This window comes from Camelina sativa, chromosome 4 (genome assembly GCF_030686135.1).
Source record: "Camelina sativa cultivar CO46 ecotype springtype chromosome 4, ASM3068613v1".
Classification (NCBI taxonomy): Eukaryota; Viridiplantae; Streptophyta; class Magnoliopsida; order Brassicales; family Brassicaceae; genus Camelina; species Camelina sativa.
The window spans coordinates 9,505,964-9,650,142 of NC_141883.1; the positions used below are offsets into that span (position 1 = coordinate 9,505,964).

The 144,179-nt window shown below is 37.8% G+C and overlaps 1 long non-coding RNA gene across 1 annotated transcript; it reads right to left on the reverse strand.

Moving 5' to 3' along the window:
• Window positions 1–39,957: 39,957 nt before the first annotated feature.
• On the reverse strand, window positions 39,958–41,866 carry LOC147945655 (uncharacterized). Its single transcript, XR_015596681.1, has 2 exons — window positions 41,265–41,866; window positions 39,958–40,813 (listed from the first exon to the last, which is right to left on the reverse strand). It is a non-coding gene; the product is annotated as an uncharacterized LOC147945655 (long non-coding RNA).
• Window positions 41,867–144,179: the final 102,313 nt, after the last annotated feature.

A 144,179-nucleotide genomic window follows, 5' to 3' on the forward strand; every position in this document is an offset into this window, starting at 1 on the left:
ACGGGCCTGTACGGACGGGCCTTCTCTTCAATGTGTTCACGGCCTAACTGGCCGCTCACCGGACATGGGTCCGTTCACGGACACGGTACATGGTACCTCACGGACACGGACATGGTACCTCACGGACACGGACATGGCCGCACCGGCCTTTACATGGCCTTTCCGGCCTTTCTTCTCTTCTTCCAAGGCTCGGCCTTACCGGCCTCTCCTCTCTCCTCCTTGGTACATTCTAATAGTTTTAGCCTGTTTTGGGATAAAATGGATTTAAGTGTTGTCTAAACACTCCAAATTCATCCCGAACTCTAACAATTAGTCAAATGCATTGGATTGTCACAAATTCTGACCCTAGAAACAGTAACAAAGCTGTTTACTTCTTCGAATCAATGTTTTCTCGGTGTTAGCCTGTTTCGGGACAAATTGGGTAAAAGTGGTGTCTAAACACTCCAAATTCAACCCGAACTCTTATAATTAGTCAAATGCATTGGATTGTTACATATTTTGACCCTAGAAAGAGTAACATAGCTGTTTACAGCTTTGAATCAATGTTTTCTCTCGGTTTTAGCCTGTTTACTCGGTTTTAGCATGTTTTGGGATAAAACGGGTTTAATGGTTGTCTAAACACTCCAAATTCATCCCGAACTCTTAAAATTAGTAAAATGCATTGGATTGTCACACAATCTGACCCTAGAAACAGTAACAAAGCTGTTAACTTTTTCGAATCAATGTTTTCTCGGTGTTAGCCTGTTTCGGGACAAATTGGGTAAAAGTGGTGTCTAAACACTCCAAATTCAACCCGAACTCTTATAATTAGTCAAATGCATTGCATTGTTACATATTTTGACCTTAGAAAGAGTAACATAGCTATTTACTGCTTTGAATCAATGTTTTCTCTCGGTTTTACCCTGTTTACTCGGTTTTAACCTGTTTTGGGATAAAACGGGTTTAAGGGTTGTCTAAACACTCCAAATTCTTCCCGAACTCTAAAAATTAGTAAAATGCATTGGATTGTCACACAATCTGACCCTAGAAACAGTAACAAAGCTGTTAACTTCTTCGAATCAATGTTTTCTTGGTTTTAGCCTGTTTCGGGACAAAATGGGTAAAAGTGGTGTCTAAACACTCCAAATTCAACCCGAACTCTTATAATTAGTCAAATGCATTGGATTGTTTCATATTTTGACCCTAAAAATAGTAATATAGCTGTTTACTGCTTCGAATCAATGTTTTCTCTCGGTTTTATCCTGTTTACCCGGTTTTAGCCAGTTTTGGGATAAAACAGATTTAAGTGTTGTCTAAACACTCCAAATTCATCCTGAACTCTAACAATTAGTCAAATGCATTGGATTGTCACAAATTCTGACCCTAGAAACAGTAACAAAGCTGTTAACTTCTTCGAATCAATGTTTTCTAGGTGTTAGCCTGTTTCGAGACAAATTGGGTAAAAGTGGTGTCTGAACACTCCAAATTCAACCCGAACTCTTATAATTAGTCAAATGCATTGGATTGTTACATATTTTGACCCTAGAAAGAGTAACATAGCTGTTTACAGCTTTGAATCAATGTTTTCTCTCGGTTTTAGCCTGTTTACTCGGTTTTAGCATGTTTTGGGATAAAACGGGTTTAATGGTTGTCTAAACACTCCAAATTCATCCCGAACTCTTAAAATTAGTAAAATGCATTGGATTGTCACACAATCTGACCCTAGAAACAGTAACAAAGCTGTTAACTTCTTCGAATCAATGTTTTCTCGGTGTTAGCCTGTTTCGGGACAAATTGGGTAAAAGTGGTGTCTAAACACTCCAAATTCAACCCGAACTCTTATAATTAGTCAAATGCATTGGATTGTTACATATTTTGACCCTAGAAAGAGTAACATAGCTTTTTACTGCTTTGAATCAATGTTTTCTCTCGGTTTTACCCTGTTTACTCGGTTTTAACCTGTTTTGGGATAAAACGGGTTTAAGGGTTGTCTAAACACTCCAAATTCTTCCCGAACTCTAAAAATTAGTAAAATGTATTGGATTGTCACACAATCTGACCCTAGAAACAGTAACAAAGCTGTTAACTTCTTCGAATCAATGTTTTCTCGGTTTTAGCCTGTTTCGGGACAAAATGGGTAACAGTGGTGTCTAAACGTTCCAAATTCAACCCGAACTCTTATAATTAGTCAAATGCATTGGATTGTTTCATATTTTGACCCTAAAATAGTAATATAGCTGTTTACTGCTTCGAATCAATGTTTTCTCTCGGTTTTATCCTGTTTACCCGGTTTTAGCCTGTTTTGGGATAAAATGGATTTAAGTGTTGTCTAAATACTCCAAATTCATCCCGAACTCTAACAATTAGTCAAATGCATTGGATTGTCACAAATTCTGACCCTAGAAACAGTAACAAAGCTGTTTACTTCTTCGAATCAATGTTTTCTCGGTGTTAGCCTGTTTCGGGACAAATTGGGTAAAAGTGGTGTCTAAACACTCCAAATTCAACCCGAACTCTTATAATTAGTCAAATGCATTGGATTGTTACATATTTTGACCCTAGAAAGAGTAACATAGCTGTTTACAGCTTTGAATCAATGTTTTCTCTCGGTTTTAGCCTGTTTACTCGGTTTTAGCATGTTTTGGGATAAAACGGGTTTAAGGGTTGTCTAAACACTCCAAATTCTTCCCGAACTCTAAAAATTAGTAAAATGCATTGGATTGTCACACAATCTGACCCTAGAAACAGTAACAAAGCTGTTAACTTCTTCGAATCAATGTTTTCTCGGTTTTAGCCTGTTTCGGGACAAAATGGGTAAAAGTGGTGTCTAAACACTCCAAATTCAACCCGAACTCTTATAATTAGTCAAATGCATTGGATTGTTTCATATTTTGACCCTAGAAAGAGTAACATAGCTGTTTACAGCTTTGAATCAATGTTTTCTCTCGGTTTTAGCCTGTTTACTCGGTTTTAGCATGTTTTGGGATAAAACGGGTTTAATGGTTGTCTAAACACTCCAAATTCATCCCGAACTCTAAAAATTAGTAAAATGCATTGGATTGTCACACAATCTGACCCTAGAAACAGTAACAAAGCTGTTAACTTCTTCGAATCAATGTTTTCTTGGTTTTAGCCTGTTTCGGGACAAAATGGGTAAAAGTGGTGTCTAAACACTCCAAATTCAACCCGAACTCTTATAATTAGTCAAATGCATTGGATTGTTACATATTTTGACCCTAAAAAGAGTAACATAGCTGTTTACTGCTTCGAATCAATGTTTCCTCTCGGTTTTACCCTGTTTACCCGGTTTTAGCCTGTTTTGGGATAAAATGGGTTTAAGGGTTGTCTAAACACTCCAAATTCATCCCGAACTCTAACAATTAGTCAAATGCATTGGATTGTCACAAATTCTGACCCTAGAAACAGTAGCAAAGCTGTTAACTTCTTCGAATCTATGTTTTCTCGGTGTTAGCCTGTTTCGGGACAAATTGGGTAAAAGTGGTGTCTAAACACTCCAAATTCAACCCGAACTCTTATAATTAGTCAAATGCATTGGATTGTTTCATATTTTGACCCTAAAAATAGTAATATAGCTGTTTACTGCTTCGAATCAATGTTTTCTCTCGGTTTTATCCTGTTTACCCGGTTTTAGCCAGTTTTGGGATAAAACAGATTTAAGTGTTGTCTAAACACTCCAAATTCATCCTGAACTCTAACAATTAGTCAAATGCATTGGATTGTCACAAATTCTGACCCTAGAAACAGTAACAAAGCTGTTAACTTCTTCGAATCAATGTTTTCTAGGTGCTAGCCTGTTTCGAGACAAATTGGGTAAAAGTGGTGTCTGAACACTCCAAATTCAACCCGAACTCTTATAATTAGTCAAATGCATTGGATTGTTACATATTTTGACCCTAGAAAGAGTAACATAGCTTTTTACAGCTTTGAATCAATGTTTTCTCTCGGTTTTAGCCTGTTTACTCGGTTTTAGCATGTTTTGGGATGAAACGGGTTTAATGGTTGTCTAAACACTCCAAATTCATCCCGAACTCTTAAAATTAGTAAAATGCATTGGATTGTCACACAATCTGACCCTAGAAACAGTAACAAAGCTGTTAACTTCTTCGAATCAATGTTTTCTCGGTGTTAGCCTGTTTCGGGACAAATTGGGTAAAAGTGGTGTCTAAACACTCCAAATTCAACCCGAACTCTTATAATTAGTCAAATGCATTGGATTGTTACATATTTTGACCCTAGAAAGAGTAACATAGCTTTTTACTGCTTTGAATCAATGTTTTCTCTCGGTTTTACCCTGTTTACTCGGTTTTAACCTGTTTTGGGATAAAACGGGTTTAAGGGTTGTCTAAACACTCCAAATTCTTCCCGAACTCTAAAAATTAGTAAAATGTATTGGATTGTCACACAATCTGACCCTAGAAACAGTAACAAAGCTGTTAACTTCTTCGAATCAATGTTTTCTCGGTTTTAGCCTGTTTCGGGACAAAATGGGTAACAGTGGTGTCTAAACACTCCAAATTCAACCCGAACTCTTATAATTAGTCAAATGCATTGGATTGTTTCATATTTTGACCCTAAAATAGTAATATAGCTGTTTACTGCTTCGAATCAATGTTTTCTCTCGGTTTTATCCTGTTTACCCGGTTTTAGCCTGTTTTGGGATAAAATGGATTTAAGTGTTGTCTAAATACTCCAAATTCATCCCGAACTCTAACAATTAGTCAAATGCATTGGATTGTCACAAATTCTGACCCTAGAAACAGTAACAAAGCTGTTTACTTCTTCGAATCAATGTTTTCTCGGTGTTAGCCTGTTTCGGGACAAATTGGGTAAAAGTGGTGTCTAAACACTCCAAATTCAACCCGAACTCTTATAATTAGTCAAATGCATTGGATTGTTACATATTTTGACCCTAGAAAGAGTAACATAGCTGTTTACAGCTTTGAATCAATGTTTTCTCTCGGTTTTAGCCTGTTTACTCGGTTTTAGCATGTTTTGGGATAAAACGGGTTTAAGGGTTGTCTAAACACGCCAAATTCTTCCCGAACTCTAAAAATTAGTAAAATGCATTGGATTGTCACACAATCTGACCCTAGAAACAGTAACAAAGCTGTTAACTTCTTCGAATCAATGTTTTCTCGGTTTTAGCCTGTTTCGGGACAAAATGGGTAAAAGTGGTGTCTAAACACTCCAAATTCAACCCGAACTCTTATAATTAGTCAAATGCATTGGATTGTTTCATATTTTGACCCTAGAAAGAGTAACATAGCTGTTTACAGCTTTGAATCAATGTTTTCTCTCGGTTTTAGCCTGTTTACTCGGTTTTAGCATGTTTTGGGATAAAACGGGTTTAATGGTTGTCTAAACACTCCAAATTCATCCCGAACTCTAAAAATTAGTAAAATGCATTGGATTGTCACACAATCTGACCCTAGAAACAGTAACAAAGCTGTTAACTTCTTCGAATCAATGTTTTCTTGGTTTTAGCCTGTTTCGGGACAAAATGGGTAAAAGTGGTGTCTAAACACTCCAAATTCAACCCGAACTCTTATAATTAGTCAAATGCATTGGATTGTTACATATTTTGACCCTAAAAAGAGTAACATAGCTGTTTACTGCTTCGAATCAATGTTTCCTCTCGGTTTTACCCTGTTTACCCGGTTTTAGCCTGTTTTGGGATAAAATGGGTTTAAGGGTTGTCTAAACACTCCAAATTCATCCCGAACTCTAACAATTAGTCAAATGCATTGGATTGTCACAAATTCTGACCCTAGAAACAGTAGCAAAGCTGTTAACTTCTTCGAATCTATGTTTTCTCGGTGTTAGCCTGTTTCGGGACAAATTGGGTAAAAGTGGTGTCTAAACACTCCAAATTCAACCCGAACTCTTATAATTAGTCAAATGCATTGGATTGTTACATATTTTGACCCTAAAAGTAGTAATATAGCTGTTTACAGCTTTGAATCAATGTTTTATCTCGGTTTTAGCCTGTTTACCCGGTTTTAGCATGTTTTGGGATAAAACGGGTTTAATGGTTGTCTAAACACTCCAAATTCATCCCGAACTCTAACAATTAGTAAAATGCATTGGATTGTCACACAATCTGACCCTAGAAACAGTAACAAAGCTGTTAACTTCTTCGAATCAATGTTTTCTTGGTTTTAGCCTGTTTCGGGACAAAATGGGTAAAAGTGGTGTCTAAACACTCCAAATTCAACCCGAACTCTTATAATTAGTCAAATGCATTGGATTGTTTCATATTTTGACCCTAAAAATAGTAATATAGCTGTTTACAGCTTCGAATCAATGTTTTCTCTCGGTTTTATCCTGTTTACCCGGTTTTAGCATGTTTTGGGATAAAACGGGTTTAAGGGTTGTCTAAACACTCCAAATTCTTCCCGAACTCTAAAAATTAGTAAAATGCATTGGATTGTCACACAATCTGACCCTAGAAACAGTAACAAAGCTGTTAACTTCTTCGAATCAATGTTTTCTCGGTTTTAGCCTGTTTCGGGACAAAATGGGTAAAAGTGGTGTCTAAACACTCCAAATTCAACCCGAACTCTTATAATTAGTCAAATGCATTGGATTGTTTCATATTTTGACCCTAGAAAGAGTAACATAGCTGTTTACAGCTTTGAATCAATGTTTTCTCTCGGTTTTAGCCTGTTTACTCGGTTTTAGCATGTTTTGGGATAAAACGGGTTTAATGGTTGTCTAAACACTCCAAATTCATCCCGAACTCTTAAAATTAGTAAAATGCATTGGATTGTCACACAATCTGACCCTAGAAACAGTAACAAAGCTGTTAACTTCTTCGAATCAATGTTTTCTCGGTTTTAGCCTGTTTCGGGACAAAATGGGTAAAAGTGGTGTCTAAACACTCCAAATTCAACCCGAACTCTTATAATTAGTCAAATGCATTGGATTGTTTCATATTTTGACCCTAGAAAGAGTAACATAGCTGTTTACAGCTTTGAATCAATGTTTTCTCTCGGTTTTAGCCTGTTTACTCGGTTTTAGCATGTTTTGGGATAAAACGGGTTTAATGGTTGTCTAAACACTCCAAATTCATCCCGAACTCTTAAAATTAGTAAAATGCATTGGATTGTCACACAATCTGACCCTAGAAACAGTAACAAAGCTGTTAACTTCTTCGAATCAATGTTTTCTCGGTGTTAGCCTGTTTCGGGACAAATTGGGTAAAAGTGGTGTCTAAACACTCCAAATTCAACCCGAACTATTATAATTAGTCAAATGCATTGGATTGTTACATATTTTGACCCTAGAAAGAGTAACATAGCTGTTTACTGCTTTGAATCAATGTTTTCTCTCGGTTTTACCCTGTTTACTCGGTTTTAACCTGTTTTGGGATAAAACGGGTTTAAGGGCTGTCTAAACACTCCAAATTCTTCCCGAACTCTAAAAATTAGTAAAATGCATTGGATTGTCACACAATCTGACCCTAGAAACAGTAACAAAGCTGTTAACTCCTTCGAATCAATGTTTTCTTGGTTTTAGCCTGTTTCGGGACAAAATGGGTAAAAGTGGTGTCTAAACACTCCAAATTCAACCCGAACTCTTATAATTAGTCAAATGCATTGGATTGTTTCATATTTTGACCCTAAAAATAGTAATATAGCTGTTTACTGCTTCGAATCAATGTTTTCTCTCGGTTTTATCCTGTTTACCCGGTTTTAGCTAGTTTTGGGATAAAACAGATTTAAGTGTTGTCTAAACACTCCAAATTCATCCTGAACTCTAACAATTAGTCAAATGCATTGGATTGTCACAAATTCTGACCCTAGAAACAGTAACAAAGCTGTTTACTTCTTCGAATCTATGTTTTCTCGGTGTTAGCCTGTTTCGGGACTAATTGGGTAAAAGTGGTGTCTAAACACTCCAAATTCAACCCGAACTCTTATAATTAGTCAAATGCATTGGATTGTTACATATTTTGACCCTAGAAAGAGTAACATAGCTGTTTACTGCTTTGAATCAATGTTTTCTCTCGGTTTTACCCTGTTTACTCGGTTTTAACCTGTTTTGGGATAAAACGGGTTTAAGGGTTGTCTAAACACTCCAAATTCTTCCCGAACTCTAAAAATTAGTAAAATGCATTGGATTGTCACACAATCTGACCCTAGAAACAGTAACAAAGCTGTTAACTTCTTCGAATCAATGTTTTCTTGGTTTTAGCCTGTTACGGGAGAAAATGGGTAAAAGTGGTGTCTAAACACTCCAAATTCAACCCGAACTCTTATAATTAGTCAAATGCATTGGATTGTTTCATATTTTGACCCTAAAAATAGTAATATAGCTGTTTACTGCTTCGAATCAATGTTTTCTCTCGGTTTTATCCTGTTGACCCGGTTTTAGCCAGTTTTGGGATAAAACAGATTTAAGTGTTGTCTAAACACTCCAAATTCATCATGAACTCTAACAATTAGTCAAATGCATTGGATTGTCACAAATTCTGACCCTAGAAACAGTAACAAAGCTGTTAACTTCTTCGAATCAATGTTTTCTAGGTGTTAGCCTGTTTCGAGACAAATTGGGTAAAAGTGGTGTCTGAACACTCCAAATTCAACCCGAACTCTTATAATTAGTCAAATGCATTGGATTGTTACATATTTTGACCCTAGAAAGAGTAACATAGCTGTTTACAGCTTTGAATCAATGTTTTCTCTCGGTTTTAGCCTGTTTACTCGGTTTTAGCATGTTTTGGGATAAAACGGGTTTAATGGTTGTCTAAACACTCCAAATTCATCCTGAACTCTTAAAATTAGTAAAATGCATTGGATTGTCACACAATCTGACCCTAGAAACAGTAACAAAGCTGTTAACTTCTTCGAATCAATGTTTTCTCGGTGTTAGCCTGTTTCGGGACAAATTGGGTAAAAGTGGTGTCTAAACACTCCAAATTCAACCCGAACTCTTATAATTAGTCAAATGCATTGGATTGTTACATATTTTGACCCTAGAAAGAGTAACATAGCTTTTTACTGCTTTGAATCAATGTTTTCTCTCGGTTTTACCCTGTTTACTCGGTTTTAACCTGTTTTGGGATAAAACGGGTTTAAGGGTTGTCTAAACACTCCAAATTCTTCCCGAACTCTAAAAATTAGTAAAATGCATTGGATTGTCACACAATCTGACCCTAGAAACAGTAACAAAGCTGTTAACTTCTTCGAATCAATGTTTTCTCGGTTTTAGCCTGTTTCGGGACAAAATGGGTAACAGTGGTGTCTAAACACTCCAAATTCAACCCGAACTCTTATAATTAGTCTAATGCATTGGATTGTTACATATTTTGACCCTAGAAAGAGTAACATAGCTGTTTACTGCTTTGAATCAATGTTTTCTCTCGGTTTTATCCTGTTTACCCGGTTTTAGCCTGTTTTGGGATAAAATGGATTTAAGTGTTGTCTAAACACTCCAAATTCATCCCGAACTCTAACAATTAGTCAAATGCATTGGATTGTCACAAATTCTGACCCTAGAAACAGTAACAAAGCTGTTAACTTCTTCGAATCAATGTTTTCTAGGTGTTAGCCTGTTTCGAGACAAATTGGGTAAAAGTGGTGTCTGAACACTCCAAATTCAACCCGAACTCTTATAATTAGTCAAATGCATTGGATTGTTACATATTTTGACCCTAGAAAGAGTAACATAGCTGTTTACAGCTTTGAATCAATGTTTTCTCTCGGTTTTAGCCTGTTTACTCGGTTTTAGCATGTTTTGGGATAAAACGGGTTTAATGGTTGTCTAAACACTCCAAATTCATCCCGAACTCTTAAAATTAGTAAAATGCATTGGATTGTCACACAATCTGACCCTAGAAACAGTAACAAAGCTGTTAACTTCTTCGAATCAATGTTTTCTCGGTGTTAGCCTGTTTCGGGACAAATTGGGTAAAAGTGGTGTCTAAACACTCCAAATTCAACCCGAACTCTTATAATTAGTCAAATGCATTGGATTGTTACATATTTTGACCCTAGAAAGAGTAACATAGCTTTTTACTGCTTTGAATCAATGTTTTCTCTCGGTTTTACCCTGTTTACTCGGTTTTAACCTGTTTTGGGATAAAACGGGTTTAAGGGTTGTCTAAACACTCCAAATTCTTCCCGAACTCTAAAAATTAGTAAAATGTATTGGATTGTCACACAATCTGACCCTAGAAACAGTAACAAAGCTGTTAACTTCTTCGAATCAATGTTTTCTCGGTTTTAGCCTGTTTCGGGACAAAATGGGTAACAGTGGTGTCTAAACACTCCAAATTCAACCCGAACTCTTATAATTAGTCTAATGCATTGGATTGTTACATATTTTGACCCTAGAAAGAGTAACATAGCTGTTTACTGCTTTGAATCAATGTTTTCTCTCGGTTTTATCCTGTTTACCCGGTTTTAGCCTGTTTTGGGATAAAATGGATTTAAGTGTTGTCTAAACACTCCAAATTCATCCCGAACTCTAACAATTAGTCAAATGCATTGGATTGTCACAAATTCTGACCCTAGAAACAGTAACAAAGCTGTTAACTTCTTCGAATCAATGTTTTCTAGGTGTTAGCCTGTTTCGAGACAAATTGGGTAAAAGTGGTGTCTGAACACTCCAAATTCAACCCGAACTCTTATAATTAGTCAAATGCATTGGATTGTTACATATTTTGACCCTAGAAAGAGTAACATAGCTGTTTACAGCTTTGAATCAATGTTTTCTCTCGGTTTTAGCCTGTTTACTCGGTTTTAGCATGTTTTGGGATAAAACGGGTTTAATGGTTGTCTAAACACTCCAAATTCATCCCGAACTCTTAAAATTAGTAAAATGCATTGGATTGTCACACAATCTGACCCTAGAAACAGTAACAAAGCTGTTAACTTCTTCGAATCAATGTTTTCTCGGTGTTAGCCTGTTTCGGGACAAATTGGGTAAAAGTGGTGTCTAAACACTCCAAATTCAACCCGAACTCTTATAATTAGTCAAATGCATTGGATTGTTACATATTTTGACCCTAGAAAGAGTAACATAGCTTTTTACTGCTTTGAATCAATGTTTTCTCTCGGTTTTACCCTGTTTACTCGGTTTTAACCTGTTTTGGGATAAAACGGGTTTAAGGGTTGTCTAAACACTCCAAATTCTTCCCGAACTCTAAAAATTAGTAAAATGTATTGGATTGTCACACAATCTGACACTAGAAACAGTAACAAAGCTGTTAACTTCTTCGAATCAATGTTTTCTCGGTTTTAGCCTGTTTCGGGACAAAATGGGTAACAGTGGTGTCTAAACACTCCAAATTCAACCCGAACTCTTATAATTAGTCAAATGCATTGGATTGTTTCATATTTTGACCCTAAAATAGTAATATAGCTGTTTACTGCTTCGAATCAATGTTTTCTCTCGGTTTTATCCTGTTTACCCGATTTTAGCCTGTTTTGGGATAAAATGGATTTAAGTGTTGTCTAAATACTCCAAAATCATCCCGAACTCTAACAATTAGTCAAATGCATTGGATTGTCACAAATTCTGACCCTAGAAACAGTAACAAAGCTGTTTACTTCTTCGAATCAATGTTTTCTCGGTGTTAGCCTGTTTCGGGACAAATTGGGTAAAAGTGGTGTCTAAACACTCCAAATTCAACCCGAACTCTTATAATTAGTCAAATGCATTGGATTGTTACATATTTTGACCCTAGAAAGAGTAACATAGCTGTTTACAGCTTTGAATCAATGTTTTCTCTCGGTTTTAGCCTGTTTACTCGGTTTTAGCATGTTTTGGGATAAAACGGGTTTAAGGGTTGTCTAAACACTCCAAATTCTTCCCGAACTCTAAAAATTAGTAAAATGCATTGGATTGTCACACAATCTGACCCTAGAAACAGTAACAAAGCTGTTAACTTCTTCGAATCAATGTTTTCTCGGTTTTAGCCTGTTTCGGGACAAAATGGGTAAAAGTGGTGTCTAAACACTCCAAATTCAACCCGAACTCTTATAATTAGTCAAATGCATTGGATTGTTTCATATTTTGACCCTAGAAAGAGTAACATAGCTGTTTACAGCTTTGAATCAATGTTTTCTCTCGGTTTTAGCCTGTTTACTCGGTTTTAGCATGTTTTGGGATAAAACGGGTTTAAGGGTTGTCTAAACACTCCAAATTCTTCCCGAACTCTAAAAATTAGTAAAATGCATTGGATTGTCACACAATCTGACCCTAGAAACAGTAACAAAGCTGTTAACTTCTTCGAATCAATGTTTTCTCGGTTTTAGCCTGTTTCGGGACAAAATGGGTAAAAGTGGTGTCTAAACACTCCAAATTCAACCCGAACTCTTATAATTAGTCAAATGCATTGGATTGTTACATATTTTGACCCTAAAAAGAGTAACATAGCTGTTTACTGCTTCGAATCAATGTTTCCTCTCGGTTTTACCCTGTTTACCCGGTTTTAGCCTGTTTTGGGATAAAATGGGTTTAAGGGTTGTCTAAACACTCCAAATTCATCCCGAACTCTAACAATTAGTCAAATGCATTGGATTGTCACAAATTCTGACCCTAGAAACAGTAGCAAAGCTGTTAACTTCTTCGAATCTATGTTTTCTCGGTGTTAGCCTGTTTCGGGACAAATTGGGTAAAAGTGGTGTCTAAACACTCCAAATTCAACCCGAACTCTTATAATTAGTCAAATGCATTGGATTGTTACATATTTTGACCCTAAAAGTAGTAATATAGCTGTTTACAGCTTTGAATCAATGTTTTATCTCGGTTTTAGCCTGTTTACCCGGTTTTAGCATGTTTTGGGATAAAACGGGTTTAATGGTTGTCTAAACACTCCAAATTCATCCCGAACTCTAACAATTAGTAAAATGCATTGGATTGTCACACAATCTGACCCTAGAAACAGTAACAAAGCTGTTAACTTCTTCGAATCAATGTTTTCTCGGTGTTAGCCTGTTTCGGGACAAATTGGGTAAAAGTGGTGTCTAAACACTCCAAATTCAACCTGAACTCTTATAATTAGTCAAATGCATTGGATTGTTACATATTTTGACCCTATAAAGAGTAACATAGCTGTTTACTGCTTTGAATCAATGTTTTCTCTCGGTTTTACCCTGTTTACTCGGTTTTAACCTGTTTTGGGATAAAACGGGTTTAAGGGTTGTCTAAACACTCCAAATTCTTCCCGAACTCTAAAAATTAGTAAAATGCATTGGATTGTCACACAATCTGACCCTAGAAACAGTAACAAAGCTGTTAACTTCTTCGAATCAATGTTTTCTTGGTTTTAGCCTGTTTCGGGACAAAATGGGTAAAAGTGGTGTCTAAACACTCCAAATTCAACCCGAACTCTTATAATTAGTCAAATGCATTGGATTGTTTCATATTTTGACCCTAAAAATAGTAATATAGCTGTTTACAGCTTCGAATCAATGTTTTCTCTCGGTTTTATCCTGTTTACCCGGTTTTAGCATGTTTTGGGATAAAACGGGTTTAAGGGTTGTCTAAACACTCCAAATTCTTCCCGAACTCTAAAAATTAGTAAAATGCATTGGATTGTCACACAATCTGACCCTAGAAACAGTAACAAAGCTGTTAACTTCTTCGAATCAATGTTTTCTCGGTTTTAGCCTGTTTCGGGACAAAATGGGTAAAAGTGGTGTCTAAACACTCCAAATTCAACCCGAACTCTTATAATTAGTCAAATGCATTGGATTGTTTCATATTTTGACCCTAGAAAGAGTAACATAGCTGTTTACAGCTTTGAATCAATGTTTTCTCTCGGTTTTAGCCTGTTTACTCGGTTTTAGCATGTTTTGGGATAAAACGGGTTTAATGGTTGTCTAAACACTCCAAATTCATCCCGAACTCTTAAAATTAGTAAAATGCATTGGATTGTCACACAATCTGACCCTAGAAACAGTAACAAAGCTGTTAACTTCTTCGAATCAATGTTTTCTCGGTGTTAGCCTGTTTCGGGACAAATTGGGTAAAAGTGGTGTCTAAACACTCCAAATTCAACCCGAACTATTATAATTAGTCAAATGCATTGGATTGTTACATATTTTGACCCTAGAAAGAGTAACATAGCTGTTTACTGCTTTGAATCAATGTTTTCTCTCGGTTTTACCCTGTTTACTCGGTTTTAACCTGTTTTGGGATAAAACGGGTTTAAGGGCTGTCTAAACACTCCAAATTCTTCCCGAACTCTAAAAATTAGTAAAATGCATTGGATTGTCACACAATCTGACCCTAGAAACAGTAACAAAGCTGTTAACTCCTTCGAATCAATGTTTTCTTGGTTTTAGCCTGTTTCGGGACAAAATGGGTAAAAGTGGTGTCTAAACACTCCAAATTCAACCCGAACTCTTATAATTAGTCAAATGCATTGGATTGTTTCATATTTTGACCCTAAAAATAGTAATATAGCTGTTTACTGCTTCGAATCAATGTTTTCTCTCGGTTTTATCCTGTTTACCCGGTTTTAGCTAGTTTTGGGATAAAACAGATTTAAGTGTTGTCTAAACACTCCAAATTCATCCTGAACTCTAACAATTAGTCAAATGCATTGGATTGTCACAAATTCTGACCCTAGAAACAGTAACAAAGCTGTTTACCTCTTCGAATCTATGTTTTCTCGGTGTTAGCCTGTTTCGGGACGAATTGGGTAAAAGTGGTGTCTAAACACTCCAAATTCAACCCGAACTCTTATAATTAGTCAAATGCATTGGATTGTTACATATTTTGACCCTAGAAAGAGTAACATAGCTGTTTACAGCTTTGAATCAATGTTTTCTCTCGGTTTTAGCCTGTTTACTCGGTTTTAGCATGTTTTGGGATAAAACGGGTTTAATGGTTGTCTAAACACTCCAAATTCATCCCGAACTCTTAAAATTAGTAAAATGCATTGGATTGTCACACAATCTGACCCTAGAAACAGTAACAAAGCTGTTAACTTCTTCGAATCAATGTTTTCTCGGTGTTAGCCTGTTTCGGGACAAATTGGGTAAAAGTGGTGTCTAAACACTCCAAATTCAACCCGAAGTCTTATAATTAGTCAAATGCATTGGATTGTTACATATTTTGACCCTAGAAAGAGTAACATAGCTGTTTACTGCTTTGAATCAATGTTTTCTCTCGGTTTTACCCTGTTTACTCGGTTTTAACCTGTTTTGGGATAAAACGGGTTTAAGGGTTGTCTAAACACTCCAAATTCTTCCCGAACTCTAAAAATTAGTAAAATGCATTGGATTGTCACACAATCTGACCCTAGAAACAGTAACAAAGCTGTTAACTTCTTCGAATCAATGTTTTCTTGGTTTTAGCCTGTTACGGGAGAAAATGGGTAAAAGTGGTGTCTAAACACTCCAAATTCAACCCGAACTCTTATAATTAGTCAAATGCATTGGATTGTTTCATATTTTGACCCTAAAAATAGTAATATAGCTGTTTACTGCTTCGAATCAATGTTTTCTCTCGGTTTTATCCTGTTGACCCGGTTTTAGCCAGTTTTGGGATAAAACAGATTTAAGTGTTGTCTAAACACTCCAAATTCATCCTGAACTCTAACAATTAGTCAAATGCATTGGATTGTCACAAATTCTGACCCTAGAAACAGTAACAAAGCTGTTAACTTCTTCGAATCAATGTTTTCTAGGTGTTAGCCTGTTTCGAGACAAATTGGGTAAAAGTGGTGTCTGAACACTCCAAATTCAACCCGAACTCTTATAATTAGTCAAATGCATTGGATTGTTACATATTTTGACCCTAGAAAGAGTAACATAGCTGTTTACAGCTTTGAATCAATGTTTTCTCTCGGTTTTAGCCTGTTTACTCGGTTTTAGCATGTTTTGGGATAAAACGGGTTTAATGGTTGTCTAAACACTCCAAATTCATCCCGAACTCTTAAAATTAGTAAAATGCATTGGATTGTCACACAATCTGACCCTAGAAACAGTAACAAAGCTGTTAACTTCTTCGAATCAATGTTTTCTCGGTGTTAGCCTGTTTCGGGACAAATTAGGTAAAAGTGGTGTCTAAACACTCCAAATTCAACCCGAACTCTTATAATTAGTCAAATGCATTGGATTGTTACATATTTTGACCCTAGAAAGAGTAACATAGCTTTTTACTGCTTTGAATCAATGTTTTCTCTCGGTTTTACCCTGTTTACTCGGTTTTAACCTGTTTTGGGATAAAACGGGTTTAAGGGTTGTCTAAACACTCCAAATTCTTCCCGAACTCTAAAAATTAGTAAAATGCATTGGATTGTCACACAATCTGACCCTAGAAACAGTAACAAAGCTGTTAACTTCTTCGAATCAATGTTTTCTCGGTTTTAGCCTGTTTCGGGACAAAATGGGTAACAGTGGTGTCTAAACACTCCAAATTCAACCCGAACTCTTATAATTAGTCTAATGCATTGGATTGTTACATATTTTGACCCTAGAAAGAGTAACATAGCTGTTTACTGCTTTGAATCAATGTTTTCTCTCGGTTTTATCCTGTTTACCCGGTTTTAGCCTGTTTTGGGATAAAATGGATTTAAGTGTTGTCTAAACACTCCAAATTCATCCCGAACTCTAACAATTAGTCAAATGCATTGGATTGTCACAAATTCTGACCCTAGAAACAGTAACAAAGCTGTTTACTTCTTCGAATCAATGTTTTCTCGGTGTTAGCCTGTTTCGGGACAAATTGGGTAAAAGTGGTGTCTAAACACTCCAAATTCAACCCGAACTCTTATAATTAGTCAAATGCATTGGATTGTTACATATTTTGACCCTAGAAAGAGTAACATAGCTGTTTACAGCTTTGAATCAATGTTTTCTCTCGGTTTTAGCCTGTTTACTCGGTTTTAGCATGTTTTGGGATAAAACGGGTTTAAGGGTTGTCTAAACACTCCAAATTCTTCCCGAACTCTAAAAATTAGTAAAATGCATTGGATTGTCACACAATCTGACCCTAGAAACAGTAACAAAGCTGTTAACTTCTTCGAATCAATGTTTTCTCGGTTTTAGCCTGTTTCGGGACAAAATGGGTAAAAGTGGTGTCTAAACACTCCAAATTCAACCCGAACTCTTATAATTAGTCAAATGCATTGGATTGTTTCATATTTTGACCCTAAAAATAGTAATATAGCTGTTTACTGCTTCGAATCAATGTTTTCTCTCGGTTTTATCCTGTTTACCCGGTTTTAGCCTGTTTTGGGATAAAATGGATTTAAGTGTTGTCTAAACACTCCAAATTCATCCCGAACTCTAACAATTAGTCAAATGCATTGGATTGTCACAAATTCTGACCCTAGAAACAGTAACAAAGCTGTTTACTTCTTCGAATCTATGTTTTCTCGGTGTTAGCCTGTTTCGGGACAAATTGGGTAAAAGTGGTGTCTAAACACTCCAAATTCAACCCGAACTCTTATAATTAGTCAAATGCATTGGATTGTTACATATTTTGACCCTAGAAAGAGTAACATAGCTGTTTACTGCTTTGAATCAATGTTTTCTCTCGGTTTTACCCTGTTTACTCGGTTTTAATCTGTTTTGGGATAAAACGGGTTTAAGGGTTGTCTAAACACTCCAAATTCATCCCGAACTCTAAAAATTAGTAAAATGCATTGGATTGTCACACAATCTGACCCTAGAAACAGTAACAAAGCTGTTAACTTCTTCGAATCAATGTTTTCTCGGTGTTAGCCTGTTTCGGGACAAATTGGGTAAAAGTGGTGTCTAAACACTCCAAATTCAACCCGAACTCTTATAATTAGTCAAATGCATTGGATTGTTACATATTTTGACCCTAGAAAGAGTAACATAGCTGTTTACTGCTTTGAATCAATTTTTTCTCTCGGTTTACCCTGTTTACTCGGTTTTAACCTGTTTTGGGATAAAACGGGTTTAAGAGTTGTCTAAACACTCCAAATTCTTCCCGAACTCTAAAAATTAGTAAAATGCATTGGATTGTCACACAATCTGACCCTAGAAACAGTAACAAAGCTGTTAACTTCTTCGAATCAATGTTTTCTTGGTTTTAGCCTGTTTCGGGACAAAATGGGTAAAAGTGGTGTCTAAACACTCCAAATTCAACCCGAACTCTTATAATTAGTCAAATGCATTGGATTGTTTCATATTTTGACCCTAAAAATAGTAATATAGCTGTTTACTGCTTCGAATCAATGTTTTCTCTCGGTTTTATCCTGTTTACCCGGTTTTAGCCTGTTTTGGGATAAAATGGATTTAAGTGTTGTCTAAACACTCCAAATTCATCCTCAACTCTAACAATTAGTCAAATGCATTGGATTGTAACAAATTCTGACCCTAGAAACATTAACAATGCTGTTTACTTCTTCGAATCAATGTTTTCTAGGTGTTAGCCTGTTTCGGGACAAATTGGGTAAAAGTGGTGTCTAAACACTCCAAATTCAACCCGAACTCTTATTATTAGTCAAATGCATTGGATTATTACATATTTTGACCCTAGAAGGAGTAACATAGCTGTTTACTGCTTTGAATCAATGTTTTCTCTCGGTTTTACCCTGTTTACTCGGTTTTAATCTGTTTTGGGATAAAACAGGTTTAAGTGTTGTCTAAACACTCCAAATTCATCCCGAACTCTAAAAATTAGTAAAATGCATTGGATTGTCACACAATCTGACCCTAGAAACAGTAACAAAGCTGTTAACTTCTTCGAATCAATGTTTTCTCGGTTTTAGCCTGTTTCGGACAAAATGGGTAAAAGTGGTGTCTAAACACTCCAAATTCAACCCGAACTCTTATAATTAGTCAAATGCATTGGATTGTTTCATATTTTGACCCTAAATATAGTAATATAGCTGTTTACTGCTTCGAATCAATGTTTTCTCTCGGTTTTATCCTGTTTACCCGGTTTTAGCCTGTTTTGGGATAAAATGGATTTAAGTGTTGTCTAAACACTCCAAATTCATCCTCAACTCTAACAATTAGTCAAATGCATTGGATTGTAACAAATTCTGACCCTAGAAACATTAACAAAGCTGTTTACTTCTTCGAATCAATGTTTTCTAGGTGTTAGCCTGTTTCGGGACAAATTGGGTAAAAGTGGTGTCTAAACACTCCAAATTCAACCCGAACTCTTATAATTAGTCAAATGCATTGGATTATTACATATTTTGACCCTAGAAGGAGTAACATAGCTGTTTACTGCTTTGAATCAATGTTTTCTCTTGGTTTTACCCTGTTTACTCGGTTTTAATCTGTTTTGGGATAAAACAGGTTTAAGTGTTGTCTAAACACTCCAAATTCATCCCGAACTCTAAAAATTAGTAAAATGCATTGGATTGTCACACAATCTGACCCTAGAAACAGTAACAAAGCTGTTAACTTCTTCGAATCAATGTTTTCTCGGTTTTAGCCTGTTTCGGACAAAATGGGTAAAAGTGGTGTCTAAACACTCCAAATTCAACCCGAACTCTTATAATTAGTCAAATGCATTGGATTGTTTCATATTTTGACCCTAAATATAGTAATATAGCTGTTTACTGCTTCGAATCAATGTTTTCTCTCGGTTTTATCCTGTTTACCCGGTTTTAGCCTGTTTTGGGATAAAATGGATTTAAGTGTTGTCTAAACACTCCAAATTCATCCTCAACTCTAACAATTAGTCAAATGCATTGGATTGTAACAAATTCTGACCCTAGAAACATTAACAAAGCTGTTTACTTCTTCGAATCAATGTTTTCTAGGTGTTGCCTGTTTCGGGACAAATTGGGTAAAAGTGGTGTCTAAACACTCCAAATTCAACCCGAACTCTTATAATTAGTCAAATGCATTGGATTATTACATATTTTGACCCTAGAAGGAGTAACATAGCTGTTTACTGCTTTGAATCAATGTTTTCTCTTGGTTTTACCCTGTTTACTCGGTTTTAATCTGTTTTGGGATAAAACAGGTTTAAGTGTTGTCTAAACACTCCAAATTCATCCCGAACTCTAAAAATTAGTAAAATGCATTGGATTGTCACACAATCTGACCCTAGAAACAGTAACAAAGCTGTTAACTTCTTCGAATCAATGTTTTCTCGGTTTTAGCCTGTTTCGGACAAAATGGGTAAAAGTGGTGTCTAAACACTCCAAATTCAACCCGAACTCTTATAATTAGTCAAATGCATTGGATTGTCACAAATTCTGACCCTAGAAACAGTAACAAAGCTGTTTACTTCTTCGAATCTATGTTTTCTCGGTGTTAGCCTGTTTCGGGACAAATTGGGTAAAAGTGGTGTCTAAACACTCCAAATTCAACCCGAACTCTTATAATTAGTCAAATGCATTGGATTGTTACATATTTTGACCCTAGAAAGAGTAACATAGCTGTTTACTGCTTTGAATCAATGTTTTCTCTCGGTTTTACCCTGTTTACTCGGTTTTAATCTGTTTTGGGATAAAACGGGTTTAAGGGTTGTCTAAACACTCCAAATTCATCCCGAACTCTAAAAATTAGTAAAATGCATTGGATTGTCACACAATCTGACCCTAGAAACAGTAACAAAGCTGTTAACTTCTTCGAATCAATGTTTTCTCGGTGTTAGCCTGTTTCGGGACAAATTGGGTAAAAGTGGTGTCTAAACACTCCAAATTCAACCCGAACTCTTATAATTAGTCAAATGCATTGGATTGTTACATATTTTGACCCTAGAAAGAGTAACATAGCTGTTTACTGCTTTGAATCAATTTTTTCTCTCGGTTTACCCTGTTTACTCGGTTTTAACCTGTTTTGGGATAAAACGGGTTTAAGAGTTGTCTAAACACTCCAAATTCTTCCCGAACTCTAAAAATTAGTAAAATGCATTGGATTGTCACACAATCTGACCCTAGAAACAGTAACAAAGCTGTTAACTTCTTCGAATCAATGTTTTCTTGGTTTTAGCCTGTTTCGGGACAAAATGGGTAAAAGTGGTGTCTAAACACTCCAAATTCAACCCGAACTCTTATAATTAGTCAAATGCATTGGATTGTTTCATATTTTGACCCTAAAAATAGTAATATAGCTGTTTACTGCTTCGAATCAATGTTTTCTCTCGGTTTTATCCTGTTTACCCGGTTTTAGCCTGTTTTGGGATAAAATGGATTTAAGTGTTGTCTAAACACTCCAAATTCATCCTCAACTCTAACAATTAGTCAAATGCATTGGATTGTAACAGATTCTGACCCTAGAAACATTAACAATGCTGTTTACTTCTTCGAATCAATGTTTTCTAGGTGTTAGCCTGTTTCGGGACAAATTGGGTAAAAGTGGTGTCTAAACACTCCAAATTCAACCCGAACTCTTATAATTAGTCAAATGCATTGGATTATTACATATTTTGACCCTAGAAGGAGTAACATAGCTGTTTACTGCTTTGAATCAATGTTTTCTCTCGGTTTTACCCTGTTTACTCGGTTTTAATCTGTTTTGGGATAAAACAGGTTTAAGTGTTGTCTAAACACTCCAAATTCATCCCGAACTCTAAAAATTAGTAAAATGCATTGGATTGTCACACAATCTGACCCTAGAAACAGTAACAAAGCTGTTAACTTCTTCGAATCAATGTTTTCTCGGTTTTAGCCTGTTTCGGACAAAATGGGTAAAAGTGGTGTCTAAACACTCCAAATTCAACCCGAACTCTTATAATTAGTCAAATGCATTGGATTGTTTCATATTTTGACCCTAAATATAGTAATATAGCTGTTTACTGCTTCGAATCAATGTTTTCTCTCGGTTTTATCCTGTTTACCCGGTTTTAGCCTGTTTTGGGATAAAATGGATTTAAGTGTTGTCTAAACACTCCAAATTCATCCTCAACTCTAACAATTAGTCAAATGCATTGGATTGTAACAAATTCTGACCCTAGAAACATTAACAAAGCTGTTTACTTCTTCGAATCAATGTTTTCTAGGTGTTAGCCTGTTTCGGGACAAATTGGGTAAAAGTGGTGTCTAAACACTCCAAATTCAACCCGAACTCTTATAATTAGTCAAATGCATTGGATTATTACATATTTTGACCCTAGAAGGAGTAACATAGCTGTTTACTGCTTTGAATCAATGTTTTCTCTTGGTTTTACCCTGTTTACTCGGTTTTAATCTGTTTTGGGATAAAACAGGTTTAAGTGTTGTCTAAACACTCCAAATTCATCCCGAACTCTAAAAATTAGTAAAATGCATTGGATTGTCACACAATCTGACCCTAGAAACAGTAACAAAGCTGTTAACTTCTTCGAATCAATGTTTTCTCGGTTTTAGCCTGTTTCGGACAAAATGGGTAAAAGTGGTGTCTAAACACTCCAAATTCAACCCGAACTCTTATAATTAGTCAAATGCATTGGATTGTTTCATATTTTGACCCTAAATATAGTAATATAGCTGTTTACTGCTTCGAATCAATGTTTTCTCTCGGTTTTATCCTGTTTACCCGGTTTTAGCCTGTTTTGGGATAAAATGGATTTAAGTGTTGTCTAAACACTCCAAATTCATCCTCAACTCTAACAATTAGTCAAATGCATTGGATTGTAACAAATTCTGACCCTAGAAACATTAACAAAGCTGTTTACTTCTTCGAATCAATGTTTTCTAGGTGTTAGCCTGTTTCGGGACAAATTGGGTAAAAGTGGTGTCTAAACACTCCAAATTCAACCCGAACTCTTATAATTAGTCAAATACATTGGATTGTTACATATTTTGACCCTAGAAAGAGTAACATAGCTGTTTACTGCTTTGAATCAATGTTTTCTCTCGGTTTTACCCTGTTTACTCGGTTTTAACCTGTTTTGGGATAAAACGGGTTTAAGGGTTGTCTAAATACTCCAAATTCTTCCCGAACTCTAAAAATTAGTAAAATGCATTGGATTGTCACACAATCTGACCCTAGAAACAGTAACAAAGCTGTTAACTTCTTCGAATCAATGTTTTCTTGGTTTTAGCCTGTTTCGGACAAAATGGGTAAAAGTGGTGTCTAAACACTCCAAATTCAACCCGAACTCTTATAATTAGTCAAATGCATTGGATTGTTTCATATTTTGACCCTAAATATAGTAATATAGCTGTTTACTGCTTCGAATCAATGTTTTCTCTCGGTTTTATCCGGTTTACCCGGTTTTAGCCTGTTTTGGAATAAAATGGATTTAAGTGTTGTCTAAACACTCCAAATTCATCCCGAACTCTAACAATTAGTCAAATGCATTGGATTGTCACAAATTCTGACCCTAGAAACAGTAACAAAGCTGTTTACTTCTTCGAATCAATGTTTTCTCGGTGTTAGCCTGTTTCGGGACAAATTGGGTAAAAGTGGTGTCTAAACACTCCAAATTCAACCCGAACTCTTATAATTAGTCAAATGCATTGGATTGTTACATATTTTGACCCTAGAAAGAGTAACATAGCTGTTTACTGCTTTGAATCAATGTTTTCTCTCGGTTTTACCCTGTTTACTCGGTTTTAACCTGTTTTGGGATAAAACGGGTTTAAGGGTTGTCTAAATACTCCAAATTCTTCCCGAACTCTAAAAATTAGTAAAATGCATTGGATTGTCACACAATCTGACCCTAGAAACAGTAACAAAGCTGTTAACTTCTTCGAATCAATGTTTTCTTGGTTTTAGCCTGTTTCGGGACAAATTGGGTAAAAGTGGTGTCTAAACACTCCAAATTCAACCCGAACTCTTATAATTAGTCAAATGCATTGGATTGTTACATATTTTGACCCTAGAAAGAGTAACATAGCTGTTTACTGCTTTGAATCAATGTTTTCTCTCGGTTTTACCCTGTTTACTCGGTTTTAGCATGTTTTGGGATAAAACGGGTTTAATGGTTGTCTAAACACTCCAAATTCATCCCGAACTCTTAAAATTAGTAAAATGCATTGGATTGTCACACAATCTGACCCTAGAAACAGTAACAAAGCTGTTAACTTCTTCGAATCAATGTTTTCTCGGTGTTAGCCTGTTTCGGGACAAATTGGGTAAAAGTGGTGTCTAAACACTCCAAATTCAACCCGAACTCTTATAATTAGTCAAATGCATTGGATTGTTACATATTTTGACCCTAGAAAGACTATCATAGCTGTTTACTGCTTTGAATCAATGTTTTCTCTCGGTTTTACCCTGTTTACTCGGTTTTAACCTGTTTTGGGATAAAACGGGTTTAAGGGTTGTCTAAACACTCCAAATTCTTCCCGAACTCTAAAAATTAGTAAAATGCATTGGATTGTCACACAATCTGAACCTAGAAACAGTAACAAAGCTGTTAACTTCTTCGAATCAATGTTTTCTTGGTTTTAGCCTGTTACGGGAGAAAATGGGTAAAAGTGGTGTCTAAACACTCCAAATTCAACCCGAACTCTTATAATTAGTCAAATGCATTGGATTGTTTCATATTTTGACCCTAAAAATAGTAATATAGCTGTTTACTGCTTCGAATCAATGTTTTCTCTCGGTTTTATCCTGTTTACCCGGTTTTACCTGTTTTGGGATAAAACGGATTTAAGTGTTGTCTAAACACTCCAAATTCATCCTGAACTCTAACAATTAGTCAAATGCATTGGATTGTCACAAATTCTGACCCTAGAAACAGTAACAAAGCTGTTTACTTCTTCGAATCAATGTTTTCTAGGTGTTAGCCTGTTTCGAGACAAATTGGGTAAAAGTGGTGTCTGAACACTCCAAATTCAACCCGAACTCTTATAATTAGTCAAATGCATTGGATTGTTACATATTTTGACCCTAGAAAGAGTAACATAGCTGTTTACTGCTTTGAATCAATGTTTTCTCTCGGTTTTACCCTGTTTACTCGGTTTTAACCTGTTTTGGGATAAAACGGGTTTAAGGGTTGTCTAAACACTCCAAATTCATCCCGAACTCTAAAAATTAGTAAAATGCATTGGATTGTCACACAATCTGACCCTAGAAACAGTAACAAAACTGTTAACTTCTTGGAATCAATGTTTTCTCGGTTTTAGCCTGTTTCGGGACAAAATGGGTAAAAGTGGTGTCTAAACACTCCAAATTCAACCCAAACTCTTATAATTAGTCAAATGCATTGGATTGTTACATATTTTGACCCGAGAAAGAGTAACATAGCTGTTTACTGCTTTGAATCAATGTTTTCTCTCGGTTTTACCCTGTTTACTCGGTTTTAACCTGTTTTGGGATAAAACGGGTTTAAGGGTTGTCTAAACACTCCAAATTCTTCCCGAACTCTAAAAATTAGTAAAATGCATTGGATTGTCACACAATCTGACCCTAGAAACAGTAACAAAGCTGTTAACTTCTTCGAATCAATGTTTTCTTGGTTTTAGCCTGTTTCGGGACAAAATGGGTAAAAGTGGTGTCTAAACACTCCAAATTCAACCCGAACTCTTATAATTAGTCAAATGCATTGGATTGTTTCATATTTTGACCCTTAAAATAGTAATATAGGTGTTTACTGCTTCGAATCAATGTTTTCTCTCGGTTTTATCCTGTTTACCCGGTTTTAGCCAGTCTTGGGATAAAACGGATTTAAGTGTTGTCTAAACACTCCAAATTCATCCTGAACTCTAACAATTAGTCAAATGCATTGGATTGTCACAAATTATGACCCTAGAAACAGTAACAAAGCTGTTTACTTCTTCGAATCAATGTTTTCTAGGTGTTAGCCTGTTTCGGGACAAATTGGGTAAAAGTGGTGTCTAAACACTCCAAATTCAACCCGAACTCTTATAGTTAGTCTAATGCATTGGATTGTTACATATTTTGACCCTAGAAAGAGTAACATAGCTGTTTACTGCTTTGAATCAATGTTTTCTCTCGGTTTTACCCTGTTTACTCGGTTTTAACCTGTTTTGGGATAAAACGGGTTTAAGGGTTGTCTAAACACTCCAAGTTCATCCCGAACTCTAACAATTAGTAAAATGCATTGGATTGTCACACAATCTGACCCTAGAAACAGTAACAAAGCTGTTAACTTCTTCGAATCAATGTTTTCTCGGTGTTAGCCTGTTTCGGGACAAATTGGGTAAAAGTGGTGTCTAAACACTCCAAATTCAACCCGAACTCTTATAATTAGTCAAATGCATTGGATTGTTACATATTTTGACCCTAGAAAGAGTAACATAGCTGTTTACTGCTTTGAATCAATGTTTTCTCTCGATTTTACCCTGTTTACTCGGTTTTAACCTGTTTGGGGATAAAACGGGTTTAAGGGTTGTCTAAACACTCCAAATTCTTCCCGAACTCTAAAAATTAGTAAAATGCATTGGATTGTCACACAATCTGACCCTAGAAACAGTAACAAAGCTGTTAACTTCTTCGAATCAATGTTTTCTTGGTTTTAGCCTGTTTCGGGACAAAATGGGTAAAAGTGGTGTCTAAACACTCCAAATTCAACCCGAACTCTTATAATTAGTCAAATGCATTGGATTGTTTCATATTTTGACCCTAAAAATAGTAATATAACTGTTTACTGCTTCGAATCAATGTTTTCTCTCGGTTTTATCCTGTTTACCCGGTTTTAGCCTGTTTTGGGATAAAATGGATTTAAGTGTTGTCTAAACACTCCAAATTCATCCTGAACTCTAACAATTAGTCAAATGCATTGGATTGTAACAAATTCTGACCCTAGAAACATTAACAAAGCTGTTTACTTCTTCGAATCAATGTTTTCTAGGTGTTAGCCTGTTTCGGGACAAGATGGGTAAAAGTGGTGTCTAAACACTCCAAATTCAACCCGAACTATTATAATTAGTCAAATGCATTGGATTGTTTCATATTTTGACCCTAAAAATAGTAATATAGCTGTTTACTGCTTCGAATCAATGTTTTCTCTCGGTTTTATCCTGTTTACCCGGTTTTAGCCTGTTTTGGGATAAAATGGATTTAAGTGTTGTCTAAACACTCCAAATTCATCCCGAACTCTAACAATTAGTCAAATGCATTGGATTGTCACAAATTCTGACCCTAGAAACAGTAACAAAGCTGTTTACTTCTTCGAATCAATGTTTTCTCGGTGTTAGCCTGTTTCGGGACAAATTGGGTAAAAGTGGTGTCTAAACACTCCAAATTCAACCCGAACTCTTATAATTAGTCAAATGCATTGGATTGTTACATATTTTGACCCTAGAAAGAGTAACATAGCTGTTTACAGCTTTGAATCAATGTTTTCTCTCGGTTTTAGCCTGTTTACTCGGTTTTAGCATGTTTTGAGATAAAACGGGTTTAATGGTTGTCTAAGCACTCCAAATTCATCCCGAACTCTTAAAATTAGTAAAATGCATTGGATTGTCAGACAATCTGACCCTAGAAACAGTAACAAAGCTGTTAACTTCTTCGAATCAATGTTTTCTCGGTGTTAGCCTGTTTCGGGACAAATTGGGTAAAAGTGGTGTCTAAACACTCCAAATTCAACCCGAACTCTTATAATTAGTCAAATGCATTGCATTGTTACATATTTTGACCCTAGAAAGAGTAACATAGCTGTTTACTGCTTTGAATCAATGTTTTCTCTCGGTTTTACCCTGTTTACTCGGTTTTAACCTGTTTTGGGATAAAACGGGTTTAAGGGTTGTCTAAACACTCCAAATTCTTCCCGAACTCTAAAAATTAGTAAAATGCATTGGATTGTCACACAATCTGACCCTAGAAACAGTAACAAAGCTGTTAACTTCTTCGAATCAATGTTTTCTCGGTTTTAGCCTGTTTCGGGACAAAATGGGTAACAGTGGTGTCTAAACACTCCAAATTCAACCCGAACTCTTATAATTAGTCAAATGCATTGGATTGTTTCATATTTTGACCCTAAAAATAGTAATCTAGCTGTTTACTGCTTCGAATCAATGTTTTCTCTCGGTTTTATCCTGTTTACCCGGTTTTAGCCAGTTTTGGGATAAAACGGATTTAAGTGTTGTCTAAACACTCCAAATTCATCCTGAACTCTTAACAATTAGTCAAATGCATTGGATTGTCACAAATTCTGACCCTAGAAACAGTAACAAAGCTGTTAACTTCTTCGAATCAATGTTTTCTAGGTGTTAGCCTGTTTCGGGACAAATTGGGTAAAAGTGGTGTCTAAACACTCCATATTCAACCCGAACTCTTATAATTAGTCAAATGCATTGGATTGTTACATATTTTGACCCTAGAAAGAGTAACATAGCTGTTTACTGCTTTGAATCAATGTTTTCTCTCGGTTTTACCCTGTTTACTCGGTTTTAACCTGTTTTGGGATAAAACGGGTTTAATGGTTGTCTAAACACTCCAAATTCATCCGGAACTCTAAAAATTAGTAAAATGCATTGGATTGTCACACAATCTGACCCTAGAAACAGTAACAAAGCTGTTAACTTCTTCGAATCAATGTATTCTCGGTTTTAGCCTGTTTCGGGACAAATTGGGTAAAAGTGGTGTCTAAACACTCCAAATTCAACCCGAACTCTTATAATTAGTCAAATACATTGGATTGTTACATATTTTGACCCTAGAAAGAGTAACATAGCTGTTTACAGCTTTGAATCAATGTTTTCTCTCGGTTTTAGCCTGTTTACTCGGTTTTAGCATGTTTTGAGATAAAACGGGTTTAATGGTTGTCTAAGCACTCCAAATTCATCCCGAACTCTTAAAATTAGTAAAATGCATTGGATTGTCACACAATCTGACCCTAGAAACAGTAACAAAGCTGTTAACTTCTTCGAATCAATGTTTTCTCGGTGTTAGCCTGTTTCGGGACAAATTGGGTAAAAGTGGTGTCTAAACACTCCAAATTCAACCCGAACTCTTATAATTAGTCAAATGCATTGCATTGTTACATATTTTGACCCTAGAAAGAGTAACATAGCTATTTACTGCTTTGAATCAATGTTTTCTCTCGGTTTTACCCTGTTTACTCGGTTTTAACCTGTTTTGGGATAAAACGGGTTTAAGGGTTGTCTAAACACTCCAAATTCTTCCCGAACTCTAAAAATTAGTAAAATGCATTGGATTGTCACACAATCTGACCCTAGAAACAGTAACAAAGCTGTTAACTTCTTCGAATCAATGTTTTCTTGGTTTTAGCCTGTTTCGGGACAAAATGGGTAAAAGTGGTGTCTAAACACTCCAAATTCAACCCGAACTCTTATAATTAGTCAAATGCATTGGATTGTTTCATATTTTGACCCTAAAAATAGTAATATAGCTGTTTACTGCTTCGAATCAATGTTTTCTCTCGGTCTTATCCTGTTTACCCGGTTTTAGCCTGTTTTGGGATAAAATGGATTTAAGTGTTGTCTAAACACTCCAAATTCTTCCCGAACTCTAACAATTAGTCAAATGCATTGGATTGTCACAAATTCTGACCCTAGAAACAGTAACAAAGCTGTTTACTTCTTTGAATCTATGTTTTCTCGGTGTTAGCCTGTTTCGGGACAAATTGGGTAAAAGTGGTGTCTAAACACTCCAAATTCAACCCGAACTCTTATAATTAGTCAAATGCATTGGATTGTTTCATATTTTGACCCTAAAAATAGTAATATAACTGTTTACTGCTTCGAATCAATGTTTTCTCTCGGTTTTATCCTGTTTACCCGGTTTTAGCCTGTTTTGGGATAAAATGGATTTAAGTGTTGTCTAAACACTCCAAATTCATCCTGAACTCTAACAATTAGTCAAATGCATTGGATTGTAACAAATTCTGACCCTAGAAACAGTAACAAAGCTGTTAACTTCTTCGAATCAATGTTTTCTAGGTGTTAGCCTGTTTCGGGACAAATTGGGTAAAAGTGGTGTCTAAACACTCCATATTCAACCCGAACTCTTATAATTAGTCAAATGCATTGGATTGTTACATATTTTGACCCTAGAAAGAGTAACATAGCTGTTTACTGCTTTGAATCAATGTTTTCTCTCGGTTTTACCCTGTTTACTCGGTTTTAACCTGTTTTGGGATAAAACGGGTTTAATGGTTGTCTAAACACTCCAAATTCATCCGGAACTCTAAAAATTAGTAAAATGCATTGGATTGTCACACAATCTGACCCTAGAAACAGTATAAAAGCTGTTAACTTCTTCGAATCAATGTTTTCTCGGTTTTAGCCTGTTTCGGGACAAATTGGGTAAAAGTGGTGTCTAAACACTCCAAATTCAACCCGAACTCTTATAATTAGTCAAATACATTGGATTGTTACATATTTTGACCCTAGAAAGAGTAACATAGCTGTTTACAGCTTTGAATCAATGTTTTCTCTCGGTTTTAGCCTGTTTACTCGGTTTTAGCATGTTTTGAGATAAAACGGGTTTAATGGTTGTCTAAGCACTCCAAATTCATCCCGAACTCTTAAAATTAGTAAAATGCATTGGATTGTCACACAATCTGACCCTAGAAACAGTAACAAAGCTGTTAACTTCTTCGAATCAATGTTTTCTCGGTGTTAGCCTGTTTCGGGACAAATTGGGTAAAAGTGGTGTCTAAACACTCCAAATTCAACCCGAACTCTTATAATTAGTCAAATGCATTGCATTGTTACATATTTTGACCCTAGAAAGAGTAACATAGCTATTTACTGCTTTGAATCAATGTTTTCTCTCGGTTTTACCCTGTTTACTCGGTTTTAACCTGTTTTGGGATAAAACGGGTTTAAGGGTTGTCTAAACACTCCAAATTCTTCCCGAACTCTAAAAATTAGTAAAATGCATTGGATTGTCACACAATCTGACCCTAGAAATAGTAACAAAGCTGTTAACTTCTTCGAATCAATGTTTTCTTGGTTTTAGCCTGTTTCGGGACAAAATGGGTAAAAGTGGTGTCTAAACACTCCAAATTCAACCCGAACTCTTATAATTAGTCAAATGCATTGGATTGTTTCATATTTTGACCCTAAAAATAGTAATATAACTGTTTACTGCTTCGAATCAATGTTTTCTCTCGGTTTTATCCTGTTTACCCGGTTTTAGCCTGTTTTGGGATAAAATGGATTTAAGTGTTGTCTAAACACTCCAAATTCATCCTGAACTCTAACAATTAGTCAAATGCATTGGATTGTAACAAATTCTGACCCTAGAAACATTAACAAAGCTGTTTACTTCTTCGAATCAATGTTTTCTAGGTGTTAGCCTGTTTCGGGACAAGATGGGTAAAAGTGGTGTCTAAACACTCCAAATTCAACCCGAACTCTTATAATTAGTCAAATGCATTGGATTGTTTCATATTTTGACCCTAAAAATAGTAATATAGCTGTTTACTGCTTCGAATCAATGTTTTCTCTCGGTTTTATCCTGTTTACCCGGTTTTAGCCTGTTTTGGGATAAAATGGATTTAAGTGTTGTCTAAACACTCCAAATTCATCCCGAACTCTAACAATTAGTCAAATGCATTGGATTGTCACAAATTCTGACCCTAGAAACAGTAACAAAGCTGTTTACTTCTTCGAATCAATGTTTTCTCGGTGTTAGCCTGTTTCGGGACAAATTGGGTAAAAGTGGTGTCTAAACACTCCAAATTCAACCCGAACTCTTATAATTAGTCAAATGCATTGGATTGTTACATATTTTGACCCTAGAAAGAGTAACATAGCTGTTTACAGCTTTGAATCAATGTTTTCTCTCGGTTTTAGCCTGTTTACTCGGTTTTAGCATGTTTTGAGATAAAACGGGTTTAATGGTTGTCTAAGCACTCCAAATTCATCCCGAACTCTTAAAATTAGTAAAATGCATTGGATTGTCACACAATCTGACCCTAGAAACAGTAACAAAGCTGTTAACTTCTTCGAATCAATGTTTTCTCGGTGTTAGCCTGTTTCGGGACAAATTGGGTAAAAGTGGTGTCTAAACACTCCAAATTCAACCCGAACTCTTATAATTAGTCAAATGCATTGCATTGTTACATATTTTGACCCTAGAAAGAGTAACATAGCTGTTTACTGCTTTGAATCAATGTTTTCTCTCGGTTTTACCCTGTTTACTCGGTTTTAACCTGTTTTGGGATAAAACGGGTTTAAGGGTTGTCTAAACACTCCAAATTCTTCCCGAACTCTAAAAATTAGTAAAATGCATTGGATTGTCACACAATCTGACCCTAGAAACAGTAACAAAGCTGTTAACTTCTTCGAATCAATGTTTTCTCGGTTTTAGCCTGTTTCGGGACAAAATGGGTAACAGTGGTGTCTAAACACTCCAAATTCAACCCGAACTCTTATAATTAGTCAAATGCATTGGATTGTTTCATATTTTGACCCTAAAAATAGTAATATAGCTGTTTACTGCTTCGAATCAATGTTTTCTCTCGGTTTTATCCTGTTTACCCGGTTTTAGCCAGTTTTGGGATAAAACGGATTTAAGTGTTGTCTAAACACTCCAAATTCATCCTGAACTCTTAACAATTAGTCAAATGCATTGGATTGTCACAAATTCTGACCCTAGAAACAGTAACAAAGCTGTTAACTTCTTCGAATCAATGTTTTCTAGGTGTTAGCCTGTTTCGGGACAAATTGGGTAAAAGTGGTGTCTAAACACTCCATATTCAACCCGAACTCTTATAATTAGTCAAATGCATTGGATTGTTACATATTTTGACCCTAGAAAGAGTAACATAGCTGTTTACTGCTTTGAATCAATGTTTTCTCTCGGTTTTACCCTGTTTACTCGGTTTTAACCTGTTTTGGGATAAAACGGGTTTAATGGTTGTCTAAACACTCCAAATTCATCCCGAATTCTAAAAATTAGTAAAATGCATTGGATTGTCACAAATTCTGACCCTAGAAACAGTAACAAAGCTGTTTACTTCTTCGAATCAATGTTTTCTCGGTGTTAGCCTGTTTCGGGACAAATTGGGTAAAAGTGGTGTCTAAACACTCCAAATTCAACCCGAACTCTTATAATTAGTCAAATGCATTGGATTGTTACATATTTTGACCCTAGAAAGAGTAACATAGCTGTTTACAGCTTTGAATCAATGTTTTCTCTCGGTTTTAGCCTGTTTACTCGGTTTTAGCATGTTTTGAGATAAAACGGGTTTAATGGTTGTCTAAGCACTCCAAATTCATCCCGAACTCTTAAAATTAGTAAAATGCATTGGATTGTCACACAATCTGACCCTAGAAACAGTAACAAAGCTGTTAACTTCTTCGAATCAATGTTTTCTCGGTGTTAGCCTGTTTCGGGACAAATTGGGTAAAAGTGGTGTCTAAACACTCCAAATTCAACCCGAACTCTTATAATTAGTCAAATGCATTGCATTGTTACATATTTTGACCCTAGAAAGAGTAACATAGCTGTTTCCTGCTTTGAATCAATGTTTTCTCTCGGTTTTACCCTGTTTACTCGGTTTTAACCTGTTTTGGGATAAAACGGGTTTAAGGGTTGTCTAAACACTCCAAATTCTTCCCGAACTCTAAAAATTAGTAAAATGCATTGGATTGTCACACAATCTGACCCTAGAAACAGTAACAAAGCTGTTAACTTCTTCGAATCAATGTTTTCTCGGTTTTAGCCTGTTTCGGGACAAAATGGGTAACAGTGGTGTCTAAACACTCCAAATTCAACCCGAACTCTTATAATTAGTCAAATGCATTGGATTGTTTCATATTTTGACCCTAAAAATATTAATCTAGCTGTTTACTGCTTCGAATCAATGTTTTCTCTCGGTTTTATCCTGTTTACCCGGTTTTAGCCAGTTTTGGGATAAAACGGATTTAAGTGTTGTCTAAACACTCCAAATTCATCCTGAACTCTTAACAATTAGTCAAATGCATTGGATTGTCACAAATTCTGACCCTAGAAACAGTAACAAAGCTGTTAACTTCTTCGAATCAATGTTTTCTAGGTGTTAGCCTGTTTCGGGACAAATTGGGTAAAAGTGGTGTCTAAACACTCCATATTCAACCCGAACTCTTATAATTAGTCAAATGCATTGGATTGTTACATATTTTGACCCTAGAAAGAGTAACATAGCTGTTTACTGCTTTGAATCAATGTTTTCTCTCGGTTTTACCCTGTTTACTCGGTTTTAACCTGTTTTGGGATAAAACGGGTTTAATGGTTGTCTAAACACTCCAAATTCATCCCGAACTCTAAAAATTAGTAAAATGCATTGGATTGTCACACAATCTGACCCTAGAAACAGTAACAAAGCTGTTAACTTCTTCGAATCAATGTTTTCTCGGTTTTAGCCTGTTTCGGGACAAAATGGGTAAAAGTGGTGTCTAAACACTCCAAATTCAACCCGAACTCTTATAATTAGTCAAATGCATTGGATTGTTTCATATTTTTACCCTAAAAATAGTAATATAGCTGTTTACTGCTTCGAATCAATGTTTTCTCTCGGTCTTATCCTGTTTACCCGGTTTTAGCCTGTTTTGGGATAAAATGGATTTAAGTGTTGTCTAAACACTCCAAATTCATCCCGAACTCTAACAATTAGTCAAATGCATTGGATTGTCACAAATTCTGACCCTAGAAACAGTAACAAAGCTGTTTACTTCTTCGAATCTATGTTTTCTCGGTGTTAGCCTGTTTCGGGACAAATTGGGTAAAAGTGGTGTCTAAACACTCCAAATTCAACCCGAACTCTTATAATTAGTCAAATGCATTGGATTGTTACATATTTTGACCCTAGAAAGAGTAACATAGCTGTTTACAGCTTTGAATCAATGTTTTCTCTTGGTTTTAGCCTGTTTACTCGGTTTTAGCATGTTTTGGGATAAAACGGGTTTAATGGTTGTCTAAACACTCCAAATTCATCCCGAACTCTTAAAATTAGTAAAATGCATTGGATTGTCACACAATCTGACCCTAGAAACAGTAACAAAGCTGTTAACTTCTTCGAATCAATGTTTTCTTGGTTTTAGCCTGTTTCGGGACAAAATGGGTAAAAGTGGTGTCTAAACACTCCAAATTCAACCCGAACTCTTATAATTAGTCAAATGCATTGGATTGTTTCATATTTTTACCCTAAAAATAGTAATATAGCTGTTTACTGCTTCGAATCAATGTTTTCTCTCGGTCTTATCCTGTTTACCCGGTTTTAGCCTGTTTTGGGATAAAATGGATTTAAGTGTTGTCTAAACACTCCAAATTCATCCCGAACTCTAACAATTAGTCAAATGCATTGGATTGTCACAAATTCTGACCCTAGAAACAGTAACAAAGCTGTTTACTTCTTCGAATCTATGTTTTCTCGGTGTTAGCCTGTTTCGGGACAAATTGGGTAAAAGTGGTGTCTAAACACTCCAAATTCAACCCGAACTCTTATAATTAGTCAAATGCATTGGATTGTTACATATTTTGACCCTAGAAAGAGTAACATAGCTGTTTACAGCTTTGAATCAATGTTTTCTCTTGGTTTTAGCCTGTTTACTCGGTTTTAGCATGTTTTGGGATAAAACGGGTTTAATGGTTGTCTAAACACTCCAAATTCATCCCGAACTCTTAAAATTAGTAAAATGCATTGGATTGTCACACAATCTGACCCTAGAAACAGTAACAAAGCTATTAACTTCTTCGAATCAATGTTTTCTCGGTGTTAGCCTGTTTCGGGACAAATTGGGTAAAAGTGGTGTCTAAACACTCCAAATTCAACCCGAACTCTTATAATTAGTCAAATGCATTGGATTGTTACATATTTTGACCCTAGAAAGAGTAACATAGATGTTTACAGCTTTGAATCAATGTTTTCTCTCGGTTTTAGCCTGTTTACTCGGTTTTAGCATGTTTTGGGATAAAACGGGTTTAATGGTTGTCTAAACACTCCAAATTCATCCCGAACTCTTAAAATTAGTAAAATGCATTGGATTGTCACACAATCTGACCCTAGAAACAGTAACAAAGCTGTTAACTTCTTCGAATCAATGTTTTCTCGGTGTTAGCCTGTTTCGGGACAAATTGGGTAAAAGTGGTGTCTAAACACTCCAAATTCAACCCGAACTCTTATAATTAGTCAAATGCATTGGATTGTTACATATTTTGACCCTAGAAAGAGTAACATAGCTGTTTACTGCTTTGAATCAATGTTTTCTCTCGGTTTTACCCTGTTTACTCGGTTTAAACCTGTTTTGGGATAAAACGGGTTTAAGGATTGTCTAAACACTCCAAATTCTTCCCGAACTCTAAAAATTAGTAAAATGCATTGGATTGTCACACAATCTGACCCTAGAAACAGTAACAAAGCTGTTAACTTCTTCGAATCAATGTTTTCTTGGTTTTAGCCTGTTTCGGGACAAATTGGGTAAAAGTGGTGTCTAAACACTCCAAATTCAACCCGAACTCTTATAATTAGTCAAATGCATTGGATTGTTTCATATTTTGACCCTAAAAATAGTAATATAGCTGTTTACTGCTTCGAATCAATGTTTTCTCTCGGTTTTATCCTGTTTACCCGGTTTTAGCCAGTTTTGGGATAAAACGGATTTAAGTGTTGTCTAAACACTCCAAATTCATCCTGAACTCTAACAATTAGTCAAATGCATTGGATTGTCACAAATTCTGACCCTAGAAACAGTAACAAAGCTGTTTACTTCTTCGAATCAATGTTTTCTAGGTGTTAGCCTGTTTCGAGACAAATTGGGTAAAAGTGGTGTCTAAACACTCCAAATTCAACCCGAACTCTTATAATTAGTCAAATGCATTGGATTGTTACATATTTTGACCCTAGAAAGAGTAACATAGCTGTTTACAGCTTTGAATCAATGTTTTCTCTCGGTTTTAGCTTGTTTACTCGGTTTTAGCATGTTTTGGGATAAAACGGGTTTAATGGTTGTCTAAACACTCCAAATTCATCCCGAACTCTTAAAATTAGTAAAATGCATTGGATTGTCACACAATCTGACCTTAGAAACAGTAACAAAGCTGTTAACTTCTTCGAATCAATGTTTTCTTGGTGTTAGCCTGTTTCGGGACAAATTGGGTAAAAGTGATGTCTAAACACTCCAAATTCAACCCGAACTCTTATAATTAGTCAAATGCATTGGATTGTTACATATTTTGACCCTAAAAATAGTAATCTAGCTGTTTACTGCTTCGAATCAATGTTTTCTCTCGGTTTTATCCTGTTTACCCGGTTTTAGCCAGTTTTGGGATAAAACGGGTTTAAGGGTTGTCTAAACACTCCAAATTCTTCCCGAACTCTAAAAATTAGTAAAATGCATTGGATTGTCACACAATCTGACCCTAGAAACAGTAACAAAGCTGTTTACTTCTTCGAATCAATGTTTTCTCGGTTTTAGCCTGTTTCGGGACAAAATGGGTAACAGTGGTGTCTAAACACTTCATATTCAACCCGAACTCTTATAATTAGTCAAATGCATTGGATTGTTACATATTTTGACCCTAGAAATAGTAACATAGCTGTTTACTGCTTTGAATCAATGTTTTCTCTCGGTTTTATCCTGTTTACCCGGTTTTAGCCAGTTTTGGGATAAAACGGATTTAAGTGTTGTCTAAACACTCCAAATTCATCCTGAACTCTTAACAATTAGTCAAATGCATTGGATTGTCACAAATTCTGACCCTAGGAACAGTAACAAAGCTGTTAACTTCTTCGAATCAATGTTTTCTAGGTGTTAGCCTGTTTCGGGACAAATTGGGTAAAAGTGGTGTCTAAACACTCCATATTCAACCCGAACTCTTATAATTAGTCAAATGCATTGGATTGTTACATATTTTGACCCTAGAAAGAGTAACATAGCTGTTTACTGCTTTGAATCAATGTTTTCTCTCGGTTTTACCCTGTTTACTCGGTTTTAACCTGTTTTGGGATAAAACGGGTTTAAGGGTTGTCTAAACACTCCAAATTCATCCCGAACTCTAAAAATTAGTAAAATGCATTGGATTGTCACACAATCTGACCCTAGAAACAGTAACAAAACTGTTAACTTCTTCGAATCAATGTTTTCTCGGTTTTAGCCTGTTTCGGGACAAAATGGGTAAAAGTGGTGTCTAAACACTCCAAATTCAACCCAAACTCTTATAATTAGTCAAATGCATTGGATTGTTACATATTTTGACCCGAGAAAGAGTAACATAGCTGTTTACTGCTTTGAATCAATGTTTTCTCTCGGTTTTACCCTGTTTACTCGGTTTTAACCTGTTTTGGGATAAAACGGGTTTAAGGGTTGTCTAAACACTCCAAATTCTTCCCGAACTCTAAAAATTAGTAAAATGCATTGGATTGTCACACAATCTGACCCTAGAAACAGTAACAAAGCTGTTAACTTCTTCGAATCAATGTTTTCTTGGTTTTAGCCTGTTTCGGGACAAATTGGGTAAAAGTGGTGTCTAAACACTCCAAATTCAACCCGAACTCTTATAATTAGTCAAATGCATTGCATTGTTACATATTTTGACCCTAGAAAGAGTAACATAGCTGTTTACTGCTTTGAATCAATGTTTTCTCTCGGTTTTACCCTGTTTACTCGGTTTTAACCTGTTTTGGGATAAAACGGGTTTAAGGGTTGTCTAAACACTCCAAATTCTTCCGGAACTCTAAAACTTAGTAAAATGCATTGGATTGTCACACAATCTGACCCTAGAAACGGTAACAAAGCTGTTAACTTCTTCGAATCAATATTTTCTCGGTGTTAGCCTGTTTCGGGACAAATTGGGTAAAAGTGGTGTCTAAACACTCCAAATTCAACCCGAACTCTTATAATTAGTCAAATGCATTGGATTGTTTCATATTTTGACCCTAAAAATAGTAATCTAGCTGTTTACTGCTTCGAATCAATGTTTTCTCTCGGTTTTATCCTGTTTACCCGGTTTTAGCCAGTCTTGGGATAAAACGGATTTAAGTGTTGACTAAACACTCCAAATTCATCCTGAACTCTTAACAATTAGTCAAATGCATTGGATTGTCACAAATTCTGACCCTAGAAACAGTAACAAAGCTGTTAACTTCTTCGAATCAATGTTTTCTAGGTGTTAGCCTGTTTCGGGACAAATTGGGTAAAAGTGGTGTCTAAACACTCCATATTCAACCCGAACTCTTATAATTAGTCAAATGCATTGGATTGTTACATATTTTGACCCTAGAAAGAGTAACATAGCTGTTTACTGCTTTGAATCAATGTTTTCTCTCGGTTTTACCCTGTTTACTCGGTTTTAACCTGTTTTGGGATAAAACGGGTTTAAGGGTTGTCTAAACACTCCAAATTCATCCCGAACTCTAAAAATTAGTAAAATGCATTGGATTGTCACACAATCTGACCCTAGAAACAGTAACAAAACTGTTAACTTCTTCGAATCAATGTTTTCTCGGTGTTAGCCTGTTTCGGGACAAAATGGGTAAAAGTGGTGTCTAAACACTCCAAATTCAACCCGAACTCTTATAATTAGTCAAATGCATTGGATTGTTTCATATTTTGACCCTAAAAATAGTAATCTAGCTGTTTACTGCTTCGAATCAATGTTTTCTCTCGGTTTTATCCTGTTTACCCGGTTTTAGCCAGTCTTGGGATAAAACGGATTTAAGTGTTGTCTAAACACTCCAAATTCATCCTGAACTCTTAACAATTAGTCAAATGCATTGGATTGTCACAAATTCTGACCCTAGAAACAGTAACAAATCTGTTAACTTCTTCGAATCAATGTTTTCTAGGTGTTAGCCTGTTTCGGGACAAATTGGGTAAAAGTGGTGTCTAAACACTCCATATTCAACCCGAACTCTTATAATTAGTCAAATGCATTGGATTGTTACATATTTTGACCCGAGAAAGAGTAACATAGCTGTTTACTGTTGGTTTTGCAAGAGAGAAAGCTCTTGATAAGGAAGAACAAAACCCCAATGGTTAAGTCTCCTTAAACCCACAACAAACTAACTCGATCTCAAGGGAAAGAAGAGGTCATCAACTTGTGATGAACTCCCCATAAAATAGCTTGAAAGAACCCTAAGAAAAGAGTAAATAAGAAGAGTTTAGGGTGAGATTTAGGAAGAGAATCGGCTGCCTTAAGGGCAGCCTCTAACCGTTTATACTCTAAGCTCTCTACATTGGAACTAAGAACATAAACATAAGTAGAGAGGAGATAAACGAAATAATGATTCTCTTATTATTGAATTGTGTTGTGTTAGATTACATATGAGCTCTCATACAACTTAATATAGGGAAACAAATGCATATGACCGTTAGACACACAATGAGATTCCAATGGGAGCTGAAAGTGACATTCACGAGTTGGTGTATATTGAAAGGGACAGCTCCTTCCCTTTGGTTGACTCGCTATGCTTCCCAACCAAAGCCACATGTGATCCTTCCTTCCTTCCTTGCCTTGTGACCGTTTGATCCTTCTTCCTTCCTTTCATTGTGGCCATTAGATCCTTCTTTCCTTCCTTGTGAGATATTTCCTTCTTCTTGGGCTTCTTCTTCTTATAAGGCCTTTGTTCTTCTTATAAGGCACTCATGGCCTTGCTAACTTGTCTCTTCCTTGCTCACACGGCCCACATGGCCTTTCTCATTGTGTTCGCGGCCTAACTGGCCGCTCTCATGCCTCCCATGGCCTCACCGGCCACTCTCTTCTTCTTCCATAGTTCGGCCTTACCGGCCTCTTTCTTCTCTTCTCCTTCTTACATGCTAATACTCCCCCGCACGCTTGATCGGCGGGACACTATGAGGACCAAAGATCAAGAGTGGACTAGTGTTGTCTACCTCATTAAAAACCTTAACAAAGAAAACCTCTTGGGATAAAACTTTGTTAAGGGAAAAAGAGTATAGCCTTCACTATCCATGATGTCCCTTGATCTTGGTTTGTAAAGAACCAGCTCTCTTCTCTTCATGTTTTGAACCGCTACTCTTCCTTAGTCCACCTTGCCTTTAACACACTTCTTATGATCTCCATCTTTGCACCTTTAGAATTTCTTTGAGGCTCTCATAATCTTCTTTACCCTTCAAACAAGTGATAAAGAAGAAACAATAAGTGTATGTTATGAGGAATATCAAAGACAATTTTTCACATTTCTTTGAGGCTCTCATAGTCTATAATGTATGAGGAATATCAAAGTAAATTTCTTTGAGGCTCTCATAATTTAATGTATGAGGAATATCAAAGTAAATTTCTTTGAGGCTCTCATAAAACAATATGAGGAATATCAAAGACAATTTCAAAAGTGACAATTTAAGAGATCACATGAGAGAGTAAAGGCTAGTAATGGAGCTAATATAATAAATTTAAGAAAATAATTTAAATAGAGTAGAGTTTAGAGCACAGCCTTTTTATTTCGGTGTCTTTGATGGAGAAGAGGAAGAGAGTTTATCATTGTTGCGGTTTGAACTCTCTTCTTGAGACCGCTTCTTTAAAACGCGTCAGAATGATATATGCCCACTGATTCGGACATACCTTTCGAACGGCTGCTCGGATTGGTATGATTTCACTTCCACTGGCAAGATGACTCTATGGTCTAGACCTTTTGTGAAGAACGCGGAAGCTGAATCGCAGTGGAAGTCCTTCGTACGAATCGATCTTTGAAACGCATCGGCAAAACTTTTGCTTGTTGCAGAGAATTTGAAACCATAGACTGTGAGGTGCGGTGAAGCCACTTGAAAGTTGATCTCCCCCGCAACCCTTACTTGATGATGGGCTGAAACCTCATCATTTCACTTGAAACCTTGTGCATGACCTTCCTTGAAGTCTTGTGCACATCCGATCAATAACTTGGCACTAACACACATGCTTGTGAGCTGATTCATCACCTTCCACCAGCTTAACAAAGACTTGGTGGCCCTTGGTTCTAACTCCAGGCATTGTGCTGCGCCTCCTCATGGCTTTCTTGTAGCCTTCATCCTCGCCACTTCTTCTTGAGATAGCAAGCGAGCTCCACACAATCTTCAAGGTTGAAACTGAAACCAAATTCAATGGGACAGATTCTAAACAAGAGATTGTGAGTGATTAGAGAATAGAGTATAGAGTATCAAAGAGTATAAAGAGTATTAGTAACCAAAGAGTATAGTATCGAGTAACCAAGAGTATTAGAGTATAAAGGAGAGTATGGGCGATAGTATAAGGTGAATGGAGAGTAGAATAGAGCTCAAGAGTTCCAATGGACAGAGTTATACTCTGTTTTCTTGAGTTTGCAGAAGCTTTGACAGCCAAGAGCATCCAAGAATCAACAAGCTTTTGGTGCTTTAATGGCTGAAACACATGGACCATATGGAAAATTAATTTCTCCAACGGTCAAGATATTGTGCTCATGGTAGAATCACCTAAACCTAGTGTTCTCCAAGAGCTTAAGACTTTAAGATTCACGAAACAACACATGAACAAGTGTTTTTCGCTGACTAGAATTGAACAAATCCCACAAGATATCATATTGAAGATGATTTTGTGGTCAGATTCAAATAAAAGCTAAAACCACCTTTGGAACACCCTTGTGTCCATCGGTTAAAAGACTGCACCTTGGACCAGCTTTAATCTATTTGACCAAGCGGACCATATATGCTAAAAACAAGACCTCTCTCTTCCTCAAGCTCGAATCTGGACACACCATACGGCCAGAAACAAAGCTTTCTCAACTTTGAGAAGAAAGAGAAGCGATTTAGCAACTAAACCTTTAAAGGAAAATTAACTAAAGCAAAATTAAACCTTTAAAGGAAACTCAATCCTAAGAGAATCCTAAGAGAATCCTAAGAATTTCGTGGCTCATACAAGCACACAAGAACCGTGAATCCTCACCATGAACAACACAATTTGCTCAATGGTTCATCACTTCCCACACATCCCAATTTAAACAAAGTTATTACCAAATCGGTAAAGCTTAAGGATGGGGCTTTTAAACTCGATTTCTCATCACTCACTTGGTCTACAAATTCTAACAAGACAAGAGACCAAGCTTACTCAATATTGAGCTGTTTTGAGAATCGATTTAACAATTAAACCAAAAAATAAACCTTTAAAGACTCCTAAGCTTAAGCGGATTACCTAGGACCTAAGACAAATCAAAAGACTGACTTTAGATCGAGTTTGAGTCACCAAGAACAGAACCGGCTCTGATACCATGTTGGTTTTGCAAGAGAGAAAGCTCTTGATAAGGAAGAACAAAACCCCAATGGTTAAGTCTCCTTAAACCCACAACAAACTAACTCGATCTCAAGGGAAAGAAGAGGTCATCAACTTGTGATGAACTCCCCATAAAATAGCTTGAAAGAACCCTAAGAAAAGAGTAAATAAGAAGAGTTTAGGGTGAGATTTAGGAAGAGAATCGGCTGCCTTAAGGGCAGCCTCTAACCGTTTATACTCTAAGCTCTCTACATTGGAACTAAGAACATAAACATAAGTAGAGAGGAGATAAACGAAATAATGATTCTCTTATTATTGAATTGTGTTGTGTTAGATTACATATGAGCTCTCATACAACTTAATATAGGGAAACAAATGCATATGACCGTTAGACACACAATGAGATTCCAATGGGAGCTGAAAGTGACATTCACGAGTTGGTGTATATTGAAAGGGACAGCTCCTTCCCTTTGGTTGACTCGCTATGCTTCCCAACCAAAGCCACATGTGATCCTTCCTTCCTTCCTTGCCTTGTGACCGTTTGATCCTTCTTCCTTCCTTTCATTGTGGCCATTAGATCCTTCTTTCCTTCCTTGTGAGATATTTCCTTCTTCTTGGGCTTCTTCTTCTTATAAGGCCTTTGTTCTTCTTATAAGGCACTCATGGCCTTGCTAACTTGTCTCTTCCTTGCTCACACGGCCCACATGGCCTTTCTCATTGTGTTCGCGGCCTAACTGGCCGCTCTCATGCCTCCCATGGCCTCACCGGCCACTCTCTTCTTCTTCCATAGTTCGGCCTTACCGGCCTCTTTCTTCTCTTCTCCTTCTTACATGCTAATACCATGTAAGTTTGAGAGTAGAGTAATCAAGAGATTATGGAAGAGAGTATGAAAGAGAGTGAAATCGTGTAAAGAGTGAGGAGAGTGAACGATTGAGAGAGAGAGTGTTGGAGAAAGAGAATAAACTCTTTTCTTGCTTCTATTAGTATGATACTTACAAACTATTTAAAGACATATACAAATAGGATATTCTCTTAGGATCCTATGCACACTAATATGAGGAGAAAGCGACATCTCCTTATTCTAACATGTGATCTCCTCTTCTCTCTTGCAACTTGCTCCAACGGCTACAAAGGAAGGATCGAGATGAATGGCGACCGTTGGAGGATCTCTTTGGTGGATTGGGCTCATGAAGACTTCTATTTGAGGATGGCCCGTTGGTTGGTCGTACGGACGTCCGTACGGTCGTACGGACAAGTGTGTGTGCCGGTTCATATTTACTGCTTTGAATCAATGTTTTCTCTCGGTTTTACCCTGTTTACTCGGTTTTAACCTGTTTTGGGATAAAACGGGTTTAAGGGTTGTCTAAACACTCCAAATTCTTCCCGAACTCTAAAAATTAGTAAAATGCATTGGATTGTCACACAATCTGACCCTAGAAACAGTAACAAAGCTGTTAACTTCTTCGAATCAATGTTTTCTTGGTGTTAGCCTGTTTCGGGACAAATTGGGTAAAAGTGATGTCTAAACACTCCAAATTCAACCCGAACTCTTATAATTAGTCAAATGCATTGCATTGTTACATATTTTGACCCTAGAAAGAGTAACATAGCTGTTTACTGCTTTGAATCAATGTTTTCTCTCGGTTTTACCCTGTTTACTCGGTTTTAACCTGTTTTGGGATAAAACGGGTTTAAGGGTTGTCTAAACACTCCAAATTCTTCCGGAACTCTAAAACTTAGTAAAATGCATTGGATTGTCACACAATCTGACCCTAGAAACGGTAACAAAGCTGTTAACTTCTTCGAATCAATATTTTCTCGGTGTTAGCCTGTTTCGGGACAAATTGGGTAAAAGTGGTGTCTAAACACTCCAAATTCAACCCGAACTCTTATAATTAGTCAAATGCATTGGATTGTTTCATATTTTGACCCTAAAAATAGTAATCTAGCTGTTTACTGCTTCGAATCAATGTTTTCTCTCGGTTTTATCCTGTTTACCCGGTTTTAGCCAGTCTTGGGATAAAACGGATTTAAGTGTTGACTAAACACTCCAAATTCATCCTGAACTCTTAACAATTAGTCAAATGCATTGGATTGTCACAAATTCTGACCCTAGAAACAGTAACAAAGCTGTTAACTTCTTCGAATCAATGTTTTCTAGGTGTTAGCCTGTTTCGGGACAAATTGGGTAAAAGTGGTGTCTAAACACTCCATATTCAACCCGAACTCTTATAATTAGTCAAATGCATTGGATTGTTACATATTTTGACCCTAGAAAGAGTAACATAGCTGTTTACTGCTTTGAATCAATGTTTTCTCTCGGTTTTACCCTGTTTACTCGGTTTTAACCTGTTTTGGGATAAAACGGGTTTAAGGGTTGTCTAAACACTCCAAATTCATCCCGAACTCTAAAAATTAGTAAAATGCATTGGATTGTCACACAATCTGACCCTAGAAACAGTAACAAAACTGTTAACTTCTTCGAATCAATGTTTTCTCGGTGTTAGCCTGTTTCGGGACAAAATGGGTAAAAGTGGTGTCTAAACACTCCAAATTCAACCCGAACTCTTATAATTAGTCAAATGCATTGGATTGTTTCATATTTTGACCCTAAAAATAGTAATCTAGCTGTTTACTGCTTCGAATCAATGTTTTCTCTCGGTTTTATCCTGTTTACCCGGTTTTAGCCAGTCTTGGGATAAAACGGATTTAAGTGTTGTCTAAACACTCCAAATTCATCCTGAACTCTTAACAATTAGTCAAATGCATTGGATTGTCACAAATTCTGACCCTAGAAACAGTAACAAATCTGTTAACTTCTTCGAATCAATGTTTTCTAGGTGTTAGCCTGTTTCGGGACAAATTGGGTAAAAGTGGTGTCTAAACACTCCATATTCAACCCGAACTCTTATAATTAGTCAAATGCATTGGATTGTTACATATTTTGACCCTAGAAAGAGTAACATAGCTGTTTACTGCTTTGAATCAATGTTTTCTCTCGGTTTTACCCTGTTTACTCGGTTTTAACCTGTTTTGGGATAAAACGGGTTTAAGGGTTGTCTAAACACTCCAAATTCATCCCGAACTCTAAAAATTAGTAAAATGCATTGGATTGTCACACAATCTGACCCTAGAAACAGTAACAAAGCTGTTAACTTCTTCGAATCAATGTTTTCTTGGTGTTAGCCTGTTTCGGGACAAATTGGGTAAAAGTGATGTCTAAACACTCCAAATTCAACCCGAACTCTTATAATTAGTCAAATGCATTGGATTGTTACATATTTTGACCCTAAAAATAGTAATCTAGCTGTTTACTGCTTCGAATCAATGTTTTCTCTCGGTTTTATCCTGTTTACCCGGTTTTAGCCAGTTTTGGGATAAAACGGGTTTAAGGGTTGTCTAAACACTCCAAATTCTTCCCGAACTCTAAAAATTAGTAAAATGCATTGGATTGTCACACAATCTGACCCTAGAAACAGTAACAAAGCTGTTTACTTCTTCGAATCAAAGTTTTCTCGGTTTTAGCCTGTTTCGGGACAAAATGGGTAACAGTGGTGTCTAAACACTTCATATTCAACCCGAACTCTTATAATTAGTCAAATGCATTGGATTGTTACATATTTTGACCCTAGAAATAGTAACATAGCTGTTTACTGCTTTGAATCAATGTTTTCTCTCGGTTTTATACTGTTTACCCGGTTTTAGCCAGTTTTGGGATAAAACGGATTTAAGTGTTGTCTAAACACTCCAAATTCATCCTGAACTCTTAACAATTAGTCAAATGCATTGGATTGTCACAAATTCTGACCCTAGGAACAGTAACAAAGCTGTTAACTTCTTCGAATCAATGTTTTCTAGGTGTTAGCCTGTTTCGGGACAAATTGGGTAAAAGTGGTGTCTAAACACTCCATATTCAACCCGAACTCTTATAATTAGTCAAATGCATTGGATTGTTACATATTTTGACCCTAGAAAGAGTAACATAGCTGTTTACTGCTTTGAATCAATGTTTTCTCTCGGTTTTACCCTGTTTACTCGGTTTTAACCTGTTTTGGGATAAAACGGGTTTAAGGGTTGTCTAAACACTCCAAATTCATCCCGAACTCTAAAAATTAGTAAAATGCATTGGATTGTCACACAATCTGACCCTAGAAACAGTAACAAAACTGTTAACTTCTTCGAATCAATGTTTTCTCGGTTTTAGCCTGTTTCGGGACAAAATGGGTAAAAGTGGTGTCTAAACACTCCAAATTCAACCCAAACTCTTATAATTAGTCAAATGCATTGGATTGTTACATATTTTGACCCGAGAAAGAGTAACATAGCTGTTTACTGCTTTGAATCAATGTTTTCTCTCGGTTTTACCCTGTTTACTCGGTTTTAACCTGTTTTGGGATAAAACGGGTTTAAGGGTTGTCTAAACACTCCAAATTCTTCCCGAACTCTAAAAATTAGTAAAATGCATTGGATTGTCACACAATCTGACCCTAGAAACAGTAACAAAGCTGTTAACTTCTTCGAATCAATGTTTTCTTGGTTTTAGCCTGTTTCGGGACAAATTGGGTAAAAGTGGTGTCTAAACACTCCAAATTCAACCCGAACTCTTATAATTAGTCAAATGCATTGCATTGTTACATATTTTGACCCTAGAAAGAGTAACATAGCTGTTTACTGCTTTGAATCAATGTTTTCTCTCGGTTTTACCCTGTTTACTCGGTTTTAACCTGTTTTGGGATAAAACGGGTTTAAGGGTTGTCTAAACACTCCAAATTCTTCCGGAACTCTAAAACTTAGTAAAATGCATTGGATTGTCACACAATCTGACCCTAGAAACGGTAACAAAGCTGTTAACTTCTTCGAATCAATATTTTCTCGGTGTTAGCCTGTTTCGGGACAAATTGGGTAAAAGTGGTGTCTAAACACTCCAAATTCAACCCGAACTCTTATAATTAGTCAAATGCATTGGATTGTTTCATATTTTGACCCTAAAAATAGTAATCTAGCTGTTTACTGCTTCGAATCAATGTTTTCTCTCGGTTTTATCCTGTTTACCCGGTTTTAGCCAGTCTTGGGATAAAACGGATTTAAGTGTTGACTAAACACTCCAAATTCATCCTGAACTCTTAACAATTAGTCAAATGCATTGGATTGTCACAAATTCTGACCCTAGAAACAGTAACAAAGCTGTTAACTTCTTCGAATCAATGTTTTCTAGGTGTTAGCCTGTTTCGGGACAAATTGGGTAAAAGTGGTGTCTAAACACTCCATATTCAACCCGAACTCTTATAATTAGTCAAATGCATTGGATTGTTACATATTTTGACCCTAGAAAGAGTAACATAGCTGTTTACTGCTTTGAATCAATGTTTTCTCTCGGTTTTACCCTGTTTACTCGGTTTTAACCTGTTTTGGGATAAAACGGGTTTAAGGGTTGTCTAAACACTCCAAATTCATCCCGAACTCTAAAAATTAGTAAAATGCATTGGATTGTCACACAATCTGACCCTAGAAACAGTAACAAAACTGTTAACTTCTTCGAATCAATGTTTTCTCGGTGTTAGCCTGTTTCGGGACAAAATGGGTAAAAGTGGTGTCTAAACACTCCAAATTCAACCCGAACTCTTATAATTAGTCAAATGCATTGGATTGTTTCATATTTTGACCCTAAAAATAGTAATCTAGCTGTTTACTGCTTCGAATCAATGTTTTCTCTCGGTTTTATCCTGTTTACCCGGTTTTAGCCAGTCTTGGGATAAAACGGATTTAAGTGTTGTCTAAACACTCCAAATTCATCCTGAACTCTTAACAATTAGTCAAATGCATTGGATTGTCACAAATTCTGACCCTAGAAACAGTAACAAATCTGTTAACTTCTTCGAATCAATGTTTTCTAGGTGTTAGCCTGTTTCGGGACAAATTGGGTAAAAGTGGTGTCTAAACACTCCATATTCAACCCGAACTCTTATAATTAGTCAAATGCATTGGATTGTTACATATTTTGACCCTAGAAAGAGTAACATAGCTGTTTACTGCTTTGAATCAATGTTTTCTCTCGGTTTTACCCTGTTTACTCGGTTTTAACCTGTTTTGGGATAAAACGGGTTTAAGGGTTGTCTAAACACTCCAAATTCATCCCGAACTCTAAAAATTAGTAAAATGCATTGGATTGTCACACAATCTGACCCTAGAAACAGTAACAAAACTGTTAACTTCTTCGAATCAATGTTTTCTCGGTGTTAGCCTGTTTCGGGACAAAATGGGTAAAAGTGGTGTCTAAACACTCCAAATTCAACCCGAACTCTTATAATTAGTCAAATGCATTGGATTGTTTCATATTTTGACCCTAAAAATAGTAATCTAGCTGTTTACTGCTTCGAATCAATGTTTTCTCTCGGTTTTATCCTGTTTACCCGGTTTTAGCCAGTCTTGGGATAAAACGGATTTAAGTGTTGTCTAAACACTCCAAATTCATCCTGAACTCTTAACAATTAGTCAAATGCATTGGATTGTCACAAATTCTGACCCTAGAAACAGTAACAAAGCTGTTAACTTCTTCGAATCAATGTTTTCTAGGTGTTAGCCTGTTTCGGGACAAATTGGGTAAAAGTGGTGTCTAAACACTCCAAATTCAACCCGAACTCTTATAATTAGTCAAATGCATTGGATTGTTACATATTTTGACCCTAGAAAGAGTAACATAGCTGTTTACAGCTTTGAATCAATGTTTTCTCTCGGTTTTAGCCTGTTTACTCGGTTTTAGCATGTTTTGGGATAAAACGGGTTTAAGGGTTGTCTAAACACTCCAAATTCATCCCGAACTCTTAAAATTAGTAAAATGCATTGGATTGTCACACAATCTGACCCTAGAAACAGTAACAAAACTGTTAACTTCTTCGAATCAATGTTTTCTCGGTTTTAGCCTGTTTCGGGACAAAATGGGTAAAAGTGGTGTCTAAACACTCCAAATTCAACCCGAACTCTTATAATTAGTCAAATGCATTGGATTGTTTCATATTTTGACCCTAAAAATAGTAATCTAGCTGTTTACTGCTTCGAATCAATGTTTTCTCTCGGTTTTATCCTGTTTACCCGGTTTTAGCCAGTCTTGGGATAAAACGGATTTAAGTGTTGTCTAAACACTCCAAATTCATCCTGAACTCTGAACAATTAGTCAAATGCATTGGATTGTCACAAATTCTGACCCTAGAAACAGTAACAAAGCTGTTAACTTCTTCGAATCAATGTTTTCTAGGTGTTAGCCTGTTTCGGGACAAATTGGGTAAAAGTGGTGTCTAAACACTCCAAATTCAACCCGAACTCTTATAATTAGTCAAATGCATTGGATTGTTACATATTTTGACCCTAGAAAGAGTAACATAGCTGTTTACAGCTTTGAATCAATGTTTTCTCTCGGTTTTAGCCTGTTTACTCGGTTTTAGCATGTTTTGGGATAAAACGGGTTTAAGGGTTGTCTAAACACTCCAAATTCATCCCGAACTCTTAAAATTAGTAAAATGCATTGGATTGTCACACAATCTGACCCTAGAAACAGTAACAAAACTGTTAACTTCTTCGAATCAATGTTTTCTCGGTTTTAGCCTGTTTCGGGACAAAATGGGTAAAAGTGGTGTCTAAACACTCCAAATTCAACCCAAACTCTTATAATTAGTCAAATGCATTGGATTGTTACATATTTTGACCCTAGAAATAGTAACATAGCTGTTTACTGCTTTGAATCAATGTTTTCTCTCGGTTTTATACTGTTTACCCGGTTTTAGCCAGTTTTGGGATAAAACGGATTTAAGTGTTGTCTAAACACTCCAAATTCATCCTGAACTCTTAACAATTAGTCAAATGCATTGGATTGTCACAAATTCTGACCCTAGGAACAGTAACAAAGCTGTTAACTTCTTCGAATCAATGTTTTCTAGGTGTTAGCCTGTTTCGGGACAAATTGGGTAAAAGTGGTGTCTAAACACTCCATATTCAACCCGAACTCTTATAATTAGTCAAATGCATTGGATTGTTACATATTTTGACCCTAGAAAGAGTAACATAGCTGTTTACTGCTTTGAATCAATGTTTTCTCTCGGTTTTACCCTGTTTACTCGGTTTTAACCTGTTTTGGGATAAAACGGGTTTAAGGGTTGTCTAAACACTCCAAATTCATCCCGAACTCTAAAAATTAGTAAAATGCATTGGATTGTCACACAATCTGACCCTAGAAACCGTAACAAAACTGTTAACTTCTTCGAATCAATGTTTTCTCGGTTTTAGCCTGTTTCGGGACAAAATGGGTAAAAGTGGTGTCTAAACACTCCAAATTCAACCCAAACTCTTATAATTAGTCAAATGCATTGGATTGTTACATATTTTGACCCGAGAAAGAGTAACATAGCTGTTTACTGCTTTGAATCAATGTTTTCTCTCGGTTTTACCCTGTTTACTCGGTTTTAACCTGTTTTGGGATAAAACGGGTTTAAGGGTTGTCTAAACACTCCAAATTCTTCCCGAACTCTAAAAATTAGTAAAATGCATTGGATTGTCACACAATCTGACCCTAGAAACAGTAACAAAGCTGTTAACTTCTTCGAATCAATGTTTTCTTGGTTTTAGCCTGTTTCGGGACAAATTGGGTAAAAGTGGTGTCTAAACACTCCAAATTCAACCCGAACTCTTATAATTAGTCAAATGCATTGCATTGTTACATATTTTGACCCTAGAAAGAGTAACATAGCTGTTTACTGCTTTGAATCAATGTTTTCTCTCGGTTTTACCCTGTTTACTCGGTTTTAACCTGTTTTGGGATAAAACGGGTTTAAGGGTTGTCTAAACACTCCAAATTCTTCCGGAACTCTAAAACTTAGTAAAATGCATTGGATTGTCACACAATCTGACCCTAGAAACGGTAACAAAGCTGTTAACTTCTTCGAATCAATATTTTCTCGGTGTTAGCCTGTTTCGGGACAAATTGGGTAAAAGTGGTGTCTAAACACTCCAAATTCAACCCGAACTCTTATAATTAGTCAAATGCATTGGATTGTTTCATATTTTGACCCTAAAAATAGTAATCTAGCTGTTTACTGCTTCGAATCAATGTTTTCTCTCGGTTTTATCCTGTTTACCCGGTTTTAGCCAGTCTTGGGATAAAACGGATTTAAGTGTTGACTAAACACTCCAAATTCATCCTGAACTCTTAACAATTAGTCAAATGCATTGGATTGTCACAAATTCTGACCCTAGAAACAGTAACAAAGCTGTTAACTTCTTCGAATCAATGTTTTCTAGGTGTTAGCCTGTTTCGGGACAAATTGGGTAAAAGTGGTGTCTAAACACTCCATATTCAACCCGAACTCTTATAATTAGTCAAATGCATTGGATTGTTACATATTTTGACCCTAGAAAGAGTAACATAGCTGTTTACTGCTTTGAATCAATGTTTTCTCTCGGTTTTACCCTGTTTACTCGGTTTTAACCTGTTTTGGGATAAAACGGGTTTAAGGGTTGTCTAAACACTCCAAATTCATCCCGAACTCTAAAAATTAGTAAAATGCATTGGATTGTCACACAATCTGACCCTAGAAACAGTAACAAAACTGTTAACTTCTTCGAATCAATGTTTTCTCGGTGTTAGCCTGTTTCGGGACAAAATGGGTAAAAGTGGTGTCTAAACACTCCAAATTCAACCCGAACTCTTATAATTAGTCAAATGCATTGGATTGTTTCATATTTTGACCCTAAAAATAGTAATCTAGCTGTTTACTGCTTCGAATCAATGTTTTCTCTCGGTTTTATCCTGTTTACCCCGGTTTTAGCCAGTCTTGGGATAAAACGGATTTAAGTGTTGTCTAAACACTCCAAATTCATCCTGAACTCTTAACAATTAGTCAAATGCATTGGATTGTCACAAATTCTGACCCTAGAAACAGTAACAAATCTGTTAACTTCTTCGAATCAATGTTTTCTAGGTGTTAGCCTGTTTCGGGACAAATTGGGTAAAAGTGGTGTCTAAACACTCCATATTCAACCCGAACTCTTATAATTAGTCAAATGCATTGGATTGTTACATATTTTGACCCTAGAAAGAGTAACATATGTTGGGATTTATGAGACAAAGCTCACAAGAGAGGGTAGACAAACACTTGGTGAATGAATCCCCCTTTACCCACAACCAACTAACCCATTCTCAAGGGGGAGGAGAGAACATCAACTTGTGATGAACTCCCCATAAACAAGCTCGATAGAACCCAAATACTAGAGAGTAAGCGAATCCTATCAAGGAGAAGCACTAGTTTGAGACTATCCCCTTCTAGTATCACAACACTTAGAGTTTGTGTACTTAGGAGAAGGAGGATTAGAATCAGTAATCTAGGCTAAGTAAAGCAGTAAATAAAGAAGAGTTTAGGTGGGTTTGAGAAGAGAATTAGGCTGCCATAAGGGCAGCCCCTAACCGCTAATCACCTAAACAATCTACATTGTGAATATGAACAAGAACACAAGTAGAGAGGGGAAATCGGATTCTCTTCTATTAGATAATGTTGTAATGTTACATATGAGAGATTATACATTAATATAGGAGAAGAAGGTCATATGACCGTTAGACACAAAGAGAGAAGAGAGTAAGATATGAAAGTGACTTGTAGCCGTTTGTCTCGAGTAGAGGAAGAAGAGAGCGACTTCTCTCTTCCTTCACCTAACCAAAAGCACACGTGAATCTCCCTTCCTTCCTTTTCCTTCTTCCTTCCTTTTCCTTGTGAGATGGGCCTCTCTCTCTTGTAAGGCCTCGTTTTCCTTCTCCTAAGCCACTCAAACTTCGGCCTTTCCATCACATGGACCGAGAGCAGCCCTAAGAGCACGACCGTACGGACGGGCCTTCTCTTCATTGTACGGACGGGCCTTCTCTTCATCGTACGGACGGGCCTGTACGGACGGGCCTGTACGGACGGGCCTTCTCTTCAATGTGTTCACGGCCTAACTGGCCGCTCACCGGACATGGGTCCGTTCACGGACACGGTACATGGTACCGGACACGGTACATGGTCGCTCACGGACACGGACATGGCCTTACCGGCCTTTACATGGCCTTTCCGGCCTTTCTTCTCTTCTTCCAAGGCTCGGCCTTACCGGCCTCTCCTCTCTCCTCCTTGGTACATTCTAATACTCCCCCGCACGTTTGATCTGCAGGGCACCATGGGGACCAAAGATCAAGCGTGGACACGTGAGGACTACCTCATTAAAAACCTTAACAAAGAAAACCACTTGGGAGAAAACTTTGTTAAGTAAAAAGAGTGTAGTCTCCACGTTCCTTGATGTCGCAATGATCTTGGTTTGTCAAGAACCAGCTCTCTTCTCTTTAAGCCTTTGAACCGCTACACTTCCTTAGCCCTCCTTGCCTTTAGCACATTCCTTATGATCTCCATCCTTGTTCCTTTAGAATTCCTTTGAGGCTCTCATAGTCTCCTTTACCCTTAAACAAGTGATAAAGAAGAAAAGAATAAGTGTTTGCTATGAGGAATATCAAAGAAAAATTCTAAAAGTGTGACAATTTAAGAAGAATCATATTAAAGACTAAAGACTAGTAATGAAGCTAAGGTAATGAATTTATGAATTAAAATAGAGAAGGGTTTAGAGCACAGCCTTTATGGTGTTTTGATGGATAGGAAGGAGAGAGTTGATCACAGTTGCGGTTTGGAATTCCTCCTTGAGACCGCTCCTCTAACCATGGTTTTAAACCCGGTCAGTTTTATTTTGTCAGACTGACACATGCCCACTGAATCGGACATAACTTTCGAACGGCTGCTCGGATTGGTATGATTCCACTTCCACTGGCAAGATGACTCTGTGGTCTCGAACTTTAATGAAGAACGCGGAAGCCGAATCGCAGTGGAAGTGTTTCGTCCGAGTCGATCTTTGAGACGCTTCGGCTGAGCTTTAAGTAAAGACTTTTGCTTGTGGCCGAGCAGAATCTGTGAGGTACGGTCTGAAGTCACTTGATCTCCCCCGTAACCTTTACTTGATGATGGGCTGAAACCTCATCACCTCAGTTGAAGCCTTGTGCATCACCGTTCTTGTGCACATCCAATCAACAGTTGAAACCTTGTGCATCACCTTTCCTAAAGACCATTGTGCACATCCGATCAACAACTTGGCACTAACACACATGCTCTTGGACTGATTCATCACCTTCCACCAGCTTAACAAAGACTTGGTGGCCCTTGGTTCTAACTCCAGGCATTGTGCTGCGCTCTCCTCATGGCTATCTTGTAGCCTTCAACCTCGCCACTTCTTCTTCTTGAGATAGTAGGCGAGCTCCACACAATCTTCAAGGCTGAAGCTGAAACCAAATTCAATGGAACAGATTCTAAACAAGAGATTGTTAGAGATTAGAGAATAGAGAATATAGAATATTACTGAAAATAAAATAGAATTTAGAGAATAAGTAATCAGAGAATTAGTAACCAAGAGTATAGAGTATAGTAGAGTATATGGGCGGAAGTATAAGGTGAGTGGAGAGTAGAATAGAGAATTTGCTCAAGAGTTCTTATGGACAGAGTTATACTCTGTTTTCTTGAGTTTGCAGAAGCTTTGACAGCCAAGAGCATCCAACATTCAACAAGACTTTGGTGCTTTAATGGCTGAAACACATGGACCGTTTGGAAAATTAATTTCTCCAACGGTTTGGACCTAACTCATGGTAGAATCACTTAAACAAAGTGTTCTCCAAGATCTTAAGGCTTTAGATCCACGAAAATAACATATAGAAGATGTTTTTCGTGGTCCCAAGCAAAGAAGAAACAACAAAAGCCTTTGGAACAACCTATTGTCCAATGGTTAAAAGAATGCATCTTTGAACAGCTTTAGTCTAGTTGACCAAGCGGACATGAGATGCGAAAATTAAGATCTCTCTCTTCTTCAAGCTTGAATCTGGACACACCATAGGGCCAGAAACAAAGCTTTCTCAACATTGAGAAGAAGAAGTAGCGATTTAGTAATTAAGCCTTTAAAGGAAATTTAACAAAAGCAAAATTAAACCTTTAGAGGAAAATTAACTAAATCCTAAGAGAACTAAATCCTAAGAATTTCGTGGCTCATACAAGCACACAAGAACCGTGAATCCTCACCATGAACAATACAATTTGCTCAATGGTTCATCACTTCCCACACATCCCAAAATAAACAAAGCTATTACCAAATCGGTAAAGCTTAAGGATGGGGCTTGTAAAATCGATTTCTTTCCACACACTTGGTCTACAAATTCTAACAAGACAAGAGACCAAGCTTACTCCACAATGAGCTGCTAGAGAATCGATTTAATCAACAAAAGCAAAATTAAAGCTTTAAAGAAACTAAGCTAAGCGATTTAACACCTAAGCAAAGTCTAAAACTTTAACTAAGCTAACTCCTAAGAAAACGACTTTGAGAATGAGTTTAAAACACCAAGAACAGAACCTGCTCTGATACCATGTTGGGATTTATGAGACAAAGCTCACAAGAGAGGGTAGACAAACACTTGGTGAATGAATCCCCCTTTACCCACAACCAACTAACCCATTCTCAAGGGGGAGGAGAGAACATCAACTTGTGATGAACTCCCCATAAACAAGCTCGATAGAACCCAAATACTAGAGAGTAAGCGAATCCTATCAAGGAGAAGCACTAGTTTGAGACTATCCCCTTCTAGTATCACAACACTTAGAGTTTGTGTACTTAGGAGAAGGAGGATTAGAATCAGTAATCTAGGCTAAGTAAAGCAGTAAATAAAGAAGAGTTTAGGTGGGTTTGAGAAGAGAATTAGGCTGCCATAAGGGCAGCCCCTAACCGCTAATCACCTAAACAATCTACATTGTGAATATGAACAAGAACACAAGTAGAGAGGGGAAATCGGATTCTCTTCTATTAGATAATGTTGTAATGTTACATATGAGAGATTATACATTAATATAGGAGAAGAAGGTCATATGACCGTTAGACACAAAGAGAGAAGAGAGTAAGATATGAAAGTGACTTGTAGCCGTTTGTCTCGAGTAGAGGAAGAAGAGAGCGACTTCTCTCTTCCTTCACCTAACCAAAAGCACACGTGAATCTCCCTTCCTTCCTTTTCCTTCTTCCTTCCTTTTCCTTGTGAGATGGGCCTCTCTCTCTTGTAAGGCCTCGTTTTCCTTCTCCTAAGCCACTCAAACTTCGGCCTTTCCATCACATGGACCGAGAGCAGCCCTAAGAGCACGACCGTACGGACGGGCCTTCTCTTCATTGTACGGACGGGCCTTCTCTTCATCGTACGGACGGGCCTGTACGGACGGGCCTGTACGGACGGGCCTTCTCTTCAATGTGTTCACGGCCTAACTGGCCGCTCACCGGACATGGGTCCGTTCACGGACACGGTACATGGTACCGGACACGGTACATGGTCGCTCACGGACACGGACATGGCCTTACCGGCCTTTACATGGCCTTTCCGGCCTTTCTTCTCTTCTTCCAAGGCTCGGCCTTACCGGCCTCTCCTCTCTCCTCCTTGGTACATTCTAATAACATAGCTGTTTACTGCTTTGAATCAATGTTTTCTCTCGGTTTTACCCTGTTTACTCGGTTTTAACCTGTTTTGGGATAAAACGGGTTTAAGGGTTGTCTAAACACTCCAAATTCATCCCGAACTCTAAAAATTAGTAAAATGCATTGGATTGTCACACAATCTGACCCTAGAAACAGTAACAAAACTGTTAACTTCTTCGAATCAATGTTTTCTCGGTGTTAGCCTGTTTCGGGACAAAATGGGTAAAAGTGGTGTCTAAACACTCCAAATTCAACCCGAACTCTTATAATTAGTCAAATGCATTGGATTGTTTCATATTTTGACCCTAAAAATAGTAATCTAGCTGTTTACTGCTTCGAATCAATGTTTTCTCTCGGTTTTATCCTGTTTACCCGGTTTTAGCCAGTCTTGGGATAAAACGGATTTAAGTGTTGTCTAAACACTCCAAATTCATCCTGAACTCTTAACAATTAGTCAAATGCATTGGATTGTCACAAATTCTGACCCTAGAAACAGTAACAAAGCTGTTAACTTCTTCGAATCAATGTTTTCTAGGTGTTAGCCTGTTTCGGGACAAATTGGGTAAAAGTGGTGTCTAAACACTCCAAATTCAACCCGAACTCTTATAATTAGTCAAATGCATTGGATTGTTACATATTTTGACCCTAGAAAGAGTAACATAGCTGTTTACAGCTTTGAATCAATGTTTTCTCTCGGTTTTAGCCTGTTTACTCGGTTTTAGCATGTTTTGGGATAAAACGGGTTTAAGGGTTGTCTAAACACTCCAAATTCATCCCGAACTCTTAAAATTAGTAAAATGCATTGGATTGTCACACAATCTGACCCTAGAAACAGTAACAAAACTGTTAACTTCTTCGAATCAATGTTTTCTCGGTTTTAGCCTGTTTCGGGACAAAATGGGTAAAAGTGGTGTCTAAACACTCCAAATTCAACCCGAACTCTTATAATTAGTCAAATGCATTGGATTGTTTCATATTTTGACCCTAAAAATAGTAATCTAGCTGTTTACTGCTTCGAATCAATGTTTTCTCTCGGTTTTATCCTGTTTACCCGGTTTTAGCCAGTCTTGGGATAAAACGGATTTAAGTGTTGTCTAAACACTCCAAATTCATCCTGAACTCTGAACAATTAGTCAAATGCATTGGATTGTCACAAATTCTGACCCTAGAAACAGTAACAAAGCTGTTAACTTCTTCGAATCAATGTTTTCTAGGTGTTAGCCTGTTTCGGGACAAATTGGGTAAAAGTGGTGTCTAAACACTCCAAATTCAACCCGAACTCTTATAATTAGTCAAATGCATTGGATTGTTACATATTTTGACCCTAGAAAGAGTAACATAGCTGTTTACAGCTTTGAATCAATGTTTTCTCTCGGTTTTAGCCTGTTTACTCGGTTTTAGCATGTTTTGGGATAAAACGGGTTTAAGGGTTGTCTAAACACTCCAAATTCATCCTGAACTCTTAACAATTAGTCAAATGCATTGGATTGTCACAAATTCTGACCCTAGGAACAGTAACAAAGCTGTTAACTTCTTCGAATCAATGTTTTCTAGGTGTTAGCCTGTTTCGGGACAAATTGGGTAAAAGTGGTGTCTAAACACTCCATATTCAACCCGAACTCTTATAATTAGTCAAATGCATTGGATTGTTACATATTTTGACCCTAGAAAGAGTAACATAGCTGTTTACTGCTTTGAATCAATGTTTTCTCTCGGTTTTACCCTGTTTACTCGGTTTTAACCTGTTTTGGGATAAAACGGGTTTAAGGGTTGTCTAAACACTCCAAATTCATCCCGAACTCTAAAAATTAGTAAAATGCATTGGATTGTCACACAATCTGACCCTAGAAACAGTAACAAAACTGTTAACTTCTTCGAATCAATGTTTTCTCGGTGTTAGCCTGTTTCGGGACAAAATGGGTAAAAGTGGTGTCTAAACACTCCAAATTCAACCCGAACTCTTATAATTAGTCAAATGCATTGGATTGTTTCATATTTTGACCCTAAAAATAGTAATCTAGCTGTTTACTGCTTCGAATCAATGTTTTCTCTCGGTTTTATCCTGTTTACCCGGTTTTAGCCAGTCTTGGGATAAAACGGATTTAAGTGTTGTCTAAACACTCCAAATTCATCCTGAACTCTTAACAATTAGTCAAATGCATTGGATTGTCACAAATTCTGACCCTAGAAACAGTAACAAAGCTGTTAACTTCTTCGAATCAATGTTTTCTAGGTGTTAGCCTGTTTCGGGACAAATTGGGTAAAAGTGGTGTCTAAACACTCCAAATTCAACCCGAACTCTTATAATTAGTCAAATGCATTGGATTGTTACATATTTTGACCCTAGAAAGAGTAACATAGCTGTTTACAGCTTTGAATCAATGTTTTCTCTCGGTTTTAGCCTGTTTACTCGGTTTTAGCATGTTTTGGGATAAAACGGGTTTAAGGGTTGTCTAAACACTCCAAATTCATCCCGAACTCTTAAAATTAGTAAAATGCATTGGATTGTCACACAATCTGACCCTAGAAACAGTAACAAAACTGTTAACTTCTTCGAATCAATGTTTTCTCGGTTTTAGCCTGTTTCGGGACAAAATGGGTAAAAGTGGTGTCTAAACACTCCAAATTCAACCCAAACTCTTATAATTAGTCAAATGCATTGGATTGTTACATATTTTGACCCGAGAAAGAGTAACATAGCTGTTTACTGCTTTGAATCAATGTTTTCTCTCGGTTTTACCCTGTTTACTCGGTTTTAACCTGTTTTGGGATAAAACGGGTTTAAGGGTTGTCTAAACACTCCAAATTCTTCCCGAACTCTAAAAATTAGTAAAATGCATTGGATTGTCACACAATCTGACCCTAGAAACAGTAACAAAGCTGTTAACTTCTTCGAATCAATGTTTTCTTGGTTTTAGCCTGTTTCGGGACAAAATGGGTAAAAGTGGTGTCTAAACACTCCAAATTCAACCCGAACTCTTATAATTAGTCAAATGCATTGGATTGTTTCATATTTTGACCCTAAAAATAGTAATCTAGCTGTTTACTGCTTCGAATCAATGTTTTCTCTCGGTTTTATCCTGTTTACCCGGTTTTAGCCAGTCTTGGGATAAAACGGATTTAAGTGTTGTCTAAACACTCCAAATTCATCCTGAACTCTTAACAATTAGTCAAATGCATTGGATTGTCACAAATTCTGACCCTAGAAACAGTAACAAATCTGTTAACTTCTTCGAATCAATGTTTTCTAGGTGTTAGCCTGTTTCGGGACAAATTGGGTAAAAGTGGTGTCTAAACACTCCATATTCAACCCGAACTCTTATAATTAGTCAAATGCATTGGATTGTTACATATTTTGACCCTAGAAAGAGTAACATAGCTGTTTACTGCTTTGAATCAATGTTTTCTCTCGGTTTTACCCTGTTTACTCGGTTTTAACCTGTTTTGGGATAAAACGGGTTTAAGGGTTGTCTAAACACTCCAAATTCATCCCGAACTCTAAAAATTAGTAAAATGCATTGGATTGTCACACAATCTGACCCTAGAAACAGTAACAAAACTGTTAACTTCTTCGAATCAATGTTTTCTCGGTGTTAGCCTGTTTCGGGACAAAATGGGTAAAAGTGGTGTCTAAACACTCCAAATTCAACCCGAACTCTTATAATTAGTCAAATGCATTGGATTGTTTCATATTTTGACCCTAAAAATAGTAATCTAGCTGTTTACTGCTTCGAATCAATGTTTTCTCTCGGTTTTATCCTGTTTACCCGGTTTTAGCCAGTCTTGGGATAAAACGGATTTAAGTGTTGTCTAAACACTCCAAATTCATCCTGAACTCTTAACAATTAGTCAAATGCATTGGATTGTCACAAATTCTGACCCTAGAAACAGTAACAAAGCTGTTAACTTCTTCGAATCAATGTTTTCTAGGTGTTAGCCTGTTTCGGGACAAATTGGGTAAAAGTGGTGTCTAAACACTCCAAATTCAACCCGAACTCTTATAATTAGTCAAATGCATTGGATTGTTACATATTTTGACCCTAGAAAGAGTAACATAGCTGTTTACAGCTTTGAATCAATGTTTTCTCTCGGTTTTAGCCTGTTTACTCGGTTTTAGCATGTTTTGGGATAAAACGGGTTTAAGGGTTGTCTAAACACTCCAAATTCATCCCGAACTCTTAAAATTAGTAAAATGCATTGGATTGTCACACAATCTGACCCTAGAAACAGTAACAAAACTGTTAACTTCTTCGAATCAATGTTTTCTCGGTTTTAGCCTGTTTCGGGACAAAATGGGTAAAAGTGGTGTCTAAACACTCCAAATTCAACCCGAACTCTTATAATTAGTCAAATGCATTGGATTGTTTCATATTTTGACCCTAAAAATAGTAATCTAGCTGTTTACTGCTTCGAATCAATGTTTTCTCTCGGTTTTATCCTGTTTACCCGGTTTTAGCCAGTCTTGGGATAAAACGGATTTAAGTGTTGTCTAAACACTCCAAATTCATCCTGAACTCTGAACAATTAGTCAAATGCATTGGATTGTCACAAATTCTGACCCTAGAAACAGTAACAAAGCTGTTAACTTCTTCGAATCAATGTTTTCTAGGTGTTAGCCTGTTTCGGGACAAATTGGGTAAAAGTGGTGTCTAAACACTCCAAATTCAACCCGAACTCTTATAATTAGTCAAATGCATTGGATTGTTACATATTTTGACCCTAGAAAGAGTAACATAGCTGTTTACAGCTTTGAATCAATGTTTTCTCTCGGTTTTAGCCTGTTTACTCGGTTTTAGCATGTTTTGGGATAAAACGGGTTTAAGGGTTGTCTAAACACTCCAAATTCATCCCGAACTCTTAAAATTAGTAAAATGCATTGGATTGTCACACAATCTGACCCTAGAAACAGTAACAAAACTGTTAACTTCTTCGAATCAATGTTTTCTCGGTTTTAGCCTGTTTCGGGACAAAATGGGTAAAAGTGGTGTCTAAACACTCCAAATTCAACCCAAACTCTTATAATTAGACAAATGCATTGGATTGTTACATATTTTGACCCTAGAAATAGTAACATAGCTGTTTACTGCTTTGAATCAATGTTTTCTCTCGGTTTTATACTGTTTACCCGGTTTTAGCCAGTTTTGGGATAAAACGGATTTAAGTGTTGTCTAAACACTCCAAATTCATCCTGAACTCTTAACAATTAGTCAAATGCATTGGATTGTCACAAATTCTGACCCTAGGAACAGTAACAAAGCTGTTAACTTCTTCGAATCAATGTTTTCTAGGTGTTAGCCTGTTTCGGGACAAATTGGGTAAAAGTGGTGTCTAAACACTCCATATTCAACCCGAACTCTTATAATTAGTCAAATGCATTGGATTGTTACATATTTTGACCCTAGAAAGAGTAACATAGCTGTTTACTGCTTTGAATCAATGTTTTCTCTCGGTTTTACCCTGTTTACTCGGTTTTAACCTGTTTTGGGATAAAACGGGTTTAAGGGTTGTCTAAACACTCCAAATTCATCCCGAACTCTAAAAATTAGTAAAATGCATTGGATTGTCACACAATCTGACCCTAGAAACAGTAACAAAACTGTTAACTTCTTCGAATCAATGTTTTGTCGGTTTTAGCCTGTTTCGGGACAAAATGGGTAAAAGTGGTGTCTAAACACTCCAAATTCAACCCAAACTCTTATAATTAGTCAAATGCATTGGATTGTTACATATTTTGACCCGAGAAAGAGTAACATAGCTGTTTACTGCTTTGAATCAATGTTTTCTCTCGGTTTTACCCTGTTTACTCGGTTTTAACCTGTTTTGGGATAAAACGGGTTTAAGGGTTGTCTAAACACTCCAAATTCTTCCCGAACTCTAAAAATTAGTAAAATGCATTGGATTGTCACACAATCTGACCCTAGAAACAGTAACAAAGCTGTTAACTTCTTCGAATCAATGTTTTCTTGGTTTTAGCCTGTTTCGGGACAAATTGGGTAAAAGTGGTGTCTAAACACTCCAAATTCAACCCGAACTCTTATAATTAGTCAAATGCATTGCATTGTTACATATTTTGACCCTAGAAAGAGTAACATAGCTGTTTACTGCTTTGAATCAATGTTTTCTCTCGGTTTTACCCTGTTTACTCGGTTTTAACCTGTTTTGGGATAAAACGGGTTTAAGGGTTGTCTAAACACTCCAAATTCTTCCGGAACTCTAAAACTTAGTAAAATGCATTGGATTGTCACACAATCTGACCCTAGAAACGGTAACAAAGCTGTTAACTTCTTCGAATCAATATTTTCTCGGTGTTAGCCTGTTTCGGGACAAATTGGGTAAAAGTGGTGTCTAAACACTCCAAATTCAACCCGAACTCTTATAATTAGTCAAATGCATTGGATTGTTTCATATTTTGACCCTAAAAATAGTAATCTAGCTGTTTACTGCTTCGAATCAATGTTTTCTCTCGGTTTTATCCTGTTTACCCGGTTTTAGCCAGTCTTGGGATAAAACGGATTTAAGTGTTGACTAAACACTCCAAATTCATCCTGAACTCTTAACAATTAGTCAAATGCATTGGATTGTCACAAATTCTGACCCTAGAAACAGTAACAAAGCTGTTAACTTCTTCGAATCAATGTTTTCTAGGTGTTAGCCTGTTTCGGGACAAATTGGGTAAAAGTGGTGTCTAAACACTCCATATTCAACCCGAACTCTTATAATTAGTCAAATGCATTGGATTGTTACATATTTTGACCCTAGAAAGAGTAACATAGCTGTTTACTGCTTTGAATCAATGTTTTCTCTCGGTTTTACCCTGTTTACTCGGTTTTAACCTGTTTTGGGATAAAACGGGTTTAAGGGTTGTCTAAACACTCCAAATTCATCCCGAACTCTAAAAATTAGTAAAATGCATTGGATTGTCACACAATCTGACCCTAGAAACAGTAACAAAACTGTTAACTTCTTCGAATCAATGTTTTCTCGGTGTTAGCCTGTTTCGGGACAAAATGGGTAAAAGTGGTGTCTAAACACTCCAAATTCAACCCGAACTCTTATAATTAGTCAAATGCATTGGATTGTTTCATATTTTGACCCTAAAAATAGTAATCTAGCTGTTTACTGCTTCGAATCAATGTTTTCTCTCGGTTTTATCCTGTTTACCCGGTTTTAGCCAGTCTTGGGATAAAACGGATTTAAGTGTTGTCTAAACACTCCAAATTCATCCTGAACTCTTAACAATTAGTCAAATGCATTGGATTGTCACAAATTCTGACCCTAGAAACAGTAACAAATCTGTTAACTTCTTCGAATCAATGTTTTCTAGGTGTTAGCCTGTTTCGGGACAAATTGGGTAAAAGTGGTGTCTAAACACTCCATATTCAACCCGAACTCTTATAATTAGTCAAATGCATTGGATTGTTACATATTTTGACCCTAGAAAGAGTAACATAGCTGTTTACTGCTTTGAATCAATGTTTTCTCTCGGTTTTACCCTGTTTACTCGGTTTTAACCTGTTTTGGGATAAAACGGGTTTAAGGGTTGTCTAAACACTCCAAATTCATCCCGAACTCTAAAAATTAGTAAAATGCATTGGATTGTCACACAATCTGACCCTAGAAACAGTAACAAAACTGTTAACTTCTTCGAATCAATGTTTTCTCGGTGTTAGCCTGTTTCGGGACAAAATGGGTAAAAGTGGTGTCTAAACACTCCAAATTCAACCCGAACTCTTATAATTAGTCAAATGCATTGGATTGTTTCATATTTTGACCCTAAAAATAGTAATCTAGCTGTTTACTGCTTCGAATCAATGTTTTCTCTCGGTTTTATCCGGTTTACCCGGTTTTAGCCAGTCTTGGGATAAAACGGATTTAAGTGTTGTCTAAACACTCCAAATTCATCCTGAACTCTTAACAATTAGTCAAATGCATTGGATTGTCACAAATTCTGACCCTAGAAACAGTAACAAAGCTGTTAACTTCTTCGAATCAATGTTTTCTAGGTGTTAGCCTGTTTCGGGACAAATTGGGTAAAAGTTGTAAGTTTGAGAGTAGAGTAATCAAGAGATTATGGAAGAGAGTATGAAAGAGAGTGAAATCGTGTAAAGAGTGAGGAGAGTGAACGATTGAGAGAGAGAGTGTTGGAGAAAGAGAATAAACTCTTTTCTTGCTTCTATTAGTATGATACTTACAAACTATTTAAAGACATATACAAATAGGATATTCTCTTAGGATCCTATGCACACTAATATGAGGAGAAAGCGACATCTCCTTATTCTAACATGTGATCTCCTCTTCTCTCTTGCAACTTGCTCCAACGGCTACAAAGGAAGGATCGAGATGAATGGCGACCGTTGGAGGATCTCTTTGGTGGATTGGGCTCATGAAGACTTCTATTTGAGGATGGCCCGTTGGTTGGTCGTACGGACGTCCGTACGGTCGTACGGACAAGTGTGTGTGCCGGTTCATACTCCCCCTCAAGCTTGACTTGGGGAACTAGTCAAGCTTGACAACATAGGCACCCACCTCATTAAAAACCTTAGTATAGAAAAACCTCTTGGGAAAACTATACTTAAGGGAAAAAGAGTGTAGGCGCCAAAACAAAGCAAGTCATGGCCGAGTGAGGTTTAGGAGGCCAAGCTTAGGATGGATGTATTCACACACTTGGGGGCTCGCAGCTTTAGTCAGGACGTCTGCAAGTTGTTCTTTGCTTTCGGTATGGCAAGGTAAGACAACTCCAAGCTTGATTTGTTCTCGGACCTTATGGCAATCCACTTCAATGTGCTTGGTCCGCTCATGGAACACTGAATTGGTTGCTATATGAATGGCTGCTTCGTTATCACAGTGCATGGTGATCGGCTTTGTTGATTCTATTCCAAGATCCTTGAGTAACATCTTCAGCCACATTAGCTCCGTCGTTAGCTTCCTCATAGCTCTATACTCGGATTCGGCACTTGAGAGTGAGACGACCTTTTGCTTCTTGCTCTTCCATGTGACCAGGTTCCCTCCAAGGAACGTGCAATAGCCTGTGGTTGAGCGTCGGTCCCCACGATCTCCGGCATAGTCAGCGTCGCAGTAGCCTACCAACTCGGTGCTCTTGTTGCGTCCCATCCATATGCCTTGGCCGGGTGAGCCCTTGATGTACTTGAGGATCCGTGTCAGCATGTTCCAATGGTGCACGGTGGGGTTCTTCATATGCTGGCTTACCTGGTTCACGGCAAAGCAAATGTCAGGCCGTGTGATAGTTAAATAAATGAGCTTACCGACTAGCCGCCGGTAGAGGCTAACGTCCTCGAATGGAGCGGTGTCAAGCTCCCCCTGTCCTCCATCCTTGTAATTCTCTTCTAGGGGCGTTGTTACTGCCTTAGCTCCTAGTTTTCCTGTTTCACTCAATAAGTCTAGTGCATACTTTCTTTGAGATAACAATAACCCTTCATTTGATCTATAAACTTCTATCCCAAGAAAGTATTTCAACTCTCCAAGATCTTTAATATCAAAAACTGATTTCAAGAATGTTTTAGAGTCTTGAATACCTACCGAGTCACTTCCAGTGATGATGATATCATCAACATACACTAGAATGACTACTATACCTTTGGCGCTTGGTAAGGTGAACAAGGTGTGGTCAGCTTCGGATTTGCGAAAGCCTTTGTCAAGAAGTGTGGTGCTAAGCTTGTGATACCAAGCCCTTGGTGACTGCTTCAAGCCATAGATAGCTTTGTTGAGTTTCAAGACCTTTCCCGGACCAATAGTATCCTCCAAACCCGGTGGTGGTCGCATATACACTTCATCCTCCAGTTCTCCTTGCAAGAAGGCGTTCTTCACGTCCATTTGCCAAAGTTCCCAGTCGAGGTTGGTGGCGAGAGAGAGTACCACTCGAACCGTGTGAAGCTTAGCCACCGGAGCAAACGTATCAAGATAGTCCTCCCCATACGTTTGCGTGAAACCTCGTGCGACTAGGCGGGCTTTGTGGCGTTCAATCTCCCCATTGCTCTTATATTTGATTGTGAAGATATACCGAGAGGTGACAGCCTTCTTGCCCTTGGGTAAGTCAGCCTCGTCCCATGTATGATTTTGCACCATGGCCGTATTCTCGGCATCCACTGCATCTCTCCATACTTTGTGCTGCTTAGCCTCATCATAGGTCTTGGGGATCCAATCCTCATCAATATGGCCAAGAAACACTTGATGCTCTATCGGAAAATGAGCCAAGGTGCACACGGCCTGAATCGGATGAGCAACGGCCATGTTGTTGTAGTACACACGGGTGTTCTTCCAATGACTAGGAGGATACTTGATACGTTGGCTGCGCCGAAGAGGAACTATAGCCCCAGCTTCGGAGTTGGCTCGTCCTGGAGTAATGATCTCCTCAAGCTGTTCAGCCGTCCCCTCGGTTGTTTCGGCCGTGTTGTCCGCGAGTGACTCGGGTGCTTCCTCATGCTGCTCAGTATGGTCATCGGCATGTGTAGCAGGCTCAGGCTCAGTAGATGGCTCAGGTTGTTCTGGTGATGCTGGTCTGGCTGACTCAGTAGTGATCCGATCGTTTTCAAGACCTAGTCGCTCAAGGATTACTCGGAGGTTGCGCGTCCGATCAGATGGTGAATCAGAGAGGTTACGGAGCTCATCCCAATTCTTCTCATCGTAAAAGCCTTGTGTCTCCATGAACTTGACATCACGAGATACTAGAACCCTCCTTGTTGTAGGGTCATAGCACTTATACCCCTTTTGTGTGGTAGAGTAGCCAAGAAACATAGCCTTTGTACTCTTTGCATCAAGCTTGTCTCTTAGCTCACCTGGTCGCAACACATAGCACACACAACCAAACACTCGTAAGTGATCAAATGTAGGTTTGTCATTCGTTAATACCTCAAATGGAGACACATCCTTTAGGATCTTTGTTGGTGTGCGGTTAATAAGATAACAAGCGGCTAGCACAGCATCTCCCCAAAACCTCTTTGGAACCCTTGTGTGAAACATCATAGACCTTGCTACTTCCATGAGATGCCTATTCTTTCTCTCAGCCACTCCATTTTGTTGTGGTGTGTAAGGACAGCTAGTTTGATGAAGAATTCCATGTTTGGCTAGATATTGTTTAAAGGCATGGCTTGTGTACTCTCCACCATTATCTGATCTCAAAATTTTAATCTTGGCATGAAAGTGGTTAGTGACATAATTTTGAAAATTAGTAAAGGCCTCAAGGACTCTATCCTTAGAGGGAAGCAAAGTTATCCAAGTATATTTTGATTTTTCATCAATAAAAGTCACAAAATACTTTTGATTATCTCTAGATAAGCAAGGAGATGTCCAAACATCAGAATGAATTAAATCAAAACATTTTTCATAAATAGTAATAGATTTAGGGAAAACAGCCTTGCAATGTTTACCAAGAATACAAGCCTCACACTCATCATTTTGAAAAGAAACATTAGGAAATATTAAGGATAAAGCTCTTGTGTGAGGGTGTCCTAGCCTAGCATGTAAAATAGAATCACTAGGTTTCATAATAACCGAATTAAAGCAAGATGCATTAGAAGATAAGTTCAAGTCCTCAAGCACATAGAGGTCATCCTTGGATCCTCCTTGACCAAGAACCTTACTTGTCTCAATATCCTGAAAATGAACATTGTTAGGACCAAATATAGCATAACAATTTAAATCAGTAGTGGCTCTCTTAACTGATAGCAAGTTAGAAGTAAAGTTTGGCATATAAAATGCCTTAGTCTCCTTATCAAATAGTTTCAAGTTTCCTATGCCTTTAACTGGTACTTTCTCACCATTTGCTATTATTACATTACCATTAGCAGGTTTAATATCACTAATTAGCCTAGAATCACTAATCATGTGATGGGATGCACCAGAATCAACTATGAGGGGTTTAATTTTGTTTGAGGCAAGAAACGCCTTACCGGTGGCCTCTTTGATGGCTTTGATGAGCGCATCAAGGTCGGACCGCCTTACCAGCTCGGACGATGCTGCAGCCAGAGCAGTTCCACTGGTCACTTGTTGAGGCTGCTCAGAGATTGACTCCCCCATGGCTACTGCTTGATGAGCTCTCGGTGGTCCTCCGCGGTTTGGTCGTCCACCTCGGATGGTACCCGGCGGTGGTGCTAGATGAGGGTGTAGAATCCAGCAGCGGCTCTTGAAGTGACCAAGCTTCTTACAATGCTCACAAAATGGCGGGTTGTTCTTGTCCTCCGGCTTGTAGTAGCCCTTGTTTGCTGATGCCGTCTCAGCTTTGTTAGCGGTCACAAGTTCTCCCTTGCCGCCAAACAATCCCATGGAGCCATGCTCCTTTTGAATTTGGTTACAGACATCATCAAGGCTAGGGAGCTTGTCCGACCGTAGAATATGCTTGATAAGGTCATTGTAGGAGGGGTTCAAGGTCAAGAGAAGGCCGAACACCTTATCTTGTTCACGCCTCTCATTCAGAATGGCCGGATCTATAGTCGCCGGCCGGAGCATCTCTAGTTCAGCCCAAAGGGACCTAAACTTCCCAAAGTGCTTGGTGAACTCCATGTCTTCTTGGTTGAGGTTGTTGATGGCCCTCTTAATCTCAAAAATTCGGTTTACATTTGTAACATTCCCAAAAACATTCTTGAGAGTGTCCCACAAGTCTTTTGCTGTCTCGCAATAAGAGTAAGCTTCAAGTATAGGTGCATCTAGGGAGTTTTGAATGATAGCTAGGACTCCCTGATCTTCTTGAAACCACTTGTTCTTCTCATCGACAAGATCCTTGCCGTCTTTGGTGGTCTCGCCACTAGGAGCTTCGCTTGTCTCAACATGGGACCAAAGTCCTCGGCCGCATAGGGCTGTCTTTGTGGTTCTAGCCCACAGTAAGTAATTCTCTCCCTTGAGAGTAACTGGAACAATGAGAGTTTTGGTAGTTTCCATGGAAAAGGATGAAGAGACCGTTGGTTAAAGCTATTGTCCAACGGTTAAAGAAAGAAGATTCAAGAACAAGAAATTTCAAGAACAAGAAAGAGAATGCGGAAGGGAGTGATGGAGATTTGAGGCAAGAACAGAATCAAATCTGCTCTGATACCATGTAAGTTTGAGAGTAGAGTAATCAAGAGATTATGGAAGAGAGTATGAAAGAGAGTGAAATCGTGTAAAGAGTGAGGAGAGTGAACGATTGAGAGAGAGAGTGTTGGAGAAAGAGAATAAACTCTTTTCTTGCTTCTATTAGTATGATACTTACAAACTATTTAAAGACATATACAAATAGGATATTCTCTTAGGATCCTATGCACACTAATATGAGGAGAAAGCGACATCTCCTTATTCTAACATGTGATCTCCTCTTCTCTCTTGCAACTTGCTCCAACGGCTACAAAGGAAGGATCGAGATGAATGGCGACCGTTGGAGGATCTCTTTGGTGGATTGGGCTCATGAAGACTTCTATTTGAGGATGGCCCGTTGGTTGGTCGTACGGACGTCCGTACGGTCGTACGGACAAGTGTGTGTGCCGGTTCATAAAAGTGGTGTCTAAACACTCCAAATTCAACCCGAACTCTTATAATTAGTCAAATGCATTGGATTGTTACATATTTTGACCCTAGAAAGAGTAACATAGCTGTTTACAGCTTTGAATCAATGTTTTCTCTCGGTTTTAGCCTGTTTACTCGGTTTTAGCATGTTTTGGGATAAAACGGGTTTAAGGGTTGTCTAAACACTCCAAATTCATCCCGAACTCTTAAAATTAGTAAAATGCATTGGATTGTCACACAATCTGACCCTAGAAACAGTAACAAAACTGTTAACTTCTTCGAATCAATGTTTTCTCGGTTTTAGCCTGTTTCGGGACAAAATGGGTAAAAGTGGTGTCTAAACACTCCAAATTCAACCCGAACTCTTATAATTAGTCAAATGCATTGGATTGTTTCATATTTTGACCCTAAAAATAGTAATCTAGCTGTTTACTGCTTCGAATCAATGTTTTCTCTCGGTTTTATCCTGTTTACCCGGTTTTAGCCAGTCTTGGGATAAAACGGATTTAAGTGTTGTCTAAACACTCCAAATTCATCCTGAACTCTGAACAATTAGTCAAATGCATTGGATTGTCACAAATTCTGACCCTAGAAACAGTAACAAAGCTGTTAACTTCTTCGAATCAATGTTTTCTAGGTGTTAGCCTGTTTCGGGACAAATTGGGTAAAAGTGGTGTCTAAACACTCCAAATTCAACCCGAACTCTTATAATTAGTCAAATGCATTGGATTGTTACATATTTTGACCCTAGAAAGAGTAACATAGCTGTTTACAGCTTTGAATCAATGTTTTCTCTCGGTTTTAGCCTGTTTACTCGGTTTTAGCATGTTTTGGGATAAAACGGGTTTAAGGGTTGTCTAAACACTCCAAATTCATCCCGAACTCTTAAAATTAGTAAAATGCATTGGATTGTCACACAATCTGACCCTAGAAACAGTAACAAAACTGTTAACTTCTTCGAATCAATGTTTTCTCGGTTTTAGCCTGTTTCGGGACAAAATGGGTAAAAGTGGTGTCTAAACACTCCAAATTCAACCCAAACTCTTATAATTAGTCAAATGCATTGGATTGTTACATATTTTGACCCGAGAAAGAGTAACATAGCTGTTTACTGCTTTGAATCAATGTTTTCTCTCGGTTTTACCCTGTTTACTCGGTTTTAACCTGTTTTGGGATAAAACGGGTTTAAGGGTTGTCTAAACACTCCAAATTCTTCCCGAACTCTAAAAATTAGTAAAATGCATTGGATTGTCACACAATCTGACCCTAGAAACAGTAACAAAGCTGTTAACTTCTTCGAATCAATGTTTTCTTGGTTTTAGCCTGTTTCGGGACAAAATGGGTAAAAGTGGTGTCTAAACACTCCAAATTCAACCCGAACTCTTATAATTAGTCAAATGCATTGGATTGTTTCATATTTTGACCCTAAAAATAGTAATATAGCTGTTTACTGCTTCGAATCAATGTTTTCTCTCGGTCTTATCCTGTTTACCCGGTTTTAGCCTGTTTTGGGATAAAATGGATTTAAGGGTTGTCTAAACACTCCAAATTCATCCCGAACTCTAACAATTAGTCAAATGCATTGGATTGTCACAAATTCTGACCCTAGAAACAGTAACAAAGCTGTTTACTTCTTCGAATCTATGTTTTCTCGGTGTTAGCCTGTTTCGGGACAAATTGGGTAAAAGTGGTGTCTAAACACTCCAAATTCAACCCGAACTCTTATAATTAGTCAAATGCATTGGATTGTTACATATTTTGACCCTAGAAAGAGTAACATAGCTGTTTACAGCTTTGAATCAATGTTTTCTCTCGGTTTTAGCCTGTTTACTCGGTTTTAGCATGTTTTGGGATAAAACGGGTTTAATGGTTGTCTAAACACTCCAAATTCATCCCGAACTCTTAAAATTAGTAAAATGCATTGGATTGTCACACAATCTGACCCTAGAAACAGTAACAAAGCTGTTAACTTCTTCGAATCAATGTTTTCTCGGTGTTAGCCTGTTTCGGGACAAATTGGGTAAAAGTGGTGTCTAAACACTCCAAATTCAACCCGAACTCTTATAATTAGTCAAATGCATTGGATTGTTACATATTTTGACCCTAGAAAGAGTAACATAGCTGTTTACTGCTTTGAATCAATGTTTTCTCTCGGTTTTACCCTGTTTACTCGGTTTTAACCTGTTTTGGGATAAAACGGGTTTAAGGGTTGTCTAAACACTCCAAATTCTTCCCGAACTCTAAAAATTAGTAAAATGCATTGGATTGTCACACAATCTGACCCTAGAAACAGTAACAAAGCTGTTAACTTCTTCGAATCAATGTTTTCTTGGTTTTAGCCTGTTTCGGGACAAATTGGGTAAAAGTGGTGTCTAAACACTCCAAATTCAACCCGAACTCTTATAATTAGTCAAATGCATTGGATTGTTTCATATTTTGACCCTAAAAATAGTAATCTAGCTGTTTACTGCTTCGAATCAATGTTTTCTCTCGGTTTTATCCTGTTTACCCGGTTTTAGCCAGTCTTGGGATAAAACGGATTTAAGTGTTGTCTAAACACTCCAAATTCATCCTGAACTCTAACAATTAGTCAAATGCATTGGATTGTCACAAATTCTGACCCTAGAAACAGTAACAAAGCTGTTTACTTCTTCGAATCAATGTTTTCTAGGTGTTAGCCTGTTTCGAGACAAATTGGGTAAAAGTGGTGTCTAAACACTCCAAATTCAACCCGAACTCTTATAATTAGTCAAATGCATTGGATTGTTACATATTTTGACCCTAGAAAGAGTACCATAGCTGTTTACAGCTTTGAATCAATGTTTTCTCTCGGTTTTAGCCTGTTTACTCGGTTTTAGCATGTTTTGGGATAAAACGGGTTTAATGGTTGTCTAAACACTCCAAATTCATCCCGAACTCTTAAAATTAGTAAAATGCATTGGATTGTCACACAATCTGACCCTAGAAACAGTAACAAAGCTGTTAACTTCTTCGAATCAATGTTTTCTTGGTGTTAGCCTGTTTCGGGACAAATTGGGTAAAAGTGATGTCTAAACACTCCAAATTCAACCCGAACTCTTATAATTAGTCAAATGCATTGGATTGTTACATATTTTGACCCTAAAAATAGTAATCTAGCTGTTTACTGCTTCGAATCAATGTTTTCTCTCGGTTTTATCCTGTTTACCCGGTTTTAGCCAGTTTTGGGATAAAACGGGTTTAAGGGTTGTCTAAACACTCCAAATTCTTCCCGAACTCTAAAAATTAGTAAAATGCATTGGATTGTCACACAATCTGACCTTAGAAACAGTAACAAAGCTGTTTACTTCTTCGAATCAATGTTTTCTCGGTTTTAGCCTGTTTCGGGACAAAATGGGTAACAGTGGTGTCTAAACACTCCATATTCAACCCGAACTCTTATAATTAGTCAAATGCATTGGATTGTTACATATTTTGACCCTAGAAATAGTAACATAGCTGTTTACTGCTTTGAATCAATGTTTTCTCTCGGTTTTATCCTGTTTACCCGGTTTTAGCCAGTTTTGGGATAAAACGGATTTAAGTGTTGTCTAAACACTCCAAATTCATCCTGAACTCTTAACAATTAGTCAAATGCATTGGATTGTCACAAATTCTGACCCTAGGAACAGTAACAAAGCTGTTAACTTCTTCGAATCAATGTTTTCTAGGTGTTAGCCTGTTTCGGGACAAATTGGGTAAAAGTGGTGTCTAAACACTCCATATTCAACCCGAACTCTTATAATTAGTCAAATGCATTGGATTGTTACATATTTTGACCCTAGAAAGAGTAACATAGCTGTTTACTGCTTTCAATCAATGTTTTCTCTCGGTTTTACCCTGTTTACTCGGTTTTAACCTGTTTTGGGATAAAACGGGTTTAAGGGTTGTCTAAACACTCCAAATTCTTCCCGAACTCTAAAAATTAGTAAAATGCATTGGATTGTCACACAATCTGACCCTAGAAACAGTAACAAAACTGTTAACTTCTTCGAATCAATGTTTTCTCGGTTTTAGCCTGTTTCGGGACAAAATGGGTAAAAGTGGTGTCTAAACACTCCAAATTCAACCCAAACTCTTATAATTAGTCAAATGCATTGGATTGTTACATATTTTGACCCTAGAAAGAGTAACATAGCTGTTTACTGCTTTGAATCAATGTTTTCTCTCGGTTTTACCCTGTTTACTCGGTTTTAACCTGTTTTGGGATAAAACGGGTTTAAGGGTTGTCTAAACACTCCAAATTCTTCCGGAACTCTAAAAATTAGTAAAATGCATTGGATTGTCACACAATCTGACCCTAGAAACAGTAACAAAGCTGTTAACTTCTTCGAATCAACGTTTTCTTGGTTTTAGCCTGTTTCGGGACAAATTGGGTAAAAGTGGTGTCTAAACACTCCAAATTCAACCCGAACTCTTATAATTAGTCAAATGCATTGCATTGTTACATATTTTGACCCTAGAAAGAGTAACATAGCTGTTTACTGCTTTGAATCAATGTTTTCTCTCGGTTTTACCCTGTTTACTCGGTTTTAACCTGTTTTGGGATAAAACGGGTTTAAGGGTTGTCTAAACACTCCAAATTCTTCCGGAACTCTAAAAATTAGTAAAATGCATTGGATTGTCACACAATCTGACCATAGAAACAGTAACAAAGCTGTTAACTTCTTCGAATCAATGTTTTCTCGGTGTTAGCCTGTTTCGGGACAAATTGGGTAAAAGTGGTGTCTAAACACTCCAAATTCAACCCGAACTCTTATAATTAGTCAAATGCATTGGATTGTTTCATATTTTGACCCTAAAAATAGTAATCTAGCTGTTTACTGCTTCGAATCAATGTTTTCTCTCGGTTTTATCCTGTTTACCCGGTTTTAGCCAGTCTTGGGATAAAACGGATTTAAGTGTTGTCTAAAAACACCAAATTCATCCTGAACTCTTAACAATTAGTCAAATGCATTGGATTGTCACAAATTCTGACCCTAGAAACAGTAACAAAGCTGTTAACTTCTTCGAATCAATGTTTTCTAGGTGTTAGCCTGTTTCGGGACAAATTGGGTAAAAGTGGTGTCTAAACACTCCATATTCAACCCGAACTCTTATAATTAGTCAAATGCATTGGATTGTTACATATTTTGACCCTAGAAAGAGTAACATAGCTGTTTACTGCTTTGAATCAATGTTTTCTCTCGGTTTTACCCTGTTTACTCGGTTTTAACCTGTTTTGGGATAAAACGGGTTTAAGGGTTGTCTAAACACTCCAAATTCATCCCGAACTCTAAAAATTAGTAAAATGCATTGGATTGTCACACAATCTGACCCTAGAAACAGTAACAAAACTGTTAACTTCTTCGAATCAATGTTTTCTCGGTTTTAGCCTGTTTCGGGACAAAATGGGTAAAAGTGGTGTCTAAACACTCCAAATTCAACCCGAACTCTTATAATTAGTCAAATGCATTGGATTGTTTCATATTTTGACCCTAAAAATAGTAATCTAGCTGTTTACTGCTTCGAATCAATGTTTTCTCTCGGTTTTATCCTGTTTACCCGGTTTTAGCCAGTCTTGGGATAAAACGGATTTAAGTGTTGTCTAAACACTCCAAATTCATCCTGAACTCTGAACAATTAGTCAAATGCATTGGATTGTCACAAATTCTGACCCTAGAAACAGTAACAAAGCTGTTAACTTCTTCGAATCAATGTTTTCTAGGTGTTAGCCTGTTTCGGGACAAATTGGGTAAAAGTGGTGTCTAAACACTCCATATTCAACCCGAACTCTTATAATTAGTCAAATGCATTGGATTGTTACATATTTTGACCCTAGAAAGAGTAACATAGCTGTTTACTGCTTTGAATCAATGTTTTCTCTCGGTTTTACCCTGTTTACTCGGTTTTAACCTGTTTTGGGATAAAACGGGTTTAAGGGTTGTCTAAACACTCCAAGTTCATCCCGAACTCTAAAAATTAGTAAAATGCATTGGATTGTCACACAATCTGACCCTAGAAACAGTAACAAAACTGTTAACTTCTTCGAATCAATGTTTTCTCGGTTTTAGCCTGTTTCGGGACAAAATGGGTAAAAGTGGTGTCTAAACACTCCAAATTCAACCCGAACTCTTATAATTAGTCAAATGCATTGGATTGTTTCATATTTTGACCCTAAAAATAGTAATCTAGCTGTTTACTGCTTCGAATCAATGTTTTCTCTCGGTTTTATCCTGTTTACCCGGTTTTAGCCAGTCTTGGGATAAAACGGATTTAAGTGTTGTCTAAACACTCCAAATTCATCCTGAACTCTGAACAATTAGTCAAATGCATTGGATTGTCACAAATTCTGACCCTAGAAACAGTAACAAAGCTGTTAACTTCTTCGAATCAATGTTTTCTAGGTGTTAGCCTGTTTCGGGACAAATTGGGTAAAAGTGGTGTCTAAACACTCCATATTCAACCCGAACTCTTATAATTAGTCAAATGCATTGGATTGTTACATATTTTGACCCTAGAAAGAGTAACATAGCTGTTTACAGCTTTGAATCAATGTTTTCTCTTGGTTTTAGCCTGTTTACTCGGTTTTAGCATGTTTTGGGATAAAACGGGTTTAATGGTTGTCTAAACACTCCAAATTCATCCCGAACTGTTAAAATTAGTAAAATGCATTGTATTGTCACACAATCTGACCCTAGAAACAGTAACAAAGCTGTTAACTTCTTCGAATCAATGTTTTCTCGGTTTTAGCCTGTTTCGGGACAAAATGGGTAAAAGTGGTGTCTAAACACTCCAAATTCAACCCAAACTCTTATAATTAGTCAAATGCATTGGATTGTTACATATTTTGACCCGAGAAAGAGTAACATAGCTGTTTACTTCTTTGAATCAATGTTTTCTCTCGGTTTTAGCCTGTTTACTCGGTTTAAGCCTGTCTGGGGATAAAACGGGTTTAAGTGTTGTCTAAACACTCCAAATTCATTCCGAACTCTTACAATTAGTCAAATGCATTGGATTGTCACAAATTCTGACCCTAGAAACAGTAACAAAGCTGTTTACTTCTTCGAATCAATGTTTTCTCGGTGTTAGCCTGTTTCGGGACAAATTGGGTAAAAGTGGTGTCTAAACACTCCAAATTCAACCCAAACTCTTATAATTAGTCAAATGCATTGGATTGTTACATATTTTGACCCGAGAAAGAGTAACATAGCTGTTTACTGCTTTGAATCAATGTTTTCTCTCGGTTTTACCCTGTTTACTCGGTTTTAACCTGTTTTGGGATAAAACGGGTTTAAGGGTTGTCTAAACACTCCAAATTCTTCCCGAACTCTAAAAATTAGTAAAATGCATTGGATTGTCACACAATCTGACCCTAGAAACAGTAACAAAGCTGTTAACTTCTTCGAATCAACGTTTTCTTGGTTTTAGCCTGTTTCGGGACAAATTGGGTAAAAGTGGTGTCTAAACACTCCAAATTCAACCCGAACTCTTATAATTAGTCAAATGCATTGCATTGTTACATATTTTGACCCTAGAAAGAGTAACATAGCTGTTTACTGCTTTGAATCAATGTTTTCTCTCGGTTTTACCCTGTTTACTCGGTTTTAACCTGTTTTGGGATAAAACGGGTTTAAGGGTTGTCTAAACACTCCAAATTCTTCCGGAACTCTAAAAATTAGTAAAATGCATTGGATTGTCACACAATCTGACCATAGAAACAGTAACAAAGCTGTTAACTTCTTCGAATCAATGTTTTCTCGGTGTTAGCCTGTTTCGGGACAAATTGGGTAAAAGTGGTGTCTAAACACTCCAAATTCAACCCGAACTCTTATAATTAGTCAAATGCATTGGATTGTTTCATATTTTGACCCTAAAAATAGTAATCTAGCTGTTTACTGCTTCGAATCAATGTTTTCTCTCGGTTTTATCCTGTTTACCCGGTTTTAGCCAGTCTTGGGATAAAACGGATTTAAGTGTTGTCTAAACACTCCAAATTCATCCTGAACTCTTAACAATTAGTCAAATGCATTGGATTCTCACAAATTCTGACCCTAGAAACAGTAACAAAGCTGTTAACTTCTTCGAATCAATGTTTTCTAGGTGTTAGCCTGTTTCGGGACAAATTGGGTAAAAGTGGTGTCTAAACACTCCATATTCAACCCGAACTCTTATAATTAGTCAAATGCATTGGATTGTTACATATTTTGACCCGAGAAAGAGTAACATAGCTGTTTACTTCTTTGAATCAATGTTTTCTCTCGGTTTTAGCCTGTTTACTCGGTTTAAGCCTGTTTGGGGATAAAACGGGTTTAAGTGTTGTCTAAACACTCCAAATTCATTCCGAACTCTTACAATTAGTCAAATGCATTGGATTGTCACAAATTCTGACCCTAGAAACAGTAACAAAGCTGTTTACTTCTTCGAATCAATGTTTTCTCGGTGTTAGCCTGTTTCGGGACAAATTGGGTAAAAGTGGTGTCTAAACACTCCAAATTCAACTCGAACTCTTATAATTAGTCAAATGCATTGGATTGTTACATATTTTGACCCGAGAAAGAGTAACATAGCTGTTTACTGCTTTGAATCAATGTTTTCTCTCGGTTTTACCCTGTTTACTCGGTTTTAACCTGTTTTGGGATAAAACGGGTTTAAGGGTTGTCTAAACACTCCAAATTCTTCCCGAACTCTAAAAATTAGGAAAATGCATTGGATTGTCACAAATTCTGACCCTAGAAACAGTAACAAAGCTGTTAACTTCTTCGAATCAATGTTTTCTAGGTGTTAGCCTGTTTCGGGACAAATTGGGTAAAAGTGGTGTCTAAACACTCCATATTCAACCCGAACTCTTATAATTAGTCAAATGCATTGGATTGTTACATATTTTGACCCTAGAAAGAGTAACATAGCTGTTTACAGCTTTGAATCAATGTTTTCTCTCGGTTTTAGCCTGTTTACTCGGTTTTAGCATGTTTTGGGATAAAACGGGTTTAATGGTTGTCTAAACACTCCAAATTCATCCCGAACTGTTAAAATTAGTAAAATGCATTGTATTGTCACACAATCTGACCCTAGAAACAGTAACAAAGCTGTTAACTTCTTCGAATCAATGTTTTCTCGGTGTTAGCCTGTTTCGGGACAAATTGGATAAAAGTGGTGTCTAAACACTCCAAATTCAACCCGAACTCTTATAATTAGTCAAATGCATTGGATTGTTACATATTTTGACCCTAGAAAGAGCAACATAGCTGTTTACTGCTTCGAATCAATGTTTTCTCTCGGTTTTATCCTGTTTACCCGGTTTTAGCCTGTTTTGGGATAAAATGGATTTAAGTGTTGTCTAAACACTCCAAATTCATCCCGAACTCTAACAATTAGTCAAATGCATTGGATTGTCACAAATTCTGACCCTAGAAACAGTAACAAAGCTGTTTACTTCTTCGAATCAATGTTTTCTCGGTGTTAGCCTGTTTCGGGACAAATTGGGTAAAAGTGGTGTCTAAACACTCCATATTCAACCCGAACTCTTATAATTAGTCAAATGCATTGGATTGTTACATATTTTGACCCTAGAAAGAGTAACATAGCTGTTTACTGCTTTGAATCAATATTTTCTCTCGGTTTTACCCTGTTTACTCGGTTTTAACCTGTTTTGGGATAAAACGGGTTTAAGGGTTGTCTAAACACTCCAAATTCATCCCGAACTCTAAAAATTAGTAAAATGCATTGGATTGTCACACAATCTGACCCTAGAAACAGTAACAAAACTGTTAACTTCTTCGAATCAATGTTTTCTCGGTTTTAGCCTGTTTCGGGACAAAATGGGTAAAAGTGGTGTCTAAACACTCCAAATTCAACCCAAACTCTTATAATTAGTCAAATGCATTGGATTGTTACATATTTTGACCCGAGAAAGAGTAACATAGCTGTTTACTTCTTTGAATCAATGTTTTCTCTCGGTTTTAGCCTGTTTACTCGGTTTAAGCCTGTTTGGGGATAAAACGGGTTTAAGTGTTGTCTAAACACTCCAAATTCATTCCGAACTCTTACAATTAGTCAAATGCATTGGAATGTCACACATTCTGACCATATAAACCTTAAAAAAGCTGTTTACTGCTTCGAGTCAATGTTTTCTCGGTTTAAGCCTGTTTTGGGATAAAACGGGTTTAAGTGTTGTCTAAACACTCCAAATTCAACCCGAACTCTTATAATTAGTCAAATGCATTGGATTGTTACATATTTTGACCCTAGAAAGAGCAACATAGCTGTTTACTGTTTCGAATCTATTTTTTCTCTCGGTTTTATCCTGTTTACCCGGTTTTAGCCTGTTTTGGGATAAAACGGATTTAAGTGTTGTCTAAACACTCCAAATTCATCCTGAACTCTTAACAATTAGTCAAATGCATTGGATTGTCACAAATTCTGACCCTTGAAACAGTAACAAAGCTGTTTACTTCTTCGAATCAATGTTTTCTAGGTGTTAGCCTGTTTCGGGACAAATTGGGTAAAAGTGGTGTCTAAACACTCCATATTCAACCCGAACTCTTATAATTAGTCAAATGCATTGGATTGTTACATATTTTGACCCTAAAAAGAGTAACATAGCTGTTTACTGCTTTGAATCAATGTTTTCTCTCGGTTTTACCCTGTTTACTTGGTTTTAACCTGTTTTGGGATAAAACGGGTTTAAGGGTTGTCTAAACACTCCAAATTCATCCCGAACTCTAAAAATTAGTAAAATGCATTGGATTGTCACACAATCTGACCCTAGAAACAGTAACAAAACTGTTTACTTCTTCGAATCAATGTTTTCTCGGTTTTAGCCTGTTTCGGGACAAAATGGGTAAAAGTGGTGTCTAAACACTCCAAATTCAACCCAAACTCTTATAATTAGTCAAATGCATTGGATTGTTACATATTTTGACCCGAGAAAGAGTAACATAGCTGTTTACTTCTTTGAATCAATGTTTTCTCTCGGTTTTAGCCTGTTTACTCGGTTTAAGCCTTTTGGGGATAAAACGGGTTTAAGTGTTGTCTAAACACTCCAAATTCATTCCGAACTCTTACAATTAGTCAAATGCATTGGAATGTCACACAATCTGACCCTAGAAACAGTAACAAAACTGTTAACTTCTTCGAATCAATGTTTTCTTGGTTTTAGCCTGTTTCGGGACAAAATGGGTAAAAGTGGTGTCTAAACACTCCAAATTCAACCCGAACTCTTATAATTAGTCAAATGCATTGGATTGTTACATATTTTGACCCTAGAAAGAGTAACATAGCTGTTTACTGCTTTGAATCAATATTTTCTCTCGGTTTTACCCTGTTTACTCGGTTTTAACCTGTTTTGGGATAAAACGGGTTTAAGGGTTGTCTAAACACTCCAAATTCATCCCGAACTCTAAAAATTAGTAAAATGCATTGGATTGTCACACAATCTGACCCTAGAAACAGTAACAAAACTGTTAACTTCTTCGAATCAATGTTTTCTCGGTTTTAGCCTGTTTCGGGACAAAATGGGTAAAAGTGGTGTCTAAACACTCCAAATTCAACCCGAACTCTTATAATTAGTCAAATGCATTGGATTGTTTCATATTTTGACCCTAAAAATAGTAATATAGCTGTTTACTGCTTCGAATCAATGTTTTCTCTCGGTTTTATCCTGTTTACCCGGTTTTAGCCAGTTTTGGGATAAAACGGATTTAAGTGTTGTCTAAACACTCCAAATTCATCCTGAACTCTAACAATTAGTCAAATGCATTGGATTGTCACAAATTCTGACCCTAGAAACAGTAACAAAGCTGTTTCCTTCTTCGAATCAATGTTTTCTAGGTGTTAGCCTCTTTCGGGACAAATTGGGTAAAAGTGGTGTCTAAACACTCCAAATTCAACCCGAACTCTTATAATTAGTCAAATGCATTGGATTGTTACATATTTTGACCCTAGAAAGAGTAACATAGCTGTTTACAGCTTTGAATCAATGTTTTCTCTCGGTTTTAGCCTGTTTACTCGGTTTTAGCATGTTTTGGGATAAAACGGGTTTAATGGTTGTCTAAACACTCCAAATTCATCCCGAACTCTTAAAATTAGTAAAATGCATTGGATTGTCACACAATCTGACTCTAGAAACAGTAACAAAGCTGTTAACTTCTTCGAATCAATGTTTTCTCGGTGTTAGCCTGTTTCGGGACAAATTGGGTAAAAGTGGTGTCTAAACACTCCAAATTCAACCCGAACTCTTATAATTAGTCAAATGCATTGGATTGTTACATATTTTGACCCTAGAAAGAGTAACATAGCTGTTTACTGCTTTGAATCAATGTTTATTAGTATATATGAAGGAGAAGAGAGAGTGAGGCCGGTGAGGCCGAGCTGCACAAGGAAGAAGAGAGTGGCCGGTAAGGCTGCTAGTACAAGAAGTGTGGCCGGTAAGGCCATGAGTGGTGTGGGAGCGGCCAGTAAGGCCGTGAGCACAATAAGAGTGGCCAATAAGGCCATGTGGGCCGTGAGAGCAAGGAGAGTGGTCAGCAAGGCCATAAGTGCAATATAAGAAGAACAAAGGCCTTATAAGAAGAAGAAGCCCAAGAAGAAGGAAATATCTCACAAGGAAGGGAAGAAGGATCCAATGGCCATAAGGGAAGGAGATCTAACGGTCACAAGGCATGGAAGGGAAGGAAATCACGTGTGGCTTTGGTTGGGAAGCATAGCGAGTCAACCAAAGACAAGGAGCTGTCCCTTTCATCTCTCCTTTGAATCCCTTGTGTGCCTAACGGCTCTATGCCTTTGTTTTCTCTATATTAAGCTGTAATTCTCTCATATGTAACACATCACAATATTATCTAATAGAAGAGAATCCGATTTCCCCTCTCTACTTGTGTTCTTGTTCATATTCACAATGTAGATTGTTTAGGTGATTAGCGGTTAGGGGCTGCCCTTAAGGCAGCCTATTCTCTTCTCAAATCCACCTAAACTCTTCTTATTTACTGCTTTACTTAGCCTAGATTACTGATTCTTAATCCTCCTTCTCCTAAGTACACAAACTCTAAGTGTTGTGATACTAGAAGAGGATAAGTCTCAAACTAGTGCTTCTCCTAGTTAGGATCCGCTTACTCTCTAGTATTTGGGTTCTATCTAGCTTGTTTATGGGGAGTTCATCACAAGTTGATGTTCTCTCCTCCCCCTTGAGAATGAGTTAGTTTGTTGTGGGTAAAGGGGGATTCATTCACCAAGTGTTTGTCTACCCTCTCTTGTGAGCTTTGTCTCATAAATCCCAACATGGTATCAGAGCCAGGTTCTGTTCTTGGTGATTCAAACTCATTCTCAAAGTCGTTTTCTTAGGAGTTAGCTTAGTTAAAGTTTTAGACTTTGCTTAGGTGTTAAATCGCTTAGCTTAGTTTCTTTAAAGCTTTAATTTTGCTTTTGTTGATTAAATCGATTCTCTAGCAGCTCATTGTTGAGTAAGCTTGGTCTCTTGTCTTGTTAGAATTTGTAGACCAAGTGTGTGGAAAGAAATCGATTTTACAAGCCCCATCCTTAAGCTTTACCGATTTGGTAATAGCTTTGTTTTTTTTGGGATGTGTGGGAAGTGATGAACCATTGAGCAAATTGTGTTGTTCATGGTGAGGATTCACGGTTCTTGTGTGCTTGTATGAGCCACGAAATTCTTAGGATTTAGTTCTCTTAGGATTTAGTTAATTTTTCCTCTAAAGGTTTAATTTTGCTTTTGTTAAATTTCCTTTAAAGGCTTAATTACTAAATCGCTTCTTCTTCTTCTCAAGGTTGAGAAAGCTTTGTTTCTGGTCATATGGTGTGTCCAGGTTCGAGTTTGAGGAAGAGAGAGACTTTATTTTAGCATGTAGAGCCCGCTTGGTCAAATAGATTCAAGTTGGTCCAAGATGCATTCTTTTAACCGTTGGACAATAGGCTGTTCCAAAGGCTTTTGTTGTTTCTTCTTTGCTTGGGACCACGAAAAACATCTTCTATATGTTATCTTCGTGGATCTAAAGCCTTAATCTCTTGAAGAACACTTGTTTAAGTGATTCTACAAGGAGTTTTGTTGTTAAACCTTTGGAGAAACTAATTTTCCATAAGGTCCTTTGTGTTTCAGCCATTAAAGCACCAAAGTCTTGTTGAATGTTGGATGCTCTTGGCTGTCAAAGCTTCTGCAAACTCAAGAAAACAGAGTATAACTCTGTCCATAAGAACTCTTGAGCAAATTCTCTATTCTACTCTCCATTCACCTTATACTATCGCCCATATTCTCTCTTATACTCTCTTATACTTTATTCTCTTGGTTACTTATACTTGGTTACTTATTCTCTAAATTCTATTTTATTTTCAGTAATATTCTATATTCTCTATTCTCTAATCTCTAACAATCTCTTGTTTAGAATCTGTTCCATTGATTTTTGGTTTCAGTTTCAGCGTTGAAGATTGTGTGGAGTTCGCTCACTATCTCAAGGAGAAGAAGTGGCGAGGTTGAAGGCTACAAGATAGCCATGTAAGAGCGCAGCACAATGCCTGGAGTTAGAACCAAGGGCCACCAAGTCTTTGTTAAGCTGGTGGAAGGTGATGAATCAGTCCAAGAGCATGTGTGTTAGTGCCAAGTTGTTGATCGGATGTGCACAATGGTCTTTAGGAAAGGTGATGCACAAGGTTTCAACTGTTGATTGGATGTGCACAAGAACGGTGATGCACAAGGCTTCAACTGAGGTGATGAGGTTTCAGCCCATCATCAAGTAAAGGTTACGGGGGAGATCAAGTGACTTCAGACCGTACCTCACAGATTCTGCTCGGCCACAAGCAAAAGTCTTTACTTAAAGCTCAGCCGAAGCGTCTCAAAGATCGACTCGGACGAAACCCTTCCACTGCGATTCGGCTTCCGCGTTCTTCATTAAAGTTCGAGACCACAGAGTCATCTTGGCAGTGGAAGTGGAATCATACCAATCCGAGCAGCCGTTCAAAAGTTATGTCCGATTCAGTGGGCATATGTCAGTCTGACAAATAAAACTGACCGGGTTTAAAACCATGGTTAGAGGAGCGGTCTCAAGGAGGAATTCCAAACCGCAACAGTGATCAACTCTCTCCCTCCTATCCATCAAAACACCATAAAGGCTGTGCTCTAAACTCTTCTCTATTTTAATTCATAAATTCATTACCTTAGCTTCATTACTAGTCTTTAGTCTTTAATATGATTCTCCTTAAATTGTCACACTTTTAGAAATTTTCTTTGATATTCCTCATAGCAAACACTTATTCTTTTCTTCTTTATCACTTGTTTAAGGGTAAAGGAGACTATGAGAGCCTCAAAGGAATTCTAAAGGAACAAGGATGGAGATCATAAGGAATGTGCTAAAGGCAAGGAGGGCTAAGGAAGTGTAGCGGTTCAAAGGCTTAAAGAGAAGAGAGCTGGTTCTTGACAAACCAAGATCATTGCGACATCAAGGAACGTGGAGACTACACTCTTTTTACTTAACAAAGTTTTCTCCCAAGTGGTTTTCTTTGTTAAGGTTTTTAATGAGGTAGTCCTCACGTGTCCACGCTTGATCTTTGGTCCCCATGGTGCCCTGCAGATCAAACGTGCGGGGGAGTATTAGTATATATGAAGGAGAAGAGAGAGTGAGGCCGGTGAGGCCGAGCTGCACAAGGAAGAAGAGAGTGGCCGGTAAGGCTGCTAGTACAAGAAGTGTGGCCGGTAAGGCCATGAGTGGTGTGGGAGCGGCCAGTAAGGCCGTGAGCACAATAAGAGTGGCCAATAAGGCCATGTGGGCCGTGAGAGCAAGGAGAGTGGTCAGCAAGGCCATAAGTGCAATATAAGAAGAACAAAGGCCTTATAAGAAGAAGAAGCCCAAGAAGAAGGAAATATCTCACAAGGAAGGGAAGAAGGATCCAATGGCCATAAGGGAAGGAGATCTAACGGTCACAAGGCATGGAAGGGAAGGAAATCACGTGTGGCTTTGGTTGGGAAGCATAGCGAGTCAACCAAAGACAAGGAGCTGTCCCTTTCATCTCTCCTTTGAATCCCTTGTGTGCCTAACGGCTCTATGCCTTTGTTTTCTCTATATTAAGCTGTAATTCTCTCATATGTAACACATCACAATATTATCTAATAGAAGAGAATCCGATTTCCCCTCTCTACTTGTGTTCTTGTTCATATTCACAATGTAGATTGTTTAGGTGATTAGCGGTTAGGGGCTGCCCTTAAGGCAGCCTATTCTCTTCTCAAATCCACCTAAACTCTTCTTATTTACTGCTTTACTTAGCCTAGATTACTGATTCTTAATCCTCCTTCTCCTAAGTACACAAACTCTAAGTGTTGTGATACTAGAAGAGGATAAGTCTCAAACTAGTGCTTCTCCTAGTTAGGATCCGCTTACTCTCTAGTATTTGGGTTCTATCTAGCTTGTTTATGGGGAGTTCATCACAAGTTGATGAGACAAAGCTCACAAGAGAGGGTAGACAAACACTTGGTGAATGAATCCCCCTTTACCCACAACAAACTAACTCATTCTCAAGGGGGAGGAGAGAACATCAACTTGTGATGAACTCCCCATAAACAAGCTAGATAGAACCCAAATACTAGAGAGTAAGCGGATCCTAACTAGGAGAAGCACTAGTTTGAGACTTATCCTCTTCTAGTATCACAACACTTAGAGTTTGTGTACTTAGGAGAAGGAGGATTAAGAATCAGTAATCTAGGCTAAGTAAAGCAGTAAATAAGAAGAGTTTAGGTGGATTTGAGAAGAGAATAGGCTGCCTTAAGGGCAGCCCCTAACCGCTAATCACCTAAACAATCTACATTGTGAATATGAACAAGAACACAAGTAGAGAGGGGAAATCGGATTCTCTTCTATTAGATAATATTGTGATGTGTTACATATGAGAGAATTACAGCTTAATATAGAGAAAACAAAGGCATAGAGCCGTTAGGCACACAAGGGATTCAAAGGAGAGATGAAAGGGACAGCTCCTTGTCTTTGGTTGACTCGCTATGCTTCCCAACCAAAGCCACACGTGATTTCCTTCCCTTCCATGCCTTGTGACCGTTAGATCTCCTTCCCTTATGGCCATTGGATCCTTCTTCCCTTCCTTGTGAGATATTTCCTTCTTCTTGGGCTTCTTCTTCTTATAAGGCCTTTGTTCTTCTTATATTGCACTTATGGCCTTGCTGACCACTCTCCTTGCTCTCACGGCCCACATGGCCTTATTGGCCACTCTTATTGTGCTCACGGCCTTACTGGCCGCTCCCACACCACTCATGGCCTTACCGGCCACACTTCTTGTACTAGCAGCCTTACCGGCCACTCTCTTCTTCCTTGTGCAGCTCGGCCTCACCGGCCTCACTCTCTCTTCTCCTTCATATATACTAATAATGTTTTCTCTCGGTTTTACCCTGTTTACTCGGTTTTAACCTGTTTTGGGATAAAACGGGTTTAAGGGTTGTCTAAACACTCCAAATTCTTCCCGAACTCTAAAAATTAGTAAAATGCATTGGATTGTCACACAATCTGACCCTAGAAACAGTAACAAAGCTGTTAACTTCTTCGAATCAATGTTTTCTTGGTGTTAGCCTGTTTCGGGACAAAATGGGTAAAAGTGGTGTCTAAACACTCCAAATTCAACCCGAACTCTTATAATTAGTCAAATGCATTGGATTGTTTCATATTTTGACCCTAAAAATAGTAATATAGCTGTTTACTGCTTCAAATCAATGTTTTCTCTCGGTTTTATCCTGTTTACCCGGTTTTAGCCAGTTTTGGGATAAAACGGATTTAAGTGTTGTCTAAACACTCCAAATTCATCCTGAACTCTAACAATTAGTCAAATGCATTGGATTGTCACAAATTCTGACCCTAGAAACAGTAACAAAGCTGTTTACTTCTTCGAATCAATGTTTTCTAGGTGTTAGCCTGTTTCGGGACAAATTGGGTAAAAGTGGTGTCTAAACACTCCAAATTCAACCCGAACTCTTATAATTAGTCAAATGCATTGGATTGTTACATATTTTGACCCTAGAAAGAGTAACATAGCTGTTTACTGCTTTGAATCAATGTTTTCTCTCGGTTTTACCCTGTTTACTCGGTTTTAACCTGTTTTGGGATAAAACGGGTTTAAAGGTTGTCTAAACACTCCAAATTCATCCCGAACTCTAAAAATTTGTAAAATGCATTGGATTGTCACACAATCTGACCCTAGAAACAGTAACAAAGCTGTTAACTTCTTCGAATCAATGTTTTCTCGGTTTTAGCCTGTTTCGGGACAAAATGGGTAAAAGTGGTGTCTAAACACTCCAAATTCAACCCGAACTCTTATAATTAGTCAAATGCATTGGATTGTTACATATTTTGACCCTAGAAAGAGTAACATAGCTGTTTACTGCTTTGAATCAATATTTTCTCTCGGTTTTACCCTGTTTACTCGGTTTTAACCTGTTTTGGGATAAAACGGGTTTAAGGGTTGTCTAAACACTCCAAATTCATCCCGAACTCTAAAAATTAGTAAAATGCATTGGATTGTCACACAATCTGACCCTAGAAACAGTAACAAAACTGTTAACTTCTTCGAATCAATGTTTTCTTGGTTTTAGCCTGTTTCGGGACAAAATGGGTAAAAGTGGTGTCTAAACACTCCAAATTCAACCCGAACTCTTATAATTAGTCAAATGCATTGGATTGTTACATATTTTGACCCTAGAAAGAGTAACATAGCTGTTTACTGCTTTGAATCAATATTTTCTCTCGGTTTTACCCTGTTTACTCGGTTTTAACCTGTTTTGGGATAAAACGGGTTTAAGGGTTGTCTAAACACTCCAAATTCATCCCGAACTCTAAAAATTAGTAAAATGCATTGGATTGTCACACAATCTGACCCTAGAAACAGTAACAAAACTGTTAACTTTTTCGAATCAATGTTTTCTCGGTTTTAGCCTGTTTCGGGACAAAATGGGTAAAAGTGGTGTCTAAACACTCCAAATTCAACCCAAACTCTTATAATTAGTCAAATGCATTGGATTGTTACATATTTTGACCCGAGAAAGAGTAACATAGCTGTTTACTTCTTTGAATCAATGTTTTCTCTCGGTTTTAGCCTGTTTACTCGGTTTAAGCCTGTTTGGGGATAAAACGGGTTTAAGTGTTGTCTAAACACTCCAAATTCATTCCGAACTCTTACAATTAGTCAAATGCATTGGAATGTCACACATTCTGACCATATAAACCTTAAAAAAGCTGTTTACTGCTTCGAGTCAATGTTTTCTCGGTTTTAGCCTGTTTCGGGACAAAATGGGTAAAAGTGGTGTCTAAACACTCCAAATTCAACCCGAACTCTTATAATTAGTCAAATGCATTGGATTGTTACATATTTTGACCCTAGAAAGGTAACATAGCTGTTTACTGCTTTGAATTAATGTTTTCTCTCGGTCTTACCCTGTTTACTCGGTTTTAACCAGTTTTGGGATAAAACGGGTTTAAGGGTTGTCTAAACACTCCAAATTCATCCCGAACTCTAAAAATTAGTAAAATGCATTGGATTGTCACACAATCTGACCCTAGAAACAGTAACAAAGCTGTTAACTTCTTCGAATCAATGTTTTCTCGGTTTTAGCCTGTTTCGGGACAAAATGGGTAAAAGTGGTGTCTAAACACTCCAAATTCAACCCGAACTCTTATAATTAGTCAAATGCATTGGATTGTTACATGTTTTGACCCTAGAAAGAGTAACATAGCTGTTTACTGCTTTGAATCAATGTTTTCTCTCGGTTTTACCTTGTTTACTCGGTTTTAACCTGTTTTGGGATAAAACGGGTTTAAGGGTTGTCTAAACACTCCAAATTCATCCCGAACTCTAAAAATTAGTAAAATGCATTGGATTGTCACACAATCTGACCCTAGAAACCTTAAAAAAGCTGTTTACTGCTTCGAGTCAATGTTTTCTCGGTTTAAGCCTGTTTTGGGATAAAACGGGTTTAAGTGTTGTCTAAACACTCCAAATTCAACCCGAACTCTTATAATTAGTCAAATGCATTGGATTGTTTCATATTTTGACCCTAAAAATAGTAATATAGCTGTTTACTGCTTCGAATCAATGTTTTCTCTCGGTTTTATCCTGTTTACCCGGTTTTAGCCAGTTTTGGGATAAAACGGATTTAAGTGTTGTCTAAACACTCCAAATTCATCCTGAACTCTAACAATTAGTCAAATGCATTGGATTGTCACAAATTCTGACCCTAGAAACAGTAACAAAGCTGTTTACTTCTTCGAATCAATGTTTTCTAGGTGTTAGCCTGTTTCGGGACAAATTGGGTAAAAGTGGTGTCTAAACACTCCAAATTCAACCCGAACTCTTATAATTAGTCAAATGCATTGGATTGTTACATATTTTGACCCTAGAAAGAGTAACATAGCTGTTTACTGCTTTGAATCAATGTTTTCTCTCGGTTTTACCCTGTTTACTCGGTTTTAACCTGTTTTGGGATAAAACGGGTTTAAAGGTTGTCTAAACACTCCAAATTCATCCCGAACTCTAAAAATTAGTAAAATGCATTGGATTGTCACACAATCTAACCCTAGAAACAGTAACAATGCTGTTAACTTCTTCGAATCAATGTTTTCTCGGTTTTAGCCTGTTTCGGGACAAAATGGGTAAAAGTGGTGTCTAAACACTCCAAATTCAACCCAAACTCTTATAATTAGTCAAATGCATTGGATTGTTACATATTTTGACCCGAGAAAGAGTAACATAGCTGTTTACTTCTTTGAATCAATGTTTTCTCTCGGTTTTAGCCTGTTTACTCGGTTTAAGCCTGTTTGGGGATAAAACGGGTTTAAGTGTTGTCTAAACACTCCAAATTCATTCCGAACTCTTACAATTAGTCAAATGCATTGGAATGTCACACATTCTGACCATATAAACCTTAAAAAAGCTGTTTACTGCTTCGAGTCAATGTTTTCTCGGTTTAAGCCTGTTTTGGGATAAAACGGGTTTAAGTGTTGTCTAAACACTCCAAATTCAACCCGAACTCTTATAATTAGTCAAATGCATTGGATTGTTACATATTTTGACCCTAGAAAGAGCAACATAGCTGTTTACTGCTTCGAATCAATGTTTTCTCTCGGTTTTATCCTGTTTACCCGGTTTTAGCCTGTTTTGGGATAAAATGGATTTAAGTGTTGTCTAAACACTCCAAATTCATCCCGAACTCTAACAATTAGTCAAATGCATTGGATTGTCACAAATTCTGACCCTAGAAACAGTAACAAAGCTGTTTACTGTTGAAATAAGCGGAAGACTTAGAGAGATTTGAGAGGTTTAGAATGAAGAAGAAGAGTTGGTGGTGAATAGTATGAAAGAGAGTGATAATAGATTAGAATTAGGTAGAATATCCCAAATACAACACATGACAAAGGTTTAAATAGGGAGGCAGCTAGGGCGACCACATGACCTAAAATAGAAACAAAAGAAATCGACAATTAGGAGAGAGAGGGGGTAGGTGATCGGTGATAGCGACTTGTCCTAGTCTTCCACTCTTGTCCACTTGCGCTTTCTCCCTAACGGCTACACAAGGGATTCTCGATCCTTCTCATGGGCTGAAGGTAAGCAGGCCTCCTCACTATCCTCACACATAGATGACTCGGCCTTAGTGCTTCACTCGGCCTTATTGCTTGCACGTACGGACGGTACGGACTGTACGGACGCCGTAGGCTTATTCTTGATCAATACTCCCCCTCAAGCTTAGCCTGATGAAATGGCTAAGCTTGGAACCCGTGAAGCAGCACCTCATTAAAAACCTTGACTTAGAAAACCTCATGGGACAAAACTAAGCCAAGGGAAAAAGAGTGTGCTGTCCACGGATTAGGAAAGTTGATCACGGCCGTGTGATGTCTACAAGTCCAAGTTTGCTATGAATATAATCACAAACCTTGGGACTTGCAGATTTGGTGAAGATGTCGGCTAGCTGGTCTTGACTCCTTGTGTGGCATGGTAGAACCGCTCCCTCTTCGATCCTCTCCCTAACCTTGTGGCAGTCGCTCTCAATGTGCTTGGTCCGTTCATGGAAGACTGAGTTAGTGGCTATGTGGATCGCTGCCTCATTGTCACAATGCATTGTCATCGGCTGTCTTGTTTCAATGCCGAGATCCTTAAGTAGACCTTTCAACCATGTCATCTCATTAGTTAGCTTCCTCATAGCTCGGTACTCAGCCTCGGCACTTGAACATGACACCACCTTTTGCTTCTTAGACCTCCATGTAACTAGGTTTCCTCCAACAAAGGTGCAATATCCAGTAGTTGACCGCCTATCCAATGTGTCTCCATTATAGTCCGCATCACAATAACCCACGATCTCAGTGTTGCCGTTTTTACCCATCCAAATGCCTTGACCAGGGCTGCCCTTGAGATAGCTCAAAATCCTCTCCACTTGACTCCATTGATACTTGCTTGGAGCTTGCATGTGCTGACTCACCTGATTCACAGCATAAGAGATATCAGGTCGTGTGATAGTTAAATAGATCAACTTACCTACAAGCCGTCGGTAGCGTGTGACGTCCGGGAACGGCTCGTCCAATGGTTCGCGTGGTTTGCCTTCCTTCGCCCGAATGCTCTCCCCCTTTCGCTTGAGCTGGTAATCTTCATCCAGTGGTGTAGTAGCTGGAACCGTACCAAGTTTGCCTGTCTCAGCAAGCAAGTCAAGAGCATACTTGCGTTGTGAGAGGAAGATACCCTCCGGGGAACGGCAGATTTCGATGCCGAGGAAGTATTTGAGCTCTCCGAGGTCCTTAATGTCAAAGGCAGACTTGAGAGAGTCTTTAATGGCAACAATGCCGGCCTTGTCATCGCCAGTCACGATGATGTCATCGACATAAACCAGCACCACAACCAGGCCAAGTGATGTCTTGAGAGTGAAAAGAGTGTGGTCAGCCTCCGATCGTCTAAAGCCATTCGCCTTAAGAGTGGAGCTGAGCTTATGGTACCAGGCGCGTGGTGACTGTTTGAGGCCATAGATGGCCTTGCGTAACCGTAAGACCTTCCCGGGAGCAACAATGTCCTCAAGGCCAGGCGGAGGAGTCATGTACACTTCTTCATCTAGCTCGCCTTGGAGGAACGCGTTCTTCACATCCATTTGCCATAAGTCCCAAGAAAGGTTCACGGCCACCGATAGCACTACTCGCACGGTATGCAATTTGGCCACGGGAGCAAACGTTGCCGTGTAGTCATCTCCATAGGTTTGAGTGAACCCTCGGGCCACCAGTCGTGCCTTATGCCTTTCAATCTCTCCCGTGCTCAAGAACTTGATGGTGAATACCCACTTTGAACTTACGGCCTTCTTCCCTTTGGGGAGGTCAGCCTCATCCCATGTGTGATTTCTGATCATTGCACCAGCTTCATCCTCCACAGCATCTACCCATACCTTATGTTCTTTGGCCTCCTCGTACGTTTGGGGAACCCAGTGTTCATCAACTTGGCCGAAGAAGGCTTGGTGCTCGGTCGGAAGCAGCTCGAGCGAACATACGGCGTGGATAGGATGTGCGACGGCTTGACTGTTGTAGTAGACCCTCTTATCTTTCCATGTAGAGGGGTGAGACCGGACACGCGTGCTTCGTCGTGGAGCTGGTTGAGCTGGCGGCACTGATTGGCTGGACTGAGTGACATCTTCGATGACCGGTTCAGCATCAGGTCGTGTCTCGGTCAGGCTTGAGTTTGGCTCGGGCATCTCATGTGCCTCGGCCATGCTCTGGTTTGGCTTGGGCATCTCATGGTCCGGGGATATTATCTCGGGCATAGCACCTTCCGGCTCGAGCGTATGGTCAATGGAGCTCGGGTTGGGTTCTGGCTGAGGAAGGGCTGTGGCCGTAGGCGGATTTCCGAGATGGTCAAGGAGAAACTTAAGGCTGGAGGCTCTATCATTTGGTGATGATGAAAGATCCTTCAAGCTGTTCCAGTCTTTGTTATCAAAATAACCCACATTTTCCAAGAACCGAACATCTCTTGATACATACAGCCGGCTTGTCTTTGGGTCAAAACACTTGTATCCCTTTTGAGTAGTGGAGTAGCCGATGAACATACACCTTATGCTTTTGGGATCGAGCTTACTCCGCTGTTCTCCTGGCACAAGTACAAAAGAAACACACCCAAAGACCCGTAAGTGCTCTAGAGATGGTTTAAATCCATTCAATACCTCAAATGGCGATAGGTCATTAAGGACTTTGGTTGGTGTCCGATTGATCAAGTAGCATGCTGTCATCACAGCATCACCCCAATATCGCCTTGTAACATGTGAATGGAACATCATCGACCGTGCCACCTCCATTAGATGTCGGTTCTTCCTCTCGGCCACACCATTTTGTTGGGGCGTATAGGGACAACTCGTTTGGTGTAGTATGCCGTGTTTTGCTAGGTGTTCTCTGAATTTGTGACTTGTATACTCTCCACCATTGTCTGATCTAAGTACCTTAATTTTAGCATTGAAATGATTAGTAACATAATTTTGAAAGTTTATAAAAGCATCAAACACTCTATCCTTTGAAGGCAACAAAGTAATCCATGTGTACTTAGATTTTTCATCAATAAAAGTCACAAAATATTTGTTATTATCTCTAGAAAGGCATGGTGAAGTCCACACATCCGAGTGCACTAAATCAAAACAATGCTCATAAATAGTTTTAGACTTGGGAAAAATAGATTTGCAATGTTTACCAAGAATACAAGACTCACACATTGAACTATCAAAAGAAACACTTGGTAACATTAAAGCAAGGGCACGAGAATGAGGATGGCCTAATCTAGCATGCCACACACTATCCAAATTAACAACAAAACAAGATTTAGTAGATAAACTTGGCGAGGTTTTCTCTAGGACATAGAGATCTCCACTCCCTTGTCCCTCTCCAAGAACTTTTCCAGTCTCAATATCCTGAAAATGAACACTATTAGGACCAAAGATTGCATAACAATTCAAATCATTAGTGGTTCTCTTAACCGATAGAAGATTAGATGTGAAGGTAGGCATAAAGAAAGCTTTTGTGGTTTTATCAAATAGTTTCAAGTCCCCTATTCCTTTCACTGGTATTTGTTCTCCATTTGCAATTATAACATTTCCTAAAGCCGGTTTTATATTGTCAATTAGACTAGGATTACTAATCATGTGGTGAGAAGCACCCGAGTCTATGACAAGAGATTTACTAGGCTTAGAGGTAAAGAAAGAGATACCAGACTCCTTGAGTGAGGCAATGGAACGGATGAGCGCCTCAAGGTCTGATTTCCTAACCACTTCTCCATAGGCTGCGGTCATGGCTGCCTCATCTCCTTGCTTTGACGGCCCGGCTCCCTTGTCGCTAACCGCTTCCTTTGAGAGGTTTGCTTTGAACTTGGCCGGTTTGAGATGAGGGTGGAGGACCCAGCACTTGTCTTTCAGGTGACCCCGCCTCTTGCAGTGGTCGCATATCCACACCTTCCTCTCCTCTTGCTTGTACACTCCTTTATTAGCCGTAGCAAGCTCCCCCTTACCGCTAAACAAGTCAAGAGAACCTTGCTCTCTTTGGATTTGTGAACAAATGTTTTCAAAAGAGGGAAGTTTCTCTGCCCTGAGGATGTGCTTCAAGAGATCGTTGAAGGATGGGTTTAATGTAAGAAGGAGACCAAAGATCTTGTCTTGCTCCTTTCTTTCAGTCAACACACTCGGATCGAGTGTACTCGGCCGCAACATGTCAAGCTCGGACCATAAAGCTCGAAACTTGCCAAGATGTTTAGTGAACTCCACATCATCTTGGTTAAGCTCATTTATGGCCTTCTTGACCTCAAAGACCCGAGTCAAGTTGGAGATATTGCCATAGACACCTTTAAGTGTCTCCCACAACTCCTTGGCCGTCTCGCAATATGAGTAGGCCTCAAGGATTGGTGTGTCAAGAGAGTTTTGGAGAACAGATAGGACAACTTGGTCTTCTTGGAACCACTTGGCCTTCCTCTCGCTCTCTTCTTCTACTTCCTCCTCGGAAGCGCCTTCATCTTCTCCTTTGAGGTTTTGTTTTGGAGCATAGTCACTCTCGACATGACTCCAAAGACCACGACCTCCAAGGGCAGTTCTTGTGGTTCTAGTCCACAGCAAGTAGTTTGTTCCTTTGAGAACAACCGGCATGACAATGGGTTTGGCGTTTTCCATGGTTTAACCGCTATGGACCGATGGACAAAGCTTTTACCCGGAGAATAAAGAGAAATAGGACTGAGAATCGAGTGAACAAGAATGAAGAATGGAAGAATAGAAGAGATAGGTTATCAAGAACGACAACCTAGCTCTGATACCATGTTGAAATAAGCGGAAGACTTAGAGAGATTTGAGAGGTTTAGAATGAAGAAGAAGAGTTGGTGGTGAATAGTATGAAAGAGAGTGATAATAGATTAGAATTAGGTAGAATATCCCAAATACAACACATGACAAAGGTTTAAATAGGGAGGCAGCTAGGGCGACCACATGACCTAAAATAGAAACAAAAGAAATCGACAATTAGGAGAGAGAGGGGGTAGGTGATCGGTGATAGCGACTTGTCCTAGTCTTCCACTCTTGTCCACTTGCGCTTTCTCCCTAACGGCTACACAAGGGATTCTCGATCCTTCTCATGGGCTGAAGGTAAGCAGGCCTCCTCACTATCCTCACACATAGATGACTCGGCCTTAGTGCTTCACTCGGCCTTATTGCTTGCACGTACGGACGGTACGGACTGTACGGACGCCGTAGGCTTATTCTTGATCAATATTTACTTCTTCGAATCAATGTTTTCTCGGTGTTAGCCTGTTTCGGGACAAATTGGGTAAAAGTGGTGTCTAAACACTCCAAATTCAACCCGAACTCTTATAATTAGTCAAATGCATTGGATTGCTCCATATTTTGACCCGAGAAAGAGTAACATAGCTGTTTACTTCTTTGAATCAATGTTTTCTCTCGGTTTTAGCCTGTTTACTCGATTTTAGCCTGTTTTGGGATAAAACGGATTTAAGTGTTGTCTAAACACTCCAAATTCATCCCGAACACTAACAATTAGTAAAATGCATTGGATTGTCACAAATTCTGACCCTAGAAACAGTAACAAAGCTGTTTCCTTCTTCGAATCAATGTTTTCTAGGTGTTAGCCTGTTTCAGGACAAATTGGGTAAAAGTGGTGTCTAAACACTCCAAATTCAACCCGAACTCTTATAATTAGTCAAATGCATTGGATTGTTACATATTTTGACCCTAGAAAGAGTAACATAGCTGTTTACAGCTTTGAATCAATGTTTTCTCTCGGTTTTAGCCTGTTTACTCGGTTTTAGCATGTTTTGGGATAAAACGGGTTTAATGGTTGTCTAAACACTCCAAATTCATCCCGAACTGTTAAAATTAGTAAAATGCATTGTATTGTCACACAATCTGACCCTAGAAACAGTAACAAAGCTGTTAACTTCTTCGAATCAATGTTTTCTCGGTGTTAGCCTGTTTCGGGACAAATTGGGTAAAAGTGGTGTCTAAACACTCCAAATTCAACCCGAACTCTTATAATTAGTCAAATGGATTGGATTGTTACATATTTTGACCCTAGAAAGAGTAACATAGCTGTTTACTGCTTTGAATCAATGTTTTCTCTCAGTTTTACCCTGTTTACTCGGTTTTAACCTGTTTTGGGATAAAACGGGTTTAAGGGCTGTCTAAACACTATAAATTCTTCCCGAACTCTAAAAATTAGTAAAATGCATTGGATTGTCACACAATCTGACCCTAGAAACAGTAACAAAGCTGTTAACTTCTTCGAATCAATGTTTTCTTGGTTTTAGCCTGTTTCGGGACAAAATGGGTAAAAGTGGTGTCTAAACACTCCAAATTCAACCCGAACTCTTATAATTAGTCAAATGCATTGGATTGTTTCATATTTTGACCCTAAAAATAGTAATATAGCTGTTTACTGCTTCGAATCAATGTTTTCTCTCGGTTTTATCCTGTTTACCCGGTTTTAGCCAGTTTTGGGATAAAACGGATTTAAGTGTTGTCTAAACACTCCAAATTCATCTTGAACTCTAACAATTAGTCAAATGCATTGGATTGTCACAAATTCTGACCCTAGAAACAGTAACAAAGCTGTTTACTTCTTCGAATCAATGTTTTCTAGGTGTTAGCCTGTTTCGAGACAAATTGGGTAAAAGTGGTGTCTAAACACTCCAAATTCAACCCGAACTCTTATAATTAGTCAAATGCATTGGATTGTTACATATTTTGACCCTAGAAAGAGTAACATAGCTGTTTACAGCTTTGAATCAATGTTTTCTCTCGGTTTTAGCCTGTTTACTCGGTTTTAGCATGTTTTGGGATAAAACGGGTTTAATGGTTGTCTATGTTGGGATTTATGAGACAAAGCTCACAAGAGAGGGTAGACAAACACTTGGTGAATGAATCCCCCTTTACCCACAACAAACTAACTCATTCTCAAGGGGGAGGAGAGAACATCAACTTGTGATGAACTCCCCATAGAACAGCTAGATAGAACCCAAATACTAGTGAGTAAGCGGATCCTATCAAGGAGAAGCACTAGTTTGAGACTATCCCCTTCTAGTATCACAACACTTATAGTTTGTGTACTTAGGAGAAGGAGGATTAGAATCAGTAATCTAGGCTTAGTAAAGAGAGTAAATAAAGAAGAGTTTAGGTGGATTTAGAAAGAGAATAGGCTGCCTTAAGGGCAGCCTCTAACCGAAATCCCTAAGCTCTCTACATTGCAAATAAGAACATAAACACTTGTGTAGAGAGGAGAAGATGGGAAACGGTTTCTCTTTGTTATTGAATAGAATGTGATATCTTACATTGAAGTGAATTACAACTTAATATAGGGAATACAATGCTTATGACCGTTAGAGAGAGGGAGGTGAAGGTGATAGTGACATCCTTCCCTTCTTTGCACACGTGATTCTTCTCTTCTTCCCTTCCTTTTGACCGTTGGAGCCTTCTTCCTTGAAAGCGACTTCCTTCCTTCTTCCTTTGGCATCTTCTTCCCTTTGGCAGCTTCTTGATCACATGGTGGGCCGAGTCTTCCTTCTTCTCATCACTCATACTCGGCCTTATTCCTTCCTTCTTTCCTTTGTGAGACTTTCTCTTGGGCTTCTTCTTCTTATAAGGCCTTTGCTCTTCTCATTGCACTTATGGCCTTATTAACCTCTTTCCTTGCTCACACAGCCCACATGGCTTCTCTTATTGTGTTCACGGCCTAACTGGCCGCTCACACACCACTCATGGCCTTACGGCCACTCCTCTTGGTGCACACGGCCTTACCGGCCACTTCTCTTCTTCTTCTATGGCTCGGCCTTACCGGCCTCTCCTCTCTTCTCTTCCTTATATTCTAATACTCCCCCGCACGCTTGATCGGCGGTACACCATGAGGACCAAAGATCAAGGGTGGACTAGTGTCATCTACCTCATTAAAAAACCTCAACAAAGAAAACCTCTTGGGATAAAACTTTGTTAAGGGAAAAAGAGTATAGACTTCACTATCCATGATGTCCCTTGACCTTGGTTTGGAATTCCTCCTTGAGACCGCTTCTCTAACCATGGTTTTTAAACCCGGCCAGTTTTATCGTCAGACTGACATATGCCCACTGAATCGGACATAACTTTTGAACGGCTGCTCGGATTGGTATGATTCCACTTCCACTGGCAAGATGACTCCATGGTCTCGAACTTTGTTGAAGAACGCGGAAGCTGAATTGCAGTGGAAGGGTTTCGTCCGAGTCGATCTTTGAGACGCTTCGGCTGAGCTTTAAGTAAAAACTTTTGCTTGTGGCCGAGCAGAATCTGTGAGGTACGGTCTGAAGTCACTTGATAGTTGATCTCCCCCGTAACCTTTACTTGATGATGGGCTGAAACCTCATCACCTCAGTTGAAACCTTGTGCATCACCGTTCTTGTGCACATCCGATCAACAGTTGAAACCTTGTGCATCACCTTTCTTAAAGACCATTGTGCACATCCGATCAACAACTTGGCACTAACACACATGCTCTTGGACTGATTCATCACATTCCACCAGCTTAACAAAGACTTGGTGGCCCTTGGTTCTAACTCCAGGCATTGTGCTGCGCTCTCCTCATGGCTATCTTGTAGCCTTCAACCTCGCCACTTCTTCTAGAGATAGCCAGCGAGCTCCACATATCTTCAAGGTTGAAACTGAAACCAAAACTCAATGGGACAGTTTCTAAACAAGAGATTGTGAGAGATTAGAGTATAGAGTATAGACTGAAAATAAATAGAGAATTTAGAGAATTAATAAGAGTATAAATAGAGAATTAGTAACCAAGTATAAGTAACCAAGAGAATAAAGTATAAGAGAGTATAAGAGAGAATATGGGCGATAGTATAAGGTGAATGGAGAGTAGAATAGAGCTCAAGAGTTCCTATGGACAGAGTTAGACTCTGTTTTCTTGAGTTTGCAGAAGCTTTGACAGCCAAGAACAACCAAGAAGACAATCTCTTTTGGTGCTTTAATGGCTGAAACACATGGACCTTATGGAAAATTAGTTTCTCCAAAGGTTTAGGCATATCTCATGGTAGCATCACTTAAACAAAGTGTTCTCCAAGATTAAAAGCCTTCAAGAACCACGAATTAGCATATAGAAGATGCTTTCCATGGTCAAAAATCAAAATAAAAGAAGAACCACCTTTGGAACAACCTTTTGTCCATTGGTTAAAAGAATGCATCTTGGACCACCTTGAATCTATTTGACCAAGCGGGCCATACATGCTAAAATAAAGTCTCTCTCTTCCTCAAGCTCGAATTTGGACACACCATATGGCCAGAAACAAAGCTTTCTCAACATTGAGATGAAGAAGAAGCGATTTAGCAACTAAACCTTTAAAGGAAAATTAACTAAAGCAAAATTAAACCTTTAAAGGAAAATTAACTAAATCCTAAGAGAATCCTAAGAAAATCCTAAGAATTTCGTGGCTCATACAAGCACACAAGAACCGTGAATCCTCACCATGAACAAAACAAGTTGCTCAATGGTTCATCACTTCCCCACCATCCCAAATTAAACAAAGCTATTACCAAATCGGTAAAGCTTAAGGATGGGGCTTTTAAACTCGATTTCTCTTCACTCACTTGGTCTACAAATTCTAACAAGACAAGAGACCAAGCTTACTCAACATTGAGCTGTTTAGAGAATCGATTTAACGACAAAAGCCAAAATTAAAGCTTTAAAGAACTAAGCTAAGCGAATTAACACTTAAGCGAAATTTAAAAACTTTAACTTAGCGAATCCAAAGATGAATTGAATTGAGAACGAGTTTGAATCACCAAGAGCAGAACCTGCTCTGATACCATGTTGGGATTTATGAGACAAAGCTCACAAGAGAGGGTAGACAAACACTTGGTGAATGAATCCCCCTTTACCCACAACAAACTAACTCATTCTCAAGGGGGAGGAGAGAACATCAACTTGTGATGAACTCCCCATAGAACAGCTAGATAGAACCCAAATACTAGTGAGTAAGCGGATCCTATCAAGGAGAAGCACTAGTTTGAGACTATCCCCTTCTAGTATCACAACACTTATAGTTTGTGTACTTAGGAGAAGGAGGATTAGAATCAGTAATCTAGGCTTAGTAAAGAGAGTAAATAAAGAAGAGTTTAGGTGGATTTAGAAAGAGAATAGGCTGCCTTAAGGGCAGCCTCTAACCGAAATCCCTAAGCTCTCTACATTGCAAATAAGAACATAAACACTTGTGTAGAGAGGAGAAGATGGGAAACGGTTTCTCTTTGTTATTGAATAGAATGTGATATCTTACATTGAAGTGAATTACAACTTAATATAGGGAATACAATGCTTATGACCGTTAGAGAGAGGGAGGTGAAGGTGATAGTGACATCCTTCCCTTCTTTGCACACGTGATTCTTCTCTTCTTCCCTTCCTTTTGACCGTTGGAGCCTTCTTCCTTGAAAGCGACTTCCTTCCTTCTTCCTTTGGCATCTTCTTCCCTTTGGCAGCTTCTTGATCACATGGTGGGCCGAGTCTTCCTTCTTCTCATCACTCATACTCGGCCTTATTCCTTCCTTCTTTCCTTTGTGAGACTTTCTCTTGGGCTTCTTCTTCTTATAAGGCCTTTGCTCTTCTCATTGCACTTATGGCCTTATTAACCTCTTTCCTTGCTCACACAGCCCACATGGCTTCTCTTATTGTGTTCACGGCCTAACTGGCCGCTCACACACCACTCATGGCCTTACGGCCACTCCTCTTGGTGCACACGGCCTTACCGGCCACTTCTCTTCTTCTTCTATGGCTCGGCCTTACCGGCCTCTCCTCTCTTCTCTTCCTTATATTCTAATAGTCTAAACACTCCAAATTCATCCCGAACTGTTAAAATTAGTAAAATGCATTGTATTGTCACACAATCTGACCCTAGAAACAGTAACAAAGCTGTTAACTTCTTCGAATCAATGTTTTCTCGGTGTTAGCCTGTTTCGGGACAAATTGGGTAAAAGTGGTGTCTAAACACTCCAAATTCAACCCGAACTCTTATAATTAGTCAAATGGATTGGATTGTTACATATTTTGACCCTAGAAAGAGTAACATAGCTGTTTACTGCTTTGAATCAATGTTTTCTCTCGGTTTTACCCTGTTTACTCGGTTTTAACCTGTTTTGGGATAAAACGGGTTTAAGGGCTGTCTAAACACTCCAAATTCTTCCCGAACTCTAAAAATTAGTAAAATGCATTGGATTGTCACACAATCTGACCCTAGAAACAGTAACAAAGCTGTTAACTTCTTCGAATCAATGTTTTCTTGGTTTTAGCCTGTTTCGGGACAAAATGGGTAAAGTGGTGTCTAAACACTCCAAATTCAACCCGAACTCTTATAATTAGTCAAATGCATTGGATTGTTTCATATTTTGACCCTAAAAATAGTAATATAGCTGTTTACTGCTTCGAATCAATGTTTTCTCTCGGTTTTATCCTGTTTACCCGGTTTTAGCCAGTTTTGGGATAAAACGGATTTAAGTGTTGTCTAAACACTCCAAATTCATCTTGAACTCTAACAATTAGTCAAATGCATTGGATTGTCACAAATTCTGACCCTAGAAACAGTAACAAAGCTGTTTACTTCTTCGAATCAATGTTTTCTAGGTGTTAGCCTGTTTCGAGACAAATTGGGTAAAAGTGGTGTCTAAACACTCCAAATTCAACCCGAACTCTTATAATTAGTCAAATGCATTGGATTGTTACATATTTTGACCCTAGAAAGAGTAATATAGCTGTTTACAGCTTTGAATCAATGTTTTCTCTCGGTTTTAGCCTGTTTACTCGGTTTTAGCATGTTTTGGGATAAAACGGGTTTAATGGTTGTCTAAACACTCCAAATTCATCCCGAACTGTTAAAATTAGTAAAATGCATTGTATTGTCACACAATCTGACCCTAGAAACAGTAACAAAGCTGTTAACTTCTTCGAATCAATGTTTTCTCGGTGTTAGCCTGTTTCGGGACAAATTGGGTAAAAGTGGTGTCTAAACACTCCAAATTCAACCCGAACTCTTATAATTAGTCAAATGGATTGGATTGTTACATATTTTGACCCTAGAAAGAGTAACATAGCTGTTTACTGCTTTGAATCAATGTTTTCTCTCGGTTTTACCCTGTTTACTCGGTTTTAACCTGTTTTGGGATAAAACGGGTTTAAGGGCTGTCTAAACACTCCAAATTCTTCCCGAACTCTAAAAATTAGTAAAATGCATTGGATTGTCACACAATCTGACCCTAGAAACAGTAACAAAGCTGTTAACTTCTTCGAATCAATGTTTTCTTGGTTTTAGCCTGTTTCGGGACAAAATGGGTAAAGTGGTGTCTAAACACTCCAAATTCAACCCGAACTCTTATAATTAGTCAAATGCATTGGATTGTTTCATATTTTGACCCTAAAAATAGTAATATAGCTGTTTACTGCTTCGAATCAATGTTTTCTCTCGGTTTTATCCTGTTTACCCGGTTTTAGCCAGTTTTGGGATAAAACGGATTTAAGTGTTGTCTAAACACTCCAAATTCATCTTGAACTCTAACAATTAGTCAAATGCATTGGATTGTCACAAATTCTGACCCTAGAAACAGTAACAAAGCTGTTTACTTCTTCGAATCAATGTTTTCTAGGTGTTAGCCTGTTTCGAGACAAATTGGGTAAAAGTGGTGTCTAAACACTCCAAATTCAACCCGAACTCTTATAATTAGTCAAATGCATTGGATTGTTATATATTTTGACCCTAGAAAGAGTAACATAGCTGTTTACAGCTTTGAATCAATGTTTTCTCTCGGTTTTAGCCTGTTTACTCGGTTGTAGCATGTTTTGGGATAAAACGGGTTTAATGGTTGTCTAAACACTCCAAATTCATCCCGAACTCTTAAAATTAGTAAAATGCATTGGATTGTCACACAGTCTGACCCTAGAAACAGTAACAAAGCTGTTAACTTCTTCGAATCAATGTTTTCTCGGTGTTAGCCTGTTTCGGGACAAATTGGGTAAAAGTGGTGTCTAAACACTCCAAATTCAACCCGAACTCTTATAATTAGTCAAATGCATTGGATTGTTACATATTTTGACCCTAGAAAGAGTAACATAGCTGTTTACTGCTTTGAATCAATGTTTTCTCTCGGTTTTACCCTGTTTACTCGGTTTTAACCTGTTTTGGGATAAAACGGGTTTAAGGGTTGTCTAAACACTCCAAATTCTTCCCGAACTCTAAAAATTAGTAAAATGCATTGGATTGTCACACAATCTGACCCTAGAAACAGTAACAAAGCTGTTAACTTCTTCGAATCAATGTTTTCTTGGTGTTAGCCTGTTTCGGGACAAAATGGGTAAAAGTGGTGTCTAAACACTCCAAATTCAACCCGAACTCTTATAATTAGTCAAATGCATTGGATTGTTTCATATTTTGACCCTAAAAATAGTAATATAGCTGTTTACTGCTTCGAATCAATGTTTTCTCTCGGTTTTATCCTGTTTACCCGGTTTTAGCCAGTTTTGGGATAAAACGGATTTAAGTGTTGTCTAAACACTCCAAATTCATCTTGAACTCTAACAATTAGTCAAATGCATTGGATTGTCACGAATTCTGACCTTAGAAACAGTAACAAAGCTGTTTACTTCTTCGAATCAATGTTTTCTAGGTGTTAGCCTGTTTCGAGACAAATTGGGTAAAAGTGGTGTCTAAACACTCCAAATTCAACCCGAACTCTTATAATTAGTCAAATGCATTGGATTGTTATATATTTTGACCCTAGAAAGAGTAACATAGCTGTTTACAGCTTTGAATCAATGTTTTCTCTCGGTTTTAGCCTGTTTACTCGGTTGTAGCATGTTTTGGGATAAAACGGGTTTAATGGTTGTCTAAACACTCCAAATTCATCCCGAACTCTTAAAATTAGTAAAATGCATTGGATTGTCACACAATCTGACCCTAGAAACAGTAACAAAGCTGTTAACTTCTTCGAATCAATGTTTTCTCGGTGTTAGCCTGTTTCGGGACAAATTGGGTAAAAGTGGTGTCTAAACACTCCAAATTCAACCCGAACTCTTGTAATTAGTCAAATGGATTGGATTGAAACATATTTTGACCCTAGAAATAGTAACATAGCTGTTTACTGCTTTGAATCAATGTTTTCTCTCGGTTTTACCCTGTTTACTCGGTTTTAACCTGTTTTGGGATAAAACGGGTTTAAGGGCTGTCTAAACACTCCAAATTCTTCCCGAACTCTAAAAATTAGTAAAATGCATTGGATTGTCACACAATCTGACCCTAGAAACAGTAACAAAGCTGTTAACTTCTTCGAATCAATTTTTCTTGGTTTTAGCCTGTTTCGGGACAAAATGGGTAAAGTGGTGTCTAAACACTCCAAATTCAACCCGAACTCTTATAATTAGTCAAATGCATTGGATTGTTTCATATTTTGACCCTAAAAATAGTAATATAGCTGTTTACTGCTTTGAATCAATGTTTTCTCTCGGTTTTATCCTGTTTACCCGGTTTTAGCCAGTTTTGGGATAAAACGGATTTAAGTGTTGTCTAAACACTCCAAATTCATCTTGAACTCTAACAATTAGTCAAATGCATTGGATTGTCACAAATTCTGACCCTAGAAACAGTAACAAAGCTGTTTCCTTCTTCGAATCAATGTTTTCTAGGTGTTAGCCTGTTTCGGGACAAATTGGGTAAAAGTGGTGTCTAAACACTCCAAATTCAACCCGAACTCTTATAATTAGTCAAATGCATTGGATTGTTACATATTTTGACCCTAGAAAGAGTAACATAGCTGTTTACAGCTTTGAATCAATGTTTTCTCTCGGTTTTAGCCTGTTTACTCGGTTTTAGCATGTTTTGGGATAAAACGGGTTTAATGGTTGTCTAAACACTCCAAATTCATCCCGAACTCTTAAAATTAGTAAAATGCATTGGATTGTCACACAATCTGACTCTAGAAACAGTAACAAAGCTGTTAACTTCTTCGAATCAATGTTTTCTCGGTGTTAGCCTGTTTCGGGACAAATTGGGTAAAAGTGGTGTCTAAACACTCCAAATTCAACCCGAATGTAAGACTTTGTAGAATAAAGAAGAGAATCAAGAGATTGATGAGAGATATCGGTAGACAAAGAGAATGAGGAAGAAGAAAAGATTAGGTTATTGTTCCATAAGAATACATATTACAATGTAGGCTAAAGTCTATATATATCAAGGGAAAATTAGGGCTACACCCTCTACCAACCGATCGTATAAGTGATAGGGACAAGGAGAGAGATAGAACTAATCCCAACGGTGATAGTGACCCGTCCTAGTCTCCTTAAACACAACATAACCCGTGACTCCACTTGTTCCTCCTCTCTAACGGCTACAAGCGACATTCTAGATCCTTCTCATGGGCCTAAGGAGAGCAGGCCTCCTCATTGTCTTTACACACTTACATGACTCGGCCTTATTGCTTGGTTGTACGGACGGCCCCATAATTGTACGAACGGCCATGGCTGCCTTAGGCTTATTCTCTTGATCAATACTCCCCCTCAAGCTTAGCCGAGTGAAATGGCTAAGCTTGGAACCCGTGAAGCAGCACCTCATTAAAAACCTTGACTTAGAAAACCTCATGGGACAAAACCAAGTCAAGGGAAAAAGAGTGTGCTGTCCACGGATTAGGGAAGCTTGATCATGGCCGTGTAATGTCTACAAGTCCAAGTTTGCTGTAGATGTGATCACAAACCTTGGAGCTTGCAGACTTGGTGAAGATGTCAGCTAGCTGATCTTGACTCCTTGTGTGGCATGGTAACACCACTCCTTCTTCAATCTTCTCTCTCACCTTGTGGCAATCGCTTTCTATGTGCTTGGTCCTCTCATGAAAGACTGAGTTTGTGGCAATGTGGATAGCCGCTTCATTGTCGCAGTGCATGGTCATGGGCTGCTTTGTCTCAATGCCTAAGTCCTTGAGTAGGCCCTTCAGCCATGTCATCTCGTTAGTGAGTTTCCTCATAGCTCTATACTCGGCCTCGGCGCTAGAGCATGAAACCACCTTTTGTTTCTTAGACCTCCATGTAACCAAGTTGCCTCCAACAAACGTGCAGTACCCAGTGGTGGATCTCCTATCCAGCGTGTCGCCATTGTAATCCGCATCACAATAGCCAACGATTTCGGTGTTGTCATTCTTGCCCATCCAAATACCTTGACCCGGACTGCCCTTGAGATAGCTTAGGATCCTTTCGACTTGACTCCATTGGTACTTGCTTGGTGCCTTCATATGTTGGCTAACCTGATTCACAGCATAGGATATGTCAGGTCGTGTGATAGTAAGGTATATCAGCTTACCTACAAGCCGGCGGTAGCGTGTGACGTCTAAGAATGGCTCGTCCATTGGTTCCTTAGGTCGGCCTTCTTTTGCCCGTAAGCTCTCCCCCTTTCGCTTGAGCTGGTAATCTTCATCAAGGGGCGTAGCAACCGGAGACACACCAAGCTTGCCAGTCTCCTCTAACAAGTCAAGAGTAAACTTGCGTTGTGAGAGGAAGAGTCCTTCCGGTGAGCGACAAATCTCAATACCAAGAAAGTATTTGAGTTCCCCAAGGTCCTTGATGTCAAATACCGACTTGAGAGAGTCCTTGGTGTCCTGAATGGCCGCCTTATCATCACCAGTCACGATGATGTCGTCGACGTATATGAGCACCACCACCCAACCAATAGAGGTGCGACGCGTGAAGAGAGTATGATCAGCCTCCGATCGCGTAAAACCATCAGTCTTGAGAGTGGAGCTTAGTTTGTGGTACCACGCTCGTGGGGACTGCTTAAGGCCATAGATGGCCTTACGTAGCCTCAAGACTTTTCCGGGTGTAACCATGTCTTCAAGGCCGGGAGGAGGCGTCATGTACACTTCTTCATCAAGTTCACCTTGAAGGAAGGCGTTCTTCACATCCATCTGCCATAAGTCCCATGAGAGGTTGACAGCAAGAGACAGCACAACCCGAACCGTATGGAGCTTGGCCACGGGTGCAAAGGTGTCCGTGTAGTCCGCGCCATAGGTTTGGGTGAAGCCACGGGCCACTAACCTGGCTTTATGCCGTTCAATGTCACCATTGCTCAAATACTTTATGGTAAACACCCATTTGGAGCTAACTGCCCGCTTGCCTTGAGGAAGATCCGATTCGTCCCACGTATGATTCCGGATCATGGCGCCAGTTTCATTCTTGACCGCATCTAACCAAACTTGATGTTCCTTAGCTTCATCATATGTCTGCGGGATCCAATTGGCGTCCACTTGGCCGAAGAAAGCTTGGTGATCAGCAGGTAACAGCTCAAGGGAACAAACGGACTGAATGGGATGAGCGACAGCTTGGCTGTTGTAATAGACACGCTTGTTCTTCCAAGTGGAGGGATCTGATCGAGGTCTGGTGCTCCGACGCAGAACTGGTGCCGGAAGTGGATCCACGCTAGGCAACACGGTGGACGTACCGTCCGTAGGAGCCGTCTCCGTGTTTTCCTCGGTAGAGGCCGCCGCCGGAGCATGCGTGTCCGTTGTAGGGCCAGGGACGGGAACACCGGTTATGGGTAGGCCAGACCCGAGAGATTCACCATCTTGGGCTGAACCATTGTCATTTGCGTCTCCTTGGTCAGACCCACCATCGGTAGAATTTTGACTTAGTGTTGGCCGCACGGCACCCGTTGGTGGAGATGGGTTGCCAAGGTGATCAAGAAGGAACCGTAGACTCGAAGCTCGGTCATTAGGTGAGTGAGAGAGATCTTTAAGGCTGTTCCAATCCCTCTTGTCATGGTAGCCCACATGTTCTAGAAACCGGACGTCTCGAGAGACATATAGTCGACTTGTGGCCGGATCATAACATTTGTACCCCTTTTGTGTGGTGGAGTAGCCAATGAACATACACTTTGTACTTTTGGCATCCAGCTTACTCCTCTGTTCTCCTGGTACTAACACAAAACAAACACAGCCGAAAACTCGTAAGTGAGCAAGAGATGGTTTAAATTTGTTTAGTACTTCAAATGGAGATAAGTCATGAAGAACTCTAGTTGGTGTTCGGTTGATTAGGTAGCATGCAGTCATCACGGCATCACCCCAATATCGTTTAGGAACACTCGAATGGAACATGATTGCCCGCGCCACTTCCATGAGGTGCCGGTTCTTCCTCTCGGCCACACCATTTTGTTGTGGCGTGTAGGGACAACTAGTTTGATGGAGAATGCCATGCTTGGAGAGATGTTCTTTGAACTTGCAACTTGTGTATTCCCCCCCATTATCAGACCTAAGTACCTTAAGTTTAGCATTGAAGTGATTAGTCACATAATTTTGAAAATTGATAAAGGCATCAAATACTCTATCTTTAGATGGCAACAAGGTAATCCAAGTGTATTTTGATTTTTCATCAATAAAAGTCACAAAATACTTGTTATTATCTCTAGATAGGCATGGTGATGTCCAAACATCTGAGTGAACCAAATCAAAACAATTCTCATAAATAGTAGTTGACTTAGGAAAGATAGACTTGCAATGTTTTCCAAGAATACAAGGTTCACAAGTAGAATTATCAAAAGAAATATTAGGAAACATCAACCCTAAAGCACGTGAATGTGGGTGGCCTAGCCTAGCATGCCACACCATATTCGAATCAACAACAAAACAAGACTTAGTAGAGGATAAATTTGGATCGGTTTTCTCTAGGACATAGAGATCTCCACTCCCTTGCCCTTCTCCAAGAACCTTTCCAGTCTCAATATCCTGAAAATAAACATTGTTAGGACCAAAGATTGCATAACAATTCAAATCATTTGTGGCCCTCTTAACCGATAGTAAATTGGAGGTAAAGGTAGGCATAAAGAAAGCTTTTGAGGTTTTATCAAATAGTTTCAAGTCCCCTATTCCCTTTACTGGTATTTGTTCTCCATTTGCAATAACAACATTTCCTAAGGCCGGTTTTATGTTGTCAATTAAACTAGGGTTACTAATCATATGATGTGAGGCTCCCGAGTCAATAACAAGCGATTTGCTAGGCCTAGAAGTAAAGAAAGAGATACCAGACTCCTTGAGTGAAGCAATGGAGCGGATGAGAGCCTCAAGGTCTGACTTCCTCACCACATCTCCGTAGGCTGCGGTCATGGCCACCTCATCTCCCTGCTTTGATGATCCGGCTCCTTTATCGCTAACCGCTTCCTTTGAGAGGTTGGCTTTGAACTTGGCCGGCTTGAGATGAGGATGGAGAACCCAGCACTTGTCTTTCAGATGACCCCGCTTCTTGCAGTGGTCGCACACCAACAACTTCCTCTCCTCTTGCTTGTACATTCCTTTGTTGGCCGAAGCAAGCTCCCCCTTACCGCTAAACAAATCAAGGGATCCTTGCTCTTTCTGAATTTGGGAGCAAATATCCTCAAAGGAGGGGAGCTTCTCTGCCCTTAGGATGTGCTTCAAGAGGTCGTTGAAGGACGGGTTCAAGGTAAGTAGGAGTCCGAAGACTTTGTCTTGCTCCTTTCTTTCGTTTAGCACACTTGCCTCAAGTGTACTTGGCCGCAACATGTCAAGCTCGGACCATAGTGCACGGAACTTACCAAGATGCTTAGTGAACTCCACATCATCTTGGTTAAGATCATTTATGGCCTTCTTGACCTCAAAGACTCTAGTCATGTTAGAGACATTACCATACACGCCTTTAAGTGTTTCCCACAGTTCCTTGGCCGTCTCGCAATATGAGTAGGCCTCAAGGATAGGCGTGTCCAGAGAGTTTTGGAGAACAGATAGGACAACTTGGTCTTCTTGGAACCATTTGGCCTTCCTCTCGCTCTCTTCCTCCGCTTCCGCCTCGGAAGCGTCCTCTCCTTTGGGGTTTTTCTTTGGGACATAGTCGGACTCGACATGACTCCAAAGGCCACGACCTCCAAGGGCGGTTCTTGTGGTTCTTGTCCACAGCAAGTAGTTTGTCCCCTTTAGGACAACCGGTGAAACAATGGGCTTGGCGTTTTCCATGGTCGGATTTCTATGGACCGATGGGTAAAGCTTTTACCCGGAGAATAAAGGAGATGCGAGTAAGAAGAAACGAAGATAAGGAGACTAGAGTGTAGAAATGAGTAGGAGAATGAGATTAGACTGTAGAGAATCGAAGAACTTGCTCTGATACCATGTAAGACTTTGTAGAATAAAGAAGAGAATCAAGAGATTGATGAGAGATATCGGTAGACAAAGAGAATGAGGAAGAAGAAAAGATTAGGTTATTGTTCCATAAGAATACATATTACAATGTAGGCTAAAGTCTATATATATCAAGGGAAAATTAGGGCTACACCCTCTACCAACCGATCGTATAAGTGATAGGGACAAGGAGAGAGATAGAACTAATCCCAACGGTGATAGTGACCCGTCCTAGTCTCCTTAAACACAACATAACCCGTGACTCCACTTGTTCCTCCTCTCTAACGGCTACAAGCGACATTCTAGATCCTTCTCATGGGCCTAAGGAGAGCAGGCCTCCTCATTGTCTTTACACACTTACATGACTCGGCCTTATTGCTTGGTTGTACGGACGGCCCCATAATTGTACGAACGGCCATGGCTGCCTTAGGCTTATTCTCTTGATCAATACCGAACTCTTATAATTAGTCAAATGCATTGGATTGTTACATATTTTGACCCTAGAAAGAGTAACATAGCTGTTTACTGCTTTGAATCAATGTTTTCTCTCGGTTTTACCCTGTTTACTCGGTTTTAACCTGTTTTGGGATAAAACGGGTTTAAGGGTTGTCTAAACACTCCAAATTCTTCCCGAACTCTAAAAATTAGTAAAATGCATTGGATTGTCACACAATCTGACCCTAGAAACAGTAACAAAGCTGTTAACTTCTTCGAATCAATGTTTTCTTGGTTTTAGCCTGTTTCGGGACAAAATGGGTAAAAGTGGTGTCTAAACACTCCAAATTCAACCCGAACTCTTATAATTAGTCAAATGCATTGGATTGTTTCATATTTTGACCCTAAAAATAGTAATATAGCTGTTTACTGCTTCGAATCAATGTTTTCTCTCGGTTTTATCCTGTTTACCCGGTTTTAGCCAGTTTTGGGATAAAACGGATTTAAGTGTTGTCTAAACACTCCAAATTCATCTTGAACTCTAACAATTAGTCAAATGCATTGGATTGTCACAAATTCTGACCCTAGAAACAGTAACAAAGCTGTTTACTTCTTCGAATCAATGTTTTCTAGGTGTTAGCCTGTTTCGAGACAAATTGGGTAAAAGTGGTGTCTAAACACTCCAAATTCAACCCGAACTCTTATAATTAGTCAAATGCATTGGATTGTTACATATTTTGACCCTAGAAAGATTAACATAGCTGTTTACAGCTTTGAATCAATGTTTTCTCTCGGTTTTAGCCTGTTTACTCGGTTTTAGCATGTTTTGGGATAAAACGGGTTTAATGGTTGTCTAAACACTCCAAATTCATCCCGAACTCTTAAAATTAGTAAAATGCATTGGATTGTCACACAATTTGACCCTAGAAACAGTAACAAAGCTGTTAACTTCTTCGAATCAATGTTTTCTCGGTGTTAGCCTGTTTCGGGACAAATTGGGTAAAAGTGGTGTCTAAACACTCCAAATTCAACCCGAACTCTTATAATTAGTCAAATGCATTGGATTGTTACAAATTTTGACCCTAGAAAGAGTAATATAGCTGTTTACAGCTTTGAATCAATGTTTTCTCTCGGTTTTAGCCTGTTTACTCGGTTTTAGCATGTTTTGGGATAAAACGGGTTTAATGGTTGTCTAAACACTCCAAATTCATCCCGAACTCTTAAAATTAGTAAAATGCATTGGATTGTCACACAATCTGACTCTAGAAACAGTAACAAAGCTGTTAACTTCTTCGAATCAATGTTTTCTCGGTGTTAGCCTGTTTCGGGACAAATTGGGTAAAAGTGGTGTCTAAACACTCCAAATTCAACCCGAACTCTTATAATTAGTCAAATGCATTGGATTGTTACATATTTTGACCCTAGAAAGAGTAACATAGCTGTTTACTGCTTTGAATCAATGTTTTCTCTCGGTTTTACCCTGTTTACTCGGTTTTAACCTGTTTTGGGATAAAACGGGTTTAAGGGCTGTCTAAACACTCCAAATTCTTCCCGAACTCTAAAAATTAGTAAAATGCATTGGATTGTCACACAATCTGACCCTAGAAACAGTAACAATGCTGTTAACTTCTTCGAATCAATGTTTTCTTGGTTTTAGCCTGTTTCGGGACAAAATGGGTAAAAGTGGTGTCTAAACACTCCAAATTCAACCCGAACTCTTATAATTAGTCAAATGCATTGGATTGTTTCATATTTTGACCCTAAAAATAGTAATATAGCTGTTTACTGCTTCGAATCAATGTTTTCTCTCGGTTTTATCCTGTTTACCCGGTTTTAGCCAGTTTTGGGATAAAACGGATTTAAGTGTTGTCTAAACACTCCAAATTCATCTTGAACTCTAACAATTAGTCAAATGCATTGGATTGTCACAAATTCTGACCCTAGAAACAGTAACAAAGCTGTTTACTTCTTCGAATCAATGTTTTCTAGGTGTTAGCCTGTTTCGAGACAAATTGTGTAAAAGTGGTGTCTAAACACTCCAAATTCAACCCGAACTCTTATAATTAGTCAAATGCATTGGATTGTTACATATTTTGACCCTAGAAAGAGTAACATAGCTGTTTACAGCTTTGAATCAATGTTTTCTCTCGGTTTTAGCCTGTTTACTCGGTTGTAGCATGTTTTGGGATAAAACGGGTTTAAGGGTTGTCTAAACACTCCAAATTCTTCCCGAACACTAAAAATTAGTAAAATGCATTGAATTGTCACACAATCTGACCCTAGAAACAGTAACAAAGCTGTTAACTTCTTCGAATCAATGTTTTCTTGGTTTTAGCCTGTTTCGGGACAAAATGGGTAAAAGTGGTGTCTAAACACTCCAAATTCAACCCGAACTCTTATAATTAGTCAAATGCATTGGATTGTTACATATTTTGACCCTAGAAAGAGTAACATAGCTGTTTACAGCTTTGAATCAATGTTTTCTCTCGGTTTTAGCCTGTTTACTCGGTTGTAGCATGTTTTGGGATAAAACGGGTTTAATGGTTGTCTAAACACTCCAAATTCATCCCGAACTCTTAAAATTAGTAAAATGCATTGGATTGTCACACAATCTGACCCTAGAAACAGTAACAAAGCTGTTTACTTCTTCGAATCAATGTTTTCTAGGTGTTAGCCTGTTTCGGGACAAATTGGGTAAAAGTGGTGTCTAAACACTCCAAATTCAACCCGAACTCTTATAATTAGTCAAATGCATTGGATTGTTACATATTTTGACCCGAGAAAGAGTAACATAGCTGTTTACTTCTTTGAATCAATGTTTTCTCTCGGTTTTAGCCTGTTTACTCGGTTTTAGCATGTTTTGGGATAAAACGGGTTTAATGGTTGTCTAAACACTCCAAATTCATCCCGAACTCTTAAAATTAGTAAAATGCATTGGATTGTCACACAGTCTGACCCTAGAAACAGTAACAAAGCTATTAACTTCTTCGAATCAATGTTTTCTCGGTGTTAGCCTGTTTCGGGACAAATTGGGTAAAAGTGGTGTCTAAACACTCCAAATTCAACCCGAACTCTTATAATTAGTCAAATGCATTGGATTGTTACATATTTTGACCCTAGAAAGAGTAACATAGCTGTTTACTGCTTTGAATCAATGTTTTCTCTCGGTTTTATCCTGTTTACTCGGTTTTAACCTGTTTTGGGATAAAACGGGTTTAAGGGTTGTCTAAACACTCCAAATTCTTCCCGAACTCTAAAAATTAGTAAAATGCATTGGATTGTCACACAATCTGACCCTAGAAACAGTAACAAAGCTGTTAACTTCTTCGAATCAATGTTTTCTTGGTTTTAGCCTGTTTCGGGACAAAATGGGTAAAAGTGGTGTCTAAACACTCCAAATTCAACCCGAACTCTTATAATTAGTCAAATGCATTGGATTGTTTCATATTTTGACCCTAAAAATAGCAATATAGCTGTTTACTGCTTCGAATCAATGTTTTCTCTCGGTTTTATCCTGTTTACCCGGTTTTAGCCAGTTTTGGGATAAAACGGATTTAAGTGTTGTCTAAACACTCCAAATTCATCTTGAACTCTAACAATTAGTCAAATGCATTGGATTGTCACAAATTCTGACCCTAGAAACAGTAACAAAGCTTTTTACTTCTTCGAATCAATGTTTTCTTGGTTTTAGCCTGTTTCGGGACAAAATGGGTAAAAGTGGTGTCTAAACACTCCAAATTCAACCCGAACTCTTATAATTAGTCAAATGCATTGGATTTTTTCATATTTTGACCCTAAAAATAGTAATATAGCTGTTTACTGCTTCGAATCAATGTTTTCTATCGGTTTTATCCTGTTTACCCGGTTTTAGCCAGTTTTGGGATAAAACGGATTTAAGTGTTGTCTAAACACTCCAAATTCATCTTGAACTCTAACAATTAGTCAAATGCATTGGATTGTCACAAATTCTGACCCTAGAAACAGTAACAAAGCTGTTTCCTTCTTCGAATCAATGTTTTCTAGGTGTTAGCCTGTTTCGGGACAAATTGGGTAAAAGTGGTGTCTAAACACTCCAAATTCAACCCGAACTCTTATAATTAGTCAAATGCATTGGATTGTTACATATTTTGACCCTAGAAAGAGTAACATAGCTGTTTACAGCTTTGAATCAATGTTTTCTCTCGGTTTTAGCCTGTTTACTCGGTTTTAGCATGTTTTGGGATAAAACGGGTTTAATGGTTGTCTAAACACTCCAAATTCATCCCGAACTCTTAAAATTAGTAAAATGCATTGGATTGTCACACAATCTGACTCTAGAAACAGTAACAAAGCTGTTAACTTCTTCGAATCAATGTTTTCTCGGTGTTAGCCTGTTTCGGGACAAATTGGGTAAAAGTGGTGTCTAAACACTCCAAATTCAACCCGAACTCTTATAATTAGTCAAATGCATTGGATTGTTACATATTTTGACCCTAGAAAGAGAAACATAGCTGTTTACTGCTTTGAATCAATGTTTTCTCTCGGTTTTACCCTGTTTACTCGGTTTTAACCTGTTTTGGGATAAAACGGGTTTAAGGGTTATCTAAACACTCCAAATTCTTCCCGAACTCTAAAAATTAGTAAAATGCATTGGATTGTCACACAATCTGACCCTAGAAACAGTAACAAAGCTGTTAACTTCTTCGAATCAATGTTTTCTTGGTGTTAGCCTGTTTCGGGACAAAATGGGTAAAAGTGGTGTCTAAACACTCCAAATTCAACCCGAACTCTTATAATTAGTCAAATGCATTGGATTGTTTCATATTTTGACCCTAAAAATAGTAATATAGCTGTTTACTGCTTCGAATCAATGTTTTCTCTCGGTTTTATCCTGTTTACCCGGTTTTAGCCAGTTTTGGGATAAAACGGATTTAAGTGTTGTCTAAACACTCCAAATTCATCCTGAACTCTAACAATTAGTCAAATGCATTGGATTGTCACAAATTCTGACCCTAGAAACAGTAACAAAGCTGTTTACTTCTTCGAATCAATGTTTTCTAGGTGTTAGCCTGTTTCGGGACAAATTGGGTAAAAGTGGTGTCTAAACACTCCAAATTCAACCCGAACTCTTATAATTAGTCAAATGCATTGGATTGTTACATATTTTGACCCTAGAAAGAGTAACATAGCTGTTTACTGCTTTGAATCAATGTTTTCTCTCGGTTTTACCCTGTTTACTCGGTTTTAACCTGTTTTGGGATAAAACGGGTTTAAAGGTTGTCTAAACACTCCAAATTCATCCCGAACTCTAAAAATTAGTAAAATGCATTGGATTGTCACACAATCTGACCCTAGAAACAGTAACAAAGCTGTTAACTTCTTCGAATCAATGTTTTCTCGGTTTTAGCCTGTTTCGGGACAAAATGGGTAAAAGTGGTGTCTAAACACTCCAAATTCAACCCAAACTCTTATAATTAGTCAAATGCATTGGATTGTTCCATATTTTGACCCGAGAAAGAGTAACATAGCTGTTTACTTCTTTGAATCAATGTTTTCTCTCGGTTTTAGCCTGTTTACTCGATTTTAGCCTGTTTTGGGATAAAACGGATTTAAGTGTTGTCTAAACACTCCAAATTCATCCCGAACACTAACAATTAGTAAAATGCATTGGATTGTCACAAATTCTGACCCTAGAAACAGTAACAAAGCTGTTTCCTTCTTCGAATCAATGTTTTCTAGGTGTTAGCCTGTTTCAGGACAAATTGGGTAAAAGTGGTGTCTAAACACTCCAAATTCAACCCGAACTCTTATAATTAGTCAAATGCATTGGATTGTTACATATTTTGACCCTAGAAAGAGTAATATAGCTGTTTACAGCTTTGAATCAATGTTTTCTCTCGGTTTTAGCCTGTTTACTCGGTTTTAGCATGTTTTGGGATAAAACGGGTTTAATGGTTGTCTAAACACTCCAAATTCATCCCGAACTCTTAAAATTAGTAAAATGCATTGGATTGTCACACAATCTGACTCTAGAAACAGTAACAAAGCTGTTAACTTCTTCGAATCAATGTTTTCTCGGTGTTAGCCTGTTTCGGGACAAATTGGGTAAAAGTGGTGTCTAAACACTCCAAATTCAACCCGAACTCTTATAATTAGTCAAATGCATTGGATTGTTACATATTTTGACCCTAGAAAGAGTAACATAGCTGTTTACTGCTTTGAATCAATGTTTTCTCTCGGTTTTACCCTGTTTACTCGGTTTTAACCTGTTTTGGGATAAAACGGGTTTAAGGGTTATCTAAACACTCCAAATTCTTCCCGAACTCTAAAAATTAGTAAAATGCATTGGATTGTCACACAATCTGACCCTAGAAACAGTAACAAAGCTGTTAACTTCTTCGAATCAATGTTTTCTTGGTGTTAGCCTGTTTCGGGACAAAATGGGTAAAAGTGGTGTCTAAACACTCCAAATTCAACCCGAACTCTTATAATTAGTCAAATGCATTGGATTGTTTCATATTTTGACCCTAGAAAGAGTAACATAGCTGTTTACTGCTTTGAATCAATGTTTTCTCTCGGTTTTACCCTGTTTACTCGGTTTTAACCTGTTTTGGGATAAAACGGGTTTAAGGGTTATCTAAACACTCCAAATTCTTCCCGAACTCTAAAAATTAGTAAAATGCATTGGATTGTCACACAATCTGACCCTAGAAACAGTAACAAAGCTGTTAACTTCTTCGAATCAATGTTTTCTTGGTGTTAGCCTGTTTCGGGACAAAATGGGTAAAAGTGGTGTCTAAACACTCCAAATTCAACCCGAACTCTTATAATTAGTCAAATGCATTGGATTGTTTCATATTTTGACCCTAAAAATAGTAATATAGCTGTTTACTGCTTCGAATCAATGTTTTCTCTCGGTTTTATCCTGTTTACCCGGTTTTAGCCAGTTTTGGGATAAAACGGATTTAAGTGTTGTCTAAACACTCCAAATTCATCCTGAACTCTAACAATTAGTCAAATGCATTGGATTGTCACAAATTCTGACCCTAGAAACAGTAACAAAGCTGTTTACTTCTTCGAATCAATGTTTTCTAGGTGTTAGCCTGTTTCGGGACAAATTGGGTAAAAGTGGTGTCTAAACACTCCAAATTCAACCCGAACTCTTATAATTAGTCAAATGCATTGGATTGTTACATATTTTGACCCTAGAAAGAGTAACATAGCTGTTTACTGCTTTGAATCAATGTTTTCTCTCGGTTTTACCCTGTTTACTCGGTTTTAACCTGTTTTGGGATAAAACGGGTTTAAAGGTTGTCTAAACACTCCAAATTCATCCCGAACTCTAAAAATTAGTAAAATGCATTGGATTGTCACACAATCTGACCCTAGAAACAGTAACAAAGCTGTTAACTTCTTCGAATCAATGTTTTCTCGGTTTTAGCCTGTTTCGGGACAAAATGGGTAAAAGTGGTGTCTAAACACTCCAAATTCAACCCAAACTCTTATAATTAGTCAAATGCATTGGATTGTTCCATATTTTGACCCGAGAAAGAGTAACATAGCTGTTTACTTCTTTGAATCAATGTTTTCTCTCGGTTTTAGCCTGTTTACTCGATTTTAGCCTGTTTTGGGATAAAACGGATTTAAGTGTTGTCTAAACACTCCAAATTCATCCCGAACACTAACAATTAGTAAAATGCATTGGATTGTCACAAATTCTGACCCTAGAAACAGTAACAAAGCTGTTTCCTTCTTCGAATCAATGTTTTCTAGGTGTTAGCCTGTTTCAGGACAAATTGGGTAAAAGTGGTGTCTAAACACTCCAAATTCAACCCGAACTCTTATAATTAGTCAAATGCATTGGATTGTTACATATTTTGACCCTAGAAAGAGTAATATAGCTGTTTACAGCTTTGAATCAATGTTTTCTCTCGGTTTTAGCCTGTTTACTCGGTTTTAGCATGTTTTGGGATAAAACGGGTTTAATGGTTGTCTAAACACTCCAAATTCATCCCGAACTCTTAAAATTAGTAAAATGCATTGGATTGTCACACAATCTGACTCTAGAAACAGTAACAAAGCTGTTAACTTCTTCGAATCAATGTTTTCTCGGTGTTAGCCTGTTTCGGGACAAATTGGGTAAAAGTGGTGTCTAAACACTCCAAATTCAACCCGAACTCTTATAATTAGTCAAATGCATTGGATTGTTACATATTTTGACCCTAGAAAGAGTAACATAGCTGTTTACTGCTTTGAATCAATGTTTTCTCTCGGTTTTACCCTGTTTACTCGGTTTTAACCTGTTTTGGGATAAAACGGGTTTAAGGGCTGTCTAAACACTCCAAATTCTTCCCGAACTCTAAAAATTAGTAAAATGCATTGGATTGTCACACAATCTGACCCTAGAAACAGTAACAAAGCTGTTAACTTCTTCGAATCAATGTTTTCTTGGTTTTAGCCTGTTTCGGGACAAAATGGGTAAAAGTGGTGTCTAAACACTCCAAATTCAACCCGAACTCTTATAATTAGTCAAATGCATTGGATTGTTTCATATTTTGACCCTAAAAATAGTAATATAGCTGTTTACTGCTTCGAATCAATGTTTTCTCTCGGTTTTATCCTGTTTACCCGGTTTTAGCCAGTTTTGGGATAAAACGGATTTAAGTGTTGTCTAAACACTCCAAATTCATCTTGAACTCTAACAATTAGTCAAATGCATTGGATTGTCACAAATTCTGACCCTAGAAACAGTAACAAAGCTGTTTACTTCTTCGAATCAATGTTTTCTAGGTGTTAGCCTGTTTCGAGACAAATTGTGTAAAAGTGGTGTCTAAACACTCCAAATTCAACCCGAACTCTTATAATTAGTCAAATGCATTGGATTGTTACATATTTTGACCCTAGAAAGAGTAACATAGCTGTTTACAGCTTTGAATCAATGTTTTCTCTCGGTTTTAGCCTGTTTACTCGGTTGTAGCATGTTTTGGGATAAAACGGGTTTAATGGTTGTCTAAACACTCCAAATTCATCCCGAACTCTTAAAATTAGTAAAATGCATTGGATTGTCACACAATCTGACCCTAGAAACAGTAACAAAGCTGTTAACTTCTTCGAATCAATGTTTTCTCGGTGTTAGCCTGTTTCGGGACAAATTGGGTAAAAGTGGTGTCTAAACACTCCAAATTCAACCCGAACTCTTATAATTAGTCAAATGCATTGGATTGTTACATATTTTGACCCTAGAAAGAGTAACATAGCTGTTTACTGCTTTGAATCAATGTTTTCTCTCGGTTTTACCCTGTTTACTCGGTTTTAACCTGTTTTGGGATAAAACGGGTTTAAGGGTTGTCTAAACACTCCAAATTCTTCCCGAACTCTAAAAATTAGTAAAATGCATTGGATTGTCACACAATCTGACCCTAGAAACAGTAACAAAGCTGTTAACTTCTTCGAATCAATGTTTTCTTGGTTTTAGCCTGTTTCGGGACAAAATGGGTAAAAGTGGTGTCTAAACACTCCAAATTCAACCCGAACTCTTATAATTAGTCAAATGCATTGGATTGTTTCATATTTTGACCCTAAAAATAGTAATATAGCTGTTTACTGCTTCGAATCAATGTTTTCTCTCGGTTTTATCCTGTTTACCCGGTTTTAGCCAGTTTTGGGATAAAACGGATTTAAGTGTTGTCTAAACACTCCAAATTCATCTTGAACTCTAACAATTAGTCAAATGCATTGGATTGTCACAAATTCTGACCCTAGAAACAGTAACAAAGCTGTTTACTTCTTCGAATCAATGTTTTCTAGGTGTTAGCCTGTTTCGAGACAAATTGGGTAAAAGTGGTGTCTAAACACTCCAAATTCAACCCGAACTCTTATAATTAGTCAAATGCATTGGATTGTTACATATTTTGACCCTAGAAAGATTAACATAGCTGTTTACAGCTTTGAATCAATGTTTTCTCTCGGTTTTAGCCTGTTTACTCGGTTTTAGCATGTTTTGGGATAAAACGGGTTTAATGGTTGTCTAAACACTCCAAATTCATCCCGAACTCTTAAAATTAGTAAAATGCATTGGATTGTCACACAATTTGACCCTAGAAACAGTAACAAAGCTGTTAACTTCTTCGAATCAATGTTTTCTCGGTGTTAGCCTGTTTCGGGACAAATTGGGTAAAAGTGGTGTCTAAACACTCCAAATTCAACCCGAACTCTTATAATTAGTCAAATGCATTGGATTGTTACATATTTTGACCCTAGAAAGAGTAATATAGCTGTTTACAGCTTTGAATCAATGTTTTCTCTCGGTTTTAGCCTGTTTACTCGGTTTTAGCATGTTTTGGGATAAAACGGGTTTAATGGTTGTCTAAACACTCCAAATTCATCCCGAACTCTTAAAATTAGTAAAATGCATTGGATTGTCACACAATCTGACTCTAGAAACAGTAACAAAGCTGTTAACTTCTTCGAATCAATGTTTTCTCGGTGTTAGCCTGTTTCGGGACAAATTGGGTAAAAGTGGTGTCTAAACACTCCAAATTCAACCCGAACTCTTATAATTAGTCAAATGCATTGGATTGTTACATATTTTGACCCTAGAAAGAGTAACATAGCTGTTTACTGCTTTGAATCAATGTTTTCTCTCGGTTTTACCCTGTTTACTCGGTTTTAACCTGTTTTGGGATAAAACGGGTTTAAGGGCTGTCTAAACACTCCAAATTCTTCCCGAACTCTAAAAATTAGTAAAATGCATTGGATTGTCACACAATCTGACCCTAGAAACAGTAACAAAGCTGTTAACTTCTTCGAATCAATGTTTTCTTGGTTTTAGCCTGTTTCGGGACAAAATGGGTAAAAGTGGTGTCTAAACACTCCAAATTCAACCCGAACTCTTATAATTAGTCAAATGCATTGGATTGTTTCATATTTTGACCCTAAAAATAGTAATATAGCTGTTTACTGCTTCGAATCAATGTTTTCTCTCGGTTTTATCCTGTTTACCCGGTTTTAGCCAGTTTTGGGATAAAACGGATTTAAGTGTTGTCTAAACACTCCAAATTCATCTTGAACTCTAACAATTAGTCAAATGCATTGGATTGTCACAAATTCTGACCCTAGAAACAGTAACAAAGCTGTTTACTTCTTCGAATCAATGTTTTCTAGGTGTTAGCCTGTTTCGAGACAAATTGTGTAAAAGTGGTGTCTAAACACTCCAAATTCAACCCGAACTCTTATAATTAGTCAAATGCATTGGATTGTTACATATTTTGACCCTAGAAAGAGTAACATAGCTGTTTACAGCTTTGAATCAATGTTTTCTCTCGGTTTTAGCCTGTTTACTCGGTTGTAGCATGTTTTGGGATAAAACGGGTTTAATGGTTGTCTAAACACTCCAAATTCATCCCGAACTCTTAAAATTAGTAAAATGCATTGGATTGTCACACAATCTGACCCTAGAAACAGTAACAAAGCTGTTAACTTCTTCGAATCAATGTTTTCTCGGTGTTAGCCTGTTTCGGGACAAATTGGGTAAAAGTGGTGTCTAAACACTCCAAATTCAACCCGAACTCTTATAATTAGTCAAATGCATTGGATTGTTACATATTTTGACCCTAGAAAGAGTAACATAGCTGTTTACTGCTTTGAATCAATGTTTTCTCTCGGTTTTACCCTGTTTACTCGGTTTTAACCTGTTTTGGGATAAAACGGGTTTAAGGGTTGTCTAAACACTCCAAATTCTTCCCGAACTCTAAAAATTAGTAAAATGCATTGGATTGTCACACAATCTGACCCTAGAAACAGTAACAAAGCTGTTAACTTCTTCGAATCAATGTTTTCTTGGTTTTAGCCTGTTTCGGGACAAAATGGGTAAAAGTGGTGTCTAAACACTCCAAATTCAACCCGAACTCTTATAATTAGTCAAATGCATTGGATTGTTTCATATTTTGACCCTAAAAATAGTAATATAGCTGTTTACTGCTTCGAATCAATGTTTTCTCTCGGTTTTATCCTGTTTACCCGGTTTTAGCCAGTTTTGGGATAAAACGGATTTAAGTGTTGTCTAAACACTCCAAATTCATCTTGAACTCTAACAATTAGTCAAATGCATTGGATTGTCACAAATTCTGACCCTAGAAACAGTAACAAAGCTGTTTACTTCTTCGAATCAATGTTTTCTAGGTGTTAGCCTGTTTCGAGACAAATTGGGTAAAAGTGGTGTCTAAACACTCCAAATTCAACCCGAACTCTTATAATTAGTCAAATGCATTGGATTGTTACATATTTTGACCCTAGAAAGATTAACATAGCTGTTTACAGCTTTGAATCAATGTTTTCTCTCGGTTTTAGCCTGTTTACTCGGTTTTAGCATGTTTTGGGATAAAACGGGTTTAATGGTTGTCTAAACACTCCAAATTCATCCCGAACTCTTAAAATTAGTAAAATGCATTGGATTGTCACACAATTTGACCCTAGAAACAGTAACAAAGCTGTTAACTTCTTCGAATCAATGTTTTCTCGGTGTTAGCCTGTTTCGGGACAAATTGGGTAAAAGTGGTGTCTAAACACTCCAAATTCAACCCGAACTCTTATAATTAGTCAAATGCATTGGATTGTTACATATTTTGACCCTAGAAAGAGTAACATAGCTGTTTACTGCTTTGAATCAATGTTTTCTCTCGGTTTTACCCTGTTTACTCGGTTTTAACCTGTTTTGGGATAAAACGGGTTTAAGGGTTGTCTAAACACTCCAAATTCTTCCCGAACACTAAAAATTAGTAAAATGCATTGAATTGTCACACAATCTGACCCTAGAAACAGTAACAAAGCTGTTAACTTCTTCGAATCAATGTTTTCTTGGTTTTAGCCTGTTTCGGGACAAAATGGGTAAAAGTGGTGTCTAAACACTCCAAATTCAACCCGAACTCTTATAATTAGTCAAATGCATTGGATTGTTTCATATTTTGACCCTAAAAATAGTAATATAGCTGTTTACTGCTTCGAATCAATGTTTTCTCTCGGTTTTATCCTGTTTACCCGGTTTTAGCCAGTTTTGGGATAAAACGGATTTAAGTGTTGTCTAAACACTCCAAATTCATCCTGAACTCTAACAATTAGTCAAATGCATTGGATTGTCACAAATTCTGACCCTAGAAACAGTAACAAAGCTGTTTCCTTCTTCGAATCAATGTTTTCTAGGTGTTAGCCTGTTTCGGGACAAATTGGGTAAAAGTGGTGTCTAAACACTCCAAATTCAACCCGAACTCTTATAATTAGTCAACTGCATTGGATTGTTACATATTTTGACCCTAGAAAGAGTAACATAGCTGTTTACAGCTTTGAATCAATGTTTTCTCTCGGTTTTAGCCTGTTTACTCGGTTTTAGCATGTTTTGGGATAAAACGGGTTTAATGGTTGTCTAAACACTCCAAATTCATCCCGAATTCTTAAAATTAGTAAAATGCTTTGGATTGTCACACAATCTGACTCTATAAACAGTAACAAAGCTGTTAACTTCTTCGAATCAATGTTTTCTCGGTGTTAGCCTGTTTCGGGACAAATTGGGTAAAAGTGGTGTCTAAACACTCCAAATTCAACCCGAACTCTTATAATTAGTCAAATGCATTGGATTGTTACATATTTTGACCCTAGAAAGAGTAACATAGCTGTTTACTGCTTTGAATCAATGTTTTCTCTCGGTTTTACCCTGTTTACTCGGTTTTAACCTGTTTTGGGATAAAACGGGTTTAAGGGTTGTCTAAACACTCCAAATTCTTCCCGAACTCTAAAAATTAGTAAAATGCATTGGATTGTCACACAATCTGACCCTAGAAACAGTAACAAAGCTGTTAACTTCTTCGAATCAATGTTTTCTTGGTGTTAGCCTGTTTCGGGACAAAATGGGTAAAAGTGGTGTCTAAACACTCCAAATTCAACCCGAACTCTTATAATTAGTCAAATGCATTGGATTGTTTCATATTTTGACCCTAAAAATAGTAATATAGCTGTTTACTGCTTCGAATCAATGTTTTCTCTCGGTTTTATCCTGTTTACCCGGTTTTAGCCAGTTTTGGGATAAAACGGATTTAAGTGTTGTCTAAACACTCCAAATTCATCCTGAACTCTAACAATTAGTCAAATGCATTGGATTGTCACAAATTCTGACCCTAGAAACAGTAACAAAGCTGTTTACTTCTTCGAATCAATGTTTTCTAGGTGTTAGCCTGTTTCGGGACAAATTGGGTAAAAGTGGTGTCTAAACACTCCAAATTCAACCCGAACTCTTATAATTAGTCAAATGCATTGGATTGTTACATATTTTGACCCTAGAAAGAGTAACATAGCTGTTTACAGCTTTGAATCAATGTTTTCTCTCGGTTTTACCCTGTTTACTCGGTTTTAACCTGTTTTGGGATAAAACGGGTTTAAAGGTTGTCTAAACACTCCAAATTCATCCCGAACTCTAAAAATTAGTAAAATGCATTGGATTGTCACACAATCTGACCCTAGAAACAGTAACAAAGCTGTTAACTTCTTCGAATCAATGTTTTCTTGGTTTTAGCCTGTTTCGGGACAAAATGGGTAAAAGTGGTGTCTAAACACTCCAAATTCAACCCGAACTCTTATAATTAGTCAAATGCATTGGATTGTTTCATATTTTGACCCTAAAAATAGTAATATAGCTGTTTACTGCTTCGAATCAATGTTTTCTCTCGGTTTTATCCTGTTTACCCAGTTTTAGCCAGTTTTGGGATAAAACGGATTTAAGTGTTGTCTAAACACTCCAAATTCATCTTGAACTCTAACAATTAGTCAAATGCATTGGATTGTCACAAATTCTGACCCTAGAAACAGTAACAAAGCTGTTTACTTCTTTGAATCAATGTTTTCTTGGTTTTAGCCTGTTTCGGGACAAAATGGGTAAAAGTGGTGTCTAAACACTCCAAATTCAACCCGAACTCTTATAATTAGTCAAATGCATTGGATTGTTTCATATTTTGACCCTAAAAATAGTAATATAGCTGTTTACTGCTTCGAATCAATGTTTTCTCTCGGTTTTATCCTGTTTACCCGGTTTTAGCCAGTTTTGGGATAAAACGGATTTAAGTGTTGTCTAAACACTCCAAATTCATCTTGAACTCTAACAATTAGTCAAATGCATTGGATTGTCACAAATTCTGACCCTAGAAACAGTAACAAAGCTGTTTACTTCTTCGAATCAATGTTTTCTAGGTGTTAGCCTGTTTCGGGACAAATTGGGTAAAAGTGGTGTCTAAACACTCCATATTCAACCCGAACTCTTATAATTAGTCAAATGCATTGGATTGTTACATATTTTGACCCTAGAAAGAGTAACATAGCTGTTTACTGCTTTGAATCAATGTTTTCTCTCGGTTTTACCCTGTTTACTCGGTTTTAACCTGTTTTGGGATAAAACGGGTTTAAGGGTTGTCTAAACACTCCAAATTCTTCCCGAACTCTAAAAATTAGTAAAATGCATTGGATTGTCACACAATCTGACCCTAGAAACAGTAACAAAGCTGTTAACTTCTTCGAATCAATGTTTTCTTGGTTTTAGCCTGTTTCGTGACAAAATGGGTGAAAGTGGTGTCTAAACACTCCAAATTCAACCCGAACTCTTATAATTAGTCAAATGCATTGGATTGTTTCATATTTTGACCCTAAAAATAGTAATATAGCTGTTTACTGCTTCGAATCAATGTTTTCTCTCGGTTTTATCCTGTTTACCCGGTTTTAGCCAGTTTTGGGATAAAACGGATTTAAGTGTTGTCTAAACACTCCAAATTCATCCTGAACTCTAACAATTAGTCAAATGCATTGGATTGTCACAAATTCTGACCCTAGAAACAGTAACAAAGCTGTTTCCTTCTTCGAATCCATGTTTTCTAGGTGTTAGCCTGTTTCGGGACAAATTGGGTAAAAGTGGTGTCTAAACACTCCAAATTCAACCCGAACTCTTATAATTAGTCAAATGCATTGGATTGTTACATATTTTGACCCTAGAAAGAGTAACATAGCTGTTTACAGCTTTGAATCAATGTTTTCTCTCGGTTTTAGCCTGTTTACTCGGTTTTAGCATGTTTTGGGATAAAACGGGTTTAATGGTTGTCTAAACACTCCAAATTCATCCAGAACTCTTAAAATTAGTAAAATGCATTGGATTGTCACACAATCTGACTCTAGAAACAGTAACAAAGCTGTTAACTTCTTCGAATCAATGTTTTCTCGGTGTTAGCCTGTTTCGGGACAAATTGGGTAAAAGTGGTGTCTAAACACTCCAAATTCAACCCGAACTCTTATAATTAGTCAAATGCATTGGATTGTTACATATTTTGACCCTAGAAAGAGTAACATAGCTGTTTACTGCTTTGAATCAATGTTTTCTCTCGGTTTTACCCTGTTTACTCGGTTTTAACCTGTTTTGGGATAAAACGGGTTTAAGGGTTGTCTAAACACTCCAAATTCTTCCCGAACTCTAAAAATTAGTAAAATGCATTGGATTGTCACACAATCTGACCCTAGAAACAGTAACAAAGCTGTTAACTTCTTCGAATCAATGTTTTCTTGGTGTTAGCCTGTTTCGGGACAAAATGGGTAAAAGTGGTGTCTAAACACTCCAAATTCAACCCGAACTCTTATAATTAGTCAAATGCATTGGATTGTTTCATATTTTGACCCTAAAAATAGTAATATAGCTGTTTACTGCTTCGAATCAATGTTTTCTCTCGGTTTTATCCTGTTTACCCGGTTTTAGCCAGTTTTGGGATAAAACGGATTTAAGTGTTGTCTAAACACTCCAAATTCATCCTGAACTCTAACAATTAGTCAAATGCATTGGATTGTCACAAATTCTGACCCTAGAAACAGTAACAAAGCTGTTTACTTCTTCGAATCAATGTTTTCTAGGTGTTAGCCTGTTTCGGGACAAATTGGGTAAAAGTGGTGTCTAAACACTCCAAATTCAACCCGAACTCTTATAATTAGTCAAATGCATTGGATTGTTACATATTTTGACCCTAGAAAGAGTAACATAGCTGTTTACTGCTTTGAATCAATGTTTTCTCTCGGTTTTACCCTGTTTACTCGGTTTTAACCTGTTTTGGGATAAAACGGGTTTAAAGGTTGTCTAAACACTCCAAATTCATCCCGAACTCTAAAAATTAGTAAAATGCATTGGATTGTCACACAATCTGACCCTAGAAACAGTAACAAAGCTGTTAACTTCTTCGAATCAATGTTTTCTCGGTTTTAGCCTGTTTCGGGACAAAATGGGTAAAAGTGGTATCTAAACACTCCAAATTCAACCCAAACTCTTATAATTAGTCAAATGCATTGGATTGTTACATATTTTGACCCGAGAAAGAGTAACATAGCTGTTTACTTCTTTGAATCAATGTTTTCTCTCGGTTTTAGCCTGTTTACTCGGTTTTAGCATGTTTTGGGATAAAACGGGTTTAATGGTTGTCTAAACACTCCAAATTCATCCCGAACTCTTAAAATTAGTAAAATGCATTGGATTGTCACACAATCTGACTCTAGAAACAGTAACAAAGCTGTTAACTTCTTCGAATCAATGTTTTCTCGGTGTTAGCCTGTTTCGGGACAAATTGGGTAAAAGTGGTGTCTAAACACTCCAAATTCAACCCGAACTCTTATAATTAGTCAAATGCATTGGATTGTTACATATTTTGACCCTAGAAAGAGTAACATAGCTGTTTACTGCTTTGAATCAATGTTTTCTCTCGGTTTTACCCTGTTTACTCGGTTTTAACCTGTTTTGGGATAAAACGGGTTTAAGGGCTGTCTAAACACTCCAAATTCTTCCCGAACTCTAAAAATTAGTAAAATGCATTGGATTGTCACACAATCTGACCCTAGAAACAGTAACAAAGCTGTTAACTTCTTCGAATCAATGTTTTCTTGGTTTTAGCCTGTTTCGGGACAAAATGGGTAAAAGTGGTGTCTAAACACTCCAAATTCAACCCGAACTCTTATAATTAGTCAAATGCATTGGATTGTTTCATATTTTGACCCTAAAAATAGTAATATAGCTGTTTACTGCTTCGAATCAATGTTTTCTCTCGGTTTTATCCTGTTTACCCGGTTTTAGCCAGTTTTGGGATAAAACGGATTTAAGTGTTGTCTAAACACTCCAAATTCATCTTGAACTCTAACAATTAGTCAAATGCATTGGATTGTCACAAATTCTGACCCTAGAAACAGTAACAAAGCTGTTTACTTCTTCGAATCAATGTTTTCTAGGTGTTAGCCTGTTTCGAGACAAATTGTGTAAAAGTGGTGTCTAAACACTCCAAATTCAACCCGAACTCTTATAATTAGTCAAATGCATTGGATTGTTACATATTTTGACCCTAGAAAGAGTAACATAGCTGTTTACAGCTTTGAATCAATGTTTTCTCTCGGTTTTAGCCTGTTTACTCGGTTGTAGCATGTTTTGGGATAAAACGGGTTTAATGGTTGTCTAAACACTCCAAATTCATCCCGAACTCTTAAAATTAGTAAAATGCATTGGATTGTCACACAATCTGACCCTAGAAACAGTAACAAAGCTGTTAACTTCTTCGAATCAATGTTTTCTCGGTGTTAGCCTGTTTCGGGACAAATTGGGTAAAAGTGGTGTCTAAACACTCCAAATTCAACCCGAACTCTTATAATTAGTCAAATGCATTGGATTGTTACATATTTTGACCCTAGAAAGAGTAACATAGCTGTTTACTGCTTTGAATCAATGTTTTCTCTCGGTTTTACCCTGTTTACTCGGTTTTAACCTGTTTTGGGATAAAACGGGTTTAAGGGTTGTCTAAACACTCCAAATTCTTCCCGAACTCTAAAAATTAGTAAAATGCATTGGATTGTCACACAATCTGACCCTAGAAACGGTAACAAAGCTGTTAACTTCTTCGAATCAATGTTTTCTTGGTGTTAGCCTGTTTCGGGACAAAATGGGTAAAAGTGGTGTCTAAACACTCCAAATTCAACCCGAACTCTTATAATTAGTCAAATGCATTGGATTGTTACATATTTTGACCCTAGAAAGAGTAACATAGCTGTTTACTACTTTGAATCAATGTTTTCTCTCGGTTTTACCCTGTTTACTCGGTTTTAACCTGTTTTGGGATAAAACGGGTTTAAAGGTTGTCTAAACACTCCAAATTCATCTTGAACTCTAACAATTAGTCAAATGCATTGGATTGTCACACAATCTGACCCTAGAAACAGTAACAAAGCTGTTAACTTCTTCGAATCAATGTTTTCTCGGTTTTAGCCTGTTTCGGGACAAAATGGGTAAAAGTGGTGTCTAAACACTCCAAATTCAACCCAAACTCTTATAATTAGTCAAATGCATTGGATTGTTACATATTTTGACCCGAGAAAGAGTAACATAGCTGTTTACTTCTTTGAATCAATGTTTTCTCTCGGTTTTACCCTGTTTACTCGGTTTTAGCATGTTTTGGGATAAAACGGGTTTAATGGTTGTCTAAACACTCCAAATTCATCCCGAACTCTCAAAATTAGTAAAATGCATTGGATTGTCACACAATCTGACTCTAGAAACAGTAACAAAGCTGTTAACTTCTTCGAATCAATGTTTTCTCGGTGTTAGCCTGTGTCGGGACAAATTGGGTAAAAGTGGTGTCTAAACACTCCAAATTCAACCCGAACTCTTATAATTAGTCAAATGCATTGGATTGTTACATATTTTGACCCTAGAAAGAGTAACATAGCTGTTTACAGCTTTGAATCAATGTTTTCTCTCGGTTTTAGCCTGTTTACTCGGTTTTAGCATGTTTTGGGATAAAACGGGTTTAATGGTTGTCTAAACACTCCAAATTCATCCAGAACTCTTAAAATTAGTAAAATGCATTGGATTGTCACACAATCTGACTCTAGAAACAGTAACAAAGCTGTTAACTTCTTCGAATCAATGTTTTCTCGGTGTTAGCCTGTTTCGGGACAAATTGGGTAAAAGTGGTGTCTAAACACTCCAAATTCAACCCGAACTCTTATAATTAGTCAAATGCATTGGATTGTTACATATTTTGACCCTAGAAAGAGTAACATAGCTGTTTACTGCTTTGAATCAATGTTTTCTCTCGGTTTTACCCTGTTTACTCGGTTTTAACCTGTTTTGGGATAAAACGGGTTTAAAGGTTGTCTAAACACTCCAAATTCTTCCCGAACTCTAAAAATTAGTAAAATGCATTGGATTGTCACACAATCTGACCCTAGAAACAGTAACAAAGCTGATAACTTCTACGAATCAATGTTTTCTTGGTGTTAGCCTGTTTCGGGACAAAATGGGTAAAAGTGGTGTCTAAACACTCCAAATTCAACCCGAACTCTTATAATTAGTCAAATGCATTGGATTGTTTCATATTTTGACCCTAAAAATAGTAATATAGCTGTTTACTGCTTCGAATCAATGTTTTCTCTCGGTTTTATCCTGTTTACCCGGTTTTAGCCAGTTTTGGGATAAAACGGATTTAAGTGTTGTCTAAACACTCCAAATTCATCCTGAACTCTAACAATTAGTCAAATGCATTGGATTGTCACAAATTCTGACCCTAGAAACAGTAACAAAGCTGTTTACTTCTTCGAATCAATGTTTTCTAGGTGTTAGCCTGTTTCGGGACAAATTGGGTAAAAGTGGTGTCTAAACACTCCAAATTCAACCCGAACTCTTATAATTAGTCAAATGCATTGGATTGTTACATATTTTGACCCTAGAAAGAGTAACATAGCTGTTTACTGCTTTGAATCAATGTTTTCTCTCGGTTTTACCCTGTTTACTCGGTTTTAACCTGTTTTGGGATAAAACGGGTTTAAAGGTTGTCTAAACACTCCAAATTCATCCCGAACTCTAAAAATTAGTAAAATGCATTGGATTGTCACACAATCTGACCCTAGAAACAGTAACAAAGCTGTTAACTTCTTCGAATCAATGTTTTCTCGGTTTTAGCCTGTTTCGGGACAAAATGGGTAAAAGTGGTGTCTAAACACTCCAAATTCAACCCAAACTCTTATAATTAGTCAAATGCATTGGATTGTTACATATTTTGACCCGAGAAAGAGTAACATAGCTGTTTACTTCTTTGAATCAATGTTTTCTCTCGGTTTTAGCCTGTTTACTCGATTTTAGCCTGTTTTGGGATAAAACGGATTTAAGTGTTGTCTAAACACTCCAAATTCATCCCGAACACTAACAATTAGTAAAATGCATTGGATTGTCACAAATTCTGACCCTAGAAACAGTAACAAAGCTGTTTACTTCTTCGAATCAATGTTTTCTCGGTGTTAGCCTGTTTCGGGACAAAATGGGTAAAAGTGGTGTCTAAACACTCCATATTCAACCCGAACTCTTATAATTAGTCAAATGCATTGGATTGTTACATATATTGACCCTAGAAAGAGTAACATAGCTGTTTACTGCTTTGAATCAATGTTTTCTCTCGGTTTTACCCTGTTTACTCGGTTTTAACCTGTTTTGGGATAAAACGGGTTTAAGGGTTGTCTAAACACTCCAAATTCATCCCGAACTCTAAAAATTAGTAAAATGCATTGGATTGTCACACAATCTGACCCTAGAAACAGTAACAAAGCTGTTAACTTCTTCAAATCAATGTTTTCTCGGTTTTAGCCTGTTTCGGGACAAAATGGGTAAAAGTGGTGTCTAAACACTCCAACTTCAACCCAAACTCTTATAATTAGTCAAATGCATTGGATTGTTACATATTTTGACCCGAGAAAGAGTAACATAGCTGTTTACTTCTTTGAATCAATGTTTTCTCTCGGTTTTAGCCTGTTTACTCGGTTTAAGCCTGTTTGGGGATAAAACGGGTTTAAGTGTTGTCTAAACACTCCAAATTCATTCCGAATTCTTACAATTAGTCAAATGCATTGGAATGTCACACATTCTGACCCTAGAAACAGTAACAAAGCTGTTAACTTCTTCGAATCAATGTTTTCTTGGTTTTAGCCTGTTTCGGGACAAAATGGGTAAAAGTGGTGTCTAAACACTCCAAATTCAACCCAAACTCTTATAATTAGTCAAATGCATTGGATTGTTACATATTTTGACCCGAGAAAGAGTAACATAGCTGTTTACTTCTTTGAATCAATGTTTTCTCTCGGTTTTAGCCTGTTTACTCGGTTTAAGCCTGTTTGGGGATAAAACGGGTTTAAGTGTTGTCTAAACACTCCAAATTCATTCCGAACTCTTACAATTAGTCAAATGCATTGGAATGTCACACATTCTGACCATATAAACCTTCAAAAAGCTGTTTACTGCTTCGAGTCAATGTTTTCTCGGTTTAAGCCTGTTTTGGGATAAAACGGGTTTAAGTGTTGTCTAAACACTCCAAATTCAACCCGAACTCTTATAATTAGTCAAATGCATTGGATTGTTACATATTTTGACCCTAGAAAGAGCAACATAGCTGTTTACTGCTTCGAATCAATGTTTTCTCTCGGTTTTATCCTGTTTACCCGGTTTTAGCCTGTTTTGGGATAAAATGGATTTAAGTGTTGTCTAAACACTCCAAATTCATCCCGAACTCTAACAATTAGTAAAATGCATTGGATTGTCACAAATTCTGACCCTAGAAACAGTAACAAAGCTGTTTACTTCTTCGAATCAATGTTTTCTCGGTGTTAGCCTGTTTCGGGACAACTTGGGTAAAAGTGGTGTCTAAACACTCCAAATTCAACCCGAACTCTTATAATTAGTCAAATGCATTGGATTGTTTCATATTTTGACCCTAAAAATAGTAATCTAGCTGTTTACTGCTTCGAATCAATGTTTTCTCTCGGTTTTATCCTGTTTACCCGGTTTTAGCCAGTTTTGGGATAAAACGGATTTAAGTGTTGTCTAAACACTCCAAATTCATCCTGAACTCTAACAATTAGTCAAATGCATTGGATTGTCACAAATTCTGATCCTAGAAACAGTAACAAAGCTGTTTACTTCTTCGAATCAATGTTTTCTAGGTGTTAGCCTGTTTCGGGACAAATTGGGTAAAAGTGGTGTCTAAACACTCCATATTCAACCCGAACTCTTATAATTAGTCAAATGCATTGGATTGTTACATATTTTGACCCTAGAAAGAGTAACATAGCTGTTTACTGCTTTGAATCAATGTTTTCTCTCGGTTTTACCATGTTTACTCGGTTTTAACCTGTTTTGGGATAAAACGGGTTTAATGGGTGTCTAAACACTCCAAATTCAACCCGAACTCTTATAATTAGTCAAATGCATTGGATTGTTACATATTTTGACCCTAGAAAGAGTAACATAGCTGTTTACTGCTTTGAATCAATGTTTTCTCTCGGTTTTACCCTGTTTACTCGGTTTTAACCTGTTTTGGGATAAAACGGGTTTAAGGGTTGTCTAAACACTCCAAATTCTTCCCGAACTCTAAAAATTAGTAAAATGCATTGGATTGTCACACAATCTGACCCTAGAAACAGTAACAAAGCTGTTAACTTCTTCGAATCAACGTTTTCTTGGTTTTAGCCTGTTTCGGGACAAATTGGGTAAAAGTGGTGTCTAAACACTCCAAATTCAACCCGAACTCTTATAATTAGTCAAATGCATTGGATTGCTACATATTTTGACCCTAGAAAGAGTAACATAGCTGTTTACTGCTTTGAATCAATGTTTTCTCTCGGTTTTACCCTGTTTACTCGGTTTTAACCTGTTTTGGGATAAAACGGGTTTAAAGGTTGTCTAAACACTCCAAATTCATCCCGAACTCTAAAAATTAGTAAAATGCATTGGATTGTCACACAATCTGACCCTAGAAACAGTAACAAAGCTGTTAACTTCTTCGAATCAATGTTTTCTCGGTTTTAGCCTGTTTCGGGACAAAATGGGTAAAAGTGGTGTCTAAACACTCCAAATTCAACCCAAACTCTTATAATTAGTCAAATGCATTGGATTGTTACATATTTTGACCCGAGAAAGAGTAACATAGCTGTTTACTTCTTTGAATCAATGTTTTCTCTCGGTTTTAGCCTGTTTACTCGATTTTAGCCTGTTTTGGGATAAAACGGATTTAAGTGTTGTCTAAACACTCCAAATTCATCCCGAACACTAACAATTAGTAAAATGCATTGGATTGTCACAAATTCTGACCCTAGAAACAGTAACAAAGCTGTTTACTTCTTCGAATCAATGTTTTCTCGGTGTTAGCCTGTTTCGGGACAAAATGGGTAAAAGTGGTGTCTAAACACTCCATATTCAACCCGAACTCTTATAATTAGTCAAATGCATTGGATTGTTACATATATTGACCCTAGAAAGAGTAACATAGCTGTTTACTGCTTTGAATCAATGTTTTCTCTCGGTTTTACCCTGTTTACTCGGTTTTAACCTGTTTTGGGATAAAACGGGTTTAAGGGTTGTCTAAACACTCCAAATTCATCCCGAACTCTAAAAATTAGTAAAATGCATTGGATTGTCACACAATCTGACCCTAGAAACAGTAACAAAGGTTGTAACTTCTTCGAATCAATGTTTTCTCGGTTTTAGCCTGTTTCGGGACAAAATGGGTAAAAGTGGTGTCTAAACACTCCAACTTCAACCCAAACTCTTATAATTAGTCAAATGCATTGGATTGTTACATATTTTGACCCGAGAAAGAGTAACATAGCTGTTTACTTCTTTGAATCAATGTTTTCTCTCGGTTTTAGCCTGTTTACTCGGTTTAAGCCTGCTTGGGGATAAAACGGGTTTAAGTGTTGTCTAAACACTCCAAATTCATTCCGAATTCTTACAATTAGTCAAATGCATTGGAATGTCACACATTCTGACCCTAGAAACAGTAACAAAGCTGTTAACTTCTTCGAATCAATGTTTTCTTGGTTTTAGCCTGTTTCGGGACAAAATGGGTAAAAGTGGTGTCTAAACACTCCAAATTCAACCCAAACTCTTATAATTAGTCAAATGCATTGGATTGTTACATATTTTGACCCGAGAAAGAGTAACATAGCTGTTTACTTCTTTGAATCAATGTTTTCTCTCGGTTTTAGCCTGTTTACTCGGTTTAAGCCTGTTTGGGGATAAAACGGGTTTAAGTGTTGTCTAAACACTCCAAATTCATTCCGAACTCTTACAATTAGTCAAATGCATTGGAATGTCACACATTCTGACCATATAAACCTTCAAAAAGCTGTTTACTGCTTCGAGTCAATGTTTTCTCGGTTTAAGCCTGTTTTGGGATAAAACGGGTTTAAGTGTTGTCTAAACACTCCAAATTCAACCCGAACTCTTATAATTAGTCAAATGCATTGGATTGTTACATATTTTGACCCTAGAAAGAGCAACATAGCTGTTTACTGCTTCGAATCAATGTTTTCTCTCGGTTTTATCCTGTTTACCCGGTTTTAGCCTGTTTTGGGATAAAATGGATTTAAGTGTTGTCTAAACACTCCAAATTCATCCCGAACTCTAACAATTAGTAAAATGCATTGGATTGTCACAAATTCTGACCCTAGAAACAGTAACAAAGCTGTTTACTTCTTCGAATCAATGTTTTCTCGGTGTTAGCCTGTTTCGGGACAACTTGGGTAAAAGTGGTGTCTAAACACTCCAAATTCAACCCGAACTCTTATAATTAGTCAAATGCATTGGATTGTTTCATATTTTGACCCTAAAAATAGTAATCTAGCTGTTTACTGCTTCGAATCAATGTTTTCTCTCGGTTTTATCCTGTTTACCCGGTTTTAGCCAGTTTTGGGATAAAACGGATTTAAGTGTTGTCTAAACACTCCAAATTCATCCTGAACTCTAACAATTAGTCAAATGCATTGGATTGTCACAAATTCTGATCCTAGAAACAGTAACAAAGCTGTTTACTTCTTCGAATCAATGTTTTCTAGGTGTTAGCCTGTTTCGGGACAAATTGGGTAAAAGTGGTGTCTAAACACTCCATATTCAACCCGAACTCTTATAATTAGTCAAATGCATTGGATTGTTACATATTTTGACCCTAGAAAGAGTAACATAGCTGTTTACTGCTTTGAATCAATGTTTTCTCTCGGTTTTACCCTGTTTACTCGGTTTTAACCTGTTTTGGGATAAAACGGGTTTAAGGGTTGTCTAAACACTCCAAATTCATCCCGAACTCTAAAAATTAGTAAAATGCATTGGATTGTCACACAATCTGACCCTAGAAACAGTAACAAAGCTGTTAACTTCTTCGAATCAATGTTTTCTCGGTTTTAGCCTGTTTCGGGACAAAATGGGTAAAAGTGGTGTCTAAACACTCCAAATTCAACCCAAACTCTTATAATTAGTCAAATGCATTGGATTGTTACATATTTTGACCCGAGAAAGAGTAACATAGCTGTTTACTTCTTTGAATCAATGTTTTCTCTCGGTTTTAGCCTGTTTACTCGGTTTAAGCCTGTTTGGGGATAAAACGGGTTTAAGTGTTGTCTAAACACTCCAAATTCATCCCGAACACTAACAATTAGTAAAATGCATTGGATTGTCACACATTCTGACCATATAAACCTTAAAAAAGCTGTTTACTGCTTCGAGTCAATGTTTTCTCGGTTTAAGCCTGTTTTGGGATAAAACTGGTAAAAGTGGTGTCTAAACACTCCAAATTCAACCCGAACTCTTATAATTAGTCAAATGCATTGGATTGTTACATATTTTGACCCTAGAAAGAGCAACATAGCTGTTTACTGCTTCGAATCAATGTTTTCTCTCGGTTTTATCCTGTTTACCCGGTTTTAGCCTGTTTTGGGATAAAATGGGTTTAAGGGTTGTCTAAACACTCCAAATTCATCCCGAACTCTAACAATTAGTCAAATGCATTGGATTGTCACAAATTCTGACCCTAGAAACAGTAACAAAGCTGTTTACTTCTTCGAATCAATGTTTTCTCGGTTTTAGCCTGTTTCGGGACAAAATGGGTAAAAGTGGTGTCTAAACACTCCAAATTCAACCCAAACTCTTATAATTAGTCAAATGCATTGGATTGTTACATATTTTGACCCGAGAAAGAGTAACATAGCTGTTTACTTCTTTGAATCAATGTTTTCTCTCGGTTTTAGCCTGTTTACTCGATTTTAGCCTGTTTTTGGATAAAACGGATTTAAGTGTTGTCTAAACACTCCAAATTCATCCCGAACACTAACAATTAGTAAAATGCATTGGATTGTCACAAATTCTGACCCTAGAAACAGTAACAAAGCTGTTTACTTCTTCGAATCAATGTTTTCTCGGTGTTAGCCTGTTTCGGGACAAAATGGGTAAAAGTGGTGTCTAAACACTCCAAATTGAACCCGAACTCTTATAATTAGTCAAAGGCATTGGATTGTTTCATATTTTGACCCTAAAAATAGTAATCTAGCTGTTTACTGCTTCGAATCAATGTTTTCTCTCGGTTTTATCCTGTTTACCCGGTTTTAGCCAGTTTTGGGATAAAACGGATTTAAGTGTTGTCTAAACACTCCAAATTCATCCTGAACTCTAACAATTAGTCAAATGCATTGGATTGTCACAAATTCTGACCCTAGAAACAGTAACAAAGCTGTTTACTTCTTCGAATCAATGTTTTCTAGGTGTTAGCCTGTTTCGGGACAAATTGGGTAAAAGTGGTGTCTAAACACTCCATATTCAACCCGAACTCTTATAATTAGTCAAATGCATTGGATTGTTACATATTTTGACCCTAGAAAGAGTAACATAGCTGTTTACTGCTTTGAATCAATGTTTTCTCTCGGTTTTACCCTATTTACTCGGTTTTAACCTGTTTTGGGATAAAACGGGTTTAAGGGTTGTCTAAACACTCCAAATTCATCCCGAACTCTAAAAATTAGTAAAATGCATTGGATTGTCACACAATCTGACCCTAGAAACAGTAACAAAGCTGTTAACTTCTTCGAATCAATGTTTTCTCGGTTTTAGCCTGTTTCGGGACAAAATGGGTAAAAGTGGTGTCTAAACACTCCAAATTCAACCCAAACTCTTATAATTAGTCAAATGCATTGGATTGTTACATATTTTGACCCGAGAAAGAGTAACATAGCTGTTTACTTCTTTGAATCAATGTTTTCTCTCGGTTTTACCCTGTTTACTCGGTTTTAGCATGTTTTGGGATAAAACGGGTTTAATGGTTGTCTAAACACTCCAAATTCATCCCGAACTCTTAAAATTAGTAAAATGCATTGGATTGTCACACAATCTGACCCTAGAAACAGTAACAAAGCTGTTAACTTCTTCGAATCAATGTTTTCTTGGTGTGAGCCTGTTTCGGGACAAATTGGGTAAAAGTGGTGTCTAAACACTCCAAATTCAACCCGAACTCTTATAATTAGTCAAATGCATTGGATTGTTTCATATTTTGACCCTAAAAATAGTAATATAGCTGTTTACTGCTTCGAATCAATGTTTTCTCTCGGTTTTATCCTGTTTACCCGGTTTTAGCCAGTTTTGGGATAAAACGGATTTAAGTGTTGTCTAAACACTCCAAATTCATCCTGAACTCTAACAATTAGTCAAATGCATTGGATTGTCACAAATTCTGACCCTAGAAACAGTAACAAAGCTGTTTACTTCTTCGAATCAATGTTTTCTCGGTGTTAGCCTGTTTCGGGACAAATTGGGTAAAAGTGGTGTCTAAACACTCCAAATTCAACCCGAACTCTTATAATTAGTCAAATGCATTGGATTGTTACATATTTTGACCCTAGAAAGAGTAACATAGCTGTTTACTGCTTTGAATCAATGTTTTCTCTCGGTTTTACCCTGTTTACTCGGTTTTAACCTGTTTTGGGATAAAACGGGTTTAAAGGTTGTCTAAACACTCCAAATTCTCCCGAACTCTAAAAATTAGTAAAATGCATTGGATTGTCACACAATCTGACCCTAGAAACAGTAACAAAGCTGTTAACTTCTTCGAATCAATGTTTTCTCGGTTTTAGCCTGTTTCGGGACAAAATGGGTAAAAGTGGTGTCTAAACACTCCAAATTCAACCCAAACTCTTATAATTAGTCAAATGCATTGGATTGTTACATATTTTGACCCGAGAAAGAGTAACATAGCTGTTTACTTCTTTGAATCAATGTTTTCTCTCGGTTTTAGCCTGTTTACTCGATTTTAGCCTGTTTTTGGATAAAACGGATTTAAGTGTTGTCTAAACACTCCAAATTCATCCCGAACACTAACAATTAGTAAAATGCATTGGATTGTCACAAATTCTGACCCTAGAAACAGTAACAAAGCTGTTTACTTCTTCGAATCAATGTTTTCTCGGTGTTAGCCTGTTTCGGGACAAATTGGGTAAAAGTGGTGTCTAAACACTCCAAATTCAACCCGAACTCTTATAATTAGTCAAATGCATTGGATTGTTACATATTTTGACCCTAGAAAGAGTAACATAGCTGTTTACTGCTTTGAATCAATGTTTTCTCTCGGTTTTACCCTGTTTACTCGGTTTTAGCCAGTTTTGGGATAAAACGGATTTAAGTGTTGTCTAAACACTCCAAATTCATCCTGAACTCTAACAATTAGTCAAATGCATTGGATTGTCACAAATTCTGACCCTAGAAACAGTAACAAAGCTGTTTACTTCTTCGAATCAATGTTTTCTCGGTGTTAGCCTGTTTCGGGACAAATTGGGTAAAAGTGGTGTCTAAACACTCCAAATTCAACCCGAACTCTTATAATTAGTCAAATGCATTGGATTGTTTCATATTTTGACCCTAAAAATAGTAATATAGCTGTTTACTGCTTCGAATCAATGTTTTCTCTCGGTTTTATCCTGTTTACCCGGTTTAAGCCAGTTTTGGGATAAAACGGATTTAAGTGATGTCTAAACACTCCAAATTCATCCTGAACTCTAACAATTAGTCAAATGCATTGGATTGTCACAAATTCTGACCCTAGAAACAGTAACAAAGCTGTTTACTTCTTCGAATCAATGTTTTCTAGGTGTTAGCCTGTTTCGGGACAAATTGGGTAAAAGTGGTGTCTAAACACTCCATATTCAACCCGAACTCTTATAATTAGTCAAATGCATTGGATTGTTACATATTTTGACCCTAGAAAGAGTAACATAGCTGTTTACTGCTTTGAATCAATGTTTTCTCTCGGTTTTACCCTGTTTACTCGGTTTTAACCTGTTTTGGGATAAAACGGGTTTAAGGGTTGTCTAAACACTCCAAATTCATCCCGAACTCTAAAAATTAGTAAAATGCATTGGATTGTCACACAATCTGACCCTAGAAACAGTAACAAAGCTGTTAACTTCTTCGAATCAATGTTTTCTCGGTGTTAGCCTGTTTCGGGACAAATTGGGTAAAAGTGGTGTCTAAACACTCCAAATTCAACCCGAACTCTTATAATTAGTCAAATGCATTGGATTGTTACATATTTTGACCCGAGAAAGAGTAACATAGCTGTTTACTTCTTTGAATCAATGTTTTCTCTCGGTTTTAGCCTGTTTACTCGGTTTTAGCATGTTTTGGGATAAAACGGGTTTAATGGTTGTCTAAACACTCCAAATTCATCCCGAACTCTTAAAATTAGTAAAATGCATTGGATTGTCACACAATCTGACCCTAGAAACAGTAACAAAGCTGTTAACTTCTTCGAATCAATGTTTTCTTGGTGTGAGCCTGTTTCGGGACAAATTGGGTAAAAGTGGTGTCTAAACACTCCAAATTCAACCCGAACTCTTATAATTAGTCAAATGCATTGGATTGTTTCATATTTTGACCCTAAAAATAGTAATATAGCTGTTTACTGCTTCGAATCAATGTTTTCTCTCGGTTTTATCCTGTTTACCCGGTTTTAGCCAGTTTTGGGATAAAACGGATTTAAGTGTTGTCTAAACACTCCAAATTCATCCTGAACTCTAACAATTAGTCAAATGCATTGGATTGTCACAAATTCTGACCCTAGAAACAGTAACAAAGCTGTTTACTTCTTCGAATCAATGTTTTCTCGGTGTTAGCCTGTTTCGGGACAAATTGGGTAAAAGTGGTGTCTAAACACTCCAAATTCAATCCGAACTCTTATAATTAGTCAAATGCATTGGATTGTTTCATATTTTGACCCTAAAAATAGTAATATAGCTGTTTACTGCTTCGAATCAATGTT